General features: G+C 37.6%; 2 protein-coding genes across 18 annotated transcripts; both read right to left on the reverse strand.

Annotated features, from left to right (window-relative positions):
• Positions 1-8,489: 8,489 nt before the first annotated feature.
• On the reverse strand, positions 8,490-117,891 carry ADD3 (adducin 3). Of its 17 annotated transcripts, none has more exons than XM_081073816.1 (15): positions 117,625-117,796; positions 38,623-38,842; positions 27,692-27,830; positions 23,535-23,686; positions 22,484-22,564; positions 21,493-21,642; positions 20,865-21,008; positions 20,654-20,752; positions 18,925-19,107; positions 18,113-18,370; positions 16,678-16,797; positions 16,140-16,226; positions 13,067-13,190; positions 11,335-11,430; positions 8,490-10,729 (listed from the first exon to the last, which is right to left on the reverse strand). In XM_081073816.1, exons 2-15 carry the CDS (start codon positions 38,815-38,817, stop codon positions 10,437-10,439), a joined length of 2,121 nt encoding a protein of 706 aa, XP_080929942.1. In that variant the 5' UTR covers positions 38,818-38,842; positions 117,625-117,796; the 3' UTR covers positions 8,490-10,436. The 17 variants fall into 17 exon arrangements, with proteins under 17 accessions (XP_080929942.1, XP_080929946.1, XP_080929932.1 ...); XM_081073820.1 differs by lacking the exon at positions 117,625-117,796 and adding an exon at positions 116,621-116,749; XM_081073806.1 differs by lacking the exon at positions 117,625-117,796 and adding an exon at positions 115,540-115,905.
• On the reverse strand, positions 115,578-116,842 carry LOC308508224 (uncharacterized protein; the record flags this gene model as incomplete). Its single annotated transcript, XM_081074574.1, has 3 exons — positions 115,578-115,708; positions 116,331-116,644; positions 116,817-116,842. The coding sequence occupies 3 exons, from the start codon at positions 116,840-116,842 to the stop codon at positions 115,578-115,580; spliced, it is 471 nt and encodes a 156-aa protein (XP_080930700.1).
• Positions 117,892-144,179: the final 26,288 nt, after the last annotated feature.

The raw sequence follows: 144,179 nt of genomic DNA on the forward strand, positions 1-144,179 counted from the left end.
AGGGGAAGGTGAACAGCCAGCAGTGTTTATGGGTTCTGTCCCTCCCGAGTCTCCCTGTATCCCAGGGAGCGCCGGCTCTGACCCACCCCAGAGAAGCCCTGCTCAGGGGCCAGTTTGGCCCATGCACGCACTGCTCCAACCAGGGCAGACAACCCTGGGTCCCTCTATGTGAGCTAACAGATTGGTGGAGGTTCCCTGCTGATAACCTCTCAACATTTGTTACTCCTTCACTTAGGAGGCTGAGCACAGAGAGAAGGGTGGAGGGAGGACCAGGTGGGGTGGGGTGGGAGGAGCGATGGGTTTTGGATGCAGAGACCACACCCACGTAAAAGGCCCTGCTGTTAACCAGATCTTCATCTTTTGCAATAAATTGCTACGAGAGGTCTCAATGCCTTCCCCCAACTCAAAGCCCTCATCTTGTAGTGTTCTTTCATCCACAGATGGTTGAAAGATACTTTCTAAGAGGAATTGTGGTAAGTTGACGTTCTTCATCCTTTTCACCTTCATCAGGATGGTGTTCAGTGCCCGTACAGACTGGAACCCTGGCAAGCAGTGCAGGTGACCTACTTCTTACTCTAGCTCTGGCTCTGACGATATCACTGGTTCCTCCAACTTCCAGTCCAAGGGAAATTCTCTGTATGAGGAAACATGCCTTAAGAGCTAAGACTAGCAGTGGAGCAGAGTTCCAGTGATTCTCCAGGCATGAGCTCTCAGCAGAAAGGACAGTGCTGACCAGACAAGCCAGCAGAAAAGTCTGTTTCCTGAGAGGAGTGGAGTGGTCAGTGCTGGGAAAGGCAGTGCAGGGTAGGAGAGGAATTCATACTGCTTTATCCACAGCCCCTGGCCTGTAACCCTGGCACCCAAAAAGCTGGTCCTGCCCTGGATCAGGTCCCATTCTACAGCAGCAATGAGGCTGCCAGCTACGTTTGGAGGAAAGTGGCCTTGTGACAATCGACGGCTGGGAGGGCAGTGTTGGGAGAAATCTATATTTGGAAGAGGACTCTGGGTTGGGTGGGTAGTTTGCTGGCCTTATCAAGGCCCCACAGTCCAGCACGACACAGGGCAGATGGGCTGTCGGGTCTCCACCCTATTGGGCTTGGCTCAGTCCCCATGAGGGAGGGCCTTGTCCTCACACAACCCTGTGCTCAGTGTCACCCTATTCCATTGACCCCACTGGCCTCCATGTCACAGCCAGCTGCAATGGGAAGAGAAGTTGGCTGGCTTTCAAAGTCAGGGGTGAAGAGAGGCACGGCACTGCACGGATTGGGCAAATACTGGCAATGGCAGAAGGCAGGGGAAGTGCTTCTGCAGGAGAATTATCACCTGTTTGATTCCAGAGGATTTAGAAAGGAGTTAAACAGCTGTGTCAGAATTCATTCAACCTAGAGTATTCATCACATTTCTCGCTGGTAGCAGAATGGCCATGGCTTAGGCTAGTCAGGGTAGCAAGTAACTGACAATGTTTTCTATTTCCTACTGAGGTAGGGTGATGGCATAGCTGACAAGTGCTAGCCATGCTCCTCTGACATTTATTAGCTACACAACCTTGGACGGGCTACATGTCCTCTTAGGGTCTCCTTCTTATCTGTAAAACTGAGAATAAGCTTTTAGGAAATTAAACACAGTAATGTATGTGAAGTAGAGCCTAGGACATAGCAGGCACTCCCTAGGTGTTCCATCCTAAAAACGACCTTTCCTTTCTTGTCTGTACCTTTTCATCTAATTTGATATTAATTGACTGATTCTGATAATTGATTATACCCTATGGTGGTTTTAAAATATGACTACAAATTCTTTGACACTCCTCTCTTTAACAAGTGGAAACTAATAGTCCTCCCATGGAAGAGTGGCTGGACTTGGTGACTCGCTTCTAATGAGGAGGACGTGGCAGAAGAGAAGGTGTGTGACTTCTGAGGCAAGGTCATAAGTGGCATCATGGTTTCTGCCTTGTTCTCTCTTGGATTGTCTGCTGGGTGGCCCACGCTGTCATGAGGACAGTCAAGGAGCCTGTGGAGAGCCCCTTGCGGGGAGGATCGGTGTTCTCCCATCAATGGCCAGCACCTACTTGAAAACCATTCTGGAAGCAGAGTCTCCAGCCCCAGACAAGCTCTCAGATGAGTGCAGCTCTGGCTGACATCTTAACTGCAACCTCTTGAAAGACTTCAAGCCAGAATGTTCCTGAATTTCTGACCCAAAGGAACTGTGAGATATAATAAATGTATATTGTTGCTTCAAGGCTCTACATTTTAGAGTGACTTGTTACACAAGAACAGAGAACTAATACGTATGTTAATGAAACTGCATATAGGTAAAGGCATAGCTGTAACTAAATGAAAAGCCATTAGAACAAGATTTGAAAGATGAACATGAAGTACTAAAGGGAGTGAGTACAGGGAAGAGTCTGTAAAATCTGACTGAAGACAAAACATAGCTCTAGGCTTCTTGGAGGCCAAGGCAAAAATGAAAATGCATATTAAAACTAATTTTTTTTTCTTTTAGCTCTGCATGAAGACATGCGTTTGACATGTGGGCCATTAGATACACGGCATTGCACAGTCCGGTGTAGGGTATCTTGGTTTCTGCAGACTTTCTGCTTACTGTAGATCACGCCGAGCATGTTGGAAATGGTGAACACAGTTCATTTATAATGACGCACTTTCTGACAGCTTTCGGAAACCGTTGGCATTACAAAATTAAGAAAAAATATACATTGTAGTTTAAAAACTTTTTACATAGGTACTAGATAATGTGAAGTGTTATCTATATATAAATATGCACAAATATGTAAAATATATAAAAATTAGTTTGCAAGGAATAGATGACCATTTTTGTAGCTAGTGTTTTACTAGCACTTGGCCCTTTTTCATTAGTTGTTGTTGTCCCAGGTAGGTTGTCGTGTGGAATATTAGTCACCCATTTCTGCTGCCCTATCACACTCTCGTGTGGCTGAGTCTGTTGTCACATGGGGCTGCTTTCACTGTGGAGGTCAGGTCAGGCCCCTTCCAGTCTCTGCAGCACTTCTTGCCCTCGAAGGCTGGGGCCACTTGACCCCCTCACCTGGCGGTGGTTTCCGGTACTAGTTCTGATGGGGCGGGAGGAACTCAGAGAGCTCTGTCTCCAGGCTCTGGAAGTCAGTCACTCAGCATCAAGCCACAACTGCCTCCTGGCAGGTCGTGACCTTGTCTTGGCTCCGGGCACTGCCTTGCTCCTGGGATTTTGAGCAGTATCGTGTACCTCAGCTCTAATAGGATCCCCATCTGTCATTCTCCTTACATCTGAGTTCCTGTCCTGAAGAACTATACTCAGGCCCGGGATGCCTGAGGTCCTGTCTTGATCTTGCCATTGCCCCACAGGAAGTAGAGGAAGCGCTGCTGGCTGGGGCCCCTATGAGGCTTTTGCAGTCCTGCTTTCCTGCACCAGATTCCTGATGGGGACTTACACCTCCCTGGTACAGGCCACTTTACCAGATGGTGCTTTTGGTTGGTTGCCACGTCCTCCAGCTTCCCTGTTTCACCTGCTGGGCCGGACTTCCGACTCGCTGCTTCAGCTCAAGCTGTTCCCCCAATGCCTGACTTTGCTCAGCAAGTAGGTAGAATTCCAGAGCTCACCTCACCCAGTCTGCCCCGCTCCTCTGCAGTTAATTGAGCCATGTTCAGCTTGACTTTAGCAAGTATGTGTGCATGTACTCTTGCTCAATATTAACCTAAAGGTCAAAAACGGAGACATGAGAATGTACCGATACAAAATCATTTCACATACATGACTCTAAAATATAAAACTGTTTAAAAGGTAATTTTAAAAACGAAAACATCTCACAATTACCACACAATGTATTTTAAAAGGCTGAATACACTCAAACATCGGGGTGCAGTGGGAGCCTCTCCCACGGTAGACCAGTAGATGATATTTGGAATGCATTTTTGGTTGTCTTAATAGCCTCAGATGACCTTTATTTCAATTGAAACAATTGATGCCAACATTTCCAAAATAGAAATCAGGTAGGAAGTAATGTTTAACCGTCACTTGTTAGTCCAGTAAACACCTCTGGACGAGTGTGCCTGTGCCTGCCAACAAATTGGCTGTATCTCCACGTTCCCTCATAAAACTGTCAGGAGGTCATGTATTCTGAAGTCAAAGTTTATCAAGTCAGTCACCACTAAAGTCCAGCCCTGACAGCATTACTCAACAGGAAAGGGGTGAGTTATAGAGTGCAACAACGACTTCCTCCATCGCTCCTGCTCAATAAGGATCTTCCAAAGCGATTGCTTTTGGAAAAAACAATTACTTTAGATCCTGCTTATGAAAAACAAAAAGGCCCTATGTTAAGTAAGGACAGACACCAGTCTGGCAAGTCACTGAGAAGGGTATAGCAGGCCTGCAGCTCCAGGTCCAGGCAGCGACTGTCATTACCAACTATTTTTGAAATCCAGAAAAGATCATTTAAGTCAAGAGTACCAGTGGGAAATCCACAGAACAGTCTACATCTTAACTCCTGCATTTTGTAACCATAAGACTTCCTCATTTCCATCCCCATCTATTAGGATATTACTGCTTTGGGAAGTCCAAGAATTTTTCTTGAAAAATCTCAAGTCAACTGGGTAGGACATTGTTTGGTCTAAGAAATCCAATGGATGAACACTCCAAATTGGTCTTTCCATAGGGCTCACACATATTTACTGGCTTTTTGAGGGGCAGTCCAATACAAGGAGGCAAAAAAATTGAGGAAAAATCTTGTCTACAAGACTTTGTATTACATATTGGTCCTCATTTGTTGTTGCAAAAGCACATTTACAATTTTTAGAATGACTTCTTATAAATTTAGTATTCTTCAGTGCATATCCAAATTAGATTAATAAAATCAATCCTGTTGATTTCAAGTACGGAGTTTAGCAAGAAACCAGCACTTTGTCTAGTGATAGGAGTTACCTAGACTGAAAATAAAGGATTTTTTATAAGCAAGGTCAAGTCCTGCCCTAGAGAAGGACAAAACCTAAAGTAGTTTGTGTAGGAATAAAACAAAAACTAGCTTAATCCATAACTTTCACCATTACTTTGGTCAAGACTTACCAACCAGAAATTATGTAGGCCTTAAAAATAATTGTGGACTGGATATATATCCATCTATTTTTCTGCTATTAAATATATTATTATTATTTGCTGTGGAAGGCATATCAAAAGGCACAGTATGTCATTTAAGGTATAAATGGCATTTAAAATATTACAGGTTGCAGCAGTAAAGAATTCAGATCATGATTAACTTGAGAAAATACAGAAGACTCTCACAGAATATTGAACAGACTTGAAATTTTAGGAAAAACAATTATTGAGAAAAAAAGAAACAGAAATGCACTTTCTGCAGTATGTTTCTCTTAACTATTCTTTTTTTTAGTGGGGGGCATCAGCTCCAAGTCGAGTCATTGTCCTTCAGTCTAGTTGTGGAGGAACCAGCTCAGCTCCAAGTCCAGTTGCCATTTTTTCTTTTATTTATTTTTTTAATTTATTGGGGTGACATTAAGTTGCAGGGGGCGCAGCCCACCATCTCATGCAGGAATTGCACTGGCGACATTATTGAGAGCTCATGCTCTAACCACTAAACTATCCGGCCGCCCATCTTAACTATTCTTATAATAAAGTTCTAAACATTAATTTGCAAAGAACTTTAGAAAATTGTATATTTATCTATATTTATCTATTCTTAGTTTACGATCCGATAGGCTTCCAAGGGAGACTGCAGCAAGTAGAAAAGTATGAGATGCAGACTGGAAGACCTTTGCTTGAATTTTGGCTTAGTCACCTCTGAGCTGCATGTCAGACAAGCACTACTTCTCTGGAAGACTGAGTCTTCCTAAGTCAGAACAAGATAACTAAGATGAAAGGAACAAAGGAAGCAATTTGGTATCTATAAACTATCCTCAACCTTAAACTTGTGTCCAGCAATGCAGAACCACAATGAAGTTCTCCATCCAAGTTCAAAGATATTTTGAAGGAAGTTCCTTTAATTAACTGTAACTAAATTTAGAACCAGGATTGCCCCCTAATGGTCATCTCAGAAATAAAATCCCTTTGAAATCTTGAATTTCCAAATGGTTTTTTTCTATCAAAAGTTCCCTGAAAGCTTATCCCTGTTCTTATCTTCAACACGTACACTAGTTTTTCTTCCAAGTATATTCATCTAAATAAAGTTTCTAAGTAGATACAGTATATTTCTTAACTTTACCTCTAGAACTAGTCTTTTCAGCTTTTTAAATAACTTTCCTTAGAATGTCTCTCTGCCTCCAACATTGGAAATCAAAAATAAATAAATAAATAAATAAAGATAAAGGGATTCTACCCATCTATTTTTGCATCTTGAGCAAAGGTATAGATGCCTTGTCTTCCAGGTGTCATGCTGAAGATTTAAGAGCTGGTTCTTTATCCTAAAGGATGATATCACCACAGAGCATTCTCACTTTCCAGGTATTCATCAATTTCTTCATTCTTGGGGTGACTTGTTGAAAAAATAAGTCTTCTAAATCAAAAGTTAGTGTTTTATCTAAAATCTATATCCCATCTTAAATCATAAGATGAATTAGCTATGGCTGGACTTACAGTCCAAACTAAGGAAACTGCCTCTTCCTAAAAAAACAAAACACAAACAAACAACACCCACAAAAACATACACTGGAGCCACAGAGGGTCTGCACACAAATGGCACTGGTAATTTTAGAAATCTGAATCTCTGTGGGTGAAAGACTAGCACCTCCTTTTTGTTTTTTAAGCCCTAGTCTCATTTACAAAATGCCGATATCATGTACTTTGTTGGGCTGGTAGGAAGGCTAATTAGGTAACACATGAAAAGCACTCAGCATAATCTTTGATACACAGAAGGCACCAACAAGTAATAAATATTATCAATTATCTCCCCAGTCAAAAAATGCCAATTAGTTTAAAAGAGGCATGATATTGCCACACAGGTATGAAAACGCCCCTGAGGACTCAATTCCTATCATGGTTTCTTTCTGAGACCTCAAAAATTTCAGTGTGTTCTCCACAGACATCAGAGTCCCTGCTGGTGGTATATGTATTGGCGAAATGAGACAACAAAGTTGAGAACAGTCAAGTGAGGAGAAAGATAAGTAACAAAGGAAATGTCTTTCCTTCTAAGTCTGGGCATTTAACAACAAACATGGTGGTGCCTCTAGACTAAGAAAAGGGAAGTTTAGGGCAAGGTCTAGAAACATACTGGATTCTTAGATCTATTACACCCTCTAGTGGCCACAAGGGAGACTTCTTTTTAAAATCTGGCTGAGTCAAGATTGCAACTTTCATGTGTATTACTAACCTTGAGTTTAAAATAATAATCAGCTTGCCTTTATGTGTTTTCTGCCTTGAACACACAATGTAATATACAGATGATGTACACTTGAAACCTATATAATTTTACTAACCACTGTCAACCCCAACACATTTAATTAAAAAAAAAAAGTGGCAATGTTAAGAGAAACCAATGCTGCCACAATTTGATCCATTTGGTTCTCTTTCTTTATACCCTGCTGAATAAAAATACTAATCAATGGAAGAAAAGGCACAGGCAACATTATCTTTTATGCTATATTGACTCTCAAGTGAGTACTGAAGATAATAGTTTTTGTTGCTTTATGAAAGGGAATTTTGAAATGAGTATCTAAAACAGCAATTTTTCACCGTAGGGTTATTTACAAGCCAAGGTAATGATTAAATATGCCCAAGACTACGAATGTATTCTTCTCTGCCCAAACCCTTCATTTTTATAATGGGTAATTATAGTAAAAACTTCAATTAACCAGAACCCTCAATTAACATGATTTCCCCTCTTGCATTCTATTTTTAGGACAAAGTGGGGAAAAAAAAAAATCACAGGAAACCATTCATGTGAGGGATTTAGTTTAAAAATCTTCTGGATGGATTGATTATGCTATGTTAAGTAGGAAGAAAAAAATCCAGAAGAAAATTACATTCACACCATGATAACCAATATATAGGGAGTACATATATAACTGAGTAAGAGCTGGAAGGGAATAAAATTTTTTTGAATTTTAATACGGTGGAATTGTAACCTTTTTTTCTATTTTCCGTTATTGTCACATTGTTACAAAAATAAAAATCAAAGAGGAGGGTAATGTATATAAACTCAGCACAAATTCTGTAACATTTTCTATTCTACATCATTAGATCTGAGCGGATCTGAGCAGAACTGAGCCTTAGATCTCAGAGACGTGGTTATGGTCACCATACCCCTCGAAGACAAAAAAAATAGGTCTCTTCAAATCTATTCTTCCAATGTAAGCTGAAACAAGAAGGGTTGTATACTGTTCATTTTCAACTAATTTGAAAATAAATTTATCGGAACATCCCTTATTCAGAAGCATCAATCTTATTCAAAATCTCACTGCAGGATAAAACTCAACAGTCCACAAAATAATTCAGGCTAAATAACCACCTTAAATTGAAGGCTCATGATACCAAATCCATCTATTTAAAATACTGTTTATTTGTGATTTAACATTAATTAGCATTACATCTAAGAGCAATATCAGATAACATTTATACATTTTCCACAGGACACAGAAGTTCATTGGCTCATTCTTTATGCCAAAGCAAGTAAATAGAGGCATTAGCAAAAGGTGCAAATAGTTCACTGTTGTAGTTTAAAAAATATTTATGCACACTGCATTCATTTAAGATATATATATTTTTAAAAAGTTATGGAAAAGCATAGTTCACAGGTTACTGTTTCTACATACGATGTAATACAACATAAATGATGTAGAACATAAAAAAAAATCCTCAAATACAGAATTAGGCAACTGAAAGTTTTCACTAAGAGATTAAAACAGATTCCAGTAGTTAGTGAGATCTAGAATGAAATTTCTGGCTCTGTTTCAACTTTACATCATCTTACACGTAGTCAAACAGAACCAGCCCAGAACACACTGTAATTAATGCAATGTTTGACATGCCAACTCACCCTCCAGAAACACTGGATTATTTTTACCCACTGACCATTTTGGATCATTGATTTTACATTGATTTGTGACATCACTTGGGTGAAGGGGGAAAAAAACTATAGTAAGCCTAGGTTTAAATTTGTATTTACATTAGCAAGTTAACTGAAAAGATCAGAAAAATTTGTAAAAATCAAGAAGTGGTAGTTTTCTCACTGTGGGGGATTAGACCTACTGATTTCTTCCAGTACTGCCTTCTAAAGACAGAGCGCTTAAAAGATTGACCCTTTGAAAACTGAAATATCAACCAAGAAATACAATGATTTTTGGCAGAGAAGCAGAATTTTAGTAGTTTGGGACATGTTTCAAATAATTTACACTTCGAATACTATCGTGACTATGAGTGGTTATCAAACTAGAATTCTTATTTTCATTCTTATTTTGCTCTCTTCATTTTTCACTTTCTCATTCTTTTCATTTGGTTACATGAGAGCTTTTTCATTCATTAGCAATACTAAGAGAAAAATACATTATAATAGGTTCAAATATGAATCTAATTATACCTTTAAATGCTCTAATCCCCTTTCGATACCGAGTCCCTGGATTCTTTAATTATATTTAACTATGCTTAGTACCAAGCAGCCTCAAATCTGCTCTATTGTTAAGTGATTGGCTAATATGCTTATGACACTTTTATACTGAATGGTATACAAACATCTTAACATACAAAAATTGTTTTTGCCAGTTAAACTAAATAACCCATGTTATGTATACAAAATCCCCTTCGTTGAAAAATAAGGGGCTTTCTAAACTAATAAAAAAGGAAGTTTTCAAAAATTATAGTTTACTAAAAAGACTTTTTTTGGCAAACAAAGTTACTTCCGGTGAGGAAATTTTATACTATGAATAAAATTCCAAATGAATCTTTTCTTATATATTTTTTTAAAAAATTATGTGCCAGTGTATACTAATGCTATAGATTCTTATCTTAGAAGCTTTTAAAGCATTCTGTTAATGCCCATTGAAACAATGGGAACCAAGAAGGTACAGTCGATAACCAATGATAAAAAATTATAATCTGATTACCAAGTGAAGCAGGTGTTGAGCAATAAAAATTCTCTCCCTTGTTCACTGGCAATTTCTTTCTTCTCCTTACAGAGAAGGTCTGAAATAATTCAGACAGGTATCTGTTTGTGGTGAATTATAATACTTCATGAGGGCAGAGCTAATTAAAACTTGCAACTGTTTAAAAATTCAAAACCTTTTTTTTGACATACAAAATGAGAGATGAATTTGAAAGTTTATTTTCATAATATGTTTTTCTTTTAGTAAAACCCCTTTCCAGTTCTTATAGTCCAGTTTGCTACCTACCCCCAATCTGATCTACCACTGCATATTAACCATCAACTTAAATGTGGTATTTAAATGTGCAATGTCATGGTGTAATAATAACAATTATAAAAAAAACTTTATTTAGGCTTCGACTTTCTCCTTTTTTTTGTTCTTTTTCAGAAAAGAAGGAGTGCGGAATTTCTTCTTCTTCTTGGATGGTGATTTTGAAGGTGAGCCTTCAGGTGACAGGACTTCCTCAATTTTCTCTGGAGACTTAATGGTAATCTCGACATTTTCTATGGTGGTGCTTGTGGTTAGCCTGCTCACCCGCTTGGCAAGCTCGTCTTCAATGTCATGCATGTCGTCTTTGCCATTCACCACCATGACAGGCACCTCCATGGAGATGAAGCTCTTGGAGAACAGCTCGTGATTTTCTGCAAAAGGTGAGGGATTTTCGGTTATTTTATATAGTTAACGTCTTTGCTTTATTTTACAAAACTGAAATGTTTTAGCAATGTACTAAGGCATTACTTTAATTCCAATAAAGACAGATCATTATTTTAATAGACTATGGATCTATGAGCACGAAGCTAATTTTCTTAAATAGTATGAAGGGGAAGGGAACAAAGTTGTTAGACCAAAAAAGGAAGATAAGGTAAGTCCAGTTTGGTAACTTGATGGTTTCATTGTAAATCTAGCCAAAATAAATGATATTTTCCTTTAATTTGGGGGTCATTTGGCAATCAAAATTGAAAAAGATTTCATGCTTCTGTTTGGAAGACATATGACAAACCAATTTTAATTTCACAAATTCTTAGGAACTATGGGTTCCCAAAATCCAGATTAAGGTAAGTCAATATAAACGTTGAACAAAAGTAGCACCCCATTTAATAACAAATATAAACTATTGGGAGCTTTAAGTAATCCATGGCAAACTTACTCCAATCAGGTGTTCAATTTCCTTTCATAAAAACAAAGCACAGATAAACAAATTCTTTAGATTAACTCAGTGAATGCTATGGGAAATTACATTGAATACCTTCTAATTTTTCAGGGATATTTTGCGGTGACTGAATTTGAGACTGAATTTGTGAAACAGATGAAGCGTCATCTGAGAGTAATTCCTGCTCAGCATCTGTCGAATAAGAGTTTAGTTAAAAGCCGTGCAAAACAAAGAAGCGTAAGATTTCAGGGAGGTTAGTGCATACATCAAATGCCTGCATACACAGAGATGAGAAACTCTTCAGCGATGCGCTGAGCATGCTAACAGTTACCCCATATATCAATAATTATGCATTAGGAGGAGGTTAATGTGTTAAAATTTCTGGCTGCTAACGGTAATTTTACATACATGCTTACTAAGGAGGTATAGCTATTTGCAGCCCAGGCAAATAATATGTACGCATTTAGCTTTTGCTAAGGGTGTTAGAAAACCAAAATATATTTGAGCAGCCAGATGAAAAGAATTATGAAGCCTCACCAATGATGCTACATTAATGAGGCAGAATGCTTCACTGAATTTTGGAACAATATCCAATTAGTGATTCCTGTCAGAGCAGTATTAGTGAGCTAATTCAGGAGGTCATAATGCATGTGGAAGAAACTACTTATAAAGTGATATATAAAAGGTGATGGTTCCCAGAGTGCAATATTTGTTACCTGGCATCTTTAGGCTTTCAGAAAATAAAAGATTAAAGAAGAACATTTTACAAAATACAAAAAACAAAGTTTCCAACCTGATGTTAGAATAAACCAATTCAATAATACCACTTCGAACATTTAGTATGATTACACTAAGTTACTGAGTCAGGATGACTCCCTTTTGTGACAAAGACACTAAGAACACTGACAAAGACTGCTCCCTGGGTGATCCAAATGCCATTAGTTCCTCCTACATGATATCTAACATGGACAAAACTTCTTTAACTATTGGTTCTGTTTTGCTTTGGGTAAAAATTCCAACTGCATGTGTGGATGCTCTAAAGCAGAGGCTCATACTCTCTTTTAGGGTCACAGACTTCTTGTCCTCCAGCCTGAAACCCCCTTCCGCAAATGTATAACATACACAATTAAGCATATATTTTCCAGATGGCTCACGGACTGTCCGAAATTTATCTAAAGACCCAAGAGTGACAACTGCTCCTACAAAGAATCTCTTATTCTTGAGAAAAAGGAAGCTAGTATTCTAGCTGGGGTGTTTTTGTTAACAATTCTAAAATATAATCCTTACTTAGGGTTCTGAAGTCAGAAAAACTCAACCTCACTAGATTGCCCATGTGCTTAAGGAAAGTCACATCAAAATTCTAGCAGTTTGCTTTATATTTTGATTTTGAAATGAGACATCCAGGAACAACAGATTTTACAAAGCACTCAAGCCATACCCTTGTGAATCTGTAATGATGTCAAAGAAAAAAGTTTTCAAAAGGCCACATATGCTGAGATGTTTAAATCTAGTAATGTATCTACATTTACTTTAGCTAGGAATTCTTTACTCATCTGCAGATTTCACTTTACTTTAGAAGACTTTTTGCTACCAATCAGATTGATTTCTGAGGAAAAGTTTTCACTGCACGTGAATGAACATACAGGGTCTGTGGTAGCTCTCTGCAGTTCAGCCTCACCTATACTCAGGACTTGGAGAGATGACATAGAACAACCGATTGTAAAAAGAACATTTGACAAAGAACACTGACCATCTTCTATCACCCAACTCAAGGTACCCCGTTGTTAACAGTACGGTTAGTCTGGGCTTAACCGACAAAGGAACTAACCTTCCAGGCCTCGCTGCTTGCGTTCGATTGTCTTCTTGTACTCTTCAAGTTCTCCTTCTGTGAGATGGCTGAAGGGGTTGGGAGGGGCCGATGGGGCAAGTTCGTCATCTTCAAACTGCATGGTCTTGTGAAGAAAAACATCGACTCGTTACCAAGAGTTTTACATGCTATAGCGATACATGTATATGTATTTACATCTATATACAGCACTTCACACAGATACATACATATACGTGTAAATGTATATGTGAGCTTTGTGACATCCCACCTTATAACAATCATAAGAAATGATAAAACAACATGCTGTTTAAAATACTCCTATCAGATTAGTGCTTTCAGAGTACTCATCCAATCAACTAAGACTGCCAGTGATGTTACATCAATAAGCCTTTGTAGGTCAATTTTAATAATGCTAAAAAAATAAAAATAAAAGTAAGCCAAGTTCTAATAAGCTTCACATAACTAAGAAATACCTTAAAACCCAAGAATAGTTTTATAAGATAAAAAGCCTTCGTGACAAAGGATAAGAAAAATGAAAATGTACCAAAAGAACTTTAAATTTGCTATGAAAATAACTTGTAAGTACTTGCTCTAGGAAAAAAAATAATGAGACTTTCAGTTAAACCTGGCAGGTTGAACCCATGCATTTTTAAAAATCCTTCTCAAAACCCCACTAAAACGATAGTAAAGGAACAATAAGAAAAATAGTATAAATTTTTAAGTACAAAAGAATAGCAGAGGAGACAATGGAGGACGAGAAACATTAACACATTTTTGGAAGATGGAAAGCAGGTGGAAGACTAGGTAGCAGAGCTGAGAAAGCTGAAGCCTTAGCAAAGAAGGATCCAAATGAAAAGCAAGCTTGTTTGCCCTGTGGAGGTTGGTGGCTCAGAAACTAGAGGCACCAGGTACCTCACAACAGGTGGGATGAAGACCAGATGACAAGGGGATAAGTTAGAAGTCTGAATAAGGAAGAGAGATTCTCAGGTCCCTTTTCCTATCCACACAACCAAGCATTTATCTCTCTCCCATCTCTGCAGAAGATCAGAGGCCTACTTACTCTTCAGAACAACTGACTGGGGGACACAAAGCACAGCTGAGGGCTCTCAGAACGCAGATGGGAGACTGGCAGGAGACTGGAGAATTCTCCAGATAAATCAAACGGCCCCAGACAAAAGAACTACAGATATTAACATTTGGGAACTCCCCGGAGAAACAATCTGATCCACATCTGATCCCCCTACAATGAAACTCACCCATTCCCGAGCTCTGCACACACCCAGTACTTCTGAGTGGCTCTGAGTGTCTCATTCTTAACTATAAACAGACTACTTCGAATTACCAGACACTTGAGGAAAATTTCCAACGTGGAAGAGAGAGACCAGAATAAACAAGAAAAAGGAAACTCAGAAGAAACAAAGAAAATAAAGGCAGCTGAAGAAAATTTAGATTTGCTTCCCTACAGCAATAAGAGAAAATACTGTATCTGTAAAATACCAGGATGTTATTTTAAAACAAAAGAAAAGAAAGAAAAAAAAAGAAAGAAATATTCAGGGAATAAGAAGTCTTAAAAATTAAAAAAGATCTCAAAACACAAAATTAAGTAGAAGGGTTAAAAAATAAAGTCAAGCAAATTTCCCAGGAAGTAGGATAAACAGACAAAGAGATGGAAAGTAGGAAAGAAAAAAATCAGAGGTTCCATCAAAAAGGTCCAACTAACAATATATCCTGACAGAAAAAGAAAGAAATAGGAAGGGAAAAACTATGGAAGAAAAAAAAATTCCCCAAACTGAAGGATATGACTCTGCAGATTGAAAAGTGTTACTAAATGCTAAGAACAAAGACTAAAAAGAAATCTACTACATAGCACACCATCATAAAATTTCATAACAGCAGGAATGGATGAAAGGTCTAAAAGAAAAGAAAAAAAAGCGTCCTATACAAAGCTCCATGAAACACAATACTTTCGCACTCCTCAACAATAATAGCATGGAGCTAGGGGACAGTGTAGTGATACATTTCATACTTGGGAGAAAATTATTTCTGAACTAAAATTCTATATCCATGATATGCACATTAGAAGGTAGAAGACAGGATTTCAGTTGGTTACCTCCTATGTATCTTAGAAAATTATTAGAGGATGTGCTTAATGATAAAGGAGTAAATCAAGAAAGTGGAAGACACACGATGCAGGAAACAGGACACTCCACAGGTGAGAAGCACAGACAGTCTCAGGATGAGCCTGTGCCGCTAGCCTGGGAGCCAGCAGTCCAGATCTGGACCTGAATGACAGGGGCCTGGAACTGAGAGATTACCTGTTACCTTTTACCCATGGAAAATAATATTAAGAGGGACTATAATTCCGTTAAAAAGTTTGGGAAGAATTAAGCCAATGTACTCAACATACTAAGCCAATGAAAAAATAAGGTAATTATTAATTCCAGGGGGAGGAAAGTTGTATAAGAAAGGAAATGTAATCACAGAATGGTACCTGGATCAGCAGTAAATGTTTAATAACATAAACACTGAAAACTGATTTAACCAAAAAATTGTGATATAATCTTATTGGGAGAGAGAAAAAGGGAAGCATTGGGCCAATAGGCTGAATTCTCATCTTCCATGAAAGAAGTCACTATAGTCTTCCATTAATTCTAAGCTGCACATTTGAAATGTCTTCCACGTTTTCCCATCTCTGAAACTGGGATTCATTTTATAATTGATGGCTTGTTACGATTATAACTGTCAGGGTTGTTTCTTTTTTAGTGATGCATAAAATAATGGTTCCTTCTTTAGTTGATGACATAGTTCGATGAAACACAGTTGAGGTCTAAAATTGGTTAAGTTAACAAAAAGCAGAACAAAGACGCCCTTTAGAAACTTGAAGGGAAATGCTAGAAGAAAGTCCTTGCCCCTGGAAATTGGAAACTGAAGGTGACATTTTAAGTCTTGTGGATTCTTTGACTTTTTAACTTGCGGTTGTATTAACTTTAGTAAAAATAAATACTCATATTTAAAAAGCAAAGAAATTAACGTGGGAGATGAAAATAAAGTTCATATTGCTTCATGGACTTACGGAAGGAGGCTTCTCCACAACAATTCCAGCAAGCAACTGGGACTGAGGTCCTGCTGTTTTCAAGTCATATCGGTTTTGTTCTCGAATCTGAATTGAAAAACAGGAACAAGTTCTTGGGGGCCACTATACGGATGCTCTTTACTATGTGACCACCCCAGAGTAAGAGCCTCTTTAACTCCCATTTCCATCAGGGCGCTGTTACCATCCTAACAACTCACATTAATCTCCTCTAGCCACCTTCTTGACACGTGATTTCCCGTCACATTGTTAGAGAACTACATTTTTCACTAATACCACAGCTCTTAACAGCAGAAATGTGTTTACTACTTCTTCCCCACGTAGCTCACTCAGTAGCAACTAGCACAGAATACAAGCTGAAATACAAGCTGAAATATATGCTGAAATCATACTGAATTAAATTTCAAATTCTTCAATATTGAAACCTGTAAGTTTGGTATTAATCAGATCCAATCACTAGTGATTTAAACATAAAACAGCAGAAAAACGCCTCCCCTGGCCACACAAGACCTTGTCTTACCTTATTTCTCTTTTCTAGTACCTCATTTGGGTTTGTGTTTAAAGGAACAAACTGATTTGGATCTTCAATTTTGATAGGTGTTCCACTACTAACTTTAGAAGAGTCCTCCGCTTTCATCCACTAAAGAAACAAAAATTTTCGAGAGTGAAGCTTTGTGTTAAGGAAATGCCGTGGGTTCTTAATGATTGTTTATTGACTTAAGGAGGGGGCGCATACAATGCCAATATTATAAAGAATTTCACTAAGCAGTACTTAGTGGTCAATTAGTATGCATCTCATATTAGTTAGAAAAAGGCTCACAATAAGCATTCACTTAAAAAAACGTGTTAATATTCACATGAATACTCAGTTATGCTATTTAAATTTTCTCCTTTTGACATTTTAAAATATGAAGCTGAATATATTTCAAGCATAGAGCTTGATCTCACATTAACTCACATTCAGAGTTGTCATCTGCATTGAATTTTCAACTGATGATGGCTAAGAAGTCACCAAAAAGCATTCAAGGGATCTTTCAAGATTTAATTTTCCAGCTTCATTTTTTTTATTTTTGGCTGACAGAAAATGCCAAGTCCCTGACCAGCATTTTACAAAAGGAAAAATCTAGTAGCAATCTATAATATAATAGAACCACAGGGATGGAAGAGGCTGATAGAATTCTCATTTACTCCACACACTGTGTTCTTTAAAGAAGGCTAATATCAAGATTAATGATAGCTGGCCATCAGTCTCTGCCAATAAAATTAATTCTGGTAAACTTGAGTTTAATTATGTTCTTTTACAAGGAGATAAGAAATATTATAAGCTAGGGAAAAAACACTTTGATGCCTAGACATTTCCATATTAAATGTTACTGATTTATATGATAAGATGAACTAATTCTGAGTATCTAGGGAATATCTGGTGATAAGCACTCCAAAACTAAACCAAATCTGAAGCAAAATGCTGCTGAAAAAGATAAGATAACCCATTTCTCTATCTGTAAGATCTTCCTAAGGGTGAAGTGATTCCTGACACTGTGGCACCATGAGGTGATGATAACTTTTATAGTCCTGACTCACTGTTACAATATCAACTACAAAGCAGTATCACGTTGCAGGTAAGACCTGGGCTCCAGAGTCAGAGTGTCTATATTCAAAATCTTGACTTTACCATTCACAAATGATTAGTTAACCCCTTTGTGCCTCAATTTCCTCACCTGTAAAATGGGGGAGAAAAACAGCATCCTCTCCATATTAGGAGAATTAAATGAGCTAATTCATGTATGGCATTTAGGACAAAGTGCCTTGCACAAAGTTAATACATGATAAATGACAGTGATATAATTATTAATATTATATTCTACTTTCCCAATATTTTCAACATAGAATGTTCAATTCATGAGTAACTTGGCAAAATATTCAGTAAAGGCAAACCATGTAAAATAGTGGCATACTGTGATTTTGGTCCTGGGACTGGTTTCCCCATTCCGAGACTCCTCAGGCACATTCACTTTCATGTAAGTATTTGGTGAGTTCAGCCATCTTGTTTTCTCACGCTGCTGTCTCTGTGCCATGTATTTGAGAGGAGAGAGAGGCACTGTATCGTCTTCAAAGGAAAAAGCAGTCACAGTTGCTGGGATTTCCACATCACTTTTGTGCCTGGGCTTCTCTCGAATGAGAGGATGCCTGTATGCATAGCCTGTCCTATACCCCTGAAGGAGGGGAAAAAACCACATTTGAAGCAATCAAACCTGTACCAAACAAACACAGCATCTGGACTCTAATTCTTTAAACAAATGATTCAAAAAGACTCTTCTGCTGAAAAACAAATAAAGGGAGAAACACCCTTCTAAACCCCACATTACACTCGAGTTGAAATTAAGCAAATTTCAAGATCTGGTCAAAACTGATTCCAGCTGACAATGTGATTTCCACTCACACGACTGTTCCTGACAGAGGTAATTTCAAAACTGCTGACCAGAAACATTTTCCTAGCTATAAACCAGTTTTCTAGAGGCCGAATCGCCACACTCATTTAAGTCTTTGTTCTTGGGTCTGAAGGGTAACATCTAAGATAAGATGACATCTGCACGTTTTACTGTTTGATCCTTAAAAATGCGGTGAGGTTACACCTGAATGCCTTCCTAAGGTCAAAGTCCGCTACCAGAGGAGTTCGGAGCAAGTTCCAAAACCAAAGGGAGATGGAAGCATCTGCTCTTGAATCTGAAGATATGAAATCCAAGTTTATGTTCCATTTTTCACCTACCAAATTGTCCAGCGTCCTCATCAGCCCTTCAAACTCAATCTCGCCAACCTTCCATTTTTGATGGGAACCCATATTCACTCCTCCTCCTCCAGATGCTGCGACAGAGTGAGTGAACGCTTTGTACTTCTGAAGATCCAGTACGAGCAGGTTGTCGACCCCGCCGGCCCCTGCGAGTGCCTGCACCTGTAACCAGTGGGAAAACAGACAGAGGCACGAGACTGTAAAGACCAGGAGGAGTATTTCACTTTAAAAAAGGCACAACTTCGATTCGGCACATATCTAATACTTATTCAGGTTCCTACCAGCAAAAACAAGGCAACACACTTGTGGAAAGTAGGCAGCTGGAGTATCTTTTCCATCTATCTGAAAGATACCTGCCAGGACTTTGATCCTCCCTGATGGAAAACATACCTTTTCACATATTTCAAGAAATGGAATTCTCTTGCCAAGTTTTCAAGTTCTTTTCTTGCAGTTTTCCCATGGCTACCCAGTTAATACTTTTGATGAAAGTTATAATTTTAGAGGAATATAAACACTATACTGCAAATTTAAGTATATTTAGGCAGAAGAAGTCAGCTCATTATCTTAATTTAATTTAGCTTTTCATAGCCTCATTTGAAAAGAATTTTCCACTAAAGCAAAAAAAAAAAAAAAACACAACAAAAAAAAACAGAAAAAAAAAGTTGGTTGTTAAGACAAGTTCAAGTTGGTAGAAGTTTTTCCCCCCTTTTTTGTGGTCCTTCCAATAAATTAATATTATTACCATTTGCTTCAAGAGAACCTTGAAGAGGGATTTTCTTGAAGAGGGAAATGAGGGCCATAATATACATTCAGCTTCTCTGAGGAAAACAGCTGGTTAATAAATATTCAACCTATTGTAATAACGAGGCTGAGGCTGTGGGATCTCTGGAAACTGCATGAATTCGTAAACTTCTGTCCCCATTCTCACACTTTTTATAAAAGTGGCCACAACACATCTGATCTTCAATGACTAGTGATTGCCTTTGTGTCTCAATTAGCACCACACTACCAGAGTGTGTAAACAGAGAAATGTGCCATTATACTATCTTAAAAAGTAGGATTATGGGAAAAATGATGTTTATGAGGCACTCAGATTTGTGTGTCTATATGTGAATTTTAATTTTCTTTCCTCCTTTATTTATTTAAAGAGATAAATGAGTTGACTCTTTTTACTCAAGAAAAGCAGAACTTCTCTTAAAAGACAAAATAAAAGCCACCAAATAACATGTGGCCACCGGAAATCCCCCACCTGCATTTGTATTTGGCGTTAAGGGCATGACTGGGATTTCTTCTGAGACTGGTGACACTCCTTCTGAGGCTGGCGGTCATTAGATGCTTTGGAGGAACTCAGCACCACTCGATGTTCACCGGCCACTTGAGCCAAATATAAAATCGTGTTTACCTCTGATGGACTCAATCTGAGCCTTTGATTTGTGGGTATCCTGTTATACTGGAAACTAATACACTGTTTGTCTAGCGTTGATCCGGTTTCTGTGCACATGTATTTTCACAAAGTGCTTCCCTCCCTTCCACAGATCTGAATTAAAACAGATTTTGTAAACTCAAAACAAACAAACAAAAAAACCCCTCAAATGAAAAACTAAAAGCTACCAACCAGTAAGACTTTGGAAATAAACACAAAACCCAACACAACAAGCAAATAACAAAGCAAAAAATAAAGTGGGGGTGGTGGGAGAATTTTTCCTACCTGAATCTCACAGGCTATCTGCACATTAAAAATATAATGAAAAGCCTCTTCAACCGTTTCTCCAAGGGCTACGACACCGTGATTTCTGAGTACCAGCACCTAAAATAGAACCCCAAAGCAATCACTGTGAATAACTAGCATAGCTCACACTGTTTTCATCAACAGCAACAGCAACAAAAATAGCTCCTTAGATAGAAACTCGACTACATACCTTACAACTTGGCCCCAGAACTTTCTGCAGTTGAATTCTCTCCTCCTGTTCATCAAGTGACCCCTGATAGTCATAATAGGCGACATCTCCCAGGATCAGGGATTCTTGAGAAATCGGAAGGATCCCGCACTTCATGGAGGATACCTGTAGGATTGGGTCCCGGACAAGGTAACACATTCAGTTACCAACTATAATTTCAGACGCACCCGATTCTTTAGTCAGGTCAGGAAGTACTGGCCTATTCACCGCATTCACCATTCCAGCCCACCTCCCACTTTAGTTCTTTGCTTCTTCCAGGAAATGAAAAAAAAGGACTTAGAGGACACAACTCATGTTAAACGCTGTGCCAAATATCATACAAGGAGCTTTGCTCTGAGGAACTCAATGACCCAAGTGTTAAACTGACTAGTTCAAAAACGCAAATGCCATCTCTCTAGCTGTTTCCCAGGATGGCAGCATTTGGCTCAAAGGGCCTTTTGCTTTCTGGGTATGCAGAGGATTCATATTTCGAATATGATTTTAAATGGCAGGGTCTAAAAGGATGCCGACAGTGGAGTCCCATGCAAGGCAAGCCCTGACAACAATACACTTCTGAGTCATTGTTGGTTTCGACCCTTCAGGGACTTACAGCGGCTGTTTCAAGGGTATGGATGTGTATGACACACTTAACATCAGGACGTGTTGAATAGATTGCAGCATGGGGACTGAATCCTGTAGGGTCGATTTTCAAGTTAGTACTTCCCTGATCAACCACTTCTCCTATTATATTGACTTTCACCTGGAAAAATCAGAAAGACATATTGAATTGGTACACATGTATCAAAGTTACCTGTGTTCCACAAGCTAAACCAGGAGGTTGGCAAACTTTTTTGTCAAAGGCCACACAGTAAATATTTTAGACTTTGGGGGCCTCTGTTACAACTGCTGAACTCTGCCACTCTAGCACAAAAGCAGCCATAAACAACCATAAAAGGATGGGTGAGGCTTTTTCCCCACAAAACTTTATTTACAAAAATAGGTAGTCTGCAACAACACTTAGTATTGAGCAAGAAGCATAGTTTCCAAGAAACGGAGTGACTTAAGCTCTTCACCAAAGGTCTGGATGAGCCTGGCACTTACGGCACTGGCCCGGAAATTCCCATTTGCTAACAGTGCAGCCCCAGAACAATGGAGTTCCTGCTCTTCTAGAGACCAGGACAGTGGCTAGGCCAGTCATGGAAAAATAAAATGCTGGAAGGGCAGACCCTATACTCACACCAACCAAAGTTTGTTTAACTCTATCTATAAAATACACATTGACTCTCTCTGTGTGTGTGCGTATGTTTTTTAAAAACAAATACCAGTGTGCAGAGTAGAAAAAAAATGAAAAGATTACCTTCAAAACACGGACAGGCTAAGTGATAAGACCAGCCTACTACTAGTCTCTTCCACTGCCCTGTTTTTCTTGAACCCTAAAGCTTTTCTTACGAATCAACATAACTTTCCAAACTCGTTTCTGCTCACTAGCAGCTGTTTTTCTACCTGTACCTTTTATTGTTCCATCCTATACTAAAAGCTAAAAAACCGCCAGAAAAGCGCCCGGATGCACAGAAAACGTAACACAGGAAAAAAAATTGTACCAAGTTGGAGGCTGTGGCTTCAGAAAAGGACAGGCCTCTGGGAATTATAATAATGTGGTCTTGCTCCTTACTTATTCTTACCTGGGAGAAAGAAAAAGAAAAAAGACAATAAGGAATTACTATGAGGTGTTCCTATTTTGCAGTGTAAACATGACTAGGAATATATTTATAATAAACAATTATAAGAGATCTAGAAAAAAAAAACAAAGCAGAAATTAAAGGTATGCAACATGAAAATTTCCTTTGAAGTTTTCTTCCCGTCAACCCTCAAGTACTTGCTAATAAATTCTGACATCAGTTTCTCATTGACTGGACTTACCTAAAGTTAAAGTGTTATTTTGGGGGTTCTAAGGTTGTCCAGGGTCGGCTACATTCATGCGAAACAAATGCCAATATTATTCAACCAAATGTGGTTAATGACTATTACCTTCATTTACAACATGGAAATTAAGAGAAAATGGGCAAAAGAAAGAGAACAGATTCTCTTCCTAGGAAGAAATTAAGGTGGAGAAGGAAGGCGAAACAGAAGGAAGGGAGAAAGAGAAACTGTAGGAAGACTGCACTTCCCAATTATGCTATTTCCATCACACAACATTTTCATACTTTTTTGCTTCCAAATATTGTCTTGCTTCCTAATGTGGCAACATGAAAACAAGATGATAATGAATGGGAAAATGTATTTCAAAAATAAAGACCAGGGAGGAACCTGACCCACTCTATTTTCCCTGCCCCAATGCTTTTTTTAAATCTCAATGACGCTCAAACATAGTTAACACAGAGAGAGAAAATTCCACCAGAGGGTAACTTCCTGGACAGGTTCTACAATTGCTCTGAATTAAAAGAACAAGACAGACAGTAAATGGAGAAGAGTTGGGGTAGGTGCAGCCTCTCTCGGAGGTAAAGTTTAAATCAGGATTAGATTGTGATCCAGTATGCTATGTTTAGAGAATAAAGTCTGAAAACTGGACTTCTAAGTAAAGGTGGGAAGAGTAGAGTTTGCTTTCTGCTTGAGATTTTTTTAAAAAAAGAAATAGAAAGCCAAAGAACTCACTGAGATATAGGTATTCGCCAGGTGTGCCCATCCAAACAAGTCTGCAAGTCTGTAGAGGCTGGCAAGTTTACAACGAGTAAGTTTTTCTCCTTTTACATAGGAGGATGTATCTGCTCCGGGTAGGTCATTGATAGGTGTGACCATGCCAAGACCTAAAAGACGAAAAATTGTGGAGAGAGATTCAGGTCAAGTAATCCCTTACCAGGAAATTAGCTGCCAGGAAGCAGCCTGAGTCTGGGAGTGTCCAGCCTTATAAATAATGATCTGAAACTTATCAGCCCACACAATGTCTCATTAGCTTATCTTCGTTCAGTAAAATACACTGAGAGTAAAAACACACATCAGCTATCTTCTTTGCTGTTTCATGTAGTACTTGTCAGGGAGTTAGGCTCACACCACGAGGGGAAAACGATCACGATCTCATTGGTAGAAGTGTGATTAATACCGAGCCGAGGTTATTGCTCATTTTATGATGAAAAGATCTCAACAGAAAGGTACTTTTCTCATATCTCTTGACTTTAAGTCAAACAAAAAATATTTAAGATGGAAAAGAATACATTTAAACAGTAGTCTGGCTTCTGCCCTCATCAAACAACAAAAGCTAGTCCTGGTCTCTAGTGAGTCAATTGCTACCATGTTTCCCCGAAAATAAGACTGGGTCTTATAATTTATTTCCCCCAAAATAAGACCGGATCTTATGTTAATTTTTGCTCCAAAAGATGCCTTAGGGCGTATGGATGATGTCTTATATTTTCATGTACAACAATCTACATTTATTCAAATAATAGTCATGCCATCTTCTTCTGAAACATCGTCACAACATACTAAATGCGTTCGTCTGGCTGACGATCTTAACTGGGGCTTGTTTTCAGGGTAGGTCTTATTTTCAGGGAAACACGGTAAATTCAATTTTGACCAAGTTCAACTTTTGCTCAGTATTCAATCTCTCTGACACCATTTACCACTTTTCCTGCAATTCTTCTCTATGTCTGTATGATACTCTCCTTAATCTCGTTCCCTTTTCATTTGCTTCTTCTTTCTCCCTCAACAAGTTATCTGCCCTTTCTTTCCCCTAAACTGTGGATTTTCCCCAAAGCTCAGTCCTCCATTATGTTCTTTTCTCATTTTACTTTTCCCCATGTAAACGTTATATATCCTTAAGTCTCCAAACTGTTACTTCTGTGCGGATGACACCATGACTTTCACCTCTGACCAGACCCTCCTGACTGTTCTTCAGCCTGCTGTTTCTAACTGCAACACAACATAAAAATTAAAAGGGTTTAAAAGTGATTTTGTCTCCTCTGATTTTTCTTATCTTCTTTATTCTCTCCCTTCTTCTAATATTGATGGTATTGCAGTTCCTGTAGGCTCAAATACTAGGTAACCTTTACCTCTTACTCTTTTCTGTGCCATCATGTGTAACTGATCACCGCGTTCCATCACTCCTTTTCTTCACAAGGCCCCTCATTTCCATCCTCAAGTTCAGGCCTTACCTCACATATAACCCTTGCAATAGCCTTCTTATTCTTGTCCTTGCCTATAGTCCCTCTCTTTGTAAATCCATTCTGCATACAGGCATCAGACTGAATTTCCTAAAGCACCACCTTTAACCTCACTATTCCCCTGCTCAAAGCTTTGCAGGAGCCCCAAACTTGAAAGCCTACAGGGACCAGGAAATTCGTGTACATGTGTAGACTGGGCCTGGTGCAGCCTGTAGGCCACTAGAGAGCACAGGCCTGCTTTGAAGGGGCAGCTGCCACTCACCAGTCAGCTGCTATCATAAGAGAATCTGATAGGGCGCTCAGAACGTTTCAAGACAAGGCCCAAGTCAACACTCTAATGTGAGATCTTCTCATTCTAAACTGTTACGAACTAACTCAAATAAATAGTTTTAATATGTAAGCCATACAAAATAGTATAATTTCTGATAAAATTTCGAAGTCAACCATTAACCTGCCCTTTCAACTTTAACTTCCACTTTCACAGCACCACATAACTATTCCAGCCAAACTGACTGACTTCTCCTCCCTGACCTATGAATACTGGGCCATGGCTTTCCTGCAGCCATGCCTTTGTACATCTCAGCCAGCACCCCGGAGCTCCCCTTCCTGCTGTAGTATCTAGGACACTCCCAGGACAGCTCCTCTTACTTGTCTTCCCTGACTTCTAGCTTTTGAAATTCTCTTTTTACACTCTTTTCTTCTCTGCTTATACCCTCTGGTATGATTATCTAGCTGACATCCATAACTTTGAACAATCCTTCTCCATGTTCACCTGCCAAGCCATTCTCTGCAGCTGCAGGACTACATTTCCAACTGCTGCAGTGTCTTGGCAACTCTGGCATGCCTAAAGGTGAACTTCCTCGTTTCCCCAAGCCAAACTAGATCCCCAACTTTGGACATTCCTATTTTTGTCTAATAATACTGTGCAATCTCCCAGTGAATTCTTCACACAGACTCTACAGTGGTCTTTCTACATCCCCTCCTACTTAAGATGACTTTCCAAAGTTAGAATAAAATCCCAACTTCCAACCCTGGCTGTGTAGCCTCTGCCTATGTTTCTGACCTCACTTTGTTCTGCTTGTCCCCTCAAAAACCATGCTCCAGACCATAAATGTCATTTTTGTTTTTTGAAGAGGCCGCCAAACTCATTCTCACCTTATTCCCGCCTGACACTTGTGCTTGTTCCTTCTACCTTGAATGCTTTCCCTTGATCTTGATATGGACTGCTCCTTCTTGCAATTCAGATTTCAGTTTAAATGTCACCTCCTCACAGAGGTGCTCTCTGGTTACCCAATCAGTAGTAGTCACCTAGTTACTCCTATCTAAATCATCATATATTAATTCTCTGCACAGCACTTCCTATTTATTATCTGACCATTTTATTTACTTAGTCTATTTTCTCTCTCCACAAGCAGGCGGAATCTTGTCTGTCTTCTTTAATCGCTAAATCTCCTATCCCTAACAGGGTACTTGACACATAACAGATACTCATTATTACAGAAAAAGCAAACCAAACTTGCTCAACCTTAGAATTTTCCTGTTTCTTCTGAACAGTGAGTGATTTTGGAACTCATCATTTTTCCCAGGACTGCCTCTCTCCCCCACATCAAACCTGTTGCTTCTCTACTTTTCCTTGGTGATAACTTTTTCATTGATCTCTTCCTTCTTGTACCCACAACCGCTACTTTAGTTCAAGTACTTGCCCCTCACATTGGGACTCTTTCAAAGATTCTGTAACCAGTATATATGTGCCAACATATTTGTCCCATTAGAGTTCTACAAACGTCCCTCTCCTCGCACGCTCCCACCATCATGTATCTTTTAATGCCATTCCTCTATTTGGAAAGTATCAGAAATCATTGAACTTCTACTTACAAATCTTTCACCAAAAAGAAAAAAAAGGAAGAAACAAAGGAAGAAGGAGAAGCAAAATTAAAAAAAAACAGAATAGGAAAAGAAGATCCATTGACTCTGACATGCAGCCCCTCCCCTTGACTCTGATGTGTCCCTGGCCGTCCCCTCTGGCCCCGTGCACCTCCCTGGTTCTGCAGTGAGTTCTGTACTCATCTCGCTGAGATGCAAAGTGCATGCTCTCAGTCCCTTATGACTATTCGTATCCTTACAGTATGAGGCTCACCGAATTGGTGCTCTCACTAAGAGCTGTTAATGAGCACAACGTGCTAACTCCTCAACACCAACTTCTAACTACTCTATCCTTTAAACCTGAGCAGTTCAGGCCTCCCCTTTCCTGAAGTTTTCTCAGTCTACTTCAGCCATTTATCAATTCCAACTCTGAGTCCATAGCATGATGCCTTGTAAAGGGTCACTAGACAATTTCTTATGAACTGTTCTGTAATTTTTCCTCTATAGTTATCTTGCAGTTTTAATGTTTTCTGCATTCATGGTATGTCTCCTCAACTAAAATACACCTTTATCTAGGGCAGAGACCACGACTTACAACTACCTGTAATCCTCACAAAGTCCAGTAAATGCCTGGTTGATATGAAAAAGTAAGAGATTCTAACACTATGTTACTGTGAGTATTAGACATGTTTAAACTTAAGGACTGAAGCAGAGCGGAATATGCTGCTAGAGATGTAGTGTACACAGGAGAGATAAAATGATAATTTTTAAAACTTTCCAAAACTGACATACTGAGGGGAGGTGACGTAAAGCCAGAGAAAGAATTGGTCATGATGTAATCTGCAATCTGTTGCAATGCTAGTAATCCGGTTGGGTTGTGACCTTTCTTCATCTGTTCTTGAATAAGGCTTTCCAGGTCTTCCCGAAAGGCCTGTAACACACAAAAATGACCACTGAGCACATACATCTCACTCCGAGCAGAACAGCCCAAACATCACTTGCTCTGATACAATCAATCTTTCCCTTGTTCCTTTTTTGAATGGGTTTCACCTATACTATTTTAAAACAAACATGACACACAAAATATTAAAATTAAAACACTAGAAGAAAAAGCAAGAAGCTTGCTTTCAGGGGAGAAAAAAAATCATTAGGCATTCTTAATCTCAAAGAAAATTAGCTATTATAACATCTACAATAGATAGGTATATGTATAGTAAAAGCAGCTCTTAACTGCAGACAGAGCACCAAGTGTATAGAATGACACAAAATGAGCCTCATCACCGAGGTTAGGAAGGGTCCCCGTTTGAGTGGAGCACGACTCTTGAGTAGCGAGACTCACAGCAAAGTCTTCACTAAGTCGGACTAAACCATGGCCTCCATTTTATAATTTCCATGGCAGCGCCTTAGTGCCATAAACTCTGGAAGCAAACCGATGAGAAGAGTTGAGAACTGATTACTCCTTTTCAGCAACACTGTGTTAAAGAAGGAACATTTTTTTCCCAACTTTGGGTACTGTATATTCCTGTTCTGGAATTCTGCTATATCTTTTTTTTTTTTTTCCTTTTTTGGGGTGGGTGGGAGGTATGTGTGGCAGAAACAGTGTTTATTTAAATAAAAATCCTGAATATTAAAAGAAAAAGAAAAATCTCTCTTCTAGTAACCCGAGATGCTAATATAATCCATCATTTGAAACCTCTCCCAATCCTTCCCATAAATTGAAATAGCTTGTTTTGTATTTCCATCACACCCAACTAATACTTATTTTATTAAATTCATCATTCGTTCTCTTGGTTCTCTTGTTCGTGTCTATTTTCATTCATTTTAAACATGAAGGCTCTTACAATATAAATCATCTAAACCCTGCTCTTCCATTTGAAATTGGTTACATGTGTAGCAGAATGCCCTGCCAGAAATTCAATTCAATTTTTTCCCCATTTCACCTAAGAGGGAGAAGGCAGAAAATTGCTTTGGAATCGCTACTTCCAAGGAGTAGGTCTGAAGAGCCTAGATCACGGGGGAAATGTTTCTTGGAAGGGTGAATCTCCTCTAAGTCACTGCTGGTAGCCTTCCTCATATCAGACCTTTTGGAGGCCTTGCTTAGTTGTAGCCTTGCTTAGGATGGTTGAATAACTCAGAGGTATTCAGAAAAAAAGGACTTTTTCTTCTTCTTTTTCTTGTAAATAATGGCATAGGAGCCCATTGTGGGAGGGGAAATGTGGTTCTGAGGCTATGAGGTGGTAGATATTAGGACCAGTCCTGATGCAATGTTTGTGTTGTTTTTAGAACAACAGTTCAGAAGCATCTGTGATATGAATGGAAAGAGCTGAGTGCTATTGGCTATAATCTTGGAATCTTAACCATGGAGCAGCCTGAACCACCCTGAGCTTAGCAAAGGAAGGGGACAGGGACATCATCCTTCCCTGACGCACCATGGTGGCTGGTACAGGTATTTGGGCCAACAGTGAACCTACACCTTCTGTTGGACAGGGCAAGACTGGTTTCCAATACCAGCACCGTGTGGCAGGGAGGTGCCGTGGCACACTGAACAGCCTGTTGTGTGACTCTTTCACATACGGAGACTCATGTTACACCGCATCTTGGATACGGAAGCCACTGATGAACTCTTTTGGACTACGTAAGCCACTGAAGTTCTTGGGACAACTCAGGGGAAAGTAGAAATTCCAAGAGGAAGATGCTATCTATACTTTCTACTAATAGCAGGTGGATGTTTGAGTGATTAATTAAAAAAATACTAGCTGTGACCATACTTGAATTCTGAGTTCACGGAGTTTTCATACACCGGTTAAACATGGTCTTTCTTTCACAAATTCAAGGCTTGTTAAACGAAAATTGTTAGCACCATTATAAAAGTTATAAACATCAAATTCCATTTTCTGTATCTACTTCATTTAAATACATGATTTAAACCAAAGGAACTATACTTAAAATATCTTCTATAAAGACTCATCACATTTACCAGAAAACTCCATTAATATATTTCTATGACCTTGCGAACATAAAATCGTTGTGAGCCGTATACAAGATGGATGGACGCCTTCATACAGATGAGTAACCTGAGCATTTTACCATGTTTAAGGCTAAAAGGAAAGAATCTTCCAGACATACTCATTTATCTTTACATAAACTACAGAAATCTTCTGGATACCTGGCAATAGGCCAATTTGCTCGTCTGAAACTTTATCTTCTCTTCAAAACCAAATTCTGTTTAAACTTTCCTCAGTTCAAAGCAGCTACAACCAACATTTTCTTAGTAAAAAAAAAAATAATTAAGGATCCTTACTATCCTACTATGAATATCACTCATTATTTACATTACACTTGCTCTGAGAAGTAGGCATTATTTATTTTATTGAATGTTGTTCCAGGAAGAACTGAAAACAGATGCCATTGATTAAAATGACACAAAAAATTTAAATCAAGCTAAAGAGAAACAAGCATAAGGGGGTGAGACAGAGTCGGGAAAGAGGTGGCGACACAAAGTGCCCGCTATCAAATTGTGTGCATTTGCTGTAGATGAGTCACATTTTATCTAAGCTCTTTAGCAGTCAGCATGAATCAAGACTATCTGCTCAGTATACTGATTGACAATGGCTTTATGATTAAAATCAACCAGTTACTCAAGAGAATCACTACTATTTATGAAGCTGATGAGACATTTCTGCTGGGTGGGATGAGAATATTAAATAAGGTTGAAAAATTTGTCTAAGGTCACACAGCTATTAAGTGTCAGAGGCAAACACTCAGGTCAAATGCCTTTTTTCGTTAGTGAAAGGGCTCTTTTCACTACCATACCGTGTTTCCCTGAAAATAAGACCTAGCTGGACAATCAGCTCTAACGCGTCTTTTGGAGCAAAAATTAATATAAGACCCAGTCTTATATTATAATTATATTATATCACATCACATCACATTACATTATATTATATCCGGTCTTATAGTCAAATAAATAAAATAAGACCCGGTCTTATATTAATTTTTGCTCCAAAAGATGCAATAGAGCTGATTGTCCACATGGTGAGTATTTTCAGGGAAACACGGTACATCCCACAACATGGTGAGTACCATCCTAAAGCTTTGGGATGATCCATGGTGTTACAAGGGACTGTATAAGCCCTTCTGAAACCAGTTGAGAGACAAACAATGACTTTCTCCTTTCAGGGTAGTGAATAGCTTCTATAAAGTATAAGAAGAGAAAAATGTCAAAGTAAATGAAATTCCCCAGCCTTTTAATATAGTTGAAGGTGCTTAAACAGATAAGAATTCTTCTATTCCAAAAGAGTTAATATTTTTGATCATGAACATTCGTAACTCATATAATTTTTCATGATTTGAAATATTGTTCAATTACCTAAGTCATAAGTTAGTGTAAAAATTATTAATGATATAAAATTGTTTCAGCTGGTTTTTAAAGTTTATCAATAAACTTTCATCAAAATATTGAAATAAAAATTTTACTTATCTTTATGATAATCATATTCCTACTCCTACTCAAATCCAATGTTAATAGAATAACCCTTTATAGTTGATTCATTTGAATCTCACGACAAAGTCCTGATTGAGACAATGATTTGCTCAAGGCTGCACAGCTAATATGTAAACGGAACAAAGATTCCAATCTGGACTCTCAGCTGGGCATGAGATCTTTTCCTAAGTTTATCGAAGATGATTTGTATCACTGAGCCCAAATACAACTAATAAGGCAGCAGGCATGCTGTGATCAGATACACTGAGTAAATCTCTTGGGCTGGATTAGAACATTAGGTTGTAATGATAAAGTAACAAAAACGACATAGTACCAAACTACTTGCCCTCTCACAAACAGGAATTCTCCCATTAAAGCAGAATGAGAAACTAATTTACAAGCAGGTCAACAAGGTCATGTGCTGGGCTTCGGAGCTCAGATTAAGCCAACAATTCCTTCGAGTATCTACTAGAGAAGAGTCGGGTTGAAAGATGAAGCAACATGTACACAAAACCACGGCCTAAGCGATGGCTTCCGTCTCAGATACAGAAGAGCGGACAGGAGGAAGCAGTGGGAGTTGTTACACCTTGAATACATGAATGTGAATAAGCCAGAGTGCCATCAGGGTGATAGATTCTCTGAGACCTTCAAAATCCGAAATGCAGTCTAAGGAATTATGATTATAATCTTCAAAGCATTGCCACAAAAGCATAAGATGTTTTAAATGAGCAATGTTGTATATAACTTTATGTATGCAATTTCCACAATAGTTAGTTGCCTCCTATACACTAGGTATCGTACACTACATGCTTTTATGTTATTTCATTTAATTGTCACAACAATCGCATGAGGTCCATTTTACCAAGGAAGCTGAAGATCCAGTTAAGTGAGTTTCTCAGTGTCACACAGCTAGTAAGTGGTGGTGAACCAAGGAGCAAAACAAGCACTGTGTGCATGTATACACGCATGTATACACGCACGTATAAAACTTATATAAACATTGAAAAGTGGAAACGAGAAAATGGGCTGACCCCTAACTTAGGCCAAAATAGTCTGGTACTCCAGGATTGCTATAATCTGTTATGTAATTTTGGGGCTGTATATACCATTACTACCTTTGGCTCTGGTTTAATCAATGAAGTTTTGCTCAGCATTGTCTGATCACAACTTGTACTTTTCTATCCTTGCTTACTATATTTCTTTTTAAATTAAAGTTTATTGGGGTGACAACTGTTAGGTAAGTTACACAGATTTCAGGTGTACAATTCTGTATGACATCATCTATCACATTGTGTTCACCACCCGAGTCAGTTCTCCTTCCATCATCACATACTGGAGCTTATATATTTCATCAAATGGAAATGACGGCTTCCACTGCTCCTCTACCTAATGGATTACCCTTTGTTCAACATTCATCTTAAATGCCACCTTCTCCTTGAAGCCTCTCCTTTAATCACTCCAGTTAGGGAAGATCTCCATATTTCTTCTCTTTTCACCCCACTCTGAATTCTTTTAACATTTGCCTGTACTACACTCAGATGACAATCATATGATTGTCATTTATTATTCCTACTGTACGGTATCATAATATCTGATGGCTGGGACTGTCTTTCACATTTCTAGAGTCTCCCTCAATGTCTAGTTCAGTGCTCAGCGAATAAAATAGTAGGTTAGTTTTTTTTTTTTTTATTATCCTGGATATAAGGGAAGAAAGGAAAGAATCTGATCTCAATTTTGACTGAGTTAATGATAGCAAAGATCCATTTCATAGGTTGTTAGCACGGAACCTGAGTCTCTAGAAAACAGTCTTATCAGTCTATCACTTGAGTAAGAAATTCCTTTTGGGTAATATGGCCTGTCCATCATCTGGGACGGGATTTTTCTCATCAAGATGGGAAAAATTCATCTTTTTTTTTTTTTTAAGTAAATCTTCATTGAATGTCATAAATTTTTAAAGAGTCATTTAATCCTTCAATTCAAACAAAACCATATTTGAAAACTTGGTTTGTCCCCAGATCATTATAGTTTGGATGCTCTCTCATCAACTAGATGTCTAAAAAAGTATAATAAAAAAATCACCAGGTAAAAACCAAAATGTTTACATTAGAGATAGGATACGTTAACAGCCTTATCTGAATCTCACACCTTTTTATTTTAACATCTCCTGTCAGTGAGGAGGGAGTGATCCTGTGAATTTTGAATTCATAAGGTATGGACAAAAATAAACTTGTAAAAACATGAAAGATTCAGAGATTTGAGATTCACATGGGGTAAGATTCATGTGGGGTACTTTCAAGTAATACATATTCATTTATACTATAAACCAAAAGTAGAATTAACTTGAAATATCAGACCTTAAGGCTTTTGCATCTAAGATCAGAACTTTCAGGAGAAAGTAGCAACAGATGAAAGATATTTTAAGTCACAGAAAAGAGGAGCAATTTGATAAAAGAAACTGATCTGATGCAATTACTCCAGTTATGGCTTAAAAAGGGGGGGAGCTGATAGATAAGTATATCCAACTCATGGAAATCAGATAACAGAACACTGATGAATATCAGAAGTGGATTTTAAATACCCACATTGGACATTCTACCTCACTATAATTACTAGAGAGAAAAATTGGAGCAAAAAGGAAACAAGATGACAGATTTGCTGCTCCCAAGACATCCTGCGATTGTTACTAGATCTCTCATAACAAACTTACTTAGAAATTCTCCATTAAGAAATGTATTCGTTTGGAAATAGATTACAACTGGTCCTGTGAAAGGAGTAAAAACAAAAACCCCCAATTTTCTCCTGGATGGTCTTTCTCCTGTATCTAAGTCTTAACCAATATGAAGCTAAAGGTTAGATTATCTTTTCTTGAAGCTGGTATACAATATAAATGCAAACAGTTAATAAAGAATACTCACATCTTAAACTTCCAAAGTGCCCAGATAAATCATGGCGATTTTGACCAACTGTTCTAATTAAGGCACCCTGTTAACATTTTAGGTCTCCGTTACAGTGATATCCTAAAATGCATATGGCTTTGAAGTTTCTCCTGTCTTCAAAATAAGCTTGTAGCATTACACACTGCCCTGATATTACAAAATGTTAGTGTGTCATATGCCTGAACTATCACCCCCTACAATCTTGTCCTGTCTCATAGTAACATCGCATACTTCTGTCAACCAGTCTGAATTGCTTCTTGTAAGTGGTAAGGCTTAGGAACTTTCATGCTTTTTCTGAAACCCACCAACTTGTTTTCCACGTTAAGCAGCCAAGTTCAGTAGGAGCTTGTGGGACAACAATCAAGTGTTTAATGACTCAAAGCCCACCCAGTTATTATTCATATGTCCCTTCATCCACGTATTCAGACTTTACTAAATATCTACTATATACAATATATTGTTGGCTTTTCAACTAATTCATGTTTGTAAGAAACAAATTTGTAAGCCTTCTATTTAAAATTGTGAGTTGATTTGTGAACAAAGGAAAGCAGGAGAAAAACTAATAAAAACAAAGTATAATACTTTTTTTATTAAGCACTTACTAAGTGCCAGGCACCTATTATATATCGAATCCCATTTAATCCTCAAAAAAATGAGTACTGACGTGATTCTTTAACTTTGATGAGGCATCATTTAAATCCAGTGATCTGCTGTGAACACTTCAGTTTCCAACAAGGGGATAAACGACAATCTAGGGTCTCCAGGGACATATACATGAGGAGTATACTGGTCAAAGCAAACTTGTAGATTCTCCCTTACTGCACTAACAAAATCTCTAGCTAAACCAGTTTCTTCATCAGCACTTAATTTCTAAGACAAGTACTTTCTTAAACAAAACAAAGTTATGACAAAAGGTCAGGAAATTCCTAGAAAGAAGTAATACTTGAAGTCAGGATGAGACAAATTCTATGTTCTCGTATTTTTTCAGTTCAAGACAATAAGGTGCTGTATTTGTCACTCATTTTTACAGACACCAAAATGTCCTGTGACTGGAACCTCTTCTTGAGTTGGACTGAATTAACCTGAACAACAGAATTTGAAGATGAATGAAACAATTATATATGAGTGGAATTATTTCACTGTTACTGAACGCTTTAAGTGGTACAGCTTAGTGGTTAAGGGTGTGAGCTTTAGAGTTTAAATTCAGACCTCACCATTTAACTAAACTTGTAAAACTTAAGCAAGTTATTTAATGTCCCTAAGTTTCAGTTTATTCACCTGTAAATTACGGATATTAATACTCCTTTTTTTTTTTGAGGATTAAATGGGATTCGATACATAATAGGTGCCTGGCACATAGTAAGTGCTTGATAAAAAACGTATTATACTTGGTTTTTATTAGTTTCTCTGATTTCCTTGCTTCCCAAATGAACTCACAATTTTAAATAGAAGGCTTACAAATTTGTTTCTTACAAACATGAATTAGTACTATCTTTGATTTTGATCTTTAGTGATTATGAGTTTTGTCTAACAGAGTGAACTTCAATATTCATAGGAGACCCACAAATAGTTTAAGATAGTTATACTGCCATACTGACAGCAACACTGCAAAGTTGAGCTTAATGAAACAAACACAGTACAAAAAGAAGAGATCTTTGAACTCAAAACTTCTATAAGAAAGAGGCAGACTGAGAAAAACATGCAGTTGCAAAAACACAGGCTACCTTCCAAGGAAAAGGAATTCAGAGGATGGAACCAAAAGCTCAGAGGGCTGAGCTAAGAGCTAGGGAGATTCACCACTAGTAAGTAGAACGACTGAGTCTTCATCAGGGGACCTTCCAAAGATTTGCTGAGATGGATTTCGGAATTGCTAGGGATGAGTCACTCCTTTGTAACCCAGTTTTCCCCTATTTTGAACAGGAATGTTGCAGCAGTTATCTTTGCCTGCCACCAGCCCCCGCATTGGAGGTGTGTATGTGGGGTCACAGACTTGTTTCTAGTTTTCAGGTCAGTAGATTGAGAGGAGCTATACTTAAGGAATTACACCTGAGGAGCATCATCTGCACCTGGACTGGATTTGATGAAATTCTGGATTCAGGCTAATGTTGTACAGGAATGAGATTTTTGCAGGGGTGTTAGGAGAGGATGAGTGTATTTTGCAGGTGTGAAGAAGGTAAAATAAATTGTGGCAGATTGTAGTGCTTTTAAAATAAATTGTGATCAGAGTGAACAATCCACCCTCAGAAGGTGGAGCTTAATTCCTCTCCTTTTGAAGAAGAGCTGAACTTAGTGACTCATTAGTAACAGACAAATATGGTAGGAAAGATGGTATTTAATGTCCAGGATTAGGTCTTAAAAGGCACTGCAGGTTCCTCTTTGCGCTCTCTCAGACATTTACTCCGGGGGAGAACACTCAGCCTCAGGTAAAGGTCTATGTGGCAAGGAACTGTGTGGCCTTTTGCTACCCATGTGAGTGACCCATTTAAAGAATGGAAACCTCTAGGCCAGTCAAGCCTTCAGGTGACAGCAGCCCTGGCTGATTGATGTCTTGACTGTAACTGCATGACAGACCTTGAGCCAGAACCACTCAGCTAAACTGCAACTAAATTCCGAGGCACAGAAACGATGAGACAAAGCTTGTTGTTTTAAGTTGCTAAGTTTTGGGGTAATTTGTTATTTAGCAATAGGTAACGAATACAGGCTACTATGCAGCATTTCCTTTGGTGAAAAGAAAATTTATTGTATTAAAAGAAATTTGAAAACCACTGACCTAAAACATGGCAGATAGACAAAATTTATATACTTTAACAAACTAGATTTTAAATTCACTAGCAAAGATCTAGGGGGAAAAATGATCAATCTATAATTCTTTAACCCTTCTTTGTTTCTATCTGGGCTGAAAATTATCACTCTTACTATATAAATATGGAAATGACAACCTATATATCTGCCCTTTCGCATTATTCCAAGTTCCCCAAGGCATAAGTAAAATTTGTACTTTTAAGCCGATTTACAACTGAAAATACATACATATTAAAAAATTATATAACCTACTGAAAGTATGCTACCTTTAGTTTAATGGGTAAATTATAAAATGAAAACCCTGGCATGGAAATGTAGTTTAGTACTTTTTCCTTTTAAACTTTACAGTTAGAATTGAATGGTTCTCTTTGGAGCACTTCCCAAAGAAATCTCCGTATTTCATAACCCTGAAAAAAATATGAACTTCATCTTATTCTTTCAGTTACTTTATACTGTCTGTTACTATAATCATTTGGCTAATAAGTTACTTCTTAAAAACGGTTTCTTTAGAAGAGGAAATATGTTTATTATGATCCAAATAATTAACATGCCCTTTAAGTATTTATAAATACAGAAACTCAGGTTTCCATAAAAGAAGGTATTGAACATTTACTCCCTCATGTTGAATTCTCTGGTTAGTCGCCTTTAAATTTAAGCTATGCTTAAATTCCTCAAAGCTTGCTTTTATAACCTGTACTTGCTTTTACTGAGGCCACTGGGGTAGGAGAATTACTCAAGAGTGGAATTCCCCTTTGGCTTTGGACTCAACTTCTGTGATTAAATTCACAAGGGCACAACAAAAATGATTTACCAGGGCCTCCTCAGGCACTTCTAGGCCTCGATGCTTATTTTAGTACCGAAGTTGGAAACCTTATATGACCTTAACCTGGGCATCATGTGTCTATGTGTGCTGAACTCTGCCTTAAAGGGCCCATGATTTTTATTATGCATAAAGCTAGAAATTCATTTTGCATCTTAAATCAAGCTCTTCTCTCGTTTTCCATCACTTACACATGAGCTTTGCAATTCCACGAAGGGTAAGAAAACTAACAAATCACTTGAATATGATTTACAAAGTCTGGATATTATTGTGCAGGCTGCTCTGAGTGTCAAGGTATCCAAAGGAAAAAGAAAATATGTGCATGAAATGTACCTAACTCATTCCTTCATTCCTAACACTTCAGTCATGCCTTTCATTTCTTCCCAGATATTCAGTCTGAATCAGGTGTCCTTCGCTCAGGACCATCTTTTGTCTTCCTTTAATGAAGCATTACATTCAGAAATCACACAAAGAAAATTTACACCGCCAAGACAACACTCGTTTGTTACTACAGCTTTGCAAATCAAATATATAATTAGGTGTTCATTTTGCCTCTGAAAGATTGGGGATAACTTGTCACTCTTCTTCTCCTCTCCTAACCTAAGAGTTACGATACCTCCTACTGCATTATATCAAGGTTTCAAAGAACAACAATTATAGCCTTGTAATTATTTCAACTCACGGGACTTTGCAAGATCTGAGTAACGCGTTTCCTCTGCTCCATCATATTGAAGTCTTGTCGTAAATCGGGAGACATGTTCCTCTCCCTGATGTATTCTGGGTCATTTTCATCGATGCGGTCAAAATACCTCTCTTTGTGAGGCATGCTGGGAGGAGGAGGAGTAGTAATCACGCCTTGGCTGGCATCTGAACTCATGCTTCAAGCCTGCGAGTCCCCTTATCTGTATCAATAAACACAAAGGAGGAGATTCATGGTAAATTCATTATTAAATTCAAATTTTACATTGGTCAAGCAGAACTTTTTTTTGCCCTCAGAATAACAGTGGTAATTCTCTTTAAAAGTGGCTTCTCAATAAATATTAGAACAATTTTTTATTAAGGTAAAAATATCTTAGATTATAATACTAAATTGGAAATGGGTATTTTCAGAGCTAATGGAAACTTGTGGTTCAATTATAATAACGCCATCAACTGTTGTTGCATTTTTAAAGGGACGACCAAAATACAGAAAAGTAAAATGCCGAAATTCCATAATTAGTGAGTACTGTTAGTAGAGCTTCCCTTTTCTCTCTTACTCATGATTACATGTTAGACTAAACTCTGGCCATATTTAATAACCACTACCTTTTATAGTGAATGTAATTTACTAACATGAGAGAAACACAGCTTTTAAGTTCTTTAAATGATGCAACAACTTCCTGGGGAAAATGTAGGAATTATTAAGTTGGCTAGACTACCTAACTTTACTTCAAATCCCCAAATAAGAAACACTAAAAAGCTATTCAGAAAATACATGAACAGCTGATTCACTTAATTATCATGATTTAAGCTATACATTTGGGCTTTGCTATAGCTGAGCACCTAATCAACTAGATAGGTCAACAGGACGTCCAGTCATCTAACATTCCCCGCTCACCCCGACCTGTGATCTCCGTGTTAGAAGTTGATGAAATCATCTAGCTCAGTGTTTCGCAAATTGTCTAGTGTGACTTTCTCCAATTCGCTGTGGGTCACTATTTTTGTAAAATACAAAATTATGCATTTAAATATCGTGTCATTGCCTAACTGCAAGAAGTTTCTAAACACTTAGTATCACAGTCTGCACTGGTCACAGACTGGGAACACACAGTCCACTCTGCAGACTGGCACTGGAACCTTGAACCAGAGATGTAGAGTAGCAATGACCTAGCAGAGAGTAACAGTCACTGCCAACTAAAGGAGTACTTTGTTGAACTTTCAGAAGAGAATAAGGCAGTAAGCCTACATCAAGAGGAAGGAAGACCACTGATTAGTGTCTTCTTTTCTCTAATTCTTTTCAACTGAGTATAGAAAATTCAAAAATGTACAGGGGAGGAGAAAAGGAAATAAAAAAGGAAATTGTAAAAACAGTTTTGCTTAACACATTTTTCTCTATAGGTGGTGACTTCCATTCAAATGCAACCTGTTCAATATAAATGACTGGGTAACAGGAAAACCTTTCTGACTAACTATAGAATGGTATTTTTAAAAGTGATTATTTGCTTGGTGGGAAGAAGCACTTCAGAATAAGGGGAGTTAAATGTAAAAGATCCAAGTATTATTTTTCCATTTATGTAGAAAACTAAGAGGAGAGAACTCTCTATGGACCTGCAACTCTGCAGATTCTTCACACCTCGAAGTCCCAGCAAAACACTTCTAGATAGATCCACGAGGGGAAAGGCTAAGGTCACTTTCATCTTAGAAACCTGCATCCTTGATAAGACCAGAGACATCTGGTCTGTCTTTTAAACACAGTAACGACCAAAGAGGTTACTGCATTTGTCTCTAATAATAGTCTTCTCTGATAGACTTCATCTCTAAAGCTTCCTTGACCCAATTTAGCCCAAGCAAACTAATTCTAGGACATTAAAATGAGTATGTGACAATGAAATGTGTTCTTCACAGGATAAATTGTCAGTTTTTTTTTCTTTTTTATACAACATCCACTACTAATGGAATGACCCTGGCCTCATTATATTCCCCAAGAATTAGGTTTTGCTGTATGTACTGTTATTAGCTTGGCTTACCAACCTACAGTATTTACCATGATCTTGCTATTATCCAAAAATGTGGTGTACAGAGCACCAACTGTAAGAAACTTTCTTCATATCCAACTGGGTTATCAGAAGTCTAGAGGGCTAACCAATCTTTGGAACCTAATTTTCTTAGAAGCTGTTTATAATAAGTCCATTTGAACTTCTTTAAACAGTTTACTGCTAGCAGATAGGAGCTTTAAGGAGAATTAAAGTTAAAACAACAAATTCACATATATTAGTAAATGTCATGCTGACTTTAAAAGGCCAAGTACAGACTAAGCGGGTACTCAATTAACAATTGGGACATCATTTAACAAAGGAATCAATTCTATTTTAGTTTACCACAGTAGGTCACTGTCTTCTTAAGCCATTTTTAAAAAGACAGTCCACAAATATTGCCTTCAGCTGGATATCACCTATTCCTCTATCCCAAGCACTATTTAGCTTAATGGAGAATAGAGTTAGATAATAAGCTTGTGTCTAATTGAATTCGCTGATGTTTATAAAATAATCTTATGAAAAACACAGCAAAAAGTAAAGAACTGTGGTGGTAGATTCACTTCATTGTCCCAGTATTGGTTTAAGAAACTGAGAAATGAGACACTGATAAGTAAAAGCTTGCAGTTTGAAGAACTCTTGATGAACACATTTTCAGATGAGGAAGATACATCCAACCACCCACATTCATAATAAAAGAAAATACTATATATGTACAACATTTTATTGTTTATAGCTCTCTTACACCCTTCTTATTTTATCTTTGCAACTACACAGTGAGATAGAGGTTGATAATCTAGAGGTGCAGTGGATGAAACATCCTGCCCCAAATCCTACTGCTTGTATCTTAGTCAATATGCAAAGCTACAATTTCTGTCTCCTAGTTCACTTTATAATGACACGTACTATTACATATATCATAAAACATAAAAGGGCTACAAAGTTTAGACTCTTTCAGTCTACATTCTGTCCTGAATATTTAACAACTGACGCTTATGGAATCTGTCAAAAAATGAGGAAATGACACCAAAAAAAGAGATACAAAACTGGAAATGACTCAAAACACTCCGACCTTTTTAAAACTTCAAAAGCTCATTATTTAACTTAGCTTTTTAATACAAGAAGTTTGAAAGTTTTATGTACTTGGAACAAGAAGTAGGAATTTATATAAAGGATATAAAACAAAGAATAAGAATAGTAACTTGTCATTTAAGTATTCTATACATAGATGCTGAACAATGAGAGTTTTATATAGATTTTAAGCCAATCATAAGCACAACTGATTATCTGCAATTTTGCACACTAAGTACTACCGAGTAAACTGTTATTTCAAGTCTTGAAAAGATTTAGGATCCACAAGATTATTTGAACATAAAACAGAATTCAGAAAAATATGGGAGAAGCTTGCAGCATTATTCACAATAGCCAAGATGGAAACAACCCCACTGTCCATTGATGAATGAATGGATTAAAAAATGTGATACACACACACACACACACACACACACACGAATATTATTCAACCATAAAAAGGAAATCCTGCCATTTTCAACAACTTGGATGGACCGTGAGGGCATTATGCTAAGTGAAATAAGTCAAGCAAAAAAATACAACACCTTGTACATGCAATGTTCATAGCTGCACTACTCACAACAGCCAAAAGGAGGAACCAACCCAAATGTCGGTCAACAGATGAATGGATAAACAATAAATGCAGTACGTCCATGTAATGGAATATTATTCAGCCATTAAAGGAACGAAGGACTGATATAGCTACAACATGGATGAACCTCAAGAACATTATGCTAAGAAGCCAGACACAAAAGGCTATGATTCCACTGATATGACGTATCCAGAAGAGGCAAATCCAAGGAGACAGAAAGCAGATTGGTAGTTGCCAGGGGCTGCGGAGAAGGACAAATAGAGATTGACTGCTTAATAGGTTTCTGTTTGGGGTGATGAAAACGTTGTGAATCTAGATGGTGTGATGGCTGCACATCACTGCAAATATACTTAATGCCACTGAGCTGTACATTTTAAAATGGTACATTTTATGTTATATGTGTTTTACCACAGTAAGAAAACTCAAAATGGATCACAGACGTAACTGTAAATCTATAACACTTATAGAAAAAATAAATAAGAGAAAATCTTTAGGATCTAGGGCCAGGCAAAGAGTTCTTAGACTTGATACAAAAACATACTCCACAAAGGAAAAGTGACATATTGGACTTGACTAAAATTTAAGATGTTTGTCTGCAAACACCTCTGAAGAGGATAAAAAGACAAGCTACAGACCATGAGAAAAAAACTTGCAAACCACATATCCAACAAAGGACTGGTATGTATAATATATAACAAACTACCAAAACTCAACAGTTAAAAAAAAAAAATCAAACAGTTCAATTAGAATATGGGGAAAAAATATGAACAGACAGTTAAGAGGATTATAAATAAGCACATATACATGGTAAATTAGCACATAAAAATATGTTTAGCATTCATTAGGGAAATGCAAATTAAAATCACAAGATACCACTACACAAGTAGCAGAATGGCTGAAAAATCAGTGCTAGCCCCAAATGCTGGAGAAGAGGCCTAGAAACTGTTTCCCTTATGCATTGCTAGTGGGAATGTAAAGTGGTACAGCAACTCTGGCAAGCAGTTTGGCATTTTCTTAAAAACTAAATGTGCAACTACTGTATTAATTGCTCAGCAATTGAACTTCTCGTCATTTAACCCAGAAAAAGGAAAACATATGTTTTCATATCAAAACACAAAACTCTATACCCAAATTTTTAGTAGCTTCCTTTGTAACCATCAAAGATTGGAAACAATCTAGATGTCCTTCCACAGGTGAATGATTAAACAAACTGTGGTACATTCACATTGTGTAATATTGTAAAAGCAATGGAAAGGAGTGAATTACTGATACATACAACAGCCTGAATAGGTCTCCACTGAATCACACTGAGTGAAAAAAGCCAATCCCAAAAGGTTACATACAGCATGATTCCATTTATATAATACAGCATGTCCTCAAATAATGTTTCTTTATTATTAATACAATGATGAGCTGCTCTAGGAACTTAACTTTTGTTTACATCAAGTAGCTTATGGTAAAATTGGTTTCATTATATGTCGTTTCGCTTCAAGTTGCAGAACTTATTCATGATGTTAAGTGAGGACTTACTGTATTCTTCAAATGACAAAATTACAGAAGTGGGGAACAGGGTAGTGGCTGCCAGAAGTTGGGGAAGGATGTGCTCAGGAGGGTGGGAGACGCACAGAGGAAGGAGGTGGGTGAGGTTATACAAGGGCAACACGAGGGATCCTTGCGGCGATCAAACCGTTCTGTATCTTGACTGTGGTGGTGGACACAAGTACACGTGACACAACTGCACAGAACAGGGCGCACGCATGCGCACACGCGAGACTACAAGCAAAACTGAGAAAAACTGAATTCCCAAATTAAGACCAGTGGATTACACCAATACCCTGACTGTGATGTTATATTATACTACAGTTTTACAAGGTGTTACCATGGGGGGAAGGGAGTAAAGGGCACACAGGATCTCCCTGTATTAATTCCTACAGTTACATGTAAATCTACAATTATGTCCATCAAAATAAGAAGTTTAAGTTTTTAAAAGGCCATTCTATAATAATGGCCTAGTTTCTATTTCACATAATAATATGATCAACTGCAGCAGGGTAAAGCTTTCAGTTATTTTTAGATATTTTCTTCACCAGAATGCATTTACAGGTGAAAACTAAATTGTCCCTGAATAAAAAGGCACAGATCCTGTTCACATCTACTGGTCACTGAAAAACATTTCTCATGATGACTGGTCTAGAACAATTTTGAATCTTAAAGTCTGGTTACATAACAGTTTACTCAAATTAAGGACAGTTAAGCTCTCAGGAGACAAAATAAAACATTGTAAAAAAGCATTGAATGGATGTTGTTGAGATTTCAGTATTAGTCTTTATAAGCCAGGAGACATAGCAAGAGGAAATATTAACTCAGCTGTTGGACTCGATCAAGTCTGCATTTCCACCAATGGCTGTGTGACATTAGAACAGCCATGGACTATTCATTCACCAAGTGTCTGAGCATCTACAATGTGTCAAGGTCCTACTATGTGGGGCTACAACAACAAGACACAGTTCTTCCTCTGTAAAAAGGCAGTTACATCACACAGGTTTCATGATCAACTGTAAAATAAAAGGACTATTCTCCCAAGACCCTTCAGATTTTCTGAGTTCTTATATCGTATGATCCTGCTGGTGTCTTCTGATCTAGTCCCAAAATGAGGCAGATAAAGACCCTTGATATGGGTTAGGATTCATAACAGCTAGTGATTTTCTAATAATAATTAGGTGTTCCTAACTTCAGTGATGGGTTATAGCATTTAAAAACAACTATCAGTTACTAAACTCTTACTATGTGCTAACCACAGGAGTTTAAATACATTCGGTCATTTACTGCTCATAATCCTATGAAGTAGGTATTATCCATTTTACAGGAAGAAATAAAGTCATCGAGAAGTAACTTGTCTCAGGTCAAAGAGCAAGCCAGTGGTGGACCAGCAATTTAAATCTAGTCTATAGATCTCTAAAGCCCAGGATCTTAATCACAACCCAGACCCAGGGGCAGCTAGTAATTTCTTTGAAATGTCAATTCCAGCTATTCAGTATCTCTGATGGGTTGAAAAGGTTTTACACAGGATGGAAAAGCAAGGGGGGGGGGGGGAAGTACCAGAATTGCCATAGCTCAGGGGGTCAGGCATCTTCACTATACTGCCTCACAAGGAGGGATGTTTTAAGGGAAGTAAGTTGTAGCTTCTAGCTCCTCGTAACCCTGAACAACTAAACCTAACGTAACTATTTCTGCTCCAGGTGATATGAGAAACAACTCAGTTCCAGGGCTCCTCTTTAAAATTAACCAACACTATTTTTAATACCACACTACTATATACAGTCATGATTTCTAGAACTTCAGAGCAATATAAACCAGTGCAAACCAGTATGAACTCTATTAGGGGCGAAAAATTGGTCTTTTAACAGTGTTCTTTGAATTGAATCATGCGGAAAACAGATTTTTTTTTTTAAAGTAATGTTATAAAACTTGTCAACACTATGGGTTTTCCTCTGGCCATGCAGATTAGAAACAAGATATCAAGCATAAACAAAATTCTAGTTTTAAAAACCTTATCCAAATATTTATGCAGTAACTATTCAACATGTATGTTTAAAGAACATAAAGTTCAAGACAAAAATAGATGAAACACTCTAGAACAGCGGCTTTCAAACTTTTTAAATATGAAATCAATGATACATTTTATATTGCAATCACATACAAATACATTAGATATAAAACTGAAATAAATTCATGACATGACTTTCCCTTACTATGTTGTACCTTCTGATATTTTCTATTTTAATCTATTTCACTTTTTTAAAAAATGCTGGTTAAATTGATTCATGATCTACTGAGTTGTGACCCGCAGTTTGAAAAATACTACCCTAGAAACTCTAAGTGATGGTCAGATGGGAAACAGAAAGGAAGAGAGAGAGAAAAAGAGAGAGAAGGAGAGAGAGAGAGAGAGAGAGAGAGAGAGAGAGAGAGAGAGAGAGAGAGAGAAAGAGAGAGAGAGGAATATGGGGGAGGACAGAGAAATGAGCATGTGCTAGAGAGACAGAAAAAAATAGTAAATGATTCCTTGAATTTTTTTTTAAGAAATGTTTATAGCAGGTTATAGAAATAAGATCCTAGTGATTTGGGGGATAATTACATTTTCCTCCATTTGGGCACTCAGAAAATGTCATATGTATGACTCCATGTCAGGTTTCTTCGTCTTCATTTCTCTTGCCTCTTACCTACTTGCAGTTCAGCTGTCCAGATCTCTCTGCTCCTGTCTGAGGTCCCCACAATGGCAGGGTACTCCCTACGCGGCAGCTGAATCGAATTATTTTACTATGTCACAACTCCTTCCAAATCAATCTGGTTTGTGTTATTTCTAGGCTGGGAATGGTAAAAACAATCTTGTGAAAAGTTACTACTTATAAAAAGTCTTTCCAAACTTAAAGTTCTTGGCAGTTTTAACAGCGTTCTCTAGAATATAAGCAACAAGGGTGGCTGTACTTTCAAGTACCAGGCCTATTATTCCATATTTAAAACAATAATCAAAGATATGCCAAGACTTCAAAGCAGGATATTTGGTTAAAACAATATAACAGCTTATGTACCGAGTTAGAGTGTTTCTTGATGAAGGTTACTATAAATTTGTGAAGGTAAAGTTCTAGAGAACAACTTGGTCTCTGTACAAACTATGACAAGCCACATCCTCCAATCGACCAGTGAAATTTTATTCATTTTAAATTCTAAAAGACATGAACTAGTTTCAACTGCTAGCCAAATTTTTATATACAACTAACAAAAGTAGATACAAGAAAAATAAAAAAAACAAACAAACTGGCATTGAGGAGCACTGAGTAATAAAGATGTCACTTTCTAAGTGCCCCAGTGGAAGATTTAATTATCCCACAAAGCACTAGGATCCTAGAGCTATAATGGCTATTGATTCTATGAGAGCTGTCTTGGAATATTTCAGACTAGATTCAAGGATCACATTTTACAGATGAGAGGAAACTATACTCAGAGGTGTTGAGTGATTTTTCTAAAGCTACAATGCTCAAGTATCAGATATTGCTATAAAATCATAACAATAACATTAATTAGCATTACCATGTCAGTCACAGATTGTTCCATGGTCAAAATTTACTCCTTCAATGAAACACAAGAAAAAAGTAGGCCCATCACACACAGTTCATGCAGGTATTTTATAAATACCATCGACTGAGACGAACAGGCTTATAAACGAATTTAGTGGCATGACTGTCTGCCTGTCAAGCATGCACAGAAAAATAAATAGATGTACGAATGAGGCAGTTGTACAGTGGTGGTTTGCTTGACTTAAATAACTAAGGGACACATTTGCTTTAAGTAACTGGATTTTGAAAGATTAAGAAGTATCCACTACAATATTCCTAATAAGTCAAGGATCTGCCTTTTCACTTAAATTCGTTGAAGGCTTTGAAGCAAAAGTTAAGAGAACATCTAGTCCAAATCTCTTGTTTTCTAGATTAGACAACTAATGAAACAAGTCTTCCTTAAAGAGATACACCCAAGAGGATACGCTTGGCATCAGTAGGGGTGATCTAAGTTCTCCTACTCTAGGGCTCTTTCCATGACACAATATTGCTTTCTCATAATTCGTCACCTTATATATTTGGTCTTCTTTCCATCAGTATTTACCAAACCAGACAAATAAGGTGCATGAGGACAAGGAGTATTAGGAGATGGGCAGACCAAGAAACTTAACAAGAGAGGCAAATATGAATGGTATCATAAAATGCCAAGGACCATTCCACACAAGTTTGAATTCCAAACAGAAAGGACCTACCTGCAGGGTAAGGGCTCTTAAACCAGTTCAAGTCCATCTGAAAAACCACCCCACGGGCAATGATCAGTATTTTGAAGTTGTTACTGTCAACCTAAGAGATGACTACGGTGTCTTCACTAGAGGTTATGAAAACTACATCGATTACGCCCTGGGTAACAATAAATTATGTTCAAGTTTACACTTTTACCACTCAAGTTAATTTAGCATCATTTTGAAAGAGTTGAGGGCCTTTAACTATTTATAATGAGACAAATCAACCCTCAGAGAAAGACTGTGTTGGCAGCATCCCCACTTCATAGATATGGAAACTGAGATTTAATAATTTGCCTCAGATAACCAAATGCTCGTCACCAAAAAAGGAATTATTCAAGGTTACAGATCTTAAAAGGTGTGGAAGATTTGAACAAAAAAGATGAAATGACTCAAAGGACTGTCATTTCATTTCCTAGAAGTATTACAATTTTGATTATGGCTTTTCTTTATTGTGGTGCCTAAAAATATATCACAATATTTGGCACCAAAATAGAAATGACAAATGTTCTTAAAGTAGTAAAATTTAAAAATCTTGTATGGCAATCAAACTGGTTTAAGTGTAGAAACAACTCTCTCTGTCCTATGGCCAGAATATTACGATTGATCCAAATCATTCTTAAATTTCTGAATCCTTTTTTTTTTCTTTTAAAATGACTTCTGTTAAGTATATCTTTAAAATAAAAGTATATGTAAATTCTAAACTTCAATTTAAAAGTCTAGGAAACAATGAACCTACAGTTGATTAGTAAAAGATACTGTTAATCTTAGTCTTAGTTAAAAATCCAATTTAAAGTCAAAGGAAAAATACCAACAATAAGAAAATATATTAGTAACAGTAGAAGAACCTATTACGTTACTAAATATCCTATACTTAATGGAAATTGATAGCTGACTCAGCATTCATTGGGAAAAAAGAAACAGAAAACTGTCAATTGGAGGCCATAGCTATGAAAGCATTTTGGTTTCCAACGTTGTTTTATAAATAACGCTGCTAACTGAGATAAACTTTTTTAGCAAACATGAAAATACATCCTGTGCTTATACAACTGGAACTTTATAGTAGTTAGATGCAATCACAATATACATTGTTCAAGATGTAAGTGCAGAGCAATAAGGACAAAAACTTCAAGTAGGTGCTTGCTAGGTCAACATGTAGCAGGTGATCCAAGGACTAAAGGCAGTAACTGTTGGACGAAGTGGAGACTACATCTAACCTCTTTCTCACTCAAGTTCCAATAACTGATGAAGAATATTTTATTGCTCAACATTACCTGTTGCAGGGAAAAGTGAGCTGGACTTCTGTATTTGAAGAGTAGGAATTGGGGAGAAGAGAGGCAGTTACTTGCTCAGATATTGGTAGGAGTGGAAATAACATTCACTGGTAACTTGAAAAACAAATCTTTCATTATAAATGTATTGATTATAACGGCCATGCAAGGGACAGAGTCACAAACTTGAAAACATGTATAAAAGGCTCAGAGGAAGTATATTTTCTCAAGTCCAAACTCAATCATCATCTAGACTTAGCTCAAATTGTTCCCAACATGAATCATGTGGAAAAGCAAATATAAAACTGTTTTTCAAGTAAATAAAAATGTAGTCTTGTAAAATGATGAGTAAAACAATCAACCAGAAATGCAATCTCTCAGGTCAAGAAACCCCAAAACAACGGCCTTGGTGCCTTTCTCTCCTTTCTGCAAAATATGATGAAAACTTAGTATATATTCCCTCAGTCATAATTTGTCTTCAATATGGAGTTTTTGGAAATGGCTGGGAAGAAAAAAAGGAAGAATTTTTATTTTTTATTCCTAAGAGGAAGTTGACAGAGACAAGTGGATTGATGACTTAAATGTGCCTCTCGGACATTTACTTTCTGTTATTCAGTCCCCTGGTATCAGTGAAATTTTAAAAATTGAGATCCAGGAAACTATTCAGATCTTGACAGCTCATGATAAATGAGAGGTTTTAAAAAGTGGAATCACTGGAGATTATGATTTTTAAAGAAAGATTCATTGCTCTCAATTTCTGGACATAACTTAAATCTTTGGTTCTTTACTATTTGGAACACAGTCCCTTCTGGGCAAAAAGCTTTTTTTTTTTTTTTTTTTTTTTTTAAGAAATATAAACTCTCACATACTTCATGAACTAAAGTCTATTTAATTATTTGTGCAGCACTGAGCTTGAAAATTTAAAGCCCTTGATTTTGACATTTTCTTGAGAACAACGTTTGAGGTCAAATTCACTCTTACCTATTACTGTATATCTACTCTAGAAACCAGGAAACTTTCCAAAGTGAGTATCAGAATACAAGTAATATAGAAAACTTAACTCTCTGAAATTACAATCTGACACCTACTTATTTCTCAAAGATTTTGAACTTAAGAAATTCTAGTTCCTCAGTCTGAAGAAATGCAAATAATCCTACAAAACTCATTATTAAAAATGAGTTGAGGTTTGCAAAATCAAACATTCACCCAAAGGCTAACCTAGAAAATTGATTCGTTCCTGTGAACAATACTTCTAATGGTCCATCCCTAATGTGGTCATTGTGAGCAATTATGGACAGGAGGGAGGCTGGAAGGACACAAAAAACAAGGTAAAGTCCCTTATTTTAAAAAATAGAGGAAAATATGAAGAAAATAAAAGTTAAAGAACACAGGGTATGAGTACGTCCCAAGAGTTCATTTTGATCTCCTATTTCAGGTATTCCAGCTAAAGATTTTTGGCTTTTATGGCTATAAATTATAAAATACAGCTGCAAAAACCAATCCAAGAGTTGTAACTCAATACATCGTTACTGCAAAGAAGTCTGATTTGAAGGAGCTCCTACTTTCAGATTCGGCTAGTAAGGATTTTAAGGTCATCACCGTCTCATCTGTCCCCCACCTCCCACCCTATGGAAAGTCTAATATTAAGCCATGAAAATACAACTTATTAATAAGCAAAGACAGTACCTGAAAATCACTTTCAAAAATAACTTGTCATTTTAGAAATCAGATAATAGTTTTAAGTGGAAGTCCATGAAGAGAGATAATTATCAACCTCAGAAATCTGTTTTGTAAAAAAATCTACTTTTGTGAAACTAGCTTTTTCAAGTGAATCATCTTTAGATCTAAAGTTCAATAATACGTACTGTACTGGGTTGAATAGTGGCTGGCCCCTAAAATTCATGTCATTAGTTCAGAGTGTGATCTTACTTGAAAATAGGGTCTTAATTTACAATCAAATTACGATGAGGTCATACTGGATTAGAACAGGCCCTAAATCTAATGACTAGTGTCTTTATAAGAGAAAAGTGAGAGAGAGGTGGACACAGAGACACCGAGGAGACACACAGAGGAAAAAGCCATGTGACGATGGAGGCAGAGCTTGAACTGACGCGTCTGTAAGCCTAAGCACAGCAAGGACTGCTGGCAACTACCAGAAGCTAACAGTTGTTAGTCCCTGGACTTGGACTTCTGGTCTCGGGAACTGTTGTTTTCAGCCACTCATTTTAAGGTACTTTGTTATGGTAGCCCTAGGAAACCAGTACACATACTGTTCCAATGGAACATACTGTTCCAATGGAATTTCCGTCCCAATAATACCTATTTTAGCAGGCATTTTACCATCATAACATTGTGGATAGATAGCACACCTTTGCTGAATCAAAGTCAGCTCTTTAGAAATAACAGAAATCAAAATAGCAACCTGAACATTGGATATATGTAATGGCAATGCAACACAGATGTCTTCACAATGGCATGACTTTTGCAAACTACAATGTTAGACTGAGAAATAATGTTTTCATGAAAGTCTGAAAAAAGAATATATGAATGTTCTTGTCACATCAGATTCTGAATAGAAATTCCTTTGTAAAACTCCATGAAGATTCATGATGAATGCCAAGCATAAATTAAAGGTATAGGGGACTCCACTGCTTCCATCATAGCTGAAACAATATTAAAGCAGTCATCAAATTATAAAATATTAGTCTGAGGAAATGTCTTTTCATTTAAGCAAAGGTGGATTAAAAAAGCTACTTGCTCAGGTTAGCAAATCTTTTGCCATGTGTATTTCTGCGCTTCTCCCCACTTAAGACCCCTAAATCCTAACCTACAGATTCATCTAGAACGGTGTTAGGAATTGTTGCTAAATAGGCTTGTTGATTTGTTTAAGGTCTAGGCTCTGACCTGGTATAAAATAAGATTTAACCTTAAAAAGTAAGCCAAGTTGATATAAATAAGAATCTTGAAAATGTGTGCATACATTTTGATATTTTATGACAATTAAGTCACATAAGAAAAAAGAGACTGAGATTCTTTTTTGACATGAAGAGACAATGAGGCGACTGGAGATTATGGGAAGATTGAGTCAACAACCCAGGTCTCTAATCCATAGCTGAAAACAGAAGTCTTAATACCTGCAGGTATTAAGTGAGAAAAAAATAGGAAAATCTGAAAGAAGACCTAAAAAGTCTAATGTCAAATTCAGGGAAAAAGAGAAAGCATTTAACTAACCCATCATTTAACTGATGGGGGAAAGTTTAACAAAAACAGAAATGCAGATTTTAAAGGATGAAGAATATCTTTGTAAGGATGACAGAGAAACAAAACTGTAATTCCAAATGACAACTCTTCCAAGAAATAAATTATTATCTCATTAGAACCAAAAGAGGAATAGCATCTTTAGAATTTAAAAGTGTTAGAGTTGAATAGAAGATATTAGTACATCTAGTCCTACCTCCTCATTTCTCTATATGAAGAAACAGGTCCCAAAAGAGACTGTGGCTTGCCCAAGTCCCTCAATTTATCTTACTCAAGACTTTTCACATTAGTAGCATATGATACATAGAATGTAGATATGATGTTATCGGAAAAAAATGATTTAAAACATGAACTGCGTTTAAAAAATTCCTTTAAAGGTTTGTGCATTGAACTAATTTCAGAAGCTACTGTAAATTAAATGAAATGTTCATTTTTATGTAAAAGAGAAAATTCACCTAATGCCTCAAGCTCAAATTTCTTGATGTTAAGGGGTTTGTAGATATGCATTCAGTGTTAAAAACACACAGATTTTAAAAATGTGTTTTCATGAGAATTTAGGGCCATTCACACAATTTTTTAATAATGAGAATGCTTCCCTTTCAAACTTTCACAGCAATTCACTGGAGAGCAAACCGTATGAGTCGGCTGTTTGTGCCCAGTACACACATGCTGGAGGGTCCACTTACACTGCTTGCTGTAGTTTAAACTCAGGCTGGGAGCAGGATTCTTATTTTTCGGAAGCTCTCAACGACAAGATTCACAGCTTAGTTCTGCAGCGCTTATTTAGCTGGATTTACAGCCTACATCAAGTACTTGACTGTTAATTAAAAGGCAAGCTTCGAGGCGCTTAGTAACTTAAGTCGCTATCCTGAGTTTGGTAAATATTTTGTGTCTACTTTTGATCTCTACTGTTAAGGAAGGGTTCTATAGAGTTGTAAAGTGGTTACAAGTGTTATTTCAAACAACTGAAAGGTGGTATGGATACTACAACCCTTGGGGTTCACGGTTACAACTGAGAAGCACAAAACTACCTACTATAATTTACCACAACACCCTTTTCTTAGTCCCTCCCTCAAGAGAAAAGAAAAAGCATCCTAAAGGCCTATCTTAAAAAAATACTTAGGAATCAGTCTGGGGGTTTCTACAATTCAGGCTCTGAAAACAAGATGGAGAAGACTTCACGTCTATCCCCCGTAGACTTAGAGGGAAATGATGCCTCTCCCAAACAAAAGACATTTCCCTGACTGAGGCTTTGCGAACCTTATTTCTCACACATGTGAATGGTTTTCCCCTCTCATCTTCCTCCATCCAAATTTTAATCCATATTTGGAGTTCTTAATTCAAAAGCCATCTCCTTCCATCATGGTTTCCCCAATCTCTTCCAACAGAATTAGCCTCCCCGCCCCCTTAGTGTTCCCAAAGTATTTTATCAGTCTGTGCTGCTTTTAAGTTATTTGAGTATGTCTGTCTGCCCCAGTAACTGGGTCAACATCTTTTTCCTTTCTTTACCATCCACTTAAAGTTACTCAATAGGGGTTATTAAACTGAGTGAGGTGAGTAGGGCTATTGACTCATAATATCCCATTGTCTATCTGTCTCAGAATAAACTGGGGCAGAGAATCTAGATGACCCTTGAAAACTGGGCTAATCATGGTTTGATCAGAATGGCCAGGTATCCAGGATGGCTGAGGTAATAAATATTGTGACCTGCATATGACATGTCTTAAGATGACTGAAAAGTAATCACAACCAAGTACGAAGATACAAAAATAGAAATTAAAAAACAAAAATCTGACCTTACTGTTGAGTTTTGAGACCAGGTACAAATAATGCTACAAAAATGCCATCTTGAAATAATCACAACTACTGACTCACTCAAACAGCAAACACTAAGCCAGTCGTTAGGTGAAGGGATGAGGTAATACAAGGCACAGGTCTAGGTCCTCCCCTTAAGGACTTTCCGGTTTAACTGAAGAGAGAACTAAAACATGACAACATGGAAGATAACTGTCAGTAAAAACCAGTTGATAACTACCAAATAAGAGAGAAAAGATTTCCAAGAATTGTCGAGGATTGCTAATAAACAGAATTTTGGAATAAGATAGCAAAGGAAGACTTCAATGAACAGGTTAGATCTGAAGTTCTTCACGTATAAAATGAGGCGGTTTAATCAGAAACTTCTAGGTTTACCTTCCAGCTCTGAAATTTTATTGTATTCTTATCATATAATTATAGTAGTGATTTGACATTAACACCGACCGCCTCTTGAATGAAGTTTTCTTTTTCCTAATCATTATGAAAATAAGAGCTTTTAAAAAGCTGTCAACCCCAAATAAGCAGTATTATCATTTTTTTAAAAATATAATATCCAAAACTGAATGTGATATATCTCATAAGAGGGTTTGATATTTCATAAGAGAACTTGAGTTGGAGGCTTTTCTTCTTTATACCAATTTCTTGCTGTGGCTTCCAAAAGTCAAAACAGACTTTTAAATGGTCATTTTTTCATACCTGAAAGATGTATTTGAAATTATTTAATTTATTCTTGTCTCTCTGTAGACAGGAAGTGAAGTGAGTAGAGTAAACCTGCAAAAGTTCATCACCACCATTAAAGCACTTTTTTCTTTGTTCTTTTTTAACTCGTGGCTTTTATCTCCAGCAGTTACTGATGGTCAAATGTATTCTGAAGCCCAGCCAAAGTTTTTTGTTTTTTTTAGGGTAACACTCAAAACAAAGCAAATATTGGCTTAGTTATGACACTTGTTGTTCTAATACATTAATAGCCTATTGTTCACTGTGGTTGTCTCAACAAGATAATACATTGAAAAACAGCGTTTCCTGATAGGAAGCGAATTCCCACTGTCACAGGACCCTCGCCAAAAGCTGAGCTCCAAAGGAGAAACGGCAGTCCCTTCTGAGATTGTGTAACAGACCAGAGTCAGGATTAGACTTTTTCTTGTCTCTCTTGTTTAAAATGGCTTTCTGCTACAGCTCAAACTATAATCTATTTGACTGATTTTGCTATCATAGGATTGTTTTTCTAAAATGATTGAAAATGTTTTAGACAAAGTTTGTTCAACATCCTGTAGACAGCAGTATCCTGTATATTTCTAACTATAGAGAATTTCCTTAGTCATAAACACCACAATGGACGGGGGAATGACAAAGATATGGGGATGTGTCATCAAGACACAGTGTGACCATTTTCAAGGTTAATTTCATACAACCAACTGTTTAAGTCATTATGATACCTGAGGTACCAGCATTGCAACAGGTTTTTATATCTCAGAGGGCCAAAAGCGAGGCTCATTTAGTCCAAACACCACAGCTTATTTCGTTTAGAATTTAACTAGTGAGAAACTGGTATCACCAGCAGACCCACACACAAGAGTGTACCTTGACACTGCTCTAACCAGACACGAAGACCCCCTTTTTAAGTACAGAATGTATGCTTTGTTTTCTCCTATTTTCACAGACTCAAATTTGAAGAACTTTCTCTGCCAGTTCCACTTACCAGTGGATATTAGAAAACTCCTACAATGGAAGAAATACAGGAACAGTTGTCATTTTAGTAGATTCCAGTGAGATTGTCTCTGTCATCTAAGTACTCCCACCATTTAACGCAGTGCTTGGCTTCTAGAAGGTCCTCAATACATTTTGCTAAACCGAACCGCATGTCAAACAATTTATTAGGTTGGTGCAAAAGTAATTGCAGTTTAAAAGGGTAAAAATAATTGGAAAAAACCACAATTACTTTTGCACTAGCCTAATATATGAAAATTAACATGGAATACTAGTCTTAGAATTATCTAGCATTACTTGGATACTATATAATATCTCAGGTTTTAGAGAAGTATACTTATTCAAAGTATGTCAAGCCTTCTGCCAAGAAGCTAGGGTAACCACAAATACAAATACACACAGACTCCCCTACCTCCAGGCCAAGAAAATGTCTTTTTACCTTCCCGCTGTAATTACGCAAATCAAACGATGAAGTTCTCATACCATTTTGCTTTCAGGACAGCTGTCACTTGACAGAATCACAAGAATAAAATTGTGAAACAGGCAATGCTAAATAACCTATGTGTGTGATACAGCAAAAAATTCCTGCTTCTGTTACTTTATAACTTTGCTGTGTAACTTGATAACTTTGCTGGCAGGATGAGAGTGTACAGTTCACGTCTAAGGCTGCTTCCTCAGCACCAAATCAGAAAACTAGCTATGTCAAGCGATATCAATTTTAGCATTCAGTGAAACAAGGAGATGGATTAGAGGGCTAGAATGTGAAAACAATTTAAACAAGGCGGCTGAAGCCAAGTTTCAAAGCCCTCAGGATTAGCTTTGAATGGTTAGATTCAATGAAAATTACAAGGATCCATTTTAAAAACAAACATCATCTCACTCAGAGTCTTCTCTCCAGTATTCTAGCTCGATAAAAGGATTTGCTTCTACTTCTGGAAGGGGTTTTATGCTTTTGAAATTGACATCTTAAAAAGGAGAGTTTATGTAAAATATAGTATAACATTCAACTTCACTTTTTTACATCCTTAAACTTTCAAATAGCTTAGGCCATATGGCAGGTCAAATAAATTACAGACCACACAATATACACAAAAGATGTTTTGAATTTAAATAACAGAAATTTCATATAATTTGGGTTACATAGCTTAAATCAATATTCCAACAGAAATACTAGGTAACTATTACAGTTGGAAGGGACATTAAAACTCTTCTATTCCAACCTCTCTTTTTATAGATGATAAAACTGAGGAACAAGAAGGTTAGGTAATCTGCCCACAATATCACACTCAAGTTACTGGACTTTGAACCCAATGTTAGTTACCTCATTCATCTGCTGAAAAGTGACTTTCAGAACATTCTTCCCCATGCATGAAGGGCTGGGGCAGTAGGGACCCACCTCTGGTGTTCCAGCCGGAGGAGGACAAGCTGGTGAGGGGTTTCTCCATGTCCACACAGCACTATCACCCCTTTCCTATAACACCTGGGTTCTGTCCCAAAATGGAGGTAGGAGAGAAGACTGACAGCATAAGTATATCTTATGGAACAACCTGGGAGATAATCCAGATATCTATCAAAAGATGTATGAATAAATTATAGTACATCTATCCATACACTGAAGTACTACATAACCATTAAAAAGAATGAGGTAGATATATAATAATATGCATAGTATAATTTGGATTTTAAAAAGATGTCCACTCATATTCCTAGGAATTCTCTGGAAAAATAAAGAAATTCCCTCCTGGGAAGTAGGGCTCCGGGATTAGGTTAGGAAACAGACATTTGTGTTTCATCTTTTTACCATCTACATCTTTTAAGTTACAAAGTTAATACTTTTTAGAAGTACATTAAAGCAGAGAAGGGAACTTCTGTAGAGCCCTGGAAAATCTGGTGAGGAGGATAAAGATGGAGTTTATCAATGGTAATTTGATACTGTACACCTAATCTACATGACACATTATATCTAATTCTTTAGAGAAGATGTCTGAACCCTTTGCACATCACGTATGTGCCTTAGTTTTCACCAGTACAGCCTGCATAAATAAGATAAAATTTGTATAGCATACTGGAGTAAACAGAAGGGGACTTGGGGGCAATTGCATAGGGCTTGATGAAAAAAATTCACTCCATTTTCTTCATATTACATAATTATTATAAGAAAAAATAAGAATTACTGGAGATATTAACTACTGACTTTCTACAAAAGTTCCAAGTAAAATGTATTTAGAAAATCTAATTTCAATATTTAATAGCAAACTCATTGGCAAGCTTTGCTCTGGAGTATCTATAAAAGTCTAAGAGTAACTGTGTTCACCTAGAATTCAAAAGGACAACAGAGATCATCTAGCTCAGTGGATTGAACCAACAATTTTTTATATGAAATTGAACAGAAGATCACGGAGTGTTTTCTGTGCTGTAGGAGAAATTTGTTTCAGCGATGAAGTAGCATATATATTGGGGTCATGAGCAAAACACATTGCAAAAAAAGGGTGAAAACAACTTATCCAAGGTACACAACTAATAACTATAAACTGACGATAGGCAATGTTTAATGAAATGTCTACACAATACTTGTGACAAGAGGTTCACCTAATCTCAACTTGAAAATGATTTTGTTAAAATGATTTATATAGCTAATTCTACTGCTTAGATATTAAATAGTAAATTTCCAAAATTTCGGATGTACACAATTTATTTAAAGCAAAGTTTTAGTTTTCATGTCATTTATAAGAATGATTTTGGGTTAACATCTAAACATTTTTCTCAATTCTAATACATTTCCTGTAGCATTTCTGGAACAGGCATGCATCTTTACAAAGATAATTAGGATATGCTAAGCTGGAAAAGATCTTAGAGAGCTAACCCAAATGCTTACTTTTTTTTTTTTTTTTTTTTTTTTTTTTTTGATTAATTAATCTTTTACAGGTGAAGAAACTAGTGTCCAAAGGAAATCATCTCTTGAGTCCCAGGCTAATGCTTTTTTCTATGATACAATGATCTTACTTTATTCTTACATCCCTACGAGGTTAGAAAATAGCTAAACACAATTACTAACTACCAAAGTACAAAGAGGAAGCTGAAGCAAGGAAGCGAGAAGTCTAAGTCCGAAAAGGATAACACAATGTCACTCCTGCAAGCTTTACGGAAATCTAACCATTTCAACATTTAGCTTTGATTTCAACTGAGGCAAGTGGTTCACTTGTTTGTACCAAATGGGTGTGTCTACTGCACAAGGGTACGCAGTGAACATGCACCAGAGGAAGAAAACAGTCAGTTTAGACATCACAGAGCACAGCCTCTCTCCCAATGTGCCCACTTTGGTCAGTGCATAATTAAATACTTCACAGGTATTTAAAAGCCAGCTATAAACAGAACCCCAATATGTGACGGGAAAAAAAGTCAGACCCCATTTGCAAAGAAAAAATTGCTGAACATGGACCTCATTGAATATCAATGATTCTCCTATAGTTCAACTTACCGTTCACGTCACAAACTCTAGAAAGAACAGAGGCACAGAAAGGCATGGAACAGAACTTGGGGCTGCAGCCTCCCCAACTCTTCTGACAAATACCCAACAGCAACAGGACAAAGCCTCATTATGACAGAAATAAAGGCTCTTTAGATGCTGCCTTTTTTTTCTATCAATGAACCCACTCTTACACACAAAGTTCATGCCATGATGTCTCGAAATACAGTATTGCCAGATTATGCTATCAATGGGTCCAAAAAATTCAGTGCAGAACACGACTTCATGCATTTTTAAGTTAAATAATTAGTACATCTGAGAAACTACCAGTATTTTCCTTAGCTTAAACAAAGTCATTCTCAAAACAAAAACAGTAATTCAGTAGACTGCTTCAGTAAAACAGCGCAGACAAGTGAACTAAAAGGAAAAACTTTAGTTGAGTGATAAAGCCACAGGCTCCTCCCCAAGAGTATTGCATGTTACTAGCAGCTGGCACAAAATTAACCATCTATCTTATTTATGCTTCCCCCTAAGCTGTGTACTATCAGTATTACAAAAGACCATCCATTACTTACACAAAAAAATTGAAGCTGCTGTACATTTCTTAAGCTGGTTTTTGTGTGGCAATTCTGATGCAATGCTGCCCTAAAAGTGAACTTTGTTTTAAACAGCGAGATATCCACACACTGTGCGGTTAGAGCAAGGGTGGAGCCCACTCTGGGGGAAACAACACACCCAGGCCGACTTCAGCAAGAGCAAACTGCACGTTAATACAGCCACAGCCATTTTTCAGGGCCTCAGAGTCAAAGTTAATTGGTTGTCCTCCTCAAAGAAACAGGGGGAAAGTTCGTGTTTGCAGATCTGCTTTCCTGCCATGAAATGAAATACAGACTCCGTTCTTTTTCTTGAAGAAAGTAAAGATAAAATGCAAGGTAGGTCACACAGCTCAACCAACAGACTAGAATGCTAGGTGGGAGCAGACTACTACAAAGGAAGTCCAGCCACGCCAGCTTCTAAGTTTAGCAGCAGCAGCTTCTACACGTCTCAATGCGTCAGTACACTGCTCACACCAGAACTTGACTTTGGCCCATTTGGCCAAAACAGGGGACTTGAACATGAACATAAGTATTCCCGACGCTTCTCTACCAATGTCCTAGTTCTCCTGGCAACGTGGAAACAACAAAAGCATTTTCTTATCAACTAACTAGCAAGAACTGCCTTCAGAAATTAGGGCTTTGATTTACGGACTTGCTTTAGTAGAATATTGAACACATACATGAGAAAGTTATTTTGGTGGAAATCACTAATACGCATGCTGTATAAAATTTTGTAATCACTCATTTTTAAAAATAATTTCATAAGTGTTTTGATTTTTTTAAAAACTTTGGATTTATTTCCAAATAAGATATTCAGTAGAATGTATGCATACTGTCTAAAAATCTTTAATAGTGTCTAAAATAACTTATCAGTTATTGAAACTGCTACCAAACATCAGATTATTGAACAGTGATTTTAATCAATACTACTATCTGAATATGCACAGAGACACAACCAACAGTTACTTTTAATTGAACTCCTATAACTCATGAAATAAAAAAAAGGTTTCTCAGTAAAACACACAAGCATGTAAAAAATAAGCTATATAATAATTTACATAGACTTTAAAACAAACTATGGAAAAGGCTTTGGGGAATAAAAACGGAAAATATTATTTTCAATGATACATGTCACATTACCCTCCCCAACCGCTGCTTCCTCACACTGGAACAATAAATCAGTCTGGAGTACTGACCATTTTGAGATTTTGAGAGATGGCCTAGAACACCCTCTTTCAGGATCCTAGGGACGGGGTGCTGACTGACCTAGCGTTTTGTTGAATTATGAGGTCACTCTTGCCATGAGATAAATCAACCCATTCCAAAACACTCCCTTCATAATCTAACTGCCTGATTTAATTATTTTTCAACCACATATGTAATTATAAATCATCTGTTTGCTCTTCCTTATCTCATCCCCAAATGGAACAATGCAAAGGTAGCAGTTAGATGCTGTATTTGAAGAATCCCATCTTGATACTTTTTGGATTTGCACTGCTGGAAATGTCTGTTTTCAAGTCAAACTTCACTTTTGCAGCTGCAAAGGAAATGACAAGGGAAGAAAAACACAGCCAATATATATCAGCAATTAATTCCATCCACAACTGCCCAGCTGTTTGTGCATGGAAGAATCAGTCTGTTTCCTTTTGGGGCTTTCACCACTGAAAATTGATACTGCACATTCAGAGACACAAGCTGTTTGTAACACGTCAGGAATGTGCACAAGATCACACAGAGTTGAAGAGACAAAATGAAATCCAGATCTAGTTTTCTTGGGTCTTGCCAGTATTATTTCATAGCTTAAAAAAAAAAAAAGAAAGAAAGAAAGAAAAAAAAAAAAAAACTCCACAGAAACACCCTAATCACAGAAAGAGCAAAATACATGAAAAAAATATTCTCCCTTCTGAATATCACCCTTCCAATAAAGAAGAAAAGCTGCCAATGACATCAGATTTAGTATCAAGAATAGACACTCTGATTTATTGGCATAGACAAGGTGTGACATTCTTAGGAATCCACATGCCCCCAGTATGTTAAATCAGCCAATACTTTTTCTACTACATAGCTGCTTACCCACTGTGTAGCTAGTCCCTTAAAAAAAAAAAATCCTTATAAATGTGAAAGTTGTTGGGAGCCAATGCTTTCACCACAGTCATGCAGAAAAGCAAGTTTTTCTTGGTTAGTTCACAGACATTATTTGGCACTCACACACACCTGCCTGTTTCAGGGGTTCATGTAAATTTACAGATCTAGTCTTCTAGGGTAACTCTCAAGCAATCAAATTTCTTCCCATGCCCCATCAGCATTGTGGATTTAAATAAAAATACCCTTTACTGAGTACTAGAGGCTTAACAACTACAGTATGGGCTCATGTACAACTCAAGAAGTATTCTGTCCCTGTCTCTTCCTGCCCTCTAATTTTATTTCAAATATTTGTTTCATTTCAATCTTGTAAAATGCCCTTTTGGTACATTTTCAAACATACGGTATGTAAAATAACTTGTTTTCGGTATGTAAAATGACTTGCAATTAATTACTGTTACGAAAGTTAGAGAAAAGAGAAAGATGACATTTTTACAACAAAATAATTCAAAACACATTTTCGCTATCTTACTGGGTTTTTCTATATGTGTAAAATGAAGTATCCCCATGATTGAATGCACTGCTTTAACATAATTCACTGTTCTCCCCTTTTGCTGCACAAGAATCCATGCACTCCTCATGACCTCACATTGTCAAACACAAGTTGGATCAGACACTCATTTTGGGCACCACTAGGGGCTGGGGCTTAACCAATGACGAAAAGGTAAACTCTGCTCCAAACACAAGAGTGGCATTCCATGAGCCTCAGAATGAAGATGTTGTCAAATGCCAGGACTGAAACCAGTACAATGAGAAGTTGTCTCCAACTAAAACGCTGTGAAAGCACCAAGTGTGATTTGTTAAAGAAATGCAAGTCATCTCAAACATGCGATAGACTGAAAACAAAGTACAAACCCAAAAAAGGGCTATTTCTTTAACATCATCTGATCAAGGGTATATTTGGGGTGGGAGAGTTTGAAAAGTTTAATCTTTGGCTGACAGTGACACTAACTTCTTGAAATATAACTATTAGTGACTCAAACAGCTACAGGGATGAGCTTTGCTTGGCAAGCTTCAGCCCTGGGGGACATTCAGACTTGAAATGTCTAAGGGAAAGAACCTCCCAACCAACAAGGTCGGCCAAGGAAAGAAAAGGTCTCTGAGCTGTTTAAATCAGGTCACTCATACTCATGACAGTCTAACCGGAGCCGGGGTGGCATTAACGAAGACCCTCCAAGTGAGGGGGCTGCTGACAAGAAAGTATCAACTCATTTTCAAAGTGATTCACCCCAACAATTTATTATAAAAATATTTTTAATTTTGTTTTTATTATTAAAAATTTCAAATATACAGCAAATCTGAAAGAAGTCTACAGTGAGAACCACATAAGCACTACCTAGATTCTACTATTAACACTGTCTACAAAATGAGTCCATTAACACTGTATGATACTTATTTTATAACATAGCTCGTCTATCCATCCATTAATCTCTCTTATTTTTAGTGCATTTTAAAGCAAATTATAGATACCAGTATACCACCCCCCAAATACTTCAGCATGCATTACTTAGAGTTCAATACTTGCTTATGGCTTTTTTTCTTTCGATGTAAAACTTACATACCATGAAATGCAGAAATGTAAGTGTACGCTTGTCTAAGCCAAACTCCTATCAAGAGATAGAACATTACCTTCACTCCAGAAAGTTCCCTCATGTCTCGTCCCAGGCAATCCCCTCGCCCACATCTCCAGAGGCAATCACTATTTTGATTTTAAAAGTGATTTTAAACAATTCCAAATAGCCATGCCTTTGCAACTCATGCATCAGAACATTCTCCACCATATCACTTAACTTATAACTTGGTTGTACAAAATGACCAGGCATGAGGAGCCTAAGAAGAAACCACAAAGTTAAAAGGAAGTGTATGTAGCCTTATCTGCTCCAATTATTCTACCTCTTAGGTGAAGCAAATAAGACTTAGAAAGTTTTTGGCTGCCTGGAGCAGTCATCTAACTGGTCAGTAATTGACTGGCTGGACCTAGTCTAAGACTCTTGGGCAGCAGCTCCACACTTCATTTTCGAATAGAAAGCACTGACGCTCTGGAGATAATGTTGGCTCTGAGGAAGGGCTCTCCCACTTACAGGCCTATGCATCTTAAACAAGTTTCTTTAAACTCCTTTGACTCTTGGTGTTCTCATCTGTAAAAAGCAAGGGAAATCTTAACTCATACAGTTGTATGGGTTAAAGGAGATAACCTTTGCAAAGTGCCTGGCATGTAGTTCAGTGATCAAAGGAAAGAAACACAGGAAAACTTGACGGTTGGAGGCACAGTTGAAGAATATGTACATTCACAAACTGCTTCTAAGCTTTTGTCCTATCCTTATGTTCGCTTCTCATTTTGTAAATGCAAAAAAAAAAAAAAAAAAAAAAAAAAGAAAAGAAAAGAAAAAACCAGCAAAAGCAAATAAAACAGAACTCTTTATTCACTACTGAGGCAAGCCGTTTTTTCCAGCCTTCCTACAGTGATAGAGCTGGAGCCTGCAGGAGGGGAGGAAAGCACAGACTTCTGACTTCGCGCTAACTGCTTATACCTTATATACTTGTATCTTCACGTGTCTTTCTATAAACAGCTCTGTTGCCTAGTGTGATCCTCCTTTTATCCACCAAGTGAGAATTCAAGGCCCATTTAAAATCTAACCTACTTTCCTGATCTACTTGGAATAAATGTAAAGTTCTGTCATTTGTGCCTCCATAATACCTTTGAATAACAGCATTCCAGAACTCCTCATACCAGCTGGCTATTTGCATGGGTTGGTTCCCCTACTTAAAATGGAGCACAGCACACTGAAACCATCCACAAGTGTCTGCTGAATGGATATACCTGAGTAATGGGTATTCAGTTACGATCAAAGTAGCTAAAAACTAAGGCTGAACACTCATCAAAAAGGAATGCTAATGCCAGAAAAGTAGGGGGCAGGGAGATTATCCGAAGGCATATTAAAAGGCACGGAATGAAAAAGAGATTAAAAGCCAACTGTGTACAAACTTTTGTGTTCTCTGAGAAGTGACTGCTGCTAAGCAGTTAAAGTGCCACTGGAATTATGCAGACCGCTGTGTATTGTATATACTCACCCCATGTACCACCCACAAAACCTATCAGGCAGTATTATTATGCTCCTTTTATAGATGAGACTACTGGGACTCAAAGAGGTTAAATAAATAAGGTCACACAACTAGTGGCAATGGAGATAAAACATAGAGAAATGATTTTTCATCACAAGTGATTTTCATAATAGGGCAATTTTATAGTGTGGGGAAGCTCTGGGTTAAAGAAAACTCAGATTATTGTGGGGCAACCAAACAGTACAGTACAAGAGATGCAGCTGAGGTGCAAAACCCAAGGGAATCAAAAAATGCCTGGACCAAAAAGAAACCAAAGCTGAGGTGATACGAGGTGTGTGAGTTCTACGTAGGAGTTATCTTCACGGGACAGTCTGCCATCCTGGAGTTATGAAACCTAAGTCAGAAATGGCCCTAGAATCACAGGAGTACTAAAGAGTAGCTCTTACTCTCTTAGGGCTTTCCCCCCACCCTCCCTACTAATTGTTCTTGGAAGTGATACAACATGGATAACTCCATGATAAAAATGCTGACTGTGGTGTTCATGCTTCAGAAGATAATGAGAGCCTCGCCAAGCTGGTGAAATGCAACTCTTGTCTGCGGGCATCTCTGGCTACGATCTGTAATTTCCCATTTAGGAATACCCTGGTTTTGCCTCCCTTGCAAAGATGGATTTGTGAAGGAAAGCCTCCACCTTGAAGTTGAAAGCCTCAAATCCCACAGCCTTCTGGCTTACCTCCAACACAGCACTCATTACACACTGACTCACAACTGTACACACAAGGGTACAGCTCTCGCACGTGCTGTGAGCAACGTAGGACAGAGCCCCTCAGGACCTAGTCCAGGGCCAGTTCAAAAAATATTATGGATGGCAAATGAATCATGTCATTTGCCTATTTAATATTTGATAGATGGCTATTTGTAAAAAGAGGTAATCCAGGATTTAAAGAGGAAGCAACAATTATAGAAAAGGCACTGCTGAGAACAAGTGAAATATAGTTAGTGCTCAAATAGGTTTTTTTCTGGATTAAAAAAAATGTATACAACAGAGCGTACAATGATTGGTGAGCTAAGCCTAATAAAGCTGAGGTTGAAATTCAGTAAATCATTAGGTCTGAAGATTAGGCATGATCCCCACTTAAAAAAAATTAACCAAACTAGGGAGCCTGTATTGTATCCGAAGGTTGCCAAACTTGAAGTGGAAAAACGTATGTGGCTTTGACTCTACCATGGTATAAGTTCCAAAAACAACACATTTTATTAACTACCTCTTAGAGGAAGACAAAGACTTCATAAAAAACACACAGAATAAAAAGTGAATAAATATATATACAGTGTATGCCAAAAAATGTATACACATTTTAAGAAAGGAAAACTGTATTAAAATTGTAATACTCAATACATACCGATAACGGAAGATGAATACAAGTCACATTTGACTTCTGCAACTACAAGAGGTGCTCAAAGTGGTTACCATCAGCGTCCAGACACTTCTGATTACAGCGAACTACTGCTTGAGCAACACTGACCAAAGTGTCCACTTGTATACATTTTTTTGGTACCCCCCGGTAACATTATTACAATTTTAATACAATTTTTTCCTTTCTTAAAATGTATATGTTTTGGCACCCTCTGTATATATCTGCTATTAAAAAACTTGGATTCACAAACAATTTCTACTTTGGGTTAAAGTCCAAAAACAGAATTGAAAACAAGTAAAAATAAAACATAACACGGACACACAACATATGAAACATTTCACGCCACATGCAATTTCTTGTTAAAAATATTACTTTTGCTTTGATCTGCTCCATCTAAGAGTATAGGATTATGTAGGCATTTTTCAATTGTTGCTTTTTCTAAATATGAGACAAAAATCTCTTTAGTTGGAAAAGTATGTTTCACATTTCAAATAATTTACCCAGACAATTTGGTAAGAAAGCCATACCAAAATTTTTAAATCTTGGGAAATTTAAGTATTCTCATCTAAAAAAATTCAAGTACTTAGCTTTACACACTGCTAGAAGATGGGTAGGTGGCCAAGCTGACGAATCACATGACTTACAGAACTAACAATCTTCTCCAAAATCAAGCTCTAAAATGCATGCTGCCCATTCATGGCAAGAACCACATCCCATCTTTTAAAACCAAAGCTTTGAGTCCCCAAATACTACCATAAGCTCTTGAAGGCTTAGACAGGGCAAGAGCCAGGTTTAGAAATTTTCTTCCCATCTTTACTACCATTCCCCAACCCCTCCAGTCCCACCTGCCCTCAGTAAAAGTATCTTCGGATCATTGGTAGATTTGCCACCTTTCTATTTCCTCAGGCAAACTGTTAGCATGATAGGAGGTTTAATCAAAATTAAAACAAGGACAAAATGAGGAATGGCCTACAAACACATCTCTTCTTTGCATTTTAGAAGCAGTTCAGTTTGCTGCATCTTACTTTTTGCCCCCAAATACTACTAAAGTTGGAGAATAACAACTTGTTCTGTGCCAAATCTATGGCTATACTGATTTTAATCTATTCATTTTAGATTTAAAAATTTTATCTTTATATCCTAAGTTAGTAAGTCAATTCATCAAATCTGTCTACTTTCTGCGTAAATTCATTGATTCTTTTAGCAACAATTTATTCAACATCTATTATGTGCTACAATTGAGGGGTAGTATAATGGAGACTGCAAGAAATGAATGAGACATTATCCTTTATCTTAAGCTAATAGCAACTTAGTGAGATGAGGAAAGGGAAGGGAGACACAGCGTCTTGAACAATCACATAGCACATTGTGCTACTGCGTTATAACAGATGTATTACAGACTCACATAAAGAAGCCAATTTGAAAGGTTCCCGGGAAGTTACACTGGAACTTGGTCCTAAAATGATGAGTAGGTATTTAGGGGACAGAGTGGTATGTACAACCCTGGCAGAAAGATATGCAAAGAGAACATACTTAATAAACCTGTACTTTAACACTTGGCTTTACTTTAAATAAAAGCATCACAGACTTCAACTAATACAAAAGGGAAATCAAAACTGTCACTAGTTAACAGCTTTACAGTGGTTTGTATAATTTAAGCTCCAAGAACCCTATAATCTACTAGCTAACCAGTTTTGTGCCATGTGCTTTTTGCTTTCACCCTAATATTTATTGACTTGTATGCTAAGAAAAGAAACTCTGAAGCCATTTATATCTTTTCTTAGACCAATGCTTGCTCTTACACTGTACTAACCAATGACTTAGAAATAATTAAGACCAATTATCTTGAAGCCACTCAAATTGTAATCTGCCTTCACATCATCACGCAAGGAGGTACAAGAATGTTCTAGGTAATGCCAAGGTCAGTAACAAAGACGTGGTCAACCTGGCACAGATACACCATACCTTATGGACTCAAATCCTGAAAAGTAAAAGCACGGTAGATTTAATGGGAGGGGCTGGAAAGAAAAAAGAAAAACACAATTGATCACCAAGCATTTGTTTGTAACACACATAACACTTCCTCAGAATATTTAGAGCAAAGGAAAAGAAAAAAACAACTCATGAGAACTGCTCCTGAGCCTTTGAGAAGGGAGGTGACTAGAGCAGTACAAAAACTGGGTGGAAGAGGGAAAAGGAGGAGCTAAGAAAACAGATGAAGAGACAACTTAAGGAGCCAAGAGTGACTGGAGATAAGAAGGATCAAGTAACTGTGGGGCCCTGTGAGGCTAGGCGCACCCACAGGGAGCTATGTGGCTTATTTCAAGGGGGTGGGAACTCTGAGCAAGTGAACAATTTTGGTTTTGTTTCACTGAAAGGTTGTGCAATCCTACAAAGGGAGAAGGAAAAAGAAGGGGTGTTTTTCGAATGTAGAAAAAGTTAAGATGTAATAAATGGCTATCACTTTAAAAAATATTTAAAAAAGAGAAATAAATACCTTATGTATGGAAATGAAAAATTGAGAACTTTGAAGAAAAACACTATAAAGTCCATGGAAACCCAGAGCAGCGTTATTTATTGATTGTCATGACAAGCTTTTATTCCTGTGGTCTCTGCCATCCTTCAAACAACAAGATCCCCATAAAGAATACTGACGAGAATTTTGGGGTATGTGGATCAGTGTAAAGTTTTTCTTCACTCCAACTTTCAATTTGGCAGCTTAGAGAAACAATTTTCGATGGCTAAGTTTTTAAAACTTACTCCAAGATAAGCAGGACTGTGACTCTTGTGGGCTACTTCCAAGCTGCCAAGCCATTAATCTAAAACAGCTCTCAACCCCTTTCAACTGATTCCTGCTGGCTCAATATAATAAATGACATGATGTTTTAAATAAAAAAAAAAAAAAAGGGAGTTGGAGGAGAGAAAGAAGGCCCACTCCGGAGGTGCTGTTTAAAAAGAGAAAAAGAAAAAGAAATGGGAAGCAATAAGATAATACACATTTACTGCTATATTTTTCAATCATGTAGCTAGAAATTACAGAAAGGGTTTTGGAAAGGCCTTCTGCCAGAAGCAAATTACTTTCTTCAATTTCAAGTTTAACAGCTATTTATTGCCTTTGCTTCACCCTCAGAAATGAAAGTGGGGGAAAAAAGATATTTCAACATTTTTTTGCAGATGATTTAGTACATGAATCCAATCTGTTGAGTCTCCTACGCATTACTTAGTACCTTCTTACAGGACCTGGAAAAAGGACACTGTCCTTGGCCTTTGCCTTGACACAAAAGTCAAGAAGTACCTGACAAACTAGAAAGCAATCGGTATATCTAGAACAGTGTTTGTATAGTCAGCACAGAGCAATCTGCTTGCTCTAGCATTAGCATTCTGACTCATCGGTTTAAAAACAAATTTTTGTACCTAAGGCTCAAAAGAGGAATCTAAACATACACATTTCTCTCAATATAAAGTCATTATATAGATGATATCATTATTAAGAAATACTCAAGAAATACTTTTATTTCAGTAATTTCCAAAAAAAAAAATAAATCTGGACATTTAATTGCATCACAAAAAATATAAACAGCTTAAAACTTATGAAAGAAAGAATCACAGTCAATTTGCCAGGGTAAGTAGGGTCAGAAGTAAAAAAATGAAAGTTGCCTGGTCTTCTGAAAATGATGAGCTCAATGTTGTGAAGAAAAAAATGCTAAAACAGAAACCAGGTTTTCTGCAAGTCACAAGTTATGGGGGCAGAGAGTTCTTTCTACGAGATACAGAGTTGTTATCAACTGCCAGCATACAAACATAAAATCAGAGTCCTGGAAAGGGAATACCCTCAGTTAAAAGGTAGACGGAAAAGAATCTGTCCACCAACAGATGGAATTAAAGAAAAAAAGAACCAACCAACCAAAAAACCTTATATGTCTTTTCCAAAATGCAGAGTGGGAGAAGGAAGTCTCCCCTGAAAATCTTTTAACAACAGGTCTACCCTCCCAAGAATTCAGAATTTGAATTTATACACCAACATAGTCCAGAAAACCCCAAGCCAAGAGAGTAACACAAGGTAGTCTTAGGTTGGTAGCACTCCCCTGACACCTAGCAAAAAGGAAACATAAATCCTGTCTGGAGAAAGGTGCTCCCAAAACACTCTGCCTAAGAATTCCCACAGATAAAAGTCCTGCCAAGTTCAAAATTCAGAATTACAAAGCACATAAGTAAACAAACTACACTGAACAAAAGTAAACAAAAGAGAGAATTTGAACACCTCCCTCCCCAAGAACTGTAGACAATGGAATATTGACACACAGAATATAAAATAAGTATTTTTACAATGTTTAAAATCCTTAAAGATAGGATTGGAAGCATGAGAAATAAGATGTTATAAAAGAAGACCAGTAGATTTGAAAAACTACTGACAATAATAATTGAAAAACTTAATGACTGAATTAAACAGGAGATTAGTCCCAGCAGAAAGAGAATTGGAATATAGATTTGAAAAAACTTACCAGACGGAAGCACAGAGAGACAAAGAAGTAGAATACGTAAAAAAGAGAGGCTAAGAGACTGAGTAAAGAAGTTCGACATACTGGAGATTCCTAAGAGAGAGAGAATGAGGGAGACGTCATAGTCAGGGAACTCGTGGCTATAAATTTTCTAGAGCTGATCAGAGACAAATCACCTGTAAGGGACTGACAATTTGCAGTAGACATCAAAATAAAAAAGTCATAAGACACAGATATAATATTTTCAAAGTACTAAGAGATGATAACTGTCAGCCTAGAACTGTATATCAAATAAAACTTTCAAGAGGAAGTTAAATAAAAACATTGCCTCATAAACTCAATTGTTCTATAAACTCAAAGGAATTTCAAAGGATGAATTTCAGAAAGAAATTAAAATTTGAAGGAAGAACTGAGATTGAAGAAAGAGCAAAGAAATTGGTAAATAATATTTTAAACACTATATAAAACTGTAACAGCAATAAGTGTAGGGGTTTAAAAGGTGGAACTAAAATTCTAGTCAATAATATCATATAAGATGGGAATGGAGAATTGAAGTGATTTAAAACCCTTATATTGTACAGAAGAGAAGAGAGAACTATTAACTTTAGACTGATAAAGCTTTAATAAAACATAATCTAGAATATATTACAAAATCCACTAAAATCAATAATAACAAAAAAGACACCCTAATTTTGCATATTAGTAAAAGATGTGAACAGGCACTTTGCAAAAGAGAACATACAAACAACCAATACATGAAGTGCCCATCATCATCATGTCATCACGGAAAGACAAATTAAACCCACATTGAAACACTGCTATCTACCTACCAGTATGGTTGAAATGAAAACAAAAACAAAAAACTGTTAATACCAAGTATTGGCAAAGATGTGGACATTTGGAACTCTTAGTATGAGTCCTTGTGTCAATTAATACGCATATTTTAGAAACATGTTTGACATTATCTGCAAAACTAGACACACACACGCTCTGTAATCCAGCCACTCCTCTCCCAGGAATACGCCTAACAGAAATGCATACATATGGACACCAAAAACATGCACCAAATTGTTCATGGTATAATTATTTTTAATACCCCCAAAATGGGAGCAATTTGAAAGCCCATTAATCTGAATGTTCATAAAATGGACAAGAGCACACAATAATGAAAAGAACTACTGTTACATCCAACAACATGGATGAATTTCACAGAAAAACTGCTGAGCAAGAGAAGCCAGATACAAAGGAATAGATATTAAATGATTATGTACGTCAGGATTATGGCGACCGTGTAGGGACACGGTAATGCCTGAGAAGACACGTCCGGTTGTTTGTTTCTGGTGTTATATTTCTTGATCTAGGGGAGCTTACACAGGAGGTTCTCTTTGTACACATTTACCAAGCTGTACCTCAGGATTTGTGCACTTTTCCATATGTATGTTAAACTCACATTTAAAGACTTAGCTGAAAAAATTAAAACTAAGATAATTTAAAAGAGGGAAAAGACTCCCTCTTTCTGTGGCAAGAGCTTATAATCTGATGTCATCTTTTCTGTTGGCTAGTTTAGCTCTTAAGGAACACTGTTAAATCCTTTTTCTCATAAAACCAAAGCATTTTCCTAAACTCTTATAAGAAATAATGCAAGCTCTTTTACATGTTAAATTTTATATTTCCTATAAAAACAAGAACAAAGTACATAATCCATATAATTTTAACTACTCAGCATGGAGGCATAATAAATTAAGAGATTCCCAGAGAATTCCAGTCTCAAATCAGCATACTCCATACTCCACTTTTCCACATTAACAATACAATGATTGGATTGTACAGTGTGACTTAAATGATCACCATGTCCAATCCTGGTGGCCCACAGCAATAGCAAAGTATTAATACATTCCATTGTCTGAATGTATTCAACAGCTTCTCCCATCTTCAGATCCTGATATCACTGCAGTTATTAGAAACATTTCCAACATGTTCACAAAACATTAGGTAGGCTTCATAGTCATCAAAAAAATTAAGACATTGTTCAAAACTAAATAATTATATAAAAGGAAAAAACCCTGCATGTAATCACTAAAACACAGCAAATAATCATGAATTTTTTTTCCCTTTATCACATTCTCTGATGGGTTAAGATTCTGAAACTTCTGTTCAAAACCAACATGTTTCAGTGTTACACAATCTTGCTCTGTCATAAGAGAATCTTCTGGATTCTCACTGTACACAAACTTTACACTCATGTTAACCTACTTGTGTAACACTGTTTTATATCACAGTCCAAAAATATGATAGAGAATTGACATGGAAATATATCTACTGGTAAAATGTTACTTTCTCAAGTTATTGAAGAGCAAAGGCTGGGGGGAGGATTCCCAGAAAAAGAAAAGATTTAGTCTCATTCACTAACTTAACTAAAATTGCTTACCATTTTGAAATTTTTTGTGGGTACACTTCATACTTTTAAATATATAAAGGATAGGTTTGTACTCTCAACAGTAAAAATCTGAATCACCAGAATTGGGTTCTAGTTCCAGTTCTTACTCCAATTCTAACTCATAGCATGATTTTGGCCAAGTTACTCTCTCTCAGCCTCAATGTCCTCAACAGCAAATGAGGGTTTTGAACTACATGCCCTCAAAGATTTCATATAATAACTAAGTTTATCTGCAGACTCCTCCCACGCAATAAAAAGGTTGCTTTTCGCGATTTAAAAAAAAAAAAGTTTATGATGAGTTCACTGAAGAATTTTTCTCAGACTAGAAATTTACATGGATGATTATACTACCCAGATAAACATAACACAGCAACACAAAAGAAAAAGCAAATAGTTAATCCTTCATTAGCCAGCGCATTTGTTGTGGTAGGTCTCTCCATGCAAATGGATGTTCCTTATTCCTTGTAAGCACCTAGATTTCATCTATGTATTTCAGCATTTATGTGTACTGTAGGAAGTTCACCCTGCGTGAAATAACAGCGCCAACTTGCTCCACTCCTTACAAAAGTACTTCTTGAAGATGCTCACTCTGACTACAGCCAATCCTCTCACTTAGGCCTCCTCAAGACCAACTGAAAAAAATCCTTTTCTAGACTGCGCTGTACCAATAAAAGTGAGTGCCACTGAGTAAGCCAATCCATAAGCCCCTGTCCACTACCTACACTGTCAGGAGGCCATCAGCATTACTTGCGTCCACTTTGGCTGTAGTCTGTCTCTGTTGCATGAGCCTCACCATCTGGAACTCTGTGGCTTCCTCCTTCTAAATCACAGCTCAACTGGCTTACCTTCTTTTCACCTTTCATATTATATAGTGGGTCTTCGGGAGTAATTGACACTAATAAGGGAGACGACTGCATTTAGTCCTAGCAGGGAGCTCAGGTCCTGTGAATGTCAAATACAGCTGAAAGGGCCTTAAAGTCATCTAGTCTGATTCCCTTCAGTTGTGAGAATTCAGAGGTCACACAGAAAACTCATCTCCTGACTTTAGGCCAGTACTCTTTCCCCTCTATCAAAAGGTTGCTGCTCAGGACTGAATACTCAAGTTGGAATCCTCTTTCCTATGGAACACGTTAATTGTCATTTCTCTGTATCATCAATGAAACATCCCACCCAAACTGAGATGAGCTATTGAAAAACATTTCCAAGATATCGGTCCAATGTCAAGAAATGAACTTGTGCTGATGTGAGCAACTTACTAGAGTATTAGGCTTAAACAGACATCAGAGTATAAAATCCCAAGGAAGAAAGGAAGGAAGGAAGGAAGGAAAGAAGGAAGGAAGGAAGGAAGGAAAGAAGGAAAGAAGGAAGGAAGGAAAGAAGGGGTTCTAGGTAATTAATACTATTCCAGTGGTAAGTAAAGATGATTAGGATGGTAAGATGAAAGAAATAACACCCAGAGGTTGTTCTGAATCTTTGAGAGAGAATAAAATGGCGGAACTGTTAGAATACAGAGCAAGTATTTAATTCTTTGTAAAACAATTATGTAGTTTATAAAAGAAATAGAACTGCTTGAATTACAGAGCTAGCCTAAAACATCTAAATGCTCTTGAGATCTTTTAAAAGTTTATTCAGAAGTGGTTTCTACTTGTCAGTTTTGCAGCACACATACCCCGTATTTAATTCACTATGCCTGTATTCTAGTATTTAACCATTGTTCACATTCTTATCTGGGCATATATCCAACCTTCTGTTCCATGAAACACTGGCGTAAACTTTAATATATTAGGAAATTAGAAAAAACTTAAATGAACAGGAGGGCAAACAAGCACATTTCCATATAGAGTGCAGTATACAGCTGTGATCTGTCACGTTTTCAGGACTATCTATCTCTTTAGCTAACAGCCAAGTTACAGAGGTCTCCTTCGCTGAACAGGAAGTAGCAATTTAATAGAAATGTTCCCAAGCGCCAATTCCATTCCCTTCCCTTCACGTTTCTAGCACACATTCACCCTTTAACCAGGTCTGTGTAATACACCCAAACACCCTTGATGAAGTATAAGTCTATGGATGACACGTTCATAGAATAACCTTTAATCATGATGTCCCCTAATAAAAAACTTGTGTTGGCTGTAGCAAAAATGACAAAACCAGCCTTGGCTCTTAAGAAATTCATACTCGTATGGGTGATCTGTAGTTTCCCATTTATGAAAGTTGTTTCCATGGCACCAAAATATAACTAAAACATAATTTCCTTTTATATCATTTTCAGAACTGTATGTGCACTAACAAACAAGGCACCTAACCCATGCCCAAGGTAACGAAGGTAGAAAGGGAACATTTCATGATAGAGCTAACATGTGATTAATAAATTATAACTTCAAACATTAAGCTAGCCAAGCAAAGCAGCAGCAAGAGTGTGTTTCAGGTAGCAGGAGCAGCATGAGCAAAAGCAGTAGTATGTTTGGGACCAGTGGTAATTAACAGTAGTATGGCAGATCCTTCCTGCAACAACACTTTACAATGAGTCTGGAAAACTGAAAAGAGTCAGTTAGCTGGACACTCAGAGGCTGAGTAGAGGTGCTCAGGTGAATCAACAGGAGATCATATTCCAAATGGTAGTTCTATACACATAAGTAGAAGAGACTCAAAACAAAGGAAATAGTGATATGCTCAAATGGGTGTGTTTAGAGAATAGAGGAAGTGGTGAGCATTTTAACCAAGAAAACACTATAGAATTACTTTCAAAATAATACCCCTTTCAATCTCTTGATTTTCCTAGCTTACCTCTTAAATCAGAGGAGAGAGAACAGCAGTGTTGCCAGTCCTCACAAAGTACTATCACCATGGGTCCGATACACAAAAATAGACCTAACTCTCAAACAGGAAGTCACCATCTTGTCAATTAGGTGGCACACAGGAGAAATGAAAAAAATCAACTGTATGGAAAAAGCAGTAAAAGAACACATGGAACAGGGAGAAGGAACTCCTTTTGAAAGCTTGCCCTCTCCCACAGCAGACTCCACAATTTAGGAACAGCTGGGAAATTTCCTTCTCATGGGAAAAGGATGACTTCGTAGTTTACATTAAAGTGGAAATGACAAAAACTGACTGCATCACACAGAAAAAAGGTGTTTCCTGAAGGAAGGAGACAGAGCACTGTCTTTGTTTAACACACACACAGGAAAAGTAAAATACACGTGTAAAACAAGCAGAAAAATATCTTTTTCAAGAGATAAAGGAGAGAAAAACTAAATCAAGGAAATGTTTTATGGTTGAGGGTGGCCTTAGTGGGTTAATCACTTTCTCCCAGTGGGTTATGTCAAGTGCAAATATGCTTAAGGGGAATGATAAGAACATATTTGCACTTTCTATTCATGTAGACATTTTTTATCTGTAAATATTTTTTAATAAGTATCTAGTTTTAGTTTTCCACACATACACAAAAAGGATTCATGTTTCATAATTAACTTATCACTAGTTCTTATAAATCAGATTATTTCAAAGAATTGATGCTTAAATGGTTTATTCTTTATTCTGATTTAGCTTTATTCTGATTTAGCTTTATTCACAAGTAAATCATACTGATTCTTAGCAAGCATATTTCTTCAGTCGATGAAAAGGATTTTTTGAGTGCCTCCTATGGGTAAATCCCAGTTTACACATTGGGAGCACAGTGGAGAACAACTGCTCAAGGAGCTTTATTCACAATTGTGAAGAATGTATTTAAAAAACCCCATTGCCTCAGTTACTACGCTCACACCCCACCTCTAATGAACAAAGGCATCAAAAGATTTTGCAACCAAAGGAACTCTTAAGGAAATCATTGGAAACTGTTAATAACCTAGTGTTTCCTTACACCACTGACCACAGGAATCCAAACAACTTTCTAATAAAGATATGGGTCTAGAAAGAACTAAAAATAATCTAACTATAACTTCATTTTCTGACTAGTATAGCCACTGTCCAAATAGCCGCTTCAGAGGCTGAAGAAGACCAATCAAAAGAGAGTTCTTCATTGGCTCTAAGTACATGGTGAGGGTACTTCTGAGGAAGGTGGACTATAACGTAACATCATGCAGTTTCACGTGGTGGGGGTTGAGGGTATGGGTCGTGGATTTTAAATTTATATCAGTGGTTTCAAATTCAATACTTTTGTGAATCTATTCAATGTTGACTAGACCAAAAATCTGATTTGTCTATTTCCCATTTCCTTTTGTTAATTCTTGGTTAGAGCAAATTAACACTCTAAACTACAAAGTTAATTTTTCACTTTCTACTTCAAATCCTGGAATTATTTTGCAAAAAGGTCCACTTCTTCCCAAAGCAAAAGGACAGTTTCCTCTTACTTCTAGAATTTATGTCAACTATTAACTGTGATGAGTGGAAAACAAAACCTCTCAACTTCAGGTGGGCTGTCATCTTCAAAATAATTTTAATTTCCAATATAAAAGAAGGTCAAGACTAATTTTTTTAATCCTTGCTAGTTCTTACTTGCACTGCCCTGCTTTTGATAAAGATTACTCTTCATGCCTGAAATTGATCATTAAAGGAACCAATCGATTAGAAAACATACCACTCAATCCAGGAACAGAAAGTATGCAAAGCAAAAATGGAGGTGAGTACCTCTGGTGTGCAATTTATTCACAGAACTATATATGCATGTGAGGCTCATCAGAACTCTTCTGAATTATGTCAATGCAAGGATAACGGCTTCGCCTCCAAGGCTAAACCTTGGAATTGAGACAGAGTGACAGATACACAGCTAGTCATCTCATTAATAACTCTTGGCATTCTGATGTGATTTTGGATGTCTTTGCTGACATATAAAAATCTGTTTGCAACTCAACAATCCTCAGGTCATAAGCTCATATATGCTACCAGAGGCTCTATATTAGTGTACACGTCTAGCCAAGCCGAAGATTTCACAGCGGTTAGCATGGATTTACAGTTAAGTGTTCCATGTTACCATTACTGTCTCATCCCATTAACAAAATTGGCATGATGGGCTTTTATGTCATCTAATAAAACAAACCATACTGTGCAAAGAAAGTCTAAATTAGAAAAAGATTACATAGCTCCTTCTCTGAGCATAGTGCCTTCTGGTTTACAATACACGTTCATATCTGTTGTTTCATTTTATGCTCAAAACAACTCTAAAATTATACCTCCATTACACATACTAAAATCCATCAAGGACACATAGTAAATGGTGGGATTAGGACTGGAATCCAAGTCTTCTGACACCTGCTTCTTTATTCTTAGGCAGGTGAGCTGCTATACTTCAGTCACTTAAACTTTTATCATATCAGTTTTTAAAATCTGGGTTTTTCTTAGACTTATAATATGAAAAACTCAAGGAAAATAAGCTATTAACATTGTAAATATTTATAAAGACTTTGAACCTTAGATAATACCATCAGCCCAATAACTTATATGGGATATTTGGTAACCCTTTTATTTTTCAATTTTGTTTTATTGTGACAAAATACACATAACAAAATTTACCGTATCAACCATTTTTGAAGTGTACAGTTCACTGGTATTAAATACATTCATAATGTGCAACCACACAACCATCCATCTCCATAGCTCTTTTCATCTTGTAAAACTAAAACTCTATACCTAATAAACAATAACTTCCCGTTTTCCCTCCGCCAGGCCCTTGCCATCACCATTCTATTTTCTGTCTCTGTGATTTTGACTACTCGAAGTGTCTCATATAAGTGCTATCATACAGTATTTGTCTTTTTGTGATTGGTTTATTTCACTTAGCATAGTATTCTCGTTTCACCCATGTTGCAGCACGTATCAGAATTCTCTCCCTTGTAAAGGCTAAATACTATTCCATTGTACTCATATGTATATTCCACATTTTGCTTATCCCTGTATCCGCCGAAGAACACTGGGGAACAACCAGATTTCTGATTGATTCTGCCAAATATGGAACACTGTACTCAGCACTTAGCCCCAAATATACATATTTTAAAATAAAGCAATATTCAGGAAGAACTACATATTGTATTTTTTTAAATAAAAGATAATAGTGATAAGGATATTAGAGGGGTCTATGTAATGCCATTGATTTATCACTATTTTCTATATCTACACAGTATCAAAATAATTCAAAACACCTGAGCAAGAAGTACTGCAGTTCAATCAAGTATTTTGAAAACTTCTGCCTGGATGTTTTTATCATCATAGCTTATTCCTGTTTCTTGTCCTTCTGGTATTTTTTCTAGTTAGATCATGACAATCAAGGAAGAGTTCAGCAGCATTATAATAACAGTTTATATTATTGGGCACTCACAAGATGCAAAATACTTCACATGGGTTTCACATGAGTAGGCACATTTAACCTCTGATATTGACAAACTTTTCCATAAAAGTTGAACTTATTAATAGTCTCATCACCACTGTACACATTAGAACTAAAGTTTCATTTACAATTTCCATTCCAGGGAAATCTCACTCACTCTTATTTCTATACTTGATGAAAACAATAATGTTCAAAAAGAAGGAATCAGTGGTTCTATTTACTTCCTAGCAAAGATTAGACTGTTGATGGTCAGTGAAGGTTCCAATTACTGAGTGTTTTTTTAAAGTTAAAAACAAAACAAACAACAATAAAAAAATCAAGCAATACAAACAAGTATATTCTGCTTCACTACTTTAAGTATTACAGCATATGCACCAGATTCTAATAGAGTATTCCTAGAAATGCAGACATAAACTATATATTTAAACACGCAACAGTGACTGTAAAATCCAGATAGTTTTTAATAGTAATAACCAAAAAGATGGTATGCTGAGAAATGCTCGTTGAACAGTGAAAAGCTATTTCATATCCCATTACCATCTGCCACAAAAAAGAAATATTCACATTAAGCCCAAGCAGAAACTGATATTTAAATTCCCCTATTTTAAAGTGTAAATCCTTCTGTATCTGGCTTATTTCTCTTAGCATAATGTTTTCAAGGTTCATCCATGTTGTATAGCATGTATCAGAATTTCATTTAAGGTTTGTGTGTATATATACATTGTTTGTATGTGATATATACATTGTATGTATATATCAGATTTTGTTTTTCCATTTATCTGTCAATGGACATTTGAGTTGTTTCCATCCTTTGGCTACTGTGAATAATGCTGCTATGAACACTGGTATACAAGTATGTTTTTGAGTCCCTGTTTTAAATTCTTTTGAGTATATAACAAAAAGTGGAATTACTGAATCCTATGGTAATTCTGTTTAACCTTTTGAAGAACTGCCAAACTGTTTGACAGCAGCTGACCCATTTTACATTCCCACCAGCAACTTCCAATTTCTCCCCATCTTCACCATTTCTGATAATAGCTATCCTAATGTGCACGAGTGGTATCTCATGGTTTTGATTTGCATTTCCCTAATGACTAGCGATGCTGAGCATCTTTTTCATGTGTTTACTGCCCATTTGTATATCTCCTTTGAGAAATATCTATTCAAGTCCCATTTTTATCCATTTGTGAATTGGGTTGTTTGTCTTGTTGAGTTGTAGAAGTTCTTTACATGTTATTCGTATCAATCCCTTATCAGATATGTTGCAAAAGTTCTGTCCAATTATACAAATATTTCACTCTTTTGATAGTGTTCTGTGACATACAAAAGTTTTCATTTTGAATGAAGTACAAGTTCTCTATTTTTCCTTTTATTGTCTGTGCTTTTGGTGTCATATCCAAGAAATTATCACCACACCCAATGTCATGAACCTTTCCCCCGATGTTTTCTTCTAAGAGTTTAACAGTTTCAGCTCTTAGTCTAGGTCTCTGATTCATCTTGAGTTATTTTTTATATATGGTATAGGGTTTACTTTATTCTTTTGCATGAGGACATCTAGTTTTTCCAGGATCATTTATTGGAAAACATTGTCCTCTCCTTAATGAATGGTATTGGCTCCCTTGTCAAAATTCAATTGACCATATATATGCATGGGTTAATTTCTGGGGCAATATTAATTTTCATAGTACCAAACTGCCCTCCAAAGGGCTAGAAAAGGTACTCTGGGAAAGCAATCAGCTACCTCCCTGTGCCCCGAATGTTGATGCTCTTTCTCAAGCCAGAGAGTGCTTTACAGTAAGATTCCACTGGTCAGATTGCTGTCAAAATCCATATATATTTTAACTATGAGTACTATGAGTACAATGTTCTTAGAAATAGCATTGGATACTATCGTAAAGTTACCTAGTTCCACAGTACAAATCAGTAGTTTTCCAAACTGAATTAAAAGGTCATTACAATTTCATGGGACTATCTGAAGATTTCACTACCTACACTTCCGACACATTCTTATTTCCATAGTTTACAATTTTATTGTAAAAAAAAATATTTGTTCCTCTCCCCATCACTAACTATCCGTGGAATAAAAATTTCATTAGTGTTACTTATCGACTAGGGATGTTCTGCGAATATTTTTAATGTTTCGAAGCTCACGTTACAGAGGGCACTGTCCATGTCAGACTAGAACACAAAACTATATGAAATGTTTGTCTGATTCAGTGTGGACATTTCTAGGTTCCCAGCTGACTCATTCTCTCAAAAATCACATAATAAAACATCAATCAAGTATGAAGTTTTGGAAACACAAAGATAAACATACATGATTCTTACTGTCAAGGAGCCAATGGTCTAACAGGCCAGAAGACATAATACAAAATGATAATTTCTCGCAAAAGGTTTCCCATAGAGTATACTCAAACCATAAAGTCTCATTTATATTACCAAACGTTTCCTTTTTCTACTAAGTATTAAACAAATTTTATCATGAAAGACTCAGAATACCTTCCCTAATTCTCTCATTCCTCCCAACCAACAATAATCAACTTTCCTTTGAGCTACCACAGCGACTTTGATCTGTGTACCTTCTTACCACTTTATACTTTATACTGTAGTTATTTAAGTGCACAGCATATCTTCCCCAATTGATAGTCCTTGAGGAAAGAGTCTATTTCTGATTTATCTTTGTATCCTCGATCATGTTTAGCACCAGCAAGAGTTAAAATATTTACTTAATGAAGAATTTAGAACCCCAATACAATAATTTGAAAACAGCATCTAAGCTTCAAGGGATTAATGTAGCTTTAAAATTTTCCCGTCTACTCTTGGGAGAATTTATTTTTAGTAGAAAATGGGCTCCAGTGGTGATATTTTTTTTTCACCTCAAAGAAATATATGTTCTTCTTATCATGTCATTCTTCCCAAGCTATTCATTCTTGTTTGAAACATGAAAATAAAGAAGCAGACCGAACAAGTTAACCATAAAAATGGAGTAACAGCAAATGGGCGAGTGAAATATCCAGAAACATTCAAATGCAACTTACACAGACAGTAAAGGTAGAAAGTCATAAGAAAAAGCCTAGTTATACTTTAAAAATAAATAGAATTAGAAAAAACTGAGGGTGGGGAATAAATTTCTTTACATGATGTTATAGTTTCTCTAAAAACATTAATTCAGATACCGCTGAAAGTATTCATTCTCTCAAAAATATACATGTGCAGATAGGAAGTTTCTGTTAAATGATTTTAAAATGTCAAAAACTGTTGGACGGATATATTAATCCTATTTTTAATGCTTAAAAGTATTTCAGCAAAAAACAACTCACCTGGATTTAAAGACCAAGATCATGTCAAGTAAAGTTACAACTGCTACAAGAGAAAAAAATGGGAGAAGAGCAAGAAGAGAAGTGCACCTGTAAAGAGCAAATAGACTAACTGAATTGGATTGGCCCAACAACCATACAGACCACGGTCTCCAGCGAGGAATCCAAATGCAAACAAAATTACTATGATCTCCCTAGGCTGTTCCACAGTCTGGAAATAAGTTTTTTAAATCAACATTCTTGACCACTGAACCAGGATTAATCATTACTGGCCCAGTGCATGCAATATGCTGAAAACCTGAAATACAAGATAATTCATGAAAAATAAAAGAAAAAGTGACCCACTAAAACTCTGAAGTTAAAAAAAAATGTATATATACACATACACATTCTACTTTTTGTCCTCAAAGATGTAATGACCAGTTTAGGTCAAAATTAAATTTTCTTTGGTATATGAAATATAATAGACAAAGAACAAAATCAAACTGTTTCAACATTAGTGGAATTTTCTTATGAAATAATTGGATGATGGTAATTATTTAGGTGGTACTTATTTGTCTTTACCAAGAGAATTAGTTGTGATTCCTGAGTCTAAGAAGTGAAAAAAATGCACGGAAAATAGTACTGGACAAAACTCAGTTATGAATAAGATTATTATTATTATTATTGTATTAGTGTGCTAATTCTAAACTAATATCCACATTCCATGTTATTCCAGAATATTTCCTGATTAAAACAGCACTTTAATTGAATTATTTTTTCTCTTTTTAAAGCAAGGTTTTCATTTTTTTCTGCAAAAATATTTATAGGATTATTTCTCAGTACACTCCCAAGTCACTTGCTAAACTGACTTTGACAAACACGCTACCCTGAAGAAGCAAAACACTTGCACCCGTCAAACCCGAATGCCTGAGCTCTTTGTCCCCTTCTTGATTCCACTGCCCTCACTGCCTCCCTCCCCAGAAGATAATATAGAATGTTAGTGTAAAGGAACTAATAGTTATTTTAGTATGATTATGTTTTCAATCACCTTATTCTTAATGCTAATGTGGTTCTGGTTTACCCACAGAAGAGCAGCTGTTTTCCAATTATGGCAAGCTCTGGCATAAACAATAATGTCTTTAAGAAACAACACTATTTAAAAACTACTACAGACTTCCTGACCTACAATGATCTAATCACAAAGTACAATTCCAAAGAATGAGGGCTCCTTTTGCAATGCATAAAGTCATAACATCTTCAAGGGTAGATTTTTCCTGATACGGAATTTAAAACAGAGTCCATGGATTCCAAGAACACATGGATAAACTTCAGAAAAATTTTGATTTTCCCAAGTTAAATACAAAAAATTACAAGTGCACTTTTCTTGGGAGAGTCTATTGCTTTGATCAACTTCTCACGTGGCCTGTGACCCACCAAAAGAGTTTAGCGATCTAATACGATTGGAGATTTTCAGTCTGGTTTCGTTGGTACGTACGAATCAGCTGTGGGATATCTATCACAAGTAACTAGCTGCTGATCAAGTACTCAAGTTTGAAATATTTGCTTTTTGAAACATACAATGGAGCAGACCCAGTGTTATCTTTATATTAACATAACTTCTCATTTACTTGCATTTCTTATAAGGCAACGAGCCATAGCAATAAAATTGCCCATAATTCTGAGCATCTCTGGCAATGTCTAACATCTCATTATAAGATAAAGGTTGGAAATGTGTGAAAAAATTAATTTTCTAAATGATTTACCTAAAAGCAGCACTGATATTTATGGTAGGCAGCCTCTAAGATGCACGCCCCCACCCAATGTTTCCATCCTCCTGGTATTCACACTCTGGTACAGACCCCTCTCACACTGTATCATGATTGGTCTGAGAGCAATAACATATGACAAATGACATGCTTGCAAGATTAGGTAATAAAAAACAGGCTGTGGCTTCCATCTTGGATTCTCTCTCTCTCTCTCTCTCTGAAACACATCCACACCCACATACCCCACTTACTTGTTCTTGGAGAAGCCAGCTGCCATGTCTTAAGGACATTCAGACAGCCCTTGGTAAGGCTCGTGGCAAAGAACTCTCTCCAGCTCACGAGGAACTTAGGCGTGCCACCAACAAGTGTGTGAGCTTGGAGGCAGATTCTCCTGCCTCAGTCAAGCCTTCAGATGACTGAAGCCCCCTAGCCAGCAGCTTGACTGCAATGCCGGGAAAGATCCTGAGCCAGAAGCACCCAGCCAAGCAGCTGTTGGGTTCCAGATCCATAGAAACTGTGAAACAATACTGGTTTGTTGTCTTCAACTGCTAAGTTTTGGGGTGATTTGTTACACAGCAAAGGGTTAATACAGCATTTGGGGGGTTTCTTATTTTAACATTAGCGAGTGCTCACGTATGCTTTTCTCTTATAAACAAGGCACACAAAGTCTTTCCCCATCTCCCACATTATCTTCAGAAATTCCTTAAAGCATCATTTCTCAAACTTAAGTAATATACCCAATTTTAAAGAAAAAAACCCTAAATACTAAAAAACAGAACCATAAAAAGTCTTTGGGTACCTGTTATCTATGAAAGGTGAGGAAGGTCTGGGGAAAGGGAAAGAAAGGAGGTAGCCGAGGGAAGGGATGTGACTATGGGCTCCTGGATTTACTTCAGATCCTGCATGCACATTTTAGCTATGATGACAGATCACGCCTGTTTTCTAAGGAAGAATATAATGGACAGGTATGAATGCAGTAGTAAGTAAATAGAAGGAACTCATGACAATAACTCTATGAGAAGTGGTTCAGTACGAGAACACAGTGATAGCCCAAGAATATATTACAAAATAGGGCTTGCAGCCCCTCAATGAATGTAGTTCCCATGTCTGAGGTCTATAAGTTCAGCATTTAAACTGAATTCTTATCGGCAAAGGATCATTACATCCAGGGTCTGGAGCTCTTACTACCATCGGGACTTCCTCTACAGGTCAAATGTGACTTTATAATTTTTTCCCATAATAATTAGAAGAATGTGTAACTTTGAGGCTTGAAAACATACTACAGAGAAAATCTGAGTAAGTCAATATATAAATAACTGAAACCTATTTTATCTTCTAATAATTTTACTAATTTTGTTAATTTTATAAAAATGATTCATGTTTACTGTTAAACTTAAAAACTATTAAAACATTTTTGAAAAGTTAAAAATAATCACCACAAATCTAACTCTGACACAATCACTGTTAACATTTTGGTGAACACCCTTCATACACACATAAAGACCTCTCTCTCTTCACATACACTGTACATACACACATGCTACTCTGTAACCTACCTGTCTCACTTGCTGTGACATCATTCTAAGCAAATAAAAATCATCATTATTAATGGCTGCATTGTGTGCCAATGTCATATGTAGTAACCAAAATTTATTTCACCAGGCCCTTTCAAACATGTTCAAATTTTTTTCTAGTTATTTTTTAATTTTTTTACTATTTTACAGATATAATCTTCATCCTTATGCATACAACTTTTTATATTTGTGCTATTGGTAAATTCTCTGGTGCAGAATTGAGTCGAGGAATATAAAACATTCTAACATACATGTGAACCTTTAGAAAGAAGGTATCGAGACAATGTGTTTTTAAAAAGCAGCTAGAGTAGTAATCTTTCACGTTTAAAAACAATACAATTAATAATGAGGCAGTCTGTAAGGGTTGCATAATATTCCAATAATATTTCATGACTGGGGCAAATGATAAGTAAATGTTTAAATAAAACAAGATACAAAATTGTTTTTACACTCCTGTCCTAGGTTGAGTGCTAGTTCTTAAAAACTACTATGAGTTCCTTCATGGTCTCTCTCTTCCCTTATTTACTGGCTGCTGCAAAAGTGCAGGATTCGAAGGCCTGGGGGATGAAGCCACTGGAGGAATGAGCCTGGGTCTCAGAACAGACCCTCTCCTACCCTCTCACTCCCAATCTACACTAAACTGCAACCATGAAAACTAAAGCACTGCATTAAGTCAATGAATTTTGGAGATGTTTTTATAAGCACAGATAGCCTATCCTAATATAATAGGCTATCTCTCGGGGGTTTATTGCTGGTTTTTATTTACTAACTTGCATTTGTACTTTCCAAACATTTTATAAGGAGCTTGTGTTACTTTTACAGTCAGAAACAAACTATTTTAAACAAATAAATAGTGCTGAATACAAATATGCACTCAACGGATGCTATAATATGGCAATTTCTTTGAAATTATATAAATTTCAAGTCACTAAAAATATTATCATTTAAAAACTAAATATATGCTGTCAAAATGTCTTAAGAAGCTGAACTATGGGGCTAGTTACCACCTGTGTGCCACAAAATTTCCCTTCATGCTTGTGTCAAACAGCAGCAGAAGCCGTGAGGCAAGATAAAAACAGTGGTCTGGTGATCTGTGCTTGAGTAGCTGTATGACCTTGGGCAAGTCCAGGAAATGTTCCATTTTTTACTAAAATGAGAAAGCTGAACTATATGACCGCTAAGGTCTATGAACAGTTTTTTCTCAACCAGCATTTTCTTTCTTATGATGCACCTTGTGCTCCTATAACTCTCCAACACCCAGAAAATCCTCCTGCTCATCCTAAGAACTCAGTACCTGGTTACTTTTGGAAAGCAAAAAGCACTTGTGGTAACCATGGCCCACGTAAGAAGTCAGATAACAAAAAGAGGCTGTTTGAGGCTAAAACAACAGTTGCTCGAAGAGGGATAGACTACTTCTCCTCACCTAACTTTTAACTCCAGCAGGCTAGTCATGACACTACTTTATACTTTACACGACACTTTCATGACTTAAAAAGCCAATATAAATTCAGATCACATATGAGATGGTACCCCAGAAATGAGAAGCATCTATAGGCATACCTCATTTTATTATGCTTCACTTTATTGTGCTTCACAGATGTTGTGGTTCTTACAAATTGGAGGCAAGACTCTCCACCAGCAAAAAGATTACAACTTGCTTTACTGCAGTGGTCTGGAAAGGAACCTGCAATATCTGAGGTATGCCTGTATTTAAGCATTAAAATGGGACAATGTAAAAAGGAAGATGTAGTTTCTAAATTAGGAAAGAGAAGGTTCACATGAGAAATATCAAAATTTAGAGAAAGTATAAAGAATTCTAAGATCAGTAAAAATACTGTCCAGTTACAATAAAAATTGACTCCACTGTACAGTGCCGCCTCACTGTATATGGTTAAAAGATAAAGGAACTGATGTAGAAAAAGTTCGTAAGAAAAGAGGGCTTCTGGGACAATCCATAACAGAAGATGCAGGTTTTGATGGGGACAGTGGTGGCTCTCGAGAGAGGAAAAGGATAGAAAGCAAAAGTGAAGATTCAAAAGGATTTCCTAGTCTTAAAAAAAAACCAGTGGTTCTCAAAATTGGCCTTAGGCCAGAAGCTGTAGCATCACCTAGAAACTTGTTAGAAATGCAAATTACTGGGCCTTACTCCAGACCTGAAAGTGTGGGGGTGTGGCCCAGCATGCTTCAATGCATGCTGAGTCTGAGAACCACTCACGTAAAAGGATTCCTGCTATCACTGGTGATAGAAAAGAGAGCAGGTCCCATTCCAGGCAGCAGACAACTCCACAAATGGAGTTTCTGTTTAGTCAACTAGTCTAGTGTGGCTTTAAAGTTTCTGATCCACTTCTGTTGCTGAGCAGTTCCTTCTTGGTGGACTGAGTTATCAGTAATCTTTTGGCTTCGGAGTTAGTTATCACTCTAACCTTTAGGCTTCCTCACCAAGCAATATCCTTCAGAATAAAGACTGTTCTAATGGGTCTACTCTCTACTACCTGTAATTCCTTTAAAGCGTGGAAAGCTGACGGGGTGAGGTTGGGGAACGGAGGTAGAAGGGACTATCAATGAAGAGTTATTAGCAGTCAGGGGAAGCTGGGTGGACAGACCCGTTGAAGAAAGAAAACCATATGGATGATACATATGTTCCATAAGATGTTATGTTCCATCAAAGAGTAAATTTAAGGATCTTGTACTGTCTAATACAACACGAAGGAAAAAAATGTTTATTTTAGAGTTCAGTATGAAAGAATCTCCACCTCAATTCCATTTGGGGTTTGATGGCCTAGTCATAAATACTACTTAGCATTAAACATGCCATTTTTAGTTATTCAGTAAATGGCAAGCCAAAGCTAACAGACACATGGTCTTCCAAATACAACTGAAAATAAAATATTGTCTCATGGTTTGGTTTGGTGGTTAACGGCAGAGGACTATTTCTTTTCCAGTAAGAGTTTACATTTATACATTACATGTCCCCAAACCTGAAACATGGCTGGTTAAGCTTTTTTGGTCTAATTTATGCTCTGGCTCAAACTTAGAAACTTGAATATATTTAGTCTTTTCTATTACTCACAATATGACACAACTTTCCAGTTTTCCAACCTGGGGATGATTCAAAATCCACATTTAGCCATAACATTTTAAAAACCATTCTCAGTTGTCATTTTTAAGGAATTCATGGAAAGCAAAGAAATACTAAAAATCCTTGATGTATATTCATGTTAGAGAATATAAATAGTAGGCTTATATTCATGTTAGAGAACATAAATAGTAGGTATAGATAAGTAATCTGTTTATGCTTAGAGTGTCATTGTCTGAGCTGACAGTTTCATAATAGAATTAATTACACGGCAGTATCTTGGGTTATTGAAATCTTTGGTTTTCCGTCCAGTTCAAATGAAAACAAGAACAGATTAGTCTAACTGTTACTAAAACATCTCTTTACCTAATAGTTGAATTTAAAACAATTGTTGTACTTCATCCTTTAGAAATATATAATTTAAATTACAAAATAGCTTGTTAAAGAAATTATCTGGCCTATCAAAAGTAAATATAAATTTTTAAATATAAGGAAAATTACATTTACAAAAAAAATCAAAATGCTTCCAAAAGATATCAATTTAAAGACATACCCCATAGAAATTAAATATGTAATACAGATTTTAAAACAAGAATTTTAAACACAAGCATTACATTCCACAGGCTGAGATATCTATAACTGCCAAATATAATTTTAATTGTGATTTTTCAAAAAAAAGTAATCACAAAAATAAACTCTGAGATCTGCTCACACATTAAGGACATTGTTTCCCCCAAGTATGTTCCAAACAACAAGTGTTCCATGTGATATTAACACATTTTACTAGAGATGGATTTCCTTGGTCTCTGTGACATATTTAATACATTGTTTTTTGTTTTTTTTTTAAAGTAAACCCAGTATTTAGCAATACTTCTCAGGCTGCTATGCTGATGTACATTATACACCTTTAAAAGAAAGAATGCAGAAAGTAGTTTCCCAAACGTATTTGGAACTACGTTCCTGGGAAGTCTCTTAGAACTAACGATCTACAAAACATACTGTGGGAAATGCTACTCTGGGGCATGAGGTTTCTAACGTGAAAATGACAATGTACAACATTTACGCAGGGTTAATGGTCAGGTTAACAAGGATCCACATTCGTTCTTCAGGTATAATCCTCATCTAGGATGTCTGACTTCCACGCTGTTTTTGACTAGGCCTGTCTACCTGCTTATCTCAAACAGAGCATTAGTCTGGAGTTTATTCTACACAGAAAGTTAGTTGCCAACATTCATGTATTAGGTTTAACCCATCTGCACTTCTGCATCTTTCCTGTTCATAGAGATTAACGAGGAAGCAAGTTGTGATCCCAGGACCTCAAAACAGAAATGAAAAACAAATGAATATAATACAATGAACTTATTGTGCCTGCTATTCATTATTTACAAAAAAAGTATGAAGTAATTGCACTATATATGTTACAATGTTTATACTATATGCATTTTAATAAAGCACATGAGAATTTTAAATTAAAAAGTGAAAGTATAATTACTTTAAAAAAAACCCTCCTGCCATGAAATCCCATTCCCCAGAAATGGGCTCGTCTGATTAGCACAACTGCTCTGCCAGCTGGATGGATCCCAAGTAAATTTCAAACTGGCACTTGGCAAAATATCCCTGTACCCAGCATTTAACATGGAGAACAAATTAAAAATGCATTCTGGGATGGCCCTGAGCACCAAACAATTGTATGGTAACATGAATATATTCAACTTGTCTTCTTTATGTTAAATTTGCTAGATGAGCAGTTTAAATAATACTTCAAATTCTGTGCTTGAATTCTGCTTACATCTATTCTTTGTTAGTCTGTTGGCGTCTAACCTTGGATTTGTAAAGACTGACATCTGGTAGTTATAGCAACCCTTTACTAGGTCGGAAGTTGAAGACCATGAGCCTCAAAGAAATGTAAACCAGGTTTATTACTATGAATGTATCAAAATCTTTTTTAAAAAACAGCCATTCCAAAGGGCTTTTTACTTAAAAGAAAAACACCATGTGTGTGCTTTCGTGCTCATGCATTATATAATTGACCTACAAAAGTCAAGTTTTAAAAGGGGTTAAAGGGATGGATGATTAAATTAAATGAGTATTTAGGTCTACATTCCCTTCATCCACAAGGCTGCCACTGTCCTTTTATAAGCTGAGGGATGACAGCCAAATTAGCCCTATTTAAGCTGGCCATTTAACTCTAACTTCCCTTAACCATAATGTGGGTGTTCTCGGGTACACACTTTTCCCTTCTCAATGAAGTTTCATGTAGGCAATACTTCAGATAAAGAGTAAATAATTAATGGTATAAAAACAGTAACATGTATACAGCATAGGGACACACACAGTGTTTTAAAATTCATCACAGTCTCATTAAATTAGGAAGCAAAGCCAGATATGTAGAAAGACAATTATAATCTCAGATTCTATTCCAAAGGTTACCAAATTAGGGTAAAAGTAGAATTAGGAAAATTGAATCCAAACCATCTAGTTAGAAATTTTATGTTCCTTCTAGTACATCACAGTTTCTTTCCTTAAAAAATAGTATTTTACAGTTTACATAGCTTTTAGTATTATAAATATAATGTGCACATATATGTATGAAAGGGCTTTGCAGTCTGAACTTCCCCAAACCTCCCCGGGGCCCACCTCCAGTCTAGTTTCACTCTTTGAACCTCTTTGTTCTTCCTTTTCTCTCCCTATCTTTCCAGTCACCACCACTTGCTTGAGCCTACGTGAAGGCAGTAGTGAGTTAATGCGGCATCCGGCTTTCCAGATCACTCATGAGCTATGATTACATCTACTCTCATTTACAAACTAACATGCTAACACACGGACTAGTTCCCTTTGCTCTTATTCTTAATGCAATAATGTCAAGGACACAGCCATTAAGAGATGACCTAGGATTATACAAGACTTATCCAGCTCAACATGCTTATTCTATCCCATTATTTTACTTCAACCTGTCTATAAAAAGCGCTTTCCTTCTATGGCCAGTCTCTGAAGTCTAAGATTTGATATTCCTTGCACTTAAGGAGATTCTTCTTGTATCTCTTCCTGAAGACTCCTGAAACATACTTTGTTGATTGATTTTCAAGGTGGGAAAGACATTCTTTCACAAGAGGCTTTTAGATGATCCTGCTCAAAAAGTCTCCTCATTAATGTCTGGGCAACTCACTAGGTAGCAGACAGGGAAGGAGGGTGGCCTGGAGTGAGGGGCACTGAAGTCATTCAAGACAGGAAAACAACGCAAGGATCAGTCAACATCACTTGGCAAGAGACCCCTTTATAGATAGCACGCTGCTTCATGCTAAAGGACACAAACAGTTCATGGAAAACACGAGGAGAGCATAATAAAGCAGAAAGGACAACGGCTCTGGAATCAGACTGACTTGGGTTGGAATCCTACTACTTACTAGCCAACCCGGGGCAAAGTCACAATAAATCTGAATCTCTATCTTACAATATCCATCTTGCAGAACTAATGTGAAGATTAAAGATTTTATATAAATTACCTGGCACAGTATCTGATACATGGCAGATGCACAATAAATAGTAGCTATAAATTTAACTTTTAAAATTACCTATCTTCAAGAAGCTGGTCAGAAGATAACAACCACTAGAGGAGGTGGGTGGGGTAATTTTTTCTTAATACCTCATGAACTGGGAGAGTTAGAGAAGAAGTAGTGACTGCTTGTAGGCAAAAGCTCTCCAAATAGCCCTGTAATACGTGGCCCAGCCAAGTAAGCTGTAATAGCTGTAGCTGAGGCATCCCGGGGGAGTATTTCCCTGAACCTTTGCAAGCTCCCAATAGCAAGACCACAACATAAACTCTTGTCTTTATAAGAGTATTGTCCAATACAAATAGAATGTAAGCCATAAATGCTTTTCCATTTTCTAGCATCCACATTAAAAACATAAAAAGAAACAGGTGAAATTAATTCTAATATTTTATTTAACCCAAAATATCATGTCAACCTGTAATAAATATAAAACATTGAGGTATTTTACATTCTCTATCTTATACTAATTCTTAGAAATCTAGTATGTATCTTACACTTAGCACATCTCAATTAAGTTTAGCTACATTTCAAGTGGCCAACAGTCACACACAGCCAGTGGCTACTGTATTGGACAGCTGGGCTCTACAATCCTGGCATAAACTGGGCCAAGTCCAAAGAATCAACCCCAATGCTTGTTATTCCACTGTCCTTCTAGGGACCTTAAGAGCCTTGTTTTTAAAAGAGCTCACTTTTAAAACATAAAAGTCTCTGAAAAAGCAGTGAACTCATCAGCTAACATTTCAACAGGGATTATTTGAGACAGTTTAGCCGCCTGGGAAGTCAAGAGGAAAAAAAGCAAAGAAAAGCTAAAAAGGGGGTGCTGAGAAGGGAATCTTAAGAAAATCAAAGATGTATTTCGCCTGGCTCACAGGTCAGCCTGGATCCATGCCACTTAAAATCATCTCACAAATCTTCTTGGGGTTGCCAAGCCCTAGAATACTATAATCCTAACACACCTGTATATCAAAAGCTCACAGTCAGCTATGACAAACATACACACAAGCATACAACCAGTGACAGCTGTTGGGAGCTGTAAGAAATTAGTAGAGAAATGCCAATCCCATCGATCAACAGCATTTCTTGATTGCCTATTAACAGAGTATATTCCAATCAGGTCAGCGTCTTCAAAATTCTACAATGTTTAGTAAATAAGGCCTCTGTAAGGGGTCACTAGAATAATGTGAAAGTCTGGACAATTTTAAAAAGCTGATAACTGTTAAGAATCTATCTCTGAGGTGTCATGATAATCCATGCATTTGGCTAATTATGCCTTGGGTTATGTTACGTTTGTTAAAGTCTGACTATAACTGTAAACAACTTTCAATCAGGTAAGAAAAGTCTGTGTCATATGGTTTGCTTTTTTGCAATTCAAGAAGTACTTTCAAAGTATGCAATGCAAAGTGGAACCAGATGCTGTTGGCAAAGAACTAGACTTTCAAATGTGATTGCTTTCCAAGGACATTACCATAGATATGGCTACACACGGGATGAGTATGAAGTTTTGAACAGTTCACATCTAATAGATGATTATCTATTCAGAACTCTCACGTTTTCCTGCATTTCAATGATGTCTCAAATTTTCAAATGAATTAAGTTACTCGAAATGCATAGCAAATCAAAAATATATGTATAATTGACAACTCCCTCCTCCTAAGTAGATTCAAAACAAGCCATACAGCTAATGTCACAGAAAGTCCCCATTCTAAAAATACAAATTGACATTAACACCTCAACAAGAATAATAGGTCACTTGCATTATAAAGTTCAGTTGCAAAGTTGTAGTTTTTCCTCCATTTAGAAAATCTTAGTTCCAATTCCTGCACAAGTTTACAATCATCAGTATACTATTACTCAGTAAGCTAGCCTTCCAAAGCTGACGCAAAACATTTAAATTTCAAATTGCAATAACCCCATGATAAAACTGTAAAGAAACTGAAAATGATGGATTTGTATACTTATCTAGGAAAAGATGTAAAGAAGTTATCTTTAGGGAAAAAAGAAATATCTTTAATAATTGAGAATTTTCTCTTTAATAATTGAAACAAATTTAGTGACATTTACAGATGTTATTGTTACTGATTAATGGAATAAGTATATTGAAATAAAATTAACTGCCAGAATTCATTTCTTAATATTTAAACCTTTCAGACAATGGTCCTCAATTAAAATCTCAATTAACCACAATGCTTAGAGGCTAGTTTGTTCTGGACAAAGACTGAATCCTAGTCAATACAGTAAATGAGCTAAGTTTCTTTAATATATTCCAACATTCATTTTAGGCATGCCTCCCTCCTCTTCCTTTCTCATAAGCAGGGGGTTGGGAGTGCAACTAAGCAACAATCATTTATTCAATACAAATTTTCTGAGTACCTCATATGCATCAAATACACAGGACACACTTTACATATGTAATCTTATTTAATCTCCACATCAACTTAAGTGATAAGTAGTTTTATCCCATTTATGAATAAAGTAAAAAGGCCCAGAGAAGTTAAGTAACGTGCTCAAGGCCAGCAGGATTCTACGTCCTGGATAGCAAAGCCTGTCTTATTTGGACAACCCAGTGCTGACTCTTTTCTACTCCAGCTCTCCTCACTTAAGCTCAACCAACAGAACTTGCTCTCTAAAGTTCTCATTCAGTAATATTTTCGTTTCTTCAGCAGTACTAATTTTTGGTTATCACATCATAAAGGCAAAAAATGGTTTAAAGTATCAGAATGGAGAATGGTTCAATGTGTTTTTCTCTCTGAAGTGTTTCGTTTCCATTCAATTATAAAGAGTATACGTAGAGATGGCAAGACTTTAGTCCCTCAAAATAAACTCCTAGTGAAAGACTCCTCAACCCTGATGTGGGGCAAAAGAGAAAGCTGTTCTGAGGCTGTGCTGTCCAATTTGGTAGCTGCTTGTCACATGTGACTACTGAGTACTTGAAATGTGGCTCGTCTGAATTGCTACCGTGTTTCCCTGAAAATAAGATTTAACCGGAAAATAAACTCTAGCATGATTTTTCAGGATGACATTCCCCTGAACATAAGCCCTAATGAGTCTTTTGGAGCACAGTTTAATATAAGACCAGGTCTTATTTGGGGGGAAACACGGTAAGTGCTATAGTGTAAAATACACACAGAATTTCAGACTTGGCATATAAAAAGAGAGTAAAATATTTCATTAATTTTTCATTGACTCATTATTTCAGTGAGTCCATATTTCATTAATATCGATTACACGTTGAAAGATAATATTTTAAAATTTTGTTAAATATATTATTAAAATCAATTTGACACATTTTGGGGGTGGGGACAACGGTAGTCCAGGGCCTTCCTATGAGACTTCAAATCGAACTATGCAGGGTGTTTGCAAAACAGTTATCCACCTCTACAAAAATCATCCCTGAACAGAAGGCCCAAACCCTTACGATCAAACCTCTTAAAAGAAACTATAGTGGGTGATCAAAAAAGAAACACTTTGGGGAAACCCATACAATTAATTATTCAAATAAGAAATGTCAAATAAATGTCATCTTATAATAATAAGCCAAACAAATGTAGCCTTCTCTTCCATGACCCCTCAAAATCGTAAAAGCCATCATTCCAACTTCTGATTTCATACACTTTCATACACATATTGATCTTTACTGTTTAAGACTTTACTGTGCAAGATGCCAGGGTCTTTTTGGAGTGATCACTTTGTAATGTACATAAATGTCTAATCGCTGTTGTACACCTGAAACTAACATAATATTGTATGTCAACTGTAACTAAAGAACAAATTTTGACAGACGGTCTTAGGGTCTTCATTCTGAATATTGATTCTAAGTCCAGTAGACTAGAGAAGACACTGGCGTCAATGTGCGCTGACTTTGGATGCACCTAGAGGTTACTGCTTCCAACACATCCCTGGAGCCCCTGTATTCTTAATTATTTGGTCCTCCCTCATTAGAGGACCTAAGAAATTTCAGATAACTGAAGTTTCTATTTGATCGACATTTTGTTCTCTATAACACAAAATCTCAGGAAAAAGCAGCAGTAGAAGCTTTTTAAAAATATCAATAATTAACTTAAAATATTACATGGTTTTTATAAAAATTGACCCACAAGATTTTAAATACAAATGCTGTCACCATGAAACACAACCCTCAAATAGTTTAAGTCAACTTAATAAAACACTGAATTCAAAGTTCTCTAGTAAGTACCTTGACCTTGGACCTATTACTACTAAAATTGATTTAAAAATAGATCAAAAGACATCTTGTATACTCGTAGTCAGATCAAAAGCAACTATATTTTATTTAGATGCCTACCATAATAATGAATCTTTAATTCCTCAGAAGATATCATTATAGAAGACCTTATTTTGAGAAGACCAGGCTATCTTGAAAATTGCCTTCTAAAACTTGTCATGAACCAAATGCCATTATCAAAACATTAAAACAATAAAAACAAATCTGATAGATTCCATTCAAAATCCTTGGTATGATGCAACATAAAATGCATTCTTAATGGCCAAAAATCTTATTTGATAAATGAGTTTCATCACAAAATTAGATTAAAACACTAACATTTCTAATATGATCGATTTCTTCCTTCACTGTGCCTTATGTAATGGCCCATTTAGTTGAAAATAATGGAAAATTAGGGCCATAAGTTTATAATCTATTTTACTCAAACAAATGACCTAAAACTTTTCCTTTTCATTGGAGGGTGGAACTGTTCCTCATTCAAATATGTTCCCTTCCAAAAGAAAATGTCAAGGCAGCCAAATACATCCAGTTTGAATTTTCAATATAATGTTCCTAAACATGTCAGAAACATTTACCACACACATGACTTGCTTCAGGGGTGAGCATGCTAAAACTGGAATATGCAGAAGATCAGCATAGCTTTTTTCAAGATAACAAGAAAGTTCATTTACATTCCAGAATTTTTTAAGAACTTCTTCATAAAACTTTCCCTAATTCAATGAAAGATTTAAAGAAACAATAACAAAAACAGGTACCAACTATTTCTTGAAAAGCAATTTCAAATGCCCTAAAGACTGAGGTCTCTTACCCTGCCAAACCCGCTGGAGGGAATTCCAGTGAACTCCCTCCCCCCAGAATTGCACGAGTGGGTTAAGATGGCCGACAGTGTGATAAACCAGAACAAACACTGGGCCGACAATCAGGAACCACAGGTGTGTGTCTACCTCGACAACAAGTGACATGTTACCTTGCACATGTTACATCACTCAACCAGACTAGGTCCTTCACACATAAAACGAGGTGGGGGTTTCCAAAGTTCTATGAGTCTAGAGTTCATTCCCCTCTTTACTCCCATTTGCTGCTCCAAACTTTAAAGTTTACAGAAAATTCCCACTTCCACTCATAATAGAAAGCCTGACCGATTCACACAAAGGAAGAATTTTAGCATCCAAGGAGACTTGCAAACCCGGAGAGCCCCTATTTCTATTACTGGAGAAACTTCCTTTTTATTGTGTGATAAAGGCAGAGGTCACCTAGCACCACTTTGCAGATTCCTACCTCTCCCATAGTTATCAAACTTCTTCTCGGACCCAACATAGAATTTGCACAGCTGAGGGGTGAGGGTCCTTCCCATTACAATGAGGCTATGGTTCTTCACCTTAAAACATGTGTCAAAGGCTACAGATCTGTACCGCTGGTCTCAACTCCAGAGACTTGAATGTCAATCATAACTTTTGCTGCATAATACAGACCTGTATAGCGTTTCAGGTCATAATCTTGATTAAGTATAGGAATCATAGATTTTTGTATCACCCGAAACCTTGATATTAAAATAATTTTTTTTCATGTAAGAATATAGGAGGGAGGCATGGAGAGTTCCAGTGTTACAAGGTGATAAAATTCTAGAAATAAATGGTGGTGATGGTTACACATTATGAATGTATTTAATATCACTGACTACACACTTAAAAATGGCTAAGATGGTAAATTTAATGCTAAGTGTATTTTACCACAATAAAAATACTGGAAGACAGCAAACACCCAGGACTCCAAGATGGCTTCAGTTATACCAGTGATAGAGAAGAAACTCATGGATGATCAAACAGGGGAATGCCAAGGTGGATACTGAGGCAGGATTCCGCCCCTACCGGCATTGTTGGAGTATTTCAAAGTTACTACCGGTATACAACTAGTGTGTCAATGTGAAGAAAGGAAGCGCGCTGGAGTTTCTATGCTGCTGGCAGCTTCCATGCTTTTCAACCACTACCTTTCTTACAAGAAACTCCAACATGGGTGGCTATGCACGTACCACTGAAGAGGCCCAGTGTGAAAAGGCACACTCTGTATTCCTCACCACGGCCTTTGTGCCTGGCACTGCTCCTTAAGGAACGCAATCACTGCTGAAACCTTTCATATCCTAATGGAGAAAATGCCTAATAAAAGATGATTGGTACAAAAATGTTTTAAATATTGGAAATTTTTTTTAAAAAGGACTCCCTAACCCATCTCCAAAAAGAATATAAGGCTATTTTTTATAGTTTCCACATAGTAATTACATTCTATTAAACCATCAAAAAGAAGATAAGAAACTAAGTCTAGTAACAGTAAATTTAGAGTCAGGTAATCCCAAAGTTTGGGAGAAAAATCTTACGATTTGGCAGGTGGCCAAAGACAGCTAATAAAATAATGCCAAGTACTAACAAATGAAAAGTTTTAGGAGAGGTCCAGGTCTAGCTGGCATAACAGGGTAAATGCACAAAGCTGGAAAGGCTGACCGTTCCTGACCCTTTCTTTGCCCTCCCTACTAGAGGATGTTTTGCTGTGGGAGCACTTCTCAGCTGGAATTTGCTTTGTTAGCATGCATCATTTCAAAGAAGTTGTTTGTCAACGCCTAGGGTAAAATATGAGTGAAATATGATTATAATGACCACCTCCCACTTTCCATACCTGTGCTTAAGTGGAGGCGGAGCTAGGAAAACACTAAAAAAAAGAAACAATGGATCTGAAAACCATACTTAGGAGAACAGGGCTGGCTACTTCCCCAGGTTGTTCTGGACCTACAGCTATATTTCTCATGCAGCAGTACATCCACCAGGTGCAGGCAGGCAGTCTAGATTCAGGGATTTCAAATAAACAAGGAAAAATATCTCTGGAATAATATACAAGAAGAGAGCTGAGTGATTCAGAGATGGGGCGACAACTTACTTTTCATTGTACATTCTTGTGCCTTTTAGATTTTGTTCCACATCCTTACATTTTGCACTGAAAAACTTATTTCAAATATTTAAAAATGAAATTGATTTTATAAAAAATGTGACTCAAATAGTAAGTTTACCTTAGAAATCAAGTTAATAAAATCATTCTTGCTTTTAAAAAACTCAGTGAGAGTACTCTTTATATTTCCGATTTTTAAACTTTTAATTGTATTTTATGTCAAGTACCTTTAATTTTATTAAGTTATTTTTGAATAAAAAAGTTATTTTAAACATTATTTAACACTTACAAATTTTAAGCATGAAAGCAAGTTTTACACTGCAATATTTTAGAAGTTCTGTCAAACTTGGTACTTTCTTACACTCATTTATAAAATCATTATGTCCCCTTATTAAAGGGAGCCACAAACAAAAATGGCCATTATGCCTGCAAATAAGCTATGAGAAACATCAGAGGAGCCAAATTTTCTATTAGTTGTTTCATTACACAAATGTGCAAAGAGTCTTACTGGATTCGATTTTCCACTAAATTTACACAGCAAAAACAAATGATTTTTCATGTGATTCTTTTGACGTTTCCAATTGTTTTTTATACATGTTTACTACATGTTTACTTATGAAGTTCCAAGATAAATCACTAAATGTTACTAAGGGGAAACTTCAAGATGGCATAATGATTTCCTGTAATGACAGCATGGAATACTGACATTAGAATGCTCAGTGCCTTCAATTCTTTCGTTTCTATTATTCTGTTACACAAAAGTTTAAAATGAAACTCAAAAACACAGCATAGGGAGGCAGTTTCATTTGGAAACAAAAAGACTATTCTTTAGCCAAAATGATGACTATTCAACCATTTCCAAATGCACAAATGAAAACAAATCCAAAGCTTAGACAATTGGGTAATAGCTGACAAGCAATAAAAATTAAAGAAAATTAAGAAATAGTCAAGTTTCTAAAGTCTTTTATGTAGGGTAAGGAAAAGATACCTTCAAGACTTTCTGAATCTACCTGATTTTTAGCAGTACAGATGTATCTTCCTTCTTTCACAAATCAGAATACTGGAAATGGAGTAAAATGCAACATTTAAATTTCTAACCAGGTGATCAAAATGTTCCTTCAATTCCTGCGCTGTGCAAGATGTATGGATTTCTGCTTCCAAAATATCCCATTCTTCCCTTTCTAATCTCAAAGCCATTGCGGTAGTTCATTTGCTTATCTCTAAATATCCTTGTCTCTTTGCCAACACTCTATCACAACATTCTTCACAATCCCAAACAAACCTCAGACACATCTGATTTTGCCTCTCATCAGGTAAATAAGTACCACAAAATAAAATCTAAACCCAGGTCCTTTATGATCTGGTTCTTTTAACATTACCTTTCCTCCTTCTCCCACCACATCCATCCTTTGTATAGTCTATTATTTTGGTTGGTAATTCACCCTCCTCTTCAACATTTGAGAGATCTCGAAGATCAACTCAAATGCCATCCTTCTCCAGGGACTGTGTCTCTCCAGTGGGATAAACTTTTCCCTTCCCTGTGCCCACCTGCACTTCCTCTAATTCGCTGATACAGCATAACTCTCAGGCTGCTGTTGGCGTCAGTTACGTAAGGGTCTCTCTTCCCAACTACAGTTCTTGTCTGCTTCACACACGCTTCCCTTAAAATGATGAATATGTAGCAAGCCATTCAAATAATATGAACCTCTATTCTCTAGAAGTTTTCATTCTAATAAAGGAATATATAAATATCTAGATATTCACAATAAAATTAGAGGGTGACTTTTACGGTGTATGAATTATATCTTAATTAAAAATAACAGAATAGTGGTACAAAACAAACGTAATCCTTTCAGGTACTTCTTTGACAAGCAACTCTTTGGTGGTAATTATGCTTTAAGGAGGTAAATATCATCTTGGGTTCACTAGAAAAAAAAAATTATTGGGAATTGAGTTTTCCATATTTTTAAATTATAGGTATGGAGAGAAAAATTAAACTATCTTTACTGACTTAAGACCTAAAAAACTTAATTATAAAGTAGTTTCTACTCTCTGAAACCCATGGAAATAATAATCACAAAGCCTTCTTTTGTTTATCTAGGTCATCTTTATGAAATTGGGTATTTAAAAAAAATGGACTCACCCATGACTTGCCAAAGATAAGATCACAAACTGATCTAAGTACCTTAACTCTGCCTCCTTAAGCAAACCAAGCTAAACCAGGTTTGCTACAGTAATTCTTGCTTCCTCAACTTTCTGCAAAAGCAGTTCTATTTGAGAAATTAGGTCCACATAAGTTGTTTTAGCTGTTCTCGTGTACATATGAGTGCACACACACACTTTTTTCCTGGTATCTTTTTAAAAAATGGAGATAAAATTCATTTTTTTAAATTGTACAATTCAGCAGTTTTTAGTACATTCACACTGTTGTGCAACCATCAACACTATCTACTTCTAGAATTTTTTTCATCATCCGAAAGGAAAACTCAGTACCCTTAAACCTTGGCAACCACTAATCTACTTTTAGTCTCCTTGGATTTGCCTATTCTATGCATTTCATATAAATGGAACCATACAATATGCGGCCTTTTGTGACTGGCTTCTTTCACTTAGCATAATTTTTTCAAGGTTCATCCATGTTGTAGAATATATCAGTACTTCATTCCTTTTTTATGATTGAATAATATTCCATTGCATGGATATTCCACATTACATTATCCATTAATCAGTTGAGAGACATTTAGGCTGTTTCTACTTTTTGGTTATTATGAATAATGCTGCTATGAACATTGGTGTACAAGTTCCTTTTGTGAACATATGTTTTCACTTGAGTATATATATACCTAGGAGTAGAATTGCTGGATCATAATGATAACTTGTATGCTACTATTTTTAACCATTAAACCCCATTAACTTTTTGAGGAATAGCCATTTTACACTTTACATTCACACACGTTTTTAAAGGGCATAACAGCACTATTTTTATTTTCGTGTTTTGATTGAAAGCAAATTGTTATATCTATAGAGAAAAAGATTTCCTTTGGGACAAAGTGTCCTTGGAAGTTAAAATAAATTCAAGATTTTACAAGATGGATTAAACCCCTTCAAAGCGTAAAGATGTACAGCAGCAAGGTTTACTACAGCAAAGTTCATTCTAGTCATCGAAGGGATTAAATATGTAAATATTTAAAAATGCAAAAGGAAAATGACAACTCTCAAGTTTAATTAGTCAGCCTATAACTATGCACGGATCTCCACTTAAGGCAACTTCCTCCTCAAAATCTCCATGTAGATGTCTAATAGATGTTTCAAACTCAACATACCTCAAATTAAACTATTATTTTCTCCCACCCAAATGTGTTCCTCCTGCAAACTTTTGCCTAGACTCCAAACCTTGGTGTCAAGTTTGATTTGTCTTTCTCCCCATATGGGATATACACCTACATCCCACTTAGTAAATGCTGCTGGCTCTATAATCCAAATACATCCAGAATCCAATCCAATCCAATCTCACCACCTCTACCAGACACATTATCTTTCACCAAAATTAATACATCACTGTGGTCTAGTGTCACAACACAGCGAAAAGAATCCTTTTAAAACTTATGTCAGATCATGTCCCATTTCTGTTCAAAGTCATCCAGTAGCTTCCCAATACCTGTCCCTTGTTCTGCTTAACCCATGCCAGGTACAATTGTGCCTCAGGGTCTTTAGGCATGTTAGCTCTGCCTGCCATGATCTTCTCCTTGATATCACATACATGCTCAAGTCTTTGCTCACATGTCACCTTCTCAGTGAGGACTTCATTTGGTTACTCTATTTAAATTTGCCACTATCCCAAAACACTCCCTTTATCTTCTTTCCATGCTCTATATTTCTCCATAACATTTGTACACAACATATACTTGTTTGCTTCTATTTACCTCCAAGAATATAAATTCCATTAGGGCAAAAGGGTTATGTTTGCTTATTGCAGAATTCGCAGCAGTTGGAACAAGGGGCCTGGCACATAATAGGTGCTCAATAAATATTTGTTGAATGAACAAGTGAACAAATGAAAGGAAGTATAAAGCTGCTCAGAAAAGATCTAAACAGAGGTCAGAGAAATGTTTGTGAGGAAATAATATACCAAACATAATAAAGTTAGAATGGGAATGGAAAGCACCATTTCTAGAAAAATATGCCACAATGTTCCTACAGTTTGCTTTAGGAAAAACTGCTATCCTTGCTCGTTTTATTGTTATTGAAAAGGATCTGTCCATTGTCCATTGCCAAGGACACTTAGCTTGTTAAGAACTGAAATAAACTCTGGGAGTTGACAAGTTCCAGGAGTGATGATGTCCTTTTCTCAACTGCCACATACGAGTACACACAGAGCGAAGGACTTGCATGGTCTTGGCCTTCAATTAGACCCATTCCCAGTACCTTCACATAGTACAATCACAGGTTTATTGACCACCTGCTAACTAAAACCACCAATTGGTGAATTCACCTTCCTTGGAAGTACTATCACAGCATATTCAAACTGAAATGGATCTTAAGATGATCTATTCCAACCCCTGACATATTTTATACTGAAGAAAACATAAGTTAAAAATAAATAAATAAATAAAGCAACTGGCTCTAACATATCTTGAATAGACACTAAGTATTTTCAAATAGTAAGTGATAAGCATTAGCAAGTCTAAGAGTATTCAAACACTTTGGAACAAATCCTCTAAAATCCAAAACCAGACAATGTTTTTTACAAAAATTAAGTAGAAATGATAATCTCATATCAACAACTTTATTCACATATTAAATTTAAAAGTTATAACAGAGCCATCAACAGAATTATACTCTAGCATTTAGCAAACAAAGTAAGTGATGGACAAATACAGATTTTTTAAAAATATACGCTTCTGGGCTGGCCCCATGGATCAGGTGGTTCGAACTCCATGCTTCTAACCGCTGGGGTCCACCTTTCGATTCCCACATGGGCCAGTGAGCTGCGCCCTCTACAGCTAAGATTGTGAACAATGGCTCTCCCTGGAGCTGGGCTGCCGTGAGCAGCCGGAGGTTGGCGTGAGCTGCCATGGGCTGAATGCTGTTGTGTGCTGCTGCGGGGCTGCTGTGTACTGCCATGAGCAGTGTTGAGTGACCGGCAGCCATCGTGAGCAGCCGGCGAGAGCTGCCATGAGCTGCTGTGAGTGGCCAACCCATGACCGACTGCCTCCACCAGGGAGAGCGAGTGCAAGGCTCATAATACCAACATGAGTCAGGGAGCTGTGTCCTACACAACTAGGCTGAGAAACAACGGCTTGAACTGGAGTGCAGGGGGAGTCGGAAATAAAACACCCATATATATATATATATATATATATATATATATATATATATATATATATATATCTTTCATATATATATATTTCTTCCCCAAAATAGACTTTTCCTGTATAGTGTTAGAAATAACAAAGATTTCTAAAATCTTTTTTAAAGTACCAACTTTCCTAAGCATTACTAGCTCCAAAATAGCAGTATAAGGCTGTTTCTATAAACCAGTAATTTTCTTGTGGGGTTCAGAGGGAGTGTTGTTAAAATCTACATTATTTTACTACAACCATCACGCTCTCCACCCTCCAACCCCTGCAATATTCTAATATACCTCCTTAGCACTGTTACTGATAAGAGTATACTGTGGCCTTCAAGTGCCTTACAGCAGAAAGAGATTGTGAAGCACTGTTATAACTGATTTCCCATTGTGCTACAGAAAAAGAATGATTATTTTCATGGACAGTAATTTCTTGCCAAAACCCTTTCCATAGTCTGCACCTAGTGAAATTCTACCCTGCCTTTCAAAACCTATCCGTGTTCCTCTTTCCTGGGGCTCTTTTTCTGACCATTCCATCTATGGTGTTCTTTTCTTGACCAGATGACCTATGACATTCGTTATCAAACCTGTCATGTAGCATTCATCACACACTGACTAGTAACATCTTCTGCACTGTCATCTTAGGTGCTGCTGACCTTTTCTATTTGACTGAAAAGTAGAGTCAGAATCCCAAGGAGTTACATAATTGATATTCCTATGGGGGTTTTCTGGAAGGTAAAACATAACTCTGTCACATATAAAGGGAAAGAGTCAGACTTCTAAAAGAGTGATCCAGTTTAAAGTACAAAGCATAATGATCACTGAACTGCAATTTTAGGAGCTTTTGGTTAAACCAAACCAATAATTCCCAACCTTTTAAAGTAATAAGGATGCCTTTTAAGGTCGAAATGTTTTTTAAAAAAACAAAACCACACTCAAATAGTAGTCAGGCATTAAATATCTCTTAAGTGAGAGGCTATATGCATTCAAAAGTATTAGTACTTATATGTGAGGTATGGTACTCATTTGGTCTACAGAGCATACCTGGTGAGCACCAGAAGTGGAGGTTTCTCCAGGACCCTAGACCAGCACATGGTTGAATTTTATTGTGGACATGGGATATTATTGCTATATCCAAAAGTACTGCTACCTAAAAATATTTAGGAGCAAGCAAAATACAGAAAGATAACTATCAAAACCCCACCCCTCCCTCATCCGCAACCTGCCAAATTCCAGCATAAAACCCTTTAGTAACTCAAGCCCTCCTCCCATAAAGTAGTATACTGGGCGTGCCAAAAAAATGTGTACACATGACTTGTATTCCCCTTTTGTTATCCGTATATATTGAATATTAAAATTTTAATACATATTTTCCTTTCTTAAAATGTGTATACATTTTTTTGGCACCCTCTGTATTTTAAGCAACACGAAATAACCCCCTTCAATGTTTCAATAATAAACTTTCCTTGTAGTTTTAAATTAATAAATAATATAGCAAAAGGAACAAAGAAATGAACATTACAGACACAACCAAAGAGCAAATCTTTTAAGGTCTATTTCATATATAATACCCAATTCTACCTCAATCCGAGTTACCCACTGCATCACCCTCTTAAAAACAAACAAACAAACAAAAAACAAACAAAAAAACACCACTGTTTTCTACCAGAGGCCGAAAACCATTCTAATCTTGGTTCAAGCCTTTTGTGCAGCTACCAACAAGATTGAGCTTAAATAAATCAGCAGTAAAGTATAGTGTCTAAAGGAAATTGGCCCTGGGCTCAAATCTTGGCTTTGTCATTTATTAACTGCATGATCTTGGGCAAGTTACTTAACTAAATTTCAGGTAATTTATGTAAAGTGCTTAACATGATCCTGGAAAGGTTTAAAGGGCTGATAAAAATGGTTACTGATTAATTATATATAACAGACATATAATAACAAAGGTATTCTTATCATAACAATTTCAAAGCTTGCTTTCAGTTGCCACAGTTCCTGCTTCTGGCTTTAGCAGGCTTGTTCCAGGTATCCTAAACCTCCACTGACCTATATTATACTGGTTCTGCTATCTCCAGTTCTGTCTATCGCTACTACCATAAACAGTTTCTGTAAATTAGGAAAAACTTGACAACACACAAAACAAAACAGGAGTCCACTTGAGCAAACCAAAACCACAACAAAATCCACTCTGAAACAGTGAATTCACTCAAGTAGGAATCACTGCCTTAGGACCTGAGACAAAGTAAAAGGGCAAGAGAAAAAAATTAATCGAGTACTCGTAAAACCTTTACCTCTAGTTAAGCAAGTGATTTGTTTGATGATTTTAAGCCCAAATTTTAAACATCATTATTATCTGCAGGAGCCATCAATAACTAGAACTACTAATGACATATGCCTCATTAAAATAATTTTCTTTACCACTTTTAATTTAATAATGATTTCACCATTGCTAGGCCATTCTTTTAATATTGAGTCTCAACAACTCCTTAGTTTCTCCTTTCCCATGCATTCCAACAAGTGGTGAATTAGTTCTTCATCAATGTGTTTAGGCCTCCTGCTGGGAAGAATAATTAAAATTAAATAAGCAACAGTTCCACTTGGTACTAAGATTCCATCAAATACTTCAATGAAGTTGAGCCTGGTTTCTCAAAGCCAGATGAGAGTTCCCTAAGAAAAACGTGGGCCTGCTCAACTTGATGCTGGCCATTCAGTAGATGGCACTCTTCCCTTTGAGCCCAAATTAAACAAGCTCAAAGAAACACGTTCTGTGACATTCAGGTGTGATACAAAGCAGGGATTCTCACTTCAAAGTACTTAACTGATAGTCACAATCCCTCCAGAAATACATTCATCAAAAGCTGATGGTCCAACCAGACACTTTAGAGTCCAGGGAAGTCCAGATTATAAAACATCAAACACAACGTAAAATCATCTAACTCAAGTGATTACCAAATAATCAGCTTCTAAGAGCCTTTATTATGTCAAGCAGATACACCTTTCTTATTCAGGCATAAAATATTCCTTCTCTATTACATTCTGCTATAGAAGTGACAGCCTTTCAGTGGTTGGTAACCAGATCCTTCTCCAGCTATCAAATATTTCTTTAGGGTATTTAATGACAACAGTGTTTAGACAACTATGATTTTGTCATTAACATTCACTAACACCAGTGAAAGATGTATTACTTCTAACTTTTGGTTGAAAATAACTTTTGATACCCACTTAAAAAGAATCAAACATCCTAATACAAAATTGTAGAAATAGTTTTGCGAAAAAAAGCTGTATAAAGCAATATGGATTTGAGTCATTAATGATATGTATTTTACTTTAATACATAATGGATCCCAACTATTTCATGATGAGTAACGTTTCTCACACTTCTGTTTCAGAGATCTTTTTTGAAATTTAAAAAGCAGACAGTTGTGGAAAAAGATGGAAAGAAATTCCTTTTAGTGTAACCTCCAGCTGAGAGCCACTTTTTAGCAATATGATAGGATCATCTTAAAAATTCTACCTTTCTCTAGGAGAGATAAAACTCAGTCCTGGCAATAAAAGTCATTGGAGTAAAGTAAAAGGCAAACTGCTTTAAAGTTTTTTTAAAAAATGTTGGGAGTGGGGATAAGGAATAAGACTAACATACCAACTTCACTGACAATATCTTTCTTCTCTGCACCTCTCATCCTATGCACTTAAGCGCATTAAAATTCACAACTCCACTAGAGCTCTGACCATCACCCTTCCCCTACCACTTCCTTAGGTATTAAAAGGCTGACCTCACAGAGTCTTTTCCTCATGTATTAATAAGACAAATGAGATTAGAAGTGGCAATGCAGCTAACAGTTGCTGGCTCTAATTTCTGAAGGATTAAAAGTAGTGTTCTTAAAGAGTCCCTGGGGAAGGCTTGATCCCAAAATATACTCCATTACACATACCAAGTAAGCTTCATTACCTATCCCGTGAGGAGACTGAGTAAACCCATCTTTTTGCTACGGCATTTAGTCATTCCAGCAGATCAAAAGATGACAGGATGAGAATATTGTATGGAAAAGGAAAAAGGAAATGCTGTCCTTGCACAGGATAAGCTGAGCCATTGTGGAAGAAATTCACAGAAACATTGCTGATGGTGACAAATTAAAGGCATACACCACGTCCCTACGATACTGAAAAACTCAGCACTTCTCCAACCTGCTTGCTTTCTGCATTGCTGGAATTCCTGCTTCCCTAGCTGGCAGCCAACAGCCATGGGAACTGAATAAAATAGGCTCTGAACCCACACTTTCATTGTCCTTTCCCTCTTCCATCCAAGGAGGTGAGCACTCCATTGGTGGGAAATGGGGGAGCAAAAATTACAATAAATTTAAAGGAGTATATTTACTAACAATTGTCACCCCAATAAAATTAATTAAAAAAAAAATTTAAAGGAGTATGAGAGTTAGCAAAAAATTTCATGCATGTTACTTAGAGTTAGGTTTCAATTTGTATAATCCATTGCTTGGCCTCAATGTCTACTTATCTTAATGCACATTGTGAGCAATGAAGTTTTTTTTATTCTGTTTTATTAATATATACAGTATATTTCTTGAGACATTGGTTTTAAGAACATAATATTGGGCAGCCAGTTGGCTCAGTTGGTTGAAGCGCAGTGCCCATAACATCAAGGTCGCCGGTTCGATTCCCACATGGGCCAGGGAGCTATGCCCTCCACAACTAGACTGAAAACAACAACTTGACTTGAAGCTGCTGGGTCCTGGAAAAACACACTGTTCCCCAATAACAAATTAAAAAAAAAAAAAAGAACATTATATCATTACTGCCCTTAAGTTTCTAAAAAAGTGTTTTTACCCCCTGGCTGACAGGTTGTGGGAAATTTTTATCCTACGGAAACCATGTATCCTACTATAGAAAAAGTGAGTTTCATAACCTGAGGTTCATAACCTATACGTAGCCTTGTTTGAGGAGGTAGCAATCTTAAGTGTTAGTTAATGTACTGCCTATATACCAATATTCTCAGGCCCAGCTACTGGCAATTTGCAACAAAGAAGTTTCAAAGTTCACTTTACATCAGGGAGTCTTATCATTTTCAAACAAGCTTTAAAAAGCTAACTTAAAAAAAAAGTAAATGTAAAGTATATGGTGGTGGTGCGGATCAGTCTGACATCAGGTAAAAGCTCAATTTAGATCTAAACTCATTATAATGATATAACTATGTGTCAAAGCCTATACATATTTTACAACAACAGTTCAGCTTTGGCATAGATAAAAACTAGTCTATACTATCTTCTTAAGAAGGAAATTTACTATTAAAACGATGGTAAGCCTTTCACATCAAAGACGGGTTCCATCCATTTTATACCTTTTGGTGATCGGCCTACTACTTTTTGGGTTGGTTATACTACACAGCACTGACAGCCACATTCATTCTTTAAGGTTTCTCAGATACTCTTTATTAAACTGCTCCTTCAGTGTAGTAAGTAATGCCCTAGAAATCTGAAAGATTATTACTGCAGCTTTTCAAACATACCCCTCAAAAAATAGTTTAAGGAAACAAGAGACCGACTCTCGTCTATGCTATCATCTAAGGTTTTAGGGTGAAGTACATAGTACTTTCTTAACGTTCAAATATGTTTTCAACTGTGCAAATAATTTTGAATGTCATTTGGGACTTGTCCAGATATAAAAGATCAACATTATTAAAATACAGACGAAATAAACAAACAAAATGCCCACGAACCTTTTTTTCTCCAATATTTTTGGCTAATTTTCAGTTAAAGTTCTTGTTCTTGTGCATACTGTTGGTTGGTACTTAAATACTTTTTGCATGAATTGCCAGGTGAATAATTTTTAACTTTACCTGAAAGGAAGAGTATCCTCCCCCCATGTAGTACGGTTACACATGTGTGTCCATAACTATCTACTGCTGGAAGAAAAAAATAATTAAATTTATCTAATTATTATACATAAGGGATAACAGACTTTTTTCTTTCAAGCCATAGTCAATGAGAGACTTCTAACCTGTCTGATTTAGAGAGGATTAATATATACAACCCATTACAGTAAAACTTTGAGATTGTTTTGGCTTTTGGCCAAGAGAATTTAGTCTCTGGCAGAACCCGAAAGACTTCATAGCAATCTCATCTATAAATACTCTGGCATGCACCCCGAGATCAAATGATAAAGCATCAGCATAGAAGACAAGAAATAAAGAATTAGGGCACTCAATTTGAATCTCAACGACACGACACAGTCTACAACTACTCAATCAATTTCAAATAGAGTGTCTAAAAGGAAGAACTCTTGATTAGACATTAAAAAGTTTTTCTATTCAAATTCTACAAATTTAATATTTCCAAAGAAATTGGAAATAGCACTAAATATTAACTACAGCAAAAGATTAGTGTTTATTTAACGTGGGAAACAGATTAGTTAGTAACTTGAGTCTTTTATACAGCTTGAGCTTTTTTAATTCATCATGTGCTTGTTTTTAAACATTTTTCCTTACATCTCACTAAATTGTCAACAAAAGACTTATCGGCTCTCTACAATCATTTTAAACGTTACTTAGTACGGCTCCTAATTCAGGTTATAATTAATTTGCTTGACCTATCAACTACACTGGTGAAGCATCAATACACAATTCCTTGAGGAATGTGAGTGACAAAGTATAAGCCACAACTTACATCTTTTCAATTAAGGCTAATTTCAGGAGACAACTCAGGTGGAATTTAGAACAAATTTAAGATAAATACATCTCAGGTGTTGGTAATCGGAAGACCAGGCCCACTGATTGAGTACAGAACCTGAATCCTAGGGGCGTTAGTGCCACTTGCAGCCTTATATACCTGGCAAGCTTTAAAAAAAACAAAAAACTTTAATGTCTTTAGTAATTAAAAAGATAGCATACTCTAGCCCAAATTCTAGCATCCTAGCTAAAAATGTTATGTGAATCAAATGAGAATCTTTTTCCAAACTCAAAGGTGATTCTAATTAATACAGATAAATCACCATCCTTCAGATTTAAACATAACCTGTTGGTGGTATTGATACAGGAAGGTGTGGCTAAACAAGACACACACACACCTGCAGTCTTGGGAATACTGTGAAGACCTTTCACTGATTTGCAAATGTTACCAGGACTTGGCTAACTCTCCAGCCAGATTCTGAGTTCAGAATGAGCCTATGCCACGTAGTACACCGTAGGTAAGATACTTAACCTCTCTGTTTAGTAATTGGGTTGACATGAGGATTAAGCAAATTAAATCATATAAAACTCTGTGCCTGGCACAGATGTAGAGCAAACGAATACTGGCTGTCACAAATATTTGCTGAGTCTTCACTTGCTGAGTAGCATGATGTAACCATCTTCAAAAAAGTGTCATTTAATATACTGATGATAATAAACATATAAAGCACTTACTCTGTATCAGACTACATTTTAAACACTTTATATAAAACAACTTGGTTAAGCTAAGGTTCTGATATTATTGTTCCACAACATTCTACAAACTCAGTTTGCTCAGAGTTGGGTTTCTATGCTTTTTTGTGATTTTCCCCTCAATAGAAATGCTTCTTATACCCTGATGACATGCATAAGTGCTACCCAGTACTGCCAACAAACTGCTTTCAGATAGGCAACATTAAACAGCTAACAAACTGTATAGGTGTGGCTTAGGTGTGACAAAAACACTCAAACATCATAGGCCTGCTTCAGGAAGTCTTACAACCTCAAAAAGTTGGGCCCCACCCTGTATCTAGGTTTTAGGATTGTGCATAGAAGGTGAGGTGGTGTGTTATGTCCTCTTAGTCTCAAAAGACATTCTGGTTTTACAAAGACCAAATCCAAACTTGAAACATCACTGAGCAGAACTCACATTCAATGACTAACATTATTGAAAAAAGGGCTTAGAAATAGCAAGGTGTACAACATCATTTTGTTCTTTTTCAGAACATTAAATTTAAATTCTGAAAATACAATCCTCTGTCATGCAAAATATTTCCCAAGTATATGATCACCTATGTCATATGTCAAACGTTTACCAAACATTTCCTGATTATCACACATGTAAAAAGCTACAAAATATTGAATGCTTCATAACCAACTATCTCAAGAAGTACTCAATTATGTTTAACATTCAAAATAGACACACCACTTTGTTCTTCTTCAAAAGCAACTACCACCAATACATCAGCACTTAAGGCCAATATTAAGATTTAGCATAGACTGAACTTTTGAAAGATGAAAAGTCATTTTATCCTGGTCCTCCCTCTGCAAAGTTAATCTGCTCAATTTAAGCAAAAGGGTAATTATAACACAATCAAGACTTAGATATAAAACCTATACATATGCTCCAAAAGTAACTTAACCCTATAAATGTGCCGGTCCCATACCTAATTACACAAAATTTTAATAGTCAAGCATCTTAATTTTCAAATGACAAATTATGTTGCACTCTTAGTCTCTTTAACAACACCCTCATTAGAAGTCTCCTAAAGCCAAAATTAGGACACACTAGGCATGATATAGAAGTACTGGATTCCAAGAAAAGCAACTATTTCATACTGCTAAATCTAAAATGCATAAGGAACCGTGCACACACGTTTATATAGCTGGTTCTAATCCCCAGAATCTTATCAACTCCTTCACCAAACTTGCATATAATCCCCATGTAAAGCCTCTTGGTTGAGTTAAATTCCATTTCTCTCCATACCACTCCCGCGGGTCAACTGCAACAGCACATGTGCCAAAGAAATTAGTGGTTTTACTTACGCTTCCATTTTTAACGGGCACCTACTTGCAATGAAATCTCTGCAACAAAAAAGTTCACCTGAGGCCATTCTTGCCATTTTAATAGAGGCCTTGCATATTCTACCTGTATCTGTGGTCTTGCCCTAGCTATAATAGCATATCTCCAAAGAAGCTGGACGTGCCCCAAACACCAGCAAACCAGACCTGCTGCCAACTCTGCTTGTCACCCCAGGCAGGAAGCTCAACCTAACATGCATGTGTGTAGGGGTGTGTGTGTGTGTGTGTGTGTGTGTGTGTGTGTGTGTGTGTGTGTGTGTGTGTTTGGTGTTGGGGGGAATGAGAACGGGGATTACAGGAGAAAGGTGGCTGAATACTTTCAACTTGTAACAAAGTTTCTTAAATAAGGAAATCAAAACAAACCAACACTCCCTTCCTCACCTCCACTTTCTCCAAGCACCCTCCTGGAGCGCACCTTCAGAGTTTAAGGTCTCCGGGTCACCGAAGCCTCAGCTATCTCCGATTTTTTAGAACTCTCCGCCCTCCCCGGGGAAACCAGAGGACGCCCAGGAGAATCGGGCCCACCCCGCGGCGCCCCGAGACCCTGCCCTGCAGGTCCACTCCCCTCCGTCCAGCCCAAAGCTCCTATTCCAACCCCTCGGGGGAGAGGGGGTCACCTGAGGCCGCTGGGGTAGTCAATAGGAAGTCCCCTCATCCCCGCGAGCCACCTTGCTCCCTACCCCCGCGCGATCCCGTGGAAGGGTCCCCGCACCCCAGCCCACGAGGGCGCCCGCCATCCCCGCCGGGAGGAGGGGCTGAACCATGGTGCCTGCTCCCGTCTTAGCGTTACCTTGCAGCGCGCAGCCGGCTTTGTGCTCCCCTCCTCCTTCACCGCGGCCGCCGGGGCTGCAGCGGCCGCCCGATCAGCCGCCGCGGCTTCTTAAGCGCCGCACCTCTCCAGAGGGGAGGGCAGGAGAAGGGGAGGGGGCGTGAGGAGGGAGGGACCTGGGCGCCAAGCCCTGTGTAGCAGGAAGAGGCGACACTTGAGTCGCCGAAGCCTCTACCTCTGGCTCTGTTTTTAAAAATATAATTTAGACTCCCCCCTTCCCCTCCCGCCCCCGGCCCTGACGACCGTTACCGGCTGGCGGCTGGCGCTCTGGCGGGACTGGCCGAGCGCCCCTCCAGCGTCCCGTGGCCCCGCCCCAGGCCCCGCCCCCAGGCCCCCAATCGTCTCTGGCCCCGCCCCCTAAAGGCTGCCCCTCGCAGCCCCCGAGAGCCCCTGGTCCCGCCCCTCGGGCCCCTGCACGTCCTGGCCCCGCCCCTCGGAATCACGGGACGTCCCCGGCCTCGCCTCCTCAAGGTCCCGCCCCGCGCGGCCCCTCGCGCCTCGCCGGAGATTTGGCCCCGCCCCCTGCGGCCCCCTGGGCGAGTGCGGGCAGCAGGCTGGTGAAGACCGGCCCTGGGGGCCTACAGGCCGCGCCTCCGGGAGGGCCTGGCGCGCCTGGCTCCTCTTCCACGTCCTCCTGCGGCTGTGCTGCTCTGATCTGCGGCGTCCCCTGAGGGTCGGAGCGGGAAGCGACCCCGGTGGAGACGCGACTACGAGGGGGAGGGGCGGCGCCTCGGAAACGTCGGCCGCCCCACCTGGAGTGAGCTCCGGGTTCCCCAGGCTGAGCCGCCTCGCCCCGAGTCGAGCCTCTGCCGCCCACCCCGGTGGCGGGGGCCTCAGGGCCAGGTCGCTGCGGAGGTTCAAGCTCCGCACGCCCCCCATAGGCCAAGCCTGGGGTTTTCCCTCCGCGCAGTTGCCGGTGGGGGCGCCACCTCCCCCCACCTCCGCGGAGGGACTGGCCGGGGGCTCTGCCAATCCGGCCGCGCTTCGGCCCCCCGAGGGTCCCCACCCCCACTGTTGCCCGGGCCCCGGACTGACAGCTGACCTCTTGGAAGCGGGAAGCCGGGGCCTGGGAAACTTGGCAGCGCGCAGTGGCAGGAGGTGGGTCCATCCACAGGTGACACTGGGCCGCCCACCCGCGCCGCCCAGACGCGTTGCTCACTCCAGCCTGCTCGCGAAATAGCCCTCCCGGCGACGCACCCCTTCCTTTGCCACCCACGACAGGCACATCCCTCCCTCACACGCGGATCCGGTCTGCGAGCGCCATTCGGGTTATTCCTGGTCCTTTGGGTCGACCCCACCCCAACACAACAAACTTCACTCCCCACCCTCGCTCCCCTCGTTTCCACAGCCCTGGCGACAGTCCATGTCGTGTCCTTCCCCCTCTGCAGACTCTTCCCCCTCAAATACTTCACGCCATCCTCATCTCCATCCCCTCCCGCTTCCCTAAAAAATGTGCTAATTAAAATGTAGTTTCCTCTTTCCCCCAAACGAAGTGTGGAAAATGGATCTCGTCTTAGCACCACCAACTGGGATTCATTTATCCTCCTTTGCTCTCTCCACCGGACTCAGGCTACAGCAATTTTAGTCTGCCACCACCTCCCATCTGCTCAAAGTCGAACCATGGTTCCGATTTTTAAATACCCCTCAAGGATCGTGGGAAAGGCTTCCTGGCTTTGGGGAGAAAAGACGTAGAAAATGTTCAGCCTTGTCGTTCTTATTTGGCATTTTTAAATATCTGCAGTATTTGAGCGATATTGGGAGTGGCTGGAGGTTTTCGGGCATTTAAAAAGCAAGAAATGAAAAGCTCTGCATGCATCAAGGTCAGCCTTTTTTTTTAATAGGAAAAAAAAGTATATTAAGGGCACATATCAGACAATAGTCTCCACCAGACGGGGCATTTGCCTGTCACAAATCCAAACCGCCCCCCCCTCCCCATCAAAGGAAGACAAATTAACACAATCCATTAGAAGCATGTCTCAGGAGCAATCTGTTCCATGATCGTTCCCTTTGACACAGTTTCTGGGCAAAATGGATAAAAGATCTTACCCACTGAGGGTCCAAGGCTTGCTTGTGTGCAGGGTAGTAGCCGAGTGTCTTCTAGGTGTGGATTCTGCAGTGCTGCACAGAAACCCGCTGCAGCCTCAGCCCCGGGGTGGCAGCGGCGGCGGCAGCTTCTCCCAATGCTGAGTAGTAAAGTGTGTGACTTAGTGGAGACTCCACAATTAGCGTGAGGCGCTTGCTTATAAGCGAGAAGGCGGAATCTTTCTTAAAGGAATGGGTTTTGATTTTCCTCCCCACTGTTGCTTCATCAGAAGCAGAAAGGGTGGAAGCAGGGAGTTTTTTTGGACGGAGCAAAGCATTACAGCTGTGGGAGGTCAAGGTTAAAATTAACTGGGTGATGGAGGGACTGATTTAGTGTGAGTCAATGAAATACTAGAAGCACTAGTTTTAAAGAGCCCCGCTAATTGCAGACATTGGGGTCCATGGCAAAAATGGAGGGGTGTGCCTTGAAACTGATGGGTATTTTGTGTTACTATTTGGTGCAACCATTGCACCAAAATGATAAGTATGTAAAGGGAGGTTATTTAGTATTTCGTACTAGAATAATAAAACTCATTTATGTGACTGGGAGCAATGAAATCAATTCCTACTAACACCTATAAGCATACTCACCGGAATTTCAGTATCAGTATTAGAAAATATATTATTGGCAGAGGTCAATCTCTTCTTATGTTATAAAAAATCACAATATTATTTATAGAACAACCAAAAAACTAAAATAATTTTAAAGTACTATGGTATTTCAGGTGCAAGCTGAAGATGAGCAAAATTGAGAAAGTCATAAGCAGATTAACTTACTTTAAATGCAGGTGAATCTTCTATTTAGACTATTAAAATGTGATGTGTCCACACATGAAGAACTTGAGAGTCTGCATTATAACTTTAAATTTTATTTTTAATACTATTCTTCAATTTAAGCACTGAACATCTGTGATTTTTTTTCTTCATAGGTAAATGAAGAGGTGTGGTCTCAAAATGTGAATAGAGAAAAATACGGAAAATATTCTGCAGTTGGTTTTCTTTGCACAGCCTTTTAACTACCTGTATGATCTTGAGCAAGTAAGTAAACTTTTTTGTTCCATAGTTCCCCATTTTGTAAGTTGAGAATATTGGATTGAAATTTTACTTTAGCTTTTCACAGCACTATGATTTTGTGACATTTATACATTTTTTGTTATTTAATGCATGTATAACTCACTCGAAATTACTATTTCTGAAAACATGGATTAAAAGTAAATCATTCTTTTAAATGTATAACCAGAATTTGTTATTTACCACTGTACAGGAATTATTTCACAAATCAAATAATCATTTTGATATAGAGAATAAACTTCATTTTATCTGATTTATGATTTTGTAACCAACTATGACCAATTATCCTGAAGCAGGACCCTACTATGTTTGCTAAGGATACCCTACTATATGGCTAAAATAATGTATGTTTAATAACCACAAAAACATATTTAAAAACTGGAGCATCGTTGGGTGGTACAGTTGAAACAGAGTTTACAGCTCACTGACTCCAACACTGTAATTTCACAAGTGGAAAAATTGGAAACTCAGAGAAGCAAAATGGTGAGAGTTAGGGACAAAGTTGGGGTTAACGCTGAGTCTCCACTCTTCACACACACAAGGCAAATAAACAACACGTATGAACATACATATTGTTTCACATACCTACATTGGGAGCCAAGCGGGACCTGTCACAACAAAAAAAAGTAGTTTAACTCAGTGACACTATTTGTGTACATTTAGTATAAACCAAAGAAATTTATCAAACAAGTGCTTATAATATGTGTAAATATTAGCACACATTTTTGCCTTTGGGTTTGGAGGTATTTATGCTAGAAAGTAAAGAAATCTGTCCAGGGAAATGTTTTCGGGGAAAAAAAAAGTGACCTCCAAGGAAACTTACAACGCTCATTAGCAAACTCTTGCTTATGTTCCAAGGGAATGACAGGGCCTTCAACTCTTGTCAGTTTCCTTACACTCATCAGTGGCTCTGTTGCCTTTTGTCTACATCCTCAAGCATGCCTGCCAAGAGAAAAAGTTTGGAGCCAGGGAGGGGAAAGTATTGTAGAGAATTAACCCTGGCCTTCAGAGTTGCTTTCTGGAAGTTGCTTTTTGGGCTAGAAACTTAACATTTTCCCTTAAATCCTGATCTCATATTTCTGATAAGGAACCTGGCAATAACGTAAGCCCACTCTCCCCAGTTTCAAGGGGGCGTTCCGGTTCAGGCCTGTGTTATGTTAGATGACATAGTCAACTTGGTGGTTTGTGTACCTAGCAGTACCATTTATCACCTTGATTACAAAAAAAAAAAAAAAAATTTTTCTACAGGAAGAGAATTGAAGGGAAGTTGCCCAGTTTCTTGATTTGTTTTTGTTTATCTTGCTTTTCTGCGAGGAAGGCATTTCATTTCATCTACCAGGTGGTAATATGACTATAATGACAATTATCTACCTAATTCAAAGCAAACCCCCCAAATTAAATGTATATCTTTGTATTTTTCCAAAAGTGCTGAGCACAGTCTCTTATAGAAAGACACTTAATAGATACTTTAAAAAATGAATACATGAATTAATGACTGCATAGCCTCCAAAATATACAGAAACTGATTACAGAGTGTTTTTGTTTGTTTATAATTTGCATTGTCTAAAACAACTGACTATTCTCTACCTCCCTTTCTAACACAGTCATGATCTAAGAGAAACAATCTCCTTTCTGTAGAACGTTTTAGGCATGCCTGATTTGTATTCTCCAATTAAGTTGTAGCCACAAATCTCCACGTGAACTCTGGGTAGATTAAGCAGTAGCTGAGACGCGTTCTGCCAAAAACACACAGTTTTAAGTTTCAGAATTCTGGGACTCTAGTTCTAGCTGTGACATCAACTAGTAGTTATGTGACCTCAAACAAGTTTCTTGACATGCTTGTGCCTCAGTCTCACCATGTTTTAAGTGGTGGTGGTGGATTATAATACCTCTGTACCTACTTCATAGGGTTGTTGTGAAGTGGAAGTGAGATAATAAATATGAAAATGCTTTGAAATTTTCAAAGCACTGTGTAAATATAAGGTATTATTATAGGCTAATGTACTTAATATCAATTATCTACTTCAAGGGACTTTACCCTAAACAACCTGTTTTACTACTTATTGTTTCAGAAAGCAAACAGGTTTATCTCTCTCTCTGTGTGCTTGCATATACACGAGCACACACGCACACCCTGCTGCTCCCAATTTAACAACAGCTCAGCTCTGAGGCTTTTCCCTGGGATGGGAAATAGGCATCAGCAGTTGAATATGAAGAGCAAAGAATTCATAGAGAGAGCCCTTCCCTATCCCTTCCCCCAAATTTCCCTATTTAAAGCTCTCAGATAGAAAAGTAAAGTCAGTGAAGCACAGCAGCCTTTTCATACTGCATAATGTCATGTATTTAATCAGTGGGGTTAGATGAGCCATTCATTTGAAACTTGGCCATGCTACATACATTTTGATCCCCCTTTTATGCCAAGCCCATCTGGAAAGTACTTGGGGAAAAGAGCAGGAAAGACTGACAGGGAACTCATACTAACGAGTTCTCCATTCCCTAAGGAGATATAATCAGGGCAATTCTCAAGGATTCATCAACATATTTTATTAGCACTATGTGACCTGTATGGTTTATTTTAAAGAATTATCTCCACTAAATACCTGGCAGGTCCTTATACAACTGCTTAAGTGATCAGGCCTGATAAACTTCTGTAACATCAATGACATATCACCCTCAGAGTTCTCCTCCTTTAAAAAAAAAAACACACACGTATTTATCCTCATTTATTCATTTTCCATTTAATGAGTCTTTTAAAAGAACCATAGCTAAATAAATAACTGAATAAACAAATAACTAATAAATAAACAGCTGCTATAAATAAGATACTTCAAATGAGAGGCCCACTCATAGGTAGGACATAAAAACACATACAAAATCAATTTAAGAATTAGTTTCTGTGTAGAAAAACTATAAATGGAATACAAAGCATGCAATTGCTACCTGAAGCCTGAAGTATGTCAGTTTGCCTATGTATCGTTTCAGCACATGGTCACATGCCTTGAGATTTCAGCTATTATACTAATCTTTTATGTCTAAATTACATGATTTAAAAACTTGGTGTGTTAATCCTTATGACACTATTTCTAGAATATGATTATGCACTACCTGCAACAAAAATACTTGTAATTTGCATTGTCTGAAACAATTGACTCCATTCTCTACCTCTCTTTTCCCTCACAGTCAAAATTTAGGAATTTCCTAAAATGCTGATCCCTGAGCCCTATCCTTGAATTAATAATCTTTTAGAGCGGGCCCCTGGATTGAAGGTTTTTTTTTCACCCCAAGTGATTCTCTTATACTCCAAAATTTGGGCACTGCTATCCTAAAGTAACAATGCAATGTGTGTAGAATCTCAGAGACACAATGAAGGAAATGTAAGTAGGTCCTTTTTCATTATGTGGGAAGGATTCAGAGAAGGACTAACCCCGGCTCCACCACTTCTATGGTGTGAGCGTGGGCAAGATACTTACCTCTCTGAGTCTTATCTGTAAAATAATACCTGTTTGACCGTGTTGTTGTAAGGGTTAGATGACATATGGAGAGCTTCTACTCTAGTGACTGACACATAATGGAACTTAAGTATATGTTCATTGCCTCTCTCCTTGTTCAGAAGTGCATTCTTCTTGTCTAGTGTCCTTAGTATGCTTGGTAGAGGAATTTGAACTCATAAATTAATGATAGCTAATATTTTGAGTTCTTGTATGTTGGTACTGAATGCTTTGTAGGTACTATTATTTTCATTTTAGAGATGAAGGAACAGAGGCTTCGAGAGGATAAGTAACTTGCCCAGGATCTCAGAGCAAAGAATTCGTAGAGCTGGGATTCAAATCCAGGCTTTCTGACTCCAGAGCCTGACTGTTCATTATGCCGTATGTTTTGTATATTCTCTAAGAACTTAGATTCCAACATATGAGCTAGTCTCTTGGAAGGATTAAGCAACTGCAAAAATGGAGTTTATAAACATGCCAGATATACAGACAAATGAATTCCATCATTTTTCTATTTTAGAAGTTTTGCTAGTTGCCTAAAACAGAATGTGGCACATAGTAGGTGTTCAAAAGTATTTATTGAATGAAGAAAGCAGAGCTTTCGCCAGCACTGTTTAAGCAGCTGACATCTAAACCCAAGTTCTAAATTGTAAACCAAATCAATCTGATTTTTCAGATCAGCTTATCATCCGACATAATGAAAGTCACTAAATTTCAGAGCTACAGATCATCGTATCATTTGCAACCTAGTTCTTGAACACCTGCTATAAATTATCAACTAGTCTGGCACTGGGAAGATTATTTTTAAAAACCTTACGACATAGCCTATGCCCTAAACATCTAGTTGGGAAATAAAACACAAAGGTATAAAACAACTAGATTGCAAAATCACCACATATGAGATAATAAATGTGAAACTCCTAGCAAATGGTTAATATTCGATAAATATCTGCCTTATTATCAATAATACGTATTATTTTCCATTTTAATGGTGTTGTACCTACCATTTAATAACTGCTTATTTGTCAAGCATTGTGCCTGATGTTTTATGTATGTTATATTTAATCATCTTATCAGTCCTGTTAAATCAGTATCACTAACACTATTTTTCATATGAAGATACTAAGGCCCGGAGAGGTTAAATAACTTGCCCAATGCACACCTTTAATAAGTATACCAGCATCAGTGTAAATTGTATATACAGACTCCAAGAGGAGTCGGGAAAGAGAGAGGTCATCTCCTGCTGGAGAAAACAGGGATGATGTCTCAGAGCAGAACTGTGATGGGGAAAGATGGAAGAGCTGGGCCTTAGATGATGGAGGTAGCAGGAGCAAAAGCATGCCTGTGAGTTTTCTGAGACATGCCTCCCAGGCTGTGCTCATGGTGAATGCACCGCCTAGGCCTCTAAAGTGAACAGAGATAGGAAAGTATGAGACGTGTTGGTAGAACAGCGAGTAAACCTGTTGGCCTGGAATGAAGAGTTTGTGTAGGACAAAGCTGGAATTTATTGGTCCCCAAACCCACAACCCTGAAAACTCAGCCTTCGTTACTGATAACCTGTTTAAGCAGCCCCACCTCTAGTTACTTTCCACTGATTCACTCACTCTTATTCACTGAGACAACAATATTTATTGAGCTGCTAGTATGTGCCAGCCAGTCTTCTGGGTCCTAGTGATAGCACCGTGAATAAAACAGACAAAGACTCTCGCACTCATGAAGCTTTTATTGTCCTGGGAAAACGCAGATGTTAACATGTAAGCAAATTGATAAATAAGGTTATTTCAGATGCTAAGGGCTATGAAGAAAATGAAACAGACTATGACAATGACTCAGGTGGGGTAAGGTCCCACTTAGTTAGGATGGATGAAGAAGGAATCTTTGAAGAGGTGACATTTGAGCTGAGACCCAAATTATCTGAAGCTGTCAGCTGTAGCGAAAAACATGTCCAAAAGTCAGGAGGCAAGAGCAAGCGTGGTATGGCTGAGGGACGGAGAGAATGGCATCACTGTGAGCAAGGGACCGGGAGACCCCGGCTTTGGCCAGAGAGCTGGGCGGGGGCTAGATGGTAGAGGTCTCATAGATTAGAGGGAGAGTTGGACTTTTGAGAGGTTCCAAGTAAAGGAGGGATAAGGCCTCATTTACATTTTTGAAATTTCACTTTGGTTTCTGTGCAGAGAATGAACTCAAGAGAGATGTGATTAGAAACAAGAAAGCCATTAAAGTTATCCACACAAGAGGAAGTGAGGTCTTGTTGTAGGGATGGCTGTGGATATGATGAGAAGTGAATGGACTTGGGGTATATTTTGGAAGTGGAGCTGACATAACTTGCTGATAGAGTGCATGTGGCAGGTAAGGGAAAAGAGGGAAAGAGAGGAATCGATCCAGAATGATCTCCAGACTTTGGCCTGAGCATCCAGGGGGATAGGGACACAGTTACCTGGGATAGTGAAGACTCGAGAAGAAATAGTATGACAGGTAAAAGTGAGCACTTCTGTTTGGTCATGTTAAGCTTAAGGTTACCCTCTTTTTACTCTTCAGAGTAAATTAGTATTCCGCTCTATAATTATCTTGTTAATTTTTCTGTACTTGTTCATCGTTCATTTCTTCCCCATTAGAACCTTGAAAAGAGCAAGAGCTTTGTTTAATGTACATTGTTGTATCCCTGGAGTCTAGAATACTGACTGGCACAGAGTACATGCTCAATAAATATTAGGATTTGTTGGCTCTGGTTCAGTGGTTTTCAAACTTAAGCATACATCAAAACCACCTGCTCAGCTTATTAAAAGTTTCAAATTAGCCCTCACCCAAATCCCTCCCTACCAGGACTCTGCTTTAGGAAGTCTGGGGGTTGCACTCAAGAAACTGCATATTTGGCCAGCACTGTAGATGGGCAGTGGTCTACATATATTAAATCAGTGGTTTACGTGTATTAGTATTCACTCAAATATTGACCTTAGAAACCACATTTCAGCACCATCCCAAAAGGCTACAAAGTATGGTATTTTCAAATACAGTCAAATCATAAGGTGTTGATTTAAAAGCTTCTGAGAGAAAACCGTTGCAAGAATCCTGGGGTCCCTATCTCACTTGACTTACATGCGTCTCTTAGAAAGGACCTTCGTGTGAAGAAAGATGGTTACTTAGTGCTGGGACAGTTCTCCTTGACCACATCTCCAAAGTGTGTGTCCCACACCTACCGTATTTCCCCAAAAATAAGACCGAGCCGGACAATCAGCTCTAATGTGTCTTTTGGAACAAACATTAATGTAAGACCTGGTATTATGTTGTTATGTTATGCTATATTATGTTATATTACGTTATATTATATAAGATCCGGTCTTATTTTACTACAAAATAAGACCAGGTCTTATATTAACTTTTGGTCCAAAAGATGCATTAGAGCTGACTGTCCAGCTAGGTCTGATTTTCGGGGAAACACAGTATTTACAGGTGTGTAACATTTCTTTACTTGATCATTAGTAAATGAATGTTTTTGTTTGCACAGGCAGCATCTATTCCCTTTTCCAGAAAGAGTGCTTCAGGATTCCTTTCTGGAACCTTTTTTTACCCCATTGCTGTAGTTTCGATGCCCTGCCCCCCGCACCCTCTTGAGCAAGGGGTGGCTCAAAGCTGGACCAACCAGATGTTCTCTCCCTAGCATTTGAATGTTAAGAAAATCGGAGTTATCTTGAGGGAGGTCCCTGGAGAGAATATGATTAGATACTGCTACAAGGAGCTTATAGAACCATCTTGGCTCCTGTCCTTTCCAATACCAGAGTCTTCAGCTTTTCCCTCAATTCTGTGAGCCATGAGCCTTATTTTTCCAAGAAATTCTTGTTTTGTTTGAGTCAGAGTGGTCTCAGTTGCTTGCAGTATAATCTATGACATCGCAATTAAAAACCTTGCTGTCTATCATGAGAAGTAAAGTTTTTAAAACAATTCCTTCCTGGGAGCAGTTACACACTGACCTAAGTTTTCACTAAAGTGTAAATGTCTGATAGCAGAGCCTGAATAACACACTTCATCAGGTAAAGGAGAGTAAAAAGGCTTCCTGGCTTGACATCAGTTCTGCTGCTGAGGTACCAGTAGGAAGTAAAAGGATGGCTGGGACGTGACACATAAATTCCACTTCATAAATTTGCCCTGAGATAAATAGCTTGCTGGAAACTCTTAGTATTTTAATTTCACAGTTTCTACTCAGCTCTCACAGCTCCTGAATTTTTATCTTCAGACTAAACTTTCAGAGTAAGCCTTTCTGAAGCAGGGCATAATTACTAGGACACATAAACCTAAGACATCAATTTATGAACATGAGAACTCATAATATTAAATTTAGTTCTCATTTCCTCCTGGGGCCCTTAGGGAAAAATAAGAACATCCTGTCCTTTTAATCATTCGGGTTAAATCCTAGTCATTTGTTGACCTCTCCCTTCCCCCCATTTAAAAAAAGACCTGTAACTCTTTAATTCTGATAAACTAATGACTTAATTTGTGTCTTTTAAGCAGTATTCTTTGAACAAGGCAAGTTTCTCACAATCTCATTCCCTGTGCTTACTAAAATTAAATCACAGCAGATAGGATGCTGAGTGTGAGCCCCACCCAGGGAGAGATAAGGAACATGTGATAGTTTGACAGGAGCAATAAAAGTAAAAGCTAATCACTTGCAGATTGTATTCGGTGTAAATGAAGATCAGATGTAAAAACCAGTCTAGTTAATTTTATTTTGTTTTTTATAGTAGTGGTTGCTATTTGTGAAAACTAAACATAACGAAATCTGGATATAAATCTCTTTAAAGTTTTCGTGGCCAATCGTTTCAATTCGAATGGTGGTGGGGATCATGCTTATCATTGAAACATAAGACAGTATTACTAACATTTGCTGAGCACTTACTATGTGCCAGGTACTATTCAAAGTGCTTTTTAACGTAAATGTCTCATTTAATCTTTACAACAACCCTATGAGTTATTATCCTGTTATCCCTGTTTAGAAACAAGGCAACTGAGGAACTGAGAAATTAAGTAATTTGCCCAAAATGCTGGTTAATGGTAGAGGCTGGGTTTTGCATCTGGATTATAAAATGGCTCTAGAATCAGGGCTAACATTGTTTGGCTAATTAGTGAACCAGCATGGTCGTTCCTTTGACCAGCACTTCAGGCCCTTATAACCCTCACTTTGAATAATTTTTTTTTCTAAGTGTCTCACTTTGAATAATTTAAAACTACATTTTGAAAACAACCTGAACCAGGTAATGAAAATAAATAGGATTTCCAAAAGCCAAATTGCTTGGATGTGAATTGTTAACTAATCGATGAGCCTTCCAGCAGCCTTGACAGAAATTTACTCATCCAGATTTTATAGTAAGTATAGTAATAAGAATTTGGGGTTCTAATCAAAGTCAAGTCTCCAAATGCATGAATGAGGCCTTGGTTTTCACATTCCCCAAAGTTTATACTTTGAAGTGAGGGAATGAGTGGCAATCTCTCTCAGAAATGAGGGTTCTTTTTCTGACAGGTGAATTTTACTTCTTTGTCAGGGAGGTAATTGAGAGACCAGCCTGGGATTTGCATGTGGGAGTAACTTGGGTATGGAGAGAGAATGGCACATACATCAAACAGCCTATTCTCAAATATTCAGGGGCTCTTCCAATGGAGAGTGCATTTTCTGAGCCAGTCTCCCTGCAGTCTGGCTATGACACAGTATGCTTCAGCCCAGAAGGTGATAGTTTTCTTAAAGACTCCTTAACCTTTTTCTTTTCCATGAAATGGGTTATAGAATTGATCCAACCCTGAATGCTTTTTAAAAGTCTGTCAGAGTTTTTACAGGCTTGGTCTTTGCATTTTTCTGGGAGTAAGCCTCATGTCTTTACTTTCTTTATACACAACATTAATACTTTTTTTTTACTGGATTAGGAATCCAAGGCATTAAAAAAAAAAAAAAAAGTGTGTGGTGACACCAAGTGGTCCTGGACCCTTGTGTCTCTGCTCTCAGAACAGACATGAGGGGAAAACAAAGGCATGCCTCTCCCTGCCCCAATCACATATTTGTTGTAGGATATCAAGGTGGAACCTGAGTTAGCCAAAGTCACCAAAAAAGAAAAGAAAAAATGAGCAAAGGGATTCAAAATGATGGGGAAAAAATGCCAGAGAAAGTCTACAATCTTATGTTTTAATGGAAAGGTCAGTAGAAGAGTCACCATGATGCTTGGATTCTGCACTAGTTAGCTGTGAACTTGAGCAAGTTACTTAATGATTTTGAACCTGTGTCCCCTATCTGTCAAGTGGGTGTGGGAAGCAAATTATACATTTGTAGACTTGGAAGGAGACTTGGAGATCATGTGATCCAACCTCTGATCCAGGGCGGGATTTTCATCCGCAATACTCCTGACAGATAATCAATCCTCCGACCTCCCATGAAAGAACACTCCTTCTCTCCTTATCCTCTTTATGCTGGGCTAAATTCTGCACATCAGGACCTCCATTCACTCATTGGTCTTCCTTCATTCCTTTGAAGTTCTGAGTCGGAACCTTAGATGGCAAGAGAGAAAATGTAGTACTATATATAGGGGAAAGAGAATCAGGTGAGCCTGAGTCTGGACCCCCATCCCAAGCGCTTAACTAGCTGTGAAATTGCGTCAGTTCTCTGAACTCAGTTTTCTTGTCTGTCTTAATGGAGAAACTGCAACCTGCCCTTCAAGTTTGTTGGGAGAATTAGAAATAATTTATGTAAAATACCTTCATATTCATACAGAGAGTGCTTAATAAAAAGACTAAGAGGATTCTTTTTTCTTAGAATATGACAAAGTCAGTATTTATTGATGCTGAGGAGTTTATGGCAGGATTTCAGGTTCTTGTTAAACAATGGTTTATTCTGAAAATTTCTGAACTTTTCCCCTTGTTCCAGTCCTAAATAAATGATCACGTCACATGTATTTATTTCCCTTACCAGTAAATCCTCATGTTCTTTTGCTTGTATAGAAAGAAGAAGGAAGCTTGAACATGGATTTCAGGTACTTGGAGGTGAGCATATGCTGACCAGTTAGGAAAAAAACGTCCACAGTAGAGGTGGAGTTTAATCTTGACTTTGAAGCAGGAAGGGCTTCTGAGCTCTGCTTTATAGAAGTCACTTGCTTCTGAAATAAAGGATAATTTCAGAAGGAGCTGAAATGTGCACTGAGAGGAGAGATTGTAACAATATAGAGAACATGGTAGCTTTACTGGAGTGAAAGGAATTCTGTGCTTTGTAGGAGTGAGATAACCCAGGCCATGGATCTCAGGAAGTTGAAACCTCATAGAAAATTCCCTTCCAGATGGAAGCTTCAGAGTGTCTCCTCCTGAAACTGCCCATCACTCTCAAAAATTAAAATGTGACTCTTTGACTAAGAAAATCCATTGAAAAGAGGCTACCCTACAGAAATCTTTATACGAGCATTTAAACAAGATAGTTACAAGGATGTTCGTCACCAGGTGGTTTCCAATAGCAAACAAAAGAAGCAACAAGCTAAATGTTTCAATAGGAGAATAATGAAAACAGTTATAATAGACCCCCAAAATAGAATATTATCCCGCCTTAATGAAATATAATGCTGACTAACATCCATAATATACCAGTATAAAGAAAAAAATAGGCTGTAGAACACTGCGCAAGACGTAATGCCATTATTTTTTTATGTGTAAGTATGTATCTGTGGATATGTATATTTATGTGTACATATAAATATAAATATATGGTACATGTATTTAGAAAAAAAGTTTGGAAATACATGCATGAAACTGTTACCAGTGCTTCTGAGGAGTAGAATTAGAAGAATGAGGGACACTTTGATTTCTTATTTTAAATGTTTAAATATTTATATATTTGAATGCTTTTACATGTGTAAATATTGTTTGTATAATTTTTTAAAAAAACAATGAAATGATAATAGCTAAGTTCAGAAACATATATTTAAGCACAAAAGTTACCTTTTCTTAAATTTCAGGAGTCCATACTTGGAGAATACCTTTCAAGAGAAATGGATAAAGTTAATCTGTTTCCCTTGGATAAAAAGAATCTCAGAATTGAAAGCCCCTCTTGTTTAATTTCTTATCCAAGCCCTCAAGGAAAGGGAGGAATCTGGACGCCCTGACATCCCAGGGTTCCTTCATACTTCTCCACTGCTTCCTCTGGACTTCAGATAGGGCAAAATGTTTCAAATGGAGTGTGACTGTTACGAGTGTTTTCCTTGAAAGGAGGTGAGATTTGGTTATCAGCTAATTTTCCCCAAACACCCTGATGTGTGCTGGTGGAGTTAAGTGCTAGTTACTGTGAATGAAGCTCTGTGGCCCAGGAGCTTGCCTTCTAAAGCTCAGCACTGTGAACATCTGTCATCTAACGTTTGCTAGATGCCAGTTCAGTTGATTAAAGAACAATACTATTGATGATTACTTGGGTTTTTTTCAAGGGGCCAAACTGTCTCACACAAAATAGTATTCAACAACCAGACTGTATCACTCATTTCAGCCACTTACTTGTTGAAATTGTTCCGCGAGTTATAAGGATTAGGGAAATAGAGGGTGTAACTGGTTAAGTTCATCCATTTGCTCATTCAGTTATTCCTTTATTTCTTCATTCAATTGTCAACAGTAAAACATAGAAGTTAGTAGTCAGCTGGGGACCTTGGGGCAGAAACACTTGAGTTTGAATTCCTGGGCTTCCACTTACTGGCTGTAAAATCTCGGAAAGTTGCATAATTGATCCCAGCCTCCATTCCTCATCAGTAAGATGGGGGCATAGTCACAAGGTTGTTGGGAGGGTTTTTTTGAAGAACATTTAAGGAGCGTAGTACAGCACCTGACATGTATTACATGCTCACCCAAAATTTGCTATTACCATTCATGAATTCGTAGTCAAAAGAAATTTACGAAGTTCCTATGGTATGCCAAGTTTTGTGTCCGATTCTGAAATTTTAATATGGTTAGGGTATAATTTAAGGGGGTTAAGTCTAGATTAGAGGTGAGTTCAGGGACTGCCTGAACTTGGATGGGGGAAAAAAATCGCATCTTCGTTTTTCAGTAACTGAAATTTAACATTCCTTCAATTATGAATTTGTACAAGAAATCACAGAGGTATTCACAATATACGTGGCTTTGTCACCAACAAAAATTATGGATACTTTCAAAGCATGTTATAGTTTTACAGAGATTTTTCAATTTCATTTATGCACATCATTACTTCAAAATTATAGTTATTATAACTATAATTAGATAATATTGGTATAATTGGGATAGTATATTTGGTAGATCTGAGAATTGTGTTAATAATGAAGCACATACATAACTATGCCTCAAACGTTGCTTTATATTTTGAAAACTCGATAGTAGTTTCGTTATTTTGTGCTCATATGTATTTTATTTTATGCATTTAAAAACAGTGCAATGAGTACATAACACATATTTACCTTGTCTGAGGATAACAGCACTATCCGTTACAATGGAAACTGAAAACAGACCACATGTTCATCAATAGAAGAATGGATAAATCAGTAGTGGCATATTCATACAATGCAATACTGCCAGCAAGGAGAATGAATAAACAATTGCTACATTCAGCAACATGGGCAAATCTCATAAACATAAGATTGAGAAAAAGAAACCAGACACAAAAGGGAACATACTGGATGATTCAATTGTATAAGTTTAAGAACTAGCTAACAAACCTTTGGAGTTAGAAGTCAAGATAGTGTTTACCCCTTTGGGGCCGAGGTGGTTGTGAGGGGTGTGTGGGGCTTTTGGGTGAGTCGATCCGGATATTAGCAATGTGAATGTGTTCACTTTGTAGAAATTCATTGAGCTGTCATCCATCTATAATTTGTGCACTTATAGTTGTTGCACTTCAGTGAAAATTTACTTTAAAAAGAGGGGTCCATAGGCTTCACCAGTCTGCCAGAGGATTCATGGCACAAGAAAGGTTAAGAACCTCTGGCCTAGATGGAGACACAAATCCAGAGAAATTACTATAATACGATGTTTTATACACAGGCCATTTCTGATCCCAGTATTCTATCCTATTGATCCCTTAAGTATAACTCATACTTTTCAGACCAAAAGTCCTACTTTTTTCTTTTTTTAATTGAAAGTATGGTGACTGCAGTTGTAGGGAAAGAATTAAAAAATACTGTGAAAGCATGGAGAAGGGAACCATTAATTTTTCCAAGGCGGGTCAGGAAGAAATCTCATGGCGGAGGTGGTGTTTGAGCAGAGCCTTAAAGGGTAAGTCGACTTCAACTGAAGGACTTTCTGTCAAAGTTATCATAGTCATTAAAAAATAGGAAGAAGGCTGTGTTTGTAGAACATTGAGTCATCTGCTGGGCTGGGTCCTGGAGGAATGACTAGGGTTGCAGAGGGGCCCAAGTGGGAGAGAACGATATATCGTGCTCCTTTCACTGTGCTTTCCGATCACCCCTACCAGGAACGGCTGTCTTGACTTCTTTTTTTCTTTGACCACTTTATTGAGGTAAGATTGACATGTGAAAAGCTGTACATGTTTCATGTATACAACTCTGTGAATTTGGGGATAAGTATACACCATGAGTCCATCACCACCATCCAGGCCATAAACATCTATTACCTCCCAAAGTTTCCTCCCGCGTACTTTATTATAATTATCTTGTTTTTTCATGGCAATAACATTTAACATCAGATATACCCTCTTACAGATTGTAAGTATACAAGACAGTCTTGTTAGCTATAGGAACCATGCTGTGTGGTAGAGCTCCAGAATGTCTTTATCTTGCAGAGCTGAAACTTTGTACCCTTTGATTGCCACCTCCCCATGCCCCCTTCCCCAGGCAACCACCATTCTACTCTATGCTTCCAGGAGTTTGACTAATTTAGCTTCCACGTATAAGTGAGGTCATGCTGTATTTGCCTTTCCATGTCTGGCTTATTTCATTTAGCATAATGTTCTCCAGGTCCATCTATGTCATTGCAAATGGGAGAATTTGCTTCTCTTTTTTAAGGCTTGAAAATATTCCGTTGTATACATATACCACATTATCTTTATCGGTTCATTTGTCGACAGGCACTTAGGTTGTTTTCATATGTTGGCTACAGAGAATAATGCTACAATGAACATGGGAGTGCAGGTGCTCTTCAAGATTCTGGTTTCAGTTCCTTTGGATAAATACCCAGAAATGGGATTGCTGCATCACACAGTAGTTCAATTTTTAATTTTTTGAGGAACTGCCATACTGTTTTCCACAGTGGTTGTGCCAATTTACATTCCCATCATCAGTGTATTAGGTATTAGGGTTCCCTTTTCTCTACATCCTTGCCAACACTTGTTACTTTTATTTGTTATGTTTTTATTATTTTAGTAATAGCCATCTAACAGGTATGAGGTGATATGTCATGGTGGTTTTGATTTGTGTTTCTGTGATGATTAGTGACGTTGAGCACCTTTTCATGTACCTATTTGTTGGCTACTATTGTGACTTCTAACACCACGGAGTTTTGCTGGGTTTTGTGCTTTATTTAACAAAGATAATGTCATTACATGTCGTTGTAGATTGTTGCCACCTAAATTTTAAGCAGGGGAATGGTATGGGCCTTCCTCTGTGTTAGAAAAATCGCTCTAACAGCTTTGAGGAGGGTGGGGGTGGAAAGACAATAAGTCCCGTGCAGGGAGCTAGAGCAATAATCTAAATACCCTGTTTCCCCAAAAATAAGACCTAGCTAGACAATCAGCTCTAATGTGTCTTTTGGAGCAAAAATTAATATAAGACCCGGTCTTATTATACTATATTTACTATTATATTATATTATATTATATTATATTATATTATATTATATTTATTATATTATATTATATTACATTATATTATATTATATTACATAAGAGCCAGTCTTATATTAATTTTTGCTCCAAAAGACGCCTTAGAGCTGATTGTCCGGCTAGGTCTTATTTTCAGGGAAACACGGTAAGAAATTATGCGGTCCTGACCCAGAGCTCAGGCAGTGGGAATGAAGAAGAGTTGCCCTGAGCTCTGCAGAAGTAATTCAAAACATATGTCCCTTTTACAGTGTCCTTCAAACAGAAGAGAGCACTTCACCGAGTGCTCAGAACCAGAGCAACGTTAATTGATCACAGCGTTAGTTTGGGTGCTTGTCAAGATTTAAATGAAACAAGCTACATTCCTCTAAGAGTCTATTGTCATAGATGACAGAGATGAGACATACCAACAGCCAACACAGTGTGGACTAATGAGGGGTGTCCCACGAGACTTTAATGACCTCAAATGGTTATTGGAGGAGTTCTGCAGTTGAGTCACTTTTCTTAAATATTTTTTGAGCAGTGGAGTTTCAACATAAAATTTAGAAAACAAAATCAGGATTAAAGAGAAAATGGGTAGAGAAGAGTTTTAGCAGAAAGTTGGGAGGGATGAGGCTGCTGAGGGTATGAGATGGTTGTGTAGGCCAGACAGATGGGGAGATAGTTGGTGAAGCATGAAGTGAGAGCTCGTTCAGCATCTTATATAATCTCATGCTTCTCAGACTCAGGTATGCACACCCCTGGCAAGATGTCAGCAGGAGCTTGAGTCACCGATAAAAATGGTGCATCTGGCCGAGTGTTCATTTTACCCTAGGATTGAGGAGAAAAATGCCATTTACAGGGAAGCAAGCAGTAAGTTATGAAGTAAGATACCAATTTTATGTGAAGAGTCAAGACAAAACACAAGACTTCAAGTAATTTGCTAGCCACATGCTCTGGCCACATGCCTCCCTTGCTGGCAGGTGGAATTTGGAGGAAAAGTTTTCGGAATCCCCATCTCTATCACTTTGACTTCACCCTCCACTCTGTGATGCTGTGACCTCCATTGAGCTCTTTTCCAATCTGGGTGGTGTTACGCATTCAACATTTCTTCCTTTTTTCATTCATTCATTCCAGTACTATTAAGTATGGGCTTACTGTATGTTAGATCCTGAGAGGTATTTTTCTCCTGTATAATATTATAAGCTCCAAAAAGGACTGTGCCTTTAAAGAAAATTGGAGTCCTCTCAGCCTTTGAGACCTTGTATATATTAAATGTTCTGTAAATATTTGTTGACATGAAATGAAATGGGATCTTGCAAACACCCAGGGAGGAGTTAGGAGAGAGAGACAATAAAGGAGAAAGAAAAGGGTGAGTGTATGTGGACTAACTGCTTAGCAGTATGAACTGAACCTATTGTTTCATCCATGAGCAGCTCTGGGATAGACTCTAAACTATATCCATTTTACTGCCAAGGAAATTGAGAATGAGTAGCGTAACTTGTTTGAAGTAACACCACTAGTAAGTAAGAATGATTCAATCCCAGCTTTGTCAGATACTAAGATTCATGGAGAGGATCTATGTAAATGTAAAATGCATATACCCTTTGACCCAATAATTCTAGGAATTATCCTTGTGATATTGTGATTTATAATACGAAATACATATTTGGTCTTCATCAGTATCTGGTGTGCAGCTCCTAAAACTCTTAGAATTTCCTAAGTGATGAAACAGAGGGAGGGAAAGGAAGAAGGGAGGAAGGGAGGGAGGGAGGAGAACAGAGAGAGACAGACAGAGACAGAGACAGAGACAGAGAGACTGGTTGCCAGTGGAGCCAGCCAACCATGTGATTAGAGGGTTGGCGCTTCTGTCCTCTGAGGAGAGGACAGGGGGTTGAAGATTGAGTTAAATTATCAATGGTAAATGATTTAATCAATTATGCCTATGTAAGGATGGGATTTGGAGAGCTTCCAGGCTGGTGAACTCATGGAGATTTGGGGAGAATGGCGCCCTCAGAGAGCATGGAAGCTCCATGCTCTTTCCCCATACTTTGCCCTATGCATTGCTTCCATCTGGCTGTTCCCAAATTATATCTTTTTATAATAAATTGATAATCTAGTAAGTAAAATGTTTCTCTGAGTTCTAGAAGCTGCTCTAGTAAATTAACCAAACCCAGCCAGGGAGCCGGAACCTCCGATCTATAGGGGGTCGTCAGAAACACAGGTGATAGCCTGGTATTGTGATGACACCTAAGTGGTGAGCCTTTAACCTGTGGGATCTTACCTTATCTCCAGGTAGATGGTGTTACAATTGAGTTGAGTTGTAGGGCAGCCAGCTGTTGTCAGTGAATTGCTTGGTGGTATGGGAAAAACCCCCACATTGTAAATTGGGTGCAGAATTGTTAATCCCGTAGATATACTCAAATAAGTGCTCAAGATACAAACACAAGGCTGTTCATTTCAGTGCTGATTACAATAGCATTAAACTGGACATAATATAAATACCCTTTATTGGTGAATTGGTTAAATAACTTAAGGAACATCCATATAGAAAGAGGCATACCTGCATATACTGATATGGAAAGTTGTTCAGGATATATTGTTAACTGAAGAAAAAAGCAAGTTGTAAACCAGAGTGTATTATTTGATTACATTTTATCTTCTTAAAAACAAATACATAAATCATATCTGCATGCATGTACAGACACCAAAAATTCTGGAGGACTACATACCCAACTTTAACAGAGTTACCTCTGGGGGAGGTGATGAGAAGGTTTGCTCAGTTGGAGTTGGAGAAGTCTCTTTCTTTGCGCTTTACTTCCCTTTGAATTATGTGAAAGTAAATTTTTAAACACGACTATGTATTACTTTTATAATGAAAGGAGACAAGTTAATAAAATTAAATAAAAATAAAGCCTGAGCATTTTTTTAATACACCATGATGCATGGAGTTAGTAAAATCCCAACAGACGGGGGAACTGGAGGATGAGAGTTGAAGAAAAGCAGAAGGAGCTCGGAGGCTAAAGAATCAAGAAAAGGGAAATGGTGGCATAACTGAAGCTCATGCCAGGGATTTTATTTTTCTTTTTTATTGGTTTAAACAAAAGAAATCTATTGTCTCACAATTCTGGGGGGCTAGAAGCCCAAGTTTGAGGTTTCGGCAGGCTTACTTCCTTCTCAGGGCCACGAGTAAGAATCTGTTCTATGCCTCTCCCGTAGCTTCTGGTGGTCTGCTGGCAATCTTGGGCATTCCTCGGCTTGTAGATCTCTGCCTACATGTCCACGTAGCTTTCTCCCTGTGTGTGTGTTGGTGCCCAAATTTCTCCTTTTTACAGGAACACCAGTCATATTGGATTAGGGACCTACCCTACTCCAGCATAACTTCATCTTAACAAATTACATCTGTTGGACCCTATTCCCAAATCACGTCACATTTTCAGGTACAAGGGGTTAGGACTTTAACATATGAATGTTTTTGGTGGGTGGTGGATGGGTGAGGAGAGAGACACAATTGCACCAATAAAAGTAGGTATAGAAGATTTGTGAACTGTGTCATGTGCAAGGATTTGAACTTCAAGAATTTTGGTTTGTCTATTTTAGAGATGAACTGATTTTTTCCCTGTGAAATCAATACCCTAGTTTCTAAATTTTGTTCAAAATCATATTTTACACTAAGGAACTCTGGGAGTACTGACAAACCTGGAAGAACATATGTATAGCTGACTGGAGATCATTATGAGCTGAGTGGAAGCTTGAGAAATTCAGGTGAATAACAAATACTTGGTCTTAGTTGGTCTTTCATTTGCTACGTACTTACGCTGCTCAAAGCTGATGCTTTTGGCAGCTTTAATGCCCTGAAATTTTGCCAATGAACCTTCACCATTATACCTGAGAAGTATAATGAGATTATTTAAAATGACTGTGCACATGCTTATAACGAACTGTCCAGGATTTTAAACATTTCCAATATCTATTTATCCCTCTCTCTCTCTTCTGTCTCTTCTCTCTCTCTCTCTTCTAAAAAAAATTTACCTGTGGTAGAATACACATGACACAACATTTACCATCTCAACCATTTTTAAGTATACAGTTCAGTATTGTTGAGTACAGCTGTCCCTCCGTATCCATGGGTAATTGGTTCCAGGACCCCCATGGATACCAACCCTCAGATGCTTGAGTTCCATATATGAAATCGTATAAAACAATGCATACAGCTGGCCCTCTTGCATCTGCGGATTCCCAACCGCGGATGGAAAATACTGTTTTCAATCTACTGTTGGTTGAATCTGCGGATGTGAAACCTGGGGGTACAGAGGGCTGACTGTATATTTACTGATAAAAATCTGCATATTAGCAGACCAGCACCGTTCAAACCCATGTTGTTGAAGGGTCAGCTATATACCCCTGTTGTTTGCAACCAAGCTCCAGAACTCGCAAACTGAAACTCTATATACATTAAACAACTCCCCATTTCTCCCTCCCCTCAGGCCCTGGCAACTACCATTTCACTTTCTGTCTCTATGAATTTGACTACTCTAGATACCTCACGTAAGTGGAATCATATAGTACTTGTCTTTTTGTGCCTGGTTTATTTTATTTAGTGTAACGTCTTCAATATTCATTTATATTGTAGCATGTGTCAGAATTTCCTTCCTTTTAAAGATTGAATAATATTCCATTTTACATATATCATATTTTGTTTATTCATTCATCCATCAATGGACACTTGAGTTACTTCCAGCTTTTGGCTACTGCGAATAAAGCTGCTATAAACACTGAGACCTTGCTTTCAGTTCTTTTGGCTATATACCCAGAAGTGGGATTGCTTAATTGTATATGCACAATTCTTTTTTGATTATTTAAGGAGTGGTCGTACTCTTCTAAGGCTTTTTTATCTGTGATATACTTACTCAAAAAGGTAGAAGGCAAGAAGGTGGATGTTTCTCGATAATATATGTTACACAAAACCCAAGAAAGTAGACTTACCATCAGTAGAATCAAGAGATTTTTGTTTTTTTAAAGAACTCTATGACACCGAAAGCAACTACAGGAGCCTGCTTTAGACTGCTGCCCTGAGAAGTGGAGAAGGAACATGAATTGCTGACTAAACTGTTTAAGGACCTAAGTATTTTCTACTGGGAAATATTCATCTGTTTGGTGGAGTTGCAAGTTCTGGGGAGTGCCCTCATTAGAAAACAGCTGATGATTCCAGGAAAACTTGGAAAAATCACCATGGTGATACAGAGTGACCCATTTAAAGGGTAAAGCCTATTGTGAATTGAATTTCAAAAGATGCCTGTATAGAAGCTTCTCTTTCATTTTTTCACTAGACATAAGATGTGAACTAAAGTAGCATTATTATTATTATTAGCTTTGCTCTTGCAGTCTGATGTACTGGGGAGGTCCCTGAGATGCCTTCAGATTCTACTCCTGACTTGGCTGCTCCTTAGCAGCAAGACTTGGAGCAATCACTTAACCTCGCCGGCCTCAGATGGTTGACCTAAAGAGCCTCTCAAGTCCTCTTAGTTTGTGGATTTACTTCTATGGATGTATATAATTGCTAGAGGTCTTTTTTGCTTGCTACTCCTTTGCTCTGGAACTTGGCTGTCCAGCAAAGTCACCTAATCAGACACAGCAGAAAATGAGGAAATAGGTCAAAAGGTGCTGAATGGACAAACACAACATCAGAGTCTGTGTGCTAAAGCTCCTTCACCTTACTGCTTTCCTTGGACCTCAGATGCATGGGGTTGCATTAATCACACTTGTGGGTTCACATTGTCTTTCATCAATAGTTTGGATAAGGTTCTCCTCTGTTTCATCTTACTCTATTGTTTTCTTCTCCTTCATTTCCCATCCCTTTTCTCATTTCCAGGCACCATGCTTGGTGGTATAAATGGACAATTGTATTTCATTAATGACAATGCTATGAGGTAGATAGTGGTGTTACCCCCATTTTTCATATGGGGAAACCACAGCTTAGGGAGTTTAAGGGACAGGGGCAGAATACCAACGCAGCCAGACAGACCCAGAATCCACACTCCTAAACACTACACCAACTAATCAAGAAAACTTGTTTAAAACACAGCTTGGCTCCAAGTTATTCAGTCTGCAAGAACCTCCCCTCACCCCCATCCTATTCTTAAAAATGAAATGTTAACAGATCTATTTTGAGGCACTTTAATTCTCCTCATTCATCTTTGCAGAGCTTCACCCCCAGAGGCAGTTTTCTAAACCTGGGATCTGTCTCTTTGGATTTTCTTTTGTTCCATGTTTCTCACAAAACTTAGAGTTATAATTGTCAACTTGGGCCTTGACTGTATTGCTTGCTGGGGACATAATTGGAAGGATATAAAATAGCATTTCCCCTCCTTAAAAAGGATACCTTTCCACTCACTTTGTTCTCTTTCTGCATCTCATTTATAAGGTGATTGTTAAAGGGCAGAATATGCTCTTAAAGTCATGTTTGTCCCCTGGATGGATGAAGAGTATAGGGATTTATAGTAGAATGGAGTGCATGTCACCTTTCAGGTAAATCCATCCCAAATTTATGGTTAGCTAAGGTGATGGCCATTTGACATTCCTGGCATTCTTAGCACAACTGATATGTAATGGGACAAGATTGTGAACATTTTGTTTGTGAGCCTGATGGTGGTCAGAGGAGTGACAGTCCTGGGGGGAGGGGGAGATGCAGGGACAAGAGAAGTTAAGGGTTTGATTGACTAGGAAGATTCTTCCCATAGGAATATGAAGATGGATTACCAGGATCATTGCTGAGAAATAATAGTTAGAAATAATAATAATAATGATGATGATGATGTCAATTCTATTGAGGGCTTGCTATGTATATATCAGACCCTTTATATGCATTATTTTATGTGTATTGCCTTATTGTTTTATATGCATTATCTTATTTAATCTTCCCAACAACTTTTGATAGGTACTGTTAGGGAGACCTGAAATAGATACTATCACAATCTCCATTCTATAGTGGGGGAAATTGAGGCTTAGAGAGGTAAAGTAATTTTTTTTAAGATCCCATAGCCAATTATGAATCATTGGTCTATCTTTTTAACCACCACACACAGCAGTGAGCTTTGGATCCAAGGGATAATATGAGGGTAGACTGGGAGAATGCATTTTGAAGGGGGTGATTGAGAAGGTGTACAGTGGGACTGTGTGAAGAGCCCAGGTCTAGTTGAGTGGTTCAGAATTTCACCCAAGTAGGGAGAGAGAGCATCCAAGGGTCCCCTCCTGATTGGTGCCAAGCATCCATGAATCTAGGCCATGGCCACACTCTGTCCTTAGAATTATTTATTCACTATCTTCTTCCTAATTTTAAGGCCCAGTTAATATACAATTTGGATATAACAGCCAAAGATAATTTTCTACTTGAAACAATTATATTTTATGTTGGATAGGCTGATTGAGTAAAAGACTTCTTTCTTCAAGAGAGCATTTTATTCTGTTAATTGTAGAAAGTCCTTGCAGAGACATCTTTGCAAAAGACTAAATCAAACACTTCCCCTAAGAGAGGAAGGGTCTAAGAATTCCTAGACCTTGCAAGAAAATCATGTATCCTCAGCACTAAATTCATTTAGAGTCTCAACAGAGCATTCTAATTCAGTTTTTATGAAATGTCTTTTATTTTGTACTTGATTCCTCTTTAACAAGTGAGTCATTGATTTTCAAAAGGTTTCAAATGTATCCAGAACCATTTTTTTGTTTGTTTTTTGTTTTGAACAGTCACTCAGAAGCCAAAACCAGTAACCCTGTCCTCTCTCTCTGCTGCTTTGTTGTAAAGATAGCTTTCTTCTATATGGATCACAATGGTTCCTTTGACAAGAATGAACAACCCTTAACCAGCTAAATTGTTGACCCTTGTGGAAGAAGTGCCTAACAGGTCTTTCTAAAATGTTGCCCAGCAATTATGTTTTAACACTTGTATGCTAGTTCCCAGAAGGTCTGAAAATAACAATAAAATGAAAAGGGAATTTGAGGGACAATCTCAGTTCACTTTGTGATTTATGAGGTATTCTAATCTAGAGTCCTTTGAAAGCCTTTCCATGTAAGTTTAAGTAGGGAAGCCGACTGGAGCCTCATCATAAAACCGTGGTTGGGTACAATAAACCCCAGAGGACTAGTCAAAGACAGATTCACTTGATGCCAAATTCTTTTCTATCATCCAAGAGTGGCCAATGAGACCAACGGTGGGAGTGAGAATTCACCAGGGTTTTCAACAAAACATTCCAATAAATTAAAAAACAAACAACCTTTGTTAGAATGAAAAAAAAGTGTTTGTTAATGCTGGCTGGTTAGAGCGCCCTCATGTGTCTCAGCAAGGTAGTATCATTTTAGGGCTCTCGGCAGAAAATGCTCTCTAATCACTCCACCATCACCACTTAATGGCATTCTTTTCTTTCCCATTTGTTTCTAGGGCTGCAAGTGAAGCTCCTTCTTCTTTAGGTGTTAGAATTTCCAGTGTGGTAATTATTTGTATCAGAGGCTGTAGGCATAAACTATCTCATTTTCCAGAGTTCGATGAATGCTTGCTGAATTAGTGCTCTTCTAAATCTCAATTCCTGCCCCAAAGTGAAACTAACCCAAGTGTCCATCATCAGATGAATCAATAAATAAATAGTGGTAACCCACACAATGGAATACTACTTATAACAAATAGGGAGAAATTACTGATATATGCAACAGATGCCTACATATTATAAGATTCTATTTATGTGACATTCTGAAATTCAGACATAGATCAGTTGGTAGCCAAGGGCTAGGGGGAAGGGAGTGTGATTGGCTGCAAAGAGGTACAAGGGAACTTTTTAGGGAGTTAAAAATGTTCTGTATCTTATTTGATGTTGGTTGCCTGACGTTAGTGAAAACCCACAGAACTGGCCTTGGTGGTATGATGTTTGGTATAGTTGCCCTCCAAAACTCATTGAAGTGTACACTCCAAAAAAAGTGAAATTTACTGAATATAAATTATTCCTCAATAAGCCTCACATAAACGTTTTCAATTCCTTAGAGGATCACCATGGACTTCTTCCAAAGGACAAGTCCCGAGCCCTGTGGGTTAGCCTCTTGGCCTCCTTTCTTCTGCCCATCTGAAAAAGACACCTCGATGAACTCTTGTGAGAGTCTGCAAGTTCCAGCCCAATTCAAAGGCCTAATGGGGCCAGACCGCATTCCAAACAGTGCGCTCCCTGACTCTGCCATTGTGCCCGAGACGGTGTGTGCAGTGACACGGAGACTCCCTGGCATTTGGATATTGAAAAAGAAAACATCAAAGTTCCAGGCCAGTGCTAGCCCTGCTACCAACAAATGGGAACCCCTTGAGGGGAAATGAGATCTGGGCTCTGAAGACAAATTTATTCTGTCAGTTTGCCGGCTTCCTTCCGTGACGGACAACAACTAGTTGTTCCTGGTCAGAAGCTGTGCCTTGAGCAAACCATCCATTAACCATGAGACTGAACGTTCCACCCCAGACATTCCCCAACATCTCATTCTGGAAAATCGCTTCACTTCAGTGACTCCCAAAATGTTTTGCACATACTCATCCACACAATGGTGACGCACAAATGTGGATCCAGGCCAGTGGTTCTTAAACTTTGCTGGGCTTGACAATCACCTTAACTTGCTAAGAGAGTAAATCTTAAGAGTTTTTACCCCACCCTCAAAAGGTAACTATGTGAAGTGACGGATGTGTTAATTAATTTGATTGTGGTAATCATTCACAATGTATCCATGTATATTAAATCATCACATTGTATAACTTTAAAAAGTCGCATTGTACAACCTAAATACATGTAATTTTTATTTATTTCAATGAAACTGGCGGGAAAAAAAAGAATCACCTAAGGAGGAGTATATTTTCTACCTTCCAGTTCCCGGATCCCACTCATACCTGAAATATGAGTGCAGTAGATCTGAGAGTAGTCCCTGAAAACTGCATTTTAAATAAGCCCTCAGATCATTCAGATGGTAGGAAGTCTTAAGGGCTACACTTCAATAAATGATGATCTAGGTCTGGAAAAACTCTTATGTATAGGCGTTTGTTTTCACTTGAGAAAGTTGAGCAATCTACTCACTGGAAATGTTTGACCTACCAAGTGGTGAATAGCACAGAGGTTAAGAGTGGGGCTCTGGAGTGGGGTTCCTAGGTTCAAAGCCCA

This window comes from Rhinolophus hipposideros (genome assembly GCF_964194185.1).
Source record: "Rhinolophus hipposideros genome assembly, chromosome: 15".
NCBI lineage: Eukaryota > Metazoa > Chordata > Mammalia > Chiroptera > Rhinolophidae > Rhinolophus > Rhinolophus hipposideros.

Coding starts and splice junctions, on each gene's coding strand:
- ADD3 (XM_081073816.1), bottom strand. CDS start 38,817: ATGAGTTCAGATGCCAGCCAAGGCGTGATTACTACTCCTCCTCCTCCC. Junction 27,831..38,622: donor CTCAGATCTTGCAAAGTCCC/GTGAGTTGAAAT, acceptor TGTGTGTTACAG/GCCTTTCGGGAAGACCTGGA. Junction 19,108..20,653: donor AGATAGCCTGTGAGATTCAG/GTAGGAAAAATT, acceptor CACTGGTTACAG/GTGCAGGCACTCGCAGGGGC.